The 144,179-nt window shown below is 42.7% G+C and overlaps 3 long non-coding RNA genes across 5 annotated transcripts; 2 read left to right on the top strand and 1 right to left on the bottom strand.

The window, feature by feature from the left end:
• The first annotated feature begins 52,280 nt into the window (after positions 1-52,280).
• On the top strand, positions 52,281-55,603 carry LOC103890764 (uncharacterized). Its single transcript, XR_008525595.1, has 3 exons — positions 52,281-52,438; positions 54,279-54,355; positions 55,425-55,603. It is a non-coding gene; the product is annotated as an uncharacterized LOC103890764 (long non-coding RNA).
• Positions 53,691-97,279, bottom strand: LOC129059596 (uncharacterized). Of its 2 annotated transcripts, none has more exons than XR_008525591.2 (3): positions 97,039-97,279; positions 94,323-94,430; positions 53,691-53,907 (listed from the first exon to the last, which is right to left on the bottom strand). It is a non-coding gene; the product is annotated as an uncharacterized LOC129059596 (long non-coding RNA). The 2 variants fall into 2 exon arrangements; XR_008525590.2 differs by lacking the exon at positions 53,691-53,907 and adding an exon at positions 92,798-93,848 and having other exon boundaries at positions 97,039-97,277.
• A 35-nt stretch (positions 97,280-97,314) lies between these two features.
• On the top strand, positions 97,315-118,727 carry LOC129059597 (uncharacterized). Of its 2 annotated transcripts, XR_008525592.1 has the most exons (4): positions 97,315-97,589; positions 112,029-112,096; positions 116,670-116,746; positions 118,546-118,727. It is a non-coding gene; the product is annotated as an uncharacterized LOC129059597 (long non-coding RNA). The 2 variants fall into 2 exon arrangements; XR_008525593.2 differs by lacking the exon at positions 112,029-112,096 and having other exon boundaries at positions 97,366-97,589.
• The last annotated feature ends 25,452 nt before the right edge of the window (positions 118,728-144,179 follow it).

The following is a 144,179-nucleotide window of genomic DNA, read 5'->3' as shown; positions in this document are numbered from 1 at the left end:
GAGTTATCTAAGATGGAAAGCTGGCATAACTCACATCCTGCTCATAACCCTGTGCCCACACCCCAGGAAATGGGTATGAATTTTGCTTCTCAACTCAGTGAGAAGAAACGCTGCATTACTTCAAGTCCAATGAAATCTAACTCTTAAGTCCTCACTCACAGGTTGGTAGGAAATTCAGTCTCAGTCATGATTTTGAGAGCCCTTCTAGCCCCTGAATTCATACCAGAATCCAGGATCTTATTTGGAGATGAGGTAACAGAAGAGGAGTCATCCTGAGCGAGCTCACTGCTGACACACCAATGGTTGAAATCCGTGAACCTTTGAAACGTGCTGCTCACTCCTGTGCGCTGCTGGGTGTTTCCTGAAAGCTACGTTCCAACTGTGCTCTGAGATCCCACAACTTTCTGAGGGTGCTGAGTATAGATGGAGTGTGGGGCCCTGTCAATTAGAGAACTCACTCAAACCTGGCCGTTTCCTCAGTTGTGGTGGTTTTAAGACATGTCTGCAAACCCTCAGACCTTCCTCTCATTAAGAGGTGAAGCCTAATTCCTCTCCCTTTGAGTATGGCCGATCCTTGGTGTCATGGGCTAAACTGTGTCCTTCCCCTCCTCTCAGATTCATATATTGAAACCCCCAGTACCTTCAGAATGTGACTGTATTTGGAGATAGGGCCTTTCAAGAGGTAACTAAGTCAAAATAAGACCATTAGGGTGGGGCCCTAATCCCATTTAACTTCTCTCCTCATGTAAGAAGAGGAGATTAGGACACACACACACTTAGAAGGAAGCCCACATGAAGACACAGGGAGAAGATGACCATCCAGAAGTCAAGGAGAGCAGCCTCAGAAAAAAACCAACCCTTCCAACACCTTGATCTCAGACTTCTGGCCTCCAGAACAGAAAACATATTTATGTTGTCCAAGCCGCCTACTCTGCGGTGCTTTGTTATGGCAGCCCAGCAAACTAATGCCCTTGGGGACTCACTTCTATCGAACAGAATGCAGCCAAAATGATGCTGCCTGGCTTCTCAGGCTAAGTCAGAAAGAGTGATGGAGCTTCTGCCTAGTTCTCTCCCAAGACGCCCACCCTTGGAACCTGGCCACTACACAGGGAGGAGGAAGCCCAGGCCCCACAGAGAGGTGTGGGTGTTCTGGCTGGCATCCCCAGCTAGGGCCCCAGATCTGACAGCCAGCATTAATCGCCAGGTATGTGAGTGAGCAAACCATGAGAGGAGTCCAGCCCTGGCCTTCCAGCTGCCCCAGCTGAGTGGAGAGACAGACATGCTGTTCCTGCAGCATCCTGGCCAAACTGCCAATTTGTGAGTAAAATAAATGTTGTCGTTTTAAGCCAGGGCATTTTTTAAAGCAGCAGTGGATAAAAAGAACACCCGTCTTGAGGTATCAACAGCTTCTTCTGCTTCTCTAACCTTAAGGAACATTTTCTGTCTCCTCCTCTCCGTTTGGAAAGATCCCATATAATCTCCCCTCCATTTGTCTTTAGTTATACAATATTGGCTTCTCTTTCCAGGGGGTAAGGGTAGAGGGAGAAGAGGTTTATGCCAACCAGTGTTTCTTACGAATTTACACGAATGCAGTAATTTGAGTGTTCCCCATACAACCGGCCTTTATGTCAGGTGGAAGGTGAGGTCTATAAAAGTAAGCAGGTCAGTGCATTTTTGTACAGTGGTGATGAATAAGTGCAGGTCCCCCACTGGCCGCCTCTGCTCATGCTTCATGCCAACCTTGAGTTTACATTCAGCACTCTACCACATCCCTCCAAAAAACTCAATTCCCAAAGCATTGGAGATTAATGCAGACATTATTGAAAGTTGAATTGGAAAGTGGAGAGACAGGTACATTTCCCACTACACAAGAAAACTTTTGGAGTCTACCATAGACATCATCACCTTTTCTTTCTAGTTTTCCCACCGTCTATCCCCTCCCGGCAGGCGCCCTATCACCTCCACCAGCGAGGTTCCACCTCCCTTCCCTAACTTGCTACACTCAGCCTAATAAAAAATCCTGGGCAGCCAAACAGGAACAGCTTATTGCTCCTGAAGCATGCCCCAAAGGCTTTCAGCTCATTCCAACACACTTCCAAACTCATTTTAGTGTTGTTACTCATGTTACTTGTTTCTGTTTCTTTCCCTTGGAGCTCAAGGAAATTGGCAAGAGTCGCACTGTTTTCTCTTCTTTTTGCTGTGCTGAAGAATGCGACCATGGCAGCCCTCCTCTAACATTCCCATGCCAAAGTCAACAATGAGGTGGAGAACCTAGAGCCAGGCACCCTGTGCCTGATGTCCCAATCTTGTTGTGGCAATGGCCTTATCTGCAAATGACACGCAGCACATAGCTCTAAAACAGCAACAAGACAAGGCAAGTGCAAAAGGAAATGCTCCCAGTGTGCCCATCATCATTTTTCTTGCTAGATGGAGGGTATTGGAGTTTATTCCTCATCTCAGAGGTGGGCAAACTGTGGAAATCAAACCAGTGGGTAACACCAGGGATGTAGGTTAGTGGAAGTCAGCCGACTCTCAGAGAGGCAATTATGTAATAATTATAACATTGTTATGTAGCAATTATAAAGAGGACTTCCAGACCACTTCTTCTGAGACAGACATCATGCCAAGTGCTTTATGCACTATCCCAATTAATACTCAGAACAACCCTGTGAGGCAGGTACCATTATTATTCACATTTCACACATGGATGGCAAAACTGAGGCTCAAAAGTCCTAAGTGCCTTATCCAGGACTACAGAGCTGAGGACAGCTGACTAACGAGAAAATGAAGACAGTCCTCTTGTCTCCTAGTCAGTATCAAAGGAATATCAAAGGAATCTGGTCTGAGAAGGCCCAAAAGAAGGGCTGCCTTTTTTTGAGTACGTGCTAACCTTTGAGGAAAGATCTCTGTAGGGTTGCACACAGCAGCCCTGTGAGGAGGATGTGCTTATCACCCTCATGGAACAAATGAAATGGGTTCAGTAGATGAGTGGGGAGCAATAAGCTTAATAGGATGGATGGAATCGAGAGGGTAGGTAAGTCTGGGAGGTCTGGGAGTCATCTACATAGGATTGGCAGGTTGCTTTTAAGGTTTCCATTTTTCAGCGGTCATTCTTCTATTTAATATTCAACTAGCAATAGTCTGAACCTCTCCCTCTCCACTAGACCACATCAGCATGAGGCATCTTCAGTTTCCTTCCCCGGTTTTAGTGTCACTCCCTGAAGAATGCTTACTGCTTTGTCCAAATCCCTTCAGGTGACTTTTTGTCATCTTTAGACACTGAGGCTTTGTTTATCCTGCTTTGCCTCAAGTTGAACATTCGAGAGCATCTAATGCACAACACCAAAGTTGGCACTTTGGTCAGCTTCCCAAAGTTGACACCGAGTTCTACCCCTGAATGGAGCATGAGGGCCAGGCCCACCTTTTTATACAATACTAGGGGAAGTGATGGTGCCCTTGGCTGGCACTGTTTGAATGCAGCAGCCCCAATGAAAGTGCCTATCTCCCACATTACCACACACACACAAACACTAGGTATTAACATCTTCAACAAGTGAAAAATTGATTGCTTTTAAATTCGCATTGCAAAACAAATATTTCACACTGCAAAGCACAAAACAAGTTCAAGTCCAACATATAACATTAGTTAGAGGGCACACAATCTACATAATGACAATGTTAGTGTTGTCAGGACAAAGACCTTTTTTAAGTACTTGCTAAGTACCAGGTACTCTGATAAACACTTTATATACTTTAATGACCACCCTGTGAGGTAGCTATAGTTACTATCTTGTTTACAGACAAGGAAGCAGAGGCACAGAGAAACAAAGTAATTTAACTTGCTCCAGGACTTAGCAAATCAGTAACTGAGCCAAGACTGCCCCACTAAGGCAGTGGAGCATCCAAGAGGGACATGTTTGGTGGGCCTTAGTCTCTCCTCTGTCAACCACTTTCAGGTGATTCAGGCGTATTATGTCTTTCGCCAAGCCTCTGCTACTCATCGTTAAAGTGTTGGAGACTCACCTGGTTGCTGTGAAGACCAAATGGGAAGGGGAGGAGGGAAGAGATAAAAAGGAGAGAAAAAGAAGAGATAGGGAGAGGGAACGGGAAGGGAAGGAAGGTCAACGTCCTTGATTAACAGTAGCGTAAGCTGTAAAAACATCCAACACTCTGATTATTTCCATCAAAGACATTTCTTCACTAAATTCTGGGCAAGCCAGGCCACTGACTATGGATGGGGAACATAAATCTGGTCACTTCCCATTCTTGGGCACCCTCTCTGCAAGAAGAACAGAGTTGATTATCCCTAAAGAGTCCCTAGAGCTAAAGAATGTGTCATAATGGGGGACCTAGCCAAGTGGAGTGACTCATGCCTATAATCCCAGCACTTTGGGAGGTCGAAGCAGGGGGATTGCTTGAACCCAGGTGTTTGAGAACAGCCTAGGCAACATAGTGAGACCTCATCTCTACTAAATTTTTTTTAATTAGCTGAGCATGGGACCTGTAGTCCCAGCTACTCAGGAGGCTGACACAGAAGGATTGCTGGAGCCCAGGAGTTCGAGGTTGCGGTGAGCTATGATTGCACCATTGCACTTCAGCCTGGGCAACAGAGTAAGACCCTGTCTCTAAAAAAAAAAAAAAAACTGAGTTGACTCATGCCTTCTTCCTGTTCCCATCACCTGCCAAGCAGCAGATGGGTCAGTAGCCGCCAGCGACACCTGCAGGCGGCGGGAAGCCCTGCAGCTGCTCAGGACGAAGGCTCAGGACTCCACGGTGTTATTAACACTTCATTGAGTTGAGGGAAGGTCTTTGATTTTCTTTAAATCGAAAGTCTGGGGGAGAGTTTGTGTTTGTTAAACAATCTCATGCATCAAGAAGTATAATTCCAAGGAATTTCCACTCTGCTACCTGTTTCGTGAAATGCAGCAAGGAATTTTGTACTGTTCTCTCATAGACACATTCAAGACTGATCTAAATTTCAGATGCAGCAAGCAGTGGCCTTGGCTTCATTTTTTAAGGGTAGTATGAAGGTATTCCATGTCCCTCAACAAAATCCTCTCTTTCCTAAGCCTGTTAAGAAAGATTTACTTGCTATTATCAATTAATTCCTTTGGACTAGGCTCTGACCTCTTTTTGAAGAGCATTTTGAAAATGCAAACTTTGTGATAGAGATAATCCATTAAGTCTCTATCACGTAGTATAAATGACCATCAGGCTACTCATTTTAATTATTCACGCTATAAATCTGGGGAAAACACCTCGACTCTCTGTGACTCTGTTTTCTCAGCTGTGAAATGGAAATAATGGTGATTGTAAAGATTAGCTGATGCAGCCCACATTAAGGGCACAATGCCTGGCACAGTCAACATGGAAGTGATGGGAGGCATGGTGGTGGGAGTCGTAGTAGCAGCAGCAGGAGAGGAGTTATTGTTGTCCACACCAGAAGAGATGAGAAGTAAGACCAGTCAGTACCTGGAAGGGAAAAGGAGTGCTAAAAGGAAAGCAGATAGAAGACGAAAGTCACCAACTGGGCCATTTTGCTGAGAGCTGATCCTGGTGACCACATGGCAAATACAGACAACCAGGACACCTGCCACCAACTCAGCAGGAGTTAGGTTCCAGGCACCTCAGCTCAGACACTGAATTCATTCTCTCTGAATCTTCGTAAGAACTCGATGAAGTAGATTCTACTTATAGCCGTCATTTACAGTTGAGAAAACTGAGCCTCAGAGAGTTACGGCAACTTGCCTTAAAGGTGTACAGCAAAGAGGCAACAGAACCAGGATCCAAACCATCTCTGTCTGGCCCCAAAGCCTAAATGGGAAACTCAGAACCACTACCCTAGGAACCATAGGCAACATCAAGCAGCTTCATTTCTGCCTATTCCCTGGCTCAGGAGGCTGCAGCGACAGGGTGGGGTGGGGGGTGGGGTGGTTGTGGGGGTACAGTGCACGTAGCTCTTCTCTCTTCAGAGTCTGGAGAGTATAACCTTGCAGCAAGCAGACAAGCCCTAGCCCAGGCAAGGCTAGATCTGAAGCCCTGCTATCTGCTTCATTTCATCAGGCTGTTGGCGGCCGAGCACAGGAAATTAAAAGCAACTCGTAGATCATAGAGCGTGGCACCCAGTGATCTCAGACAGAATCCATCCCCTTCCCTCCCACTTTTCCTTGTGCAAGAGCATGGCTTTTAGCAGTCAGTTGCTGAATTTGTGCAGGGAATCAGGCTGCCCTAGTCGTCAGGGCCCTGGAGGCAAACAAGGAGACCCTGCCCTCGGAGGGTTCGGAGTCTGGGGAGGTAGGCCCTTTACAGTGGGGGTGTGTGCAGGGGTGTGTGCGTGTGTGTGTGTGCGTGTGCGTTCTGGAAGGAGACACAGGAAACAGTGGTGGCCTCTGAGAGGGAAACTGGGGTCAGAGGCAAAGGAACGCCCAACTTTTCCATTTATATCAGTTTGTGTACTTGAACTTTTCACTGTGTGTTTATGTTAACTATTTTTACAAACAATACATCTTTTAATGATGAAATAAATACGGGTCCACATAGAGGATAGACTCCTAACCCACAGAGAAGGGCAAGATTAGAAACGATTTCTTTCAGGTGATACTCTTGAGTTCTAAAGAACAAAATCAATAGGTAACAAAGAAGAGGGAACTCCAGGTAGAGGGAGCTCAAGCAAAGGCTTGGAGGTATGGGGGCGCCAGGGCAGTAGCTTGGTGTTTGGGAAAGGTCCTAGCACTGAAAGATAAAGGATTGGACTCTCAGCCCTTCTCCTTCCTCCTTCGTCTGTTAGCAACACACCACAGCACTGCTGAGTTCTAACTGTAGACCTATTGTGAAATTAATTGTAGAGGTGGGGATCATTTCACCTGCTCCACTCTTGTGTGTCAGCAGCAACATCTCACAGCTGAGGTACCCTGTGAGCATGGGCATCTGCTAATTCTGCTTGCCTGGCATCCCTTCCTCTTAGTTTTTGGCAAAAGTACCCCCTTTCCTTCCTTGGTCAAATCTCCTCTTATTCTCCTATGTGGTCCCAAGAAGACGGCCAGTCAATTTCAACACCCTTACTCCATGCTACCCCAGCCAAGGAGGGTGGGGATGTGACCCAGATTCAGGCCATCGAACTTCTCTTCCTAAGGTTTGAACTTGGTGGAAGCCTCCTTATCATGGTAAACCCCTGGGCCAATTCATTCCCATGAGGTTGCCCTGAAGTGGGGTCTACTTGTTCCTGCTTACTGGGACCTGACTGTTCAACTTCCTCTTCAGTTCTACGTGCCACCCAGAATCCTCCCAATAGAACCCTTTGTTGGCTTTTTAGCCTATCAATTTCTGTTATTTACTACTAAAGAAGTCTGGTGAGTGCCTTTGTTCTTTGAGAGTCAAATAAAAATATGGTTTTAGACCCCAACCTACACACAATGAACGACCCTCACCCTTCTGGAGAATTCCTATTATCTCTTGCCTTATTTCACTTGTTTCCAGTGAGTTATTTTAGTTTACCGATGGTCTCACCATCCTCTGTGGGCTGTCTTTACCAATTAAAAAAAAAACTCAGCAACTTTCTTCAACTTCTCTCTTTTCTACCCCCTGCCAAATAAAGCCCACTTATACAAGGTGGTGTATGTGTGTGTGTGTGTGTAGCAGTCTTTGATAAAGAGAGAAAAAGATTTATAGAACTCAGACACACAAAAAAGTACAATAAAAAGTTAGACAACCCTGTTCTCAAAAGGTTTAACCAATGCAAACTTCAAATTCTAGTTTCTCTCTGCCAGATCCTCTCTGCCTCTATTTCTTCTCTTTCTTGAAATCCCCTCATCCAAGCTACCTATGTTATGCAAAAAAAAATAATTATTTCTCTCTTTATGACTTTGTCTCCTACCAACTTTACCCTCAGGATTTCAAGGCAGTCTTCTCCCAAAAGAGAATTCTGAGGCTGGTCCACTACAATGTATTTCTGCAGACAGAAGATGAGAACAAGGCCAAATGACCAGTTGGGGCATCTTTCAGTCATAAGTTCAATGATTCTGGACACAGTAAGAATGCCAATCTTTCTTTCTACTTTAATTCACATTCAACTAGATGGAACCAATAATCTCTGCAAGCCTCTTTCACAGGTGACGTTCATTTCTCTCCAGAGGCAAGGAGCCCTCTAAGGGAAGGAAGTCATCGAAATTAGAGCCACAGGAGGCTGAGGACAGGGCCAGGGACCAGAAGAGATTCTGGACAAGGTGACTGTCTAGTTGGCACCTGGGCTCTTCCCCTGCTGAATCTTTCTCTTGCAACTTTGTGTGTATATGCCCAGTCACCATACACTCAGGACCCTGAGAGTGTGAGATCTGCATGATATTTGCTTTTCATGGTGCCCACCCAAGCAATGATTGGCACTAGATACACAGTGGGTCACATGTTTGTAGAATTAGCTTGTAGAATTACCACATCCACTCCCAGAACCCAGAACATATCCACTCCCAGAATTAGCATATGCTTGTAAAATTAGCATATCCACTCCCAGAACTCACACTTCTAACAATCGTTCATTCAACAAACCATATTAAATTACTTCTCTGTCCTAAGCAACGGGGACAAAAGCAAAATAAGTCCCAACCGCTGTCCACAAGAGTCTAAGAATCTAGTAGAGGATGGAAAGAAGGAGGCAATTATTCAAAGGTAATATAAGTACTGGGTCATGGATCCGCTCATCAAGTGGCTATTGAGCATTTTCTATGTATTAGGTTTTGTCAATTACCTGGGATTCAGGGGAAATAAGGCACATCTCTGTTAAAAAAAAAATAAAAAAAACTATGAGTTTGATTGTGCATTGGGTGTCTAGAGGACAGGAAAAGTGGACAGGAGAAAATTCCCCAGCACCTAACACAGTGCCCAGCACAAAGAGTCACTCAGCAAATACTTACTGAATGAGAGTTGACTAAAACAAATAATTACAGAACATGATACAGACTATGACAGAAGCAAAAGTGGGCTGTGGATATTTGGAAATCAGAGCGTCTTTTAAAAGGGAGACGGCATCTGAACCTTGCCGAGTAGGAATGTTTCAGAAGTAAGAGAGAAGACTAGGGTTTCAAGAACAAGGACCAGCACCTATGAAGGCTCTGAGGCACAGACCACTGTGACCTGTGGAGAAGTGGTGAGTGGAGAAGGAGCATGGGTTTGGTGGGGATGGTAGGGAATGGCCAGTAATGGGGTTGGAAAAATAAGTCTAAGGCTACATCCCTGAGGGATTTATGACATATGAACACTGGAGAAGCAAGTGGACAGCTGCTGCTCCTCTGTATCTGCACTTTCACAGCAGAAAGTAGAAGGTACCTCTCACCTACCTGATAACAGAGGAGGTGAGAATGTAGGCTTTAGAATCAAGTAGACCCTGGGTTCAAATCCCAGCACTGCTACCTTTGAACAATGAGCTGTTGGGCAAGTAACTGAGCCTCTCTGCACCTCAATAGTTTCATCTCCAAAACAAGTACCATGATATCCACCCCAGGGAAGTGTTGCAAAGGAATAAATAAGGTAAGGTACGTAAAATCTTGAATAGAGTGCCTGGCCTACAGTGACTATTTTGAAAGCATTGTTTTGTTATTGTTATTACTGTAATAATTATTATTCCTGTCATTCTATTTGGAATAATGTTACTTTTCATCTATCCTTTACTGCCTATAAAAAAAAGTTAAATTTGAGGCCAATCTCTTCCATATTGGTTATCTCCACAGAGCAAATGAATTTAGAGCCATTACTTGATGGTGAGTGGGGATTACTTAGGTTGGAAGGAACCTCCAATTGCTTGTGGCCCGACAAACCTCCTCAATTTACCACTGAGGAGCCTGAGGCCCAGGTACCAAAGGCTGGCCCCTGGCCCCACAACAGCTTACAGAGAGAACTGGGCTAACCCCTAGGCCTTCAGGCCCCAATCCAGACCCTCCAGATTCAGCTCACTGTCTCCCATTTAACCCTGTTGCCATGTCGACAAGGTCAAGACTAAAATCTACTGCAAATGCCAACCTTTCAGACACAAATCAGAGGGCCCTACCCGACTCACTGGGCCCACAGAGGTTGGTTTGCTTTCTTCACACTCTCTATAGCATCCACAGGCTGCTGCTCAAGTCTGAGAACAGACTCTGCCCTGGAGCCCTCAAAGAGGAGATGAGAGGCCCCTCCCAGCCAGTGTCAGCTTACAGTGGGGAATACGGCCTGGGGCACAGCCAGAGCCAGGCTGACACTGGAATGCTGTTCCTTCCCCATGCTCTCATCCCCAGCAGAGGCGGTGTCAGGCTGTGGCCAGCCTCACCATAGCAAGGGGCGTGTTTCTCACCAGAAGGCCTGGCAGGGTCACTTTGGAGTCAGCCCCTTTTCTGTCATTTGCTGCAGGCTCCCACAGTTTCCCAGAACTGCCCCGTTGGTCAGAGTCACAGCTCTCCTCTGGAAGAGAAGCTCAAGGGGAGACCCTCGGCAGGCAGGAGACCAGCATTTTCTGGAACTCCCCCAGTCGCTCTTCAAACCCCTCACTGAGGGATTTAATGGGAGGACTTATGCGGCCTGAACAAGCCAAGTGAAGTACTTGTCTGCTATTCTGTTCCCTTTGTGAGACTCAGAGTACCTGCGATACCCACAGTCAAATTTAAATAAATATTTAACAAAAGGGGTTATTTTCTACACCATGAGAAAAAGAGGTGATTTACTACACCAGAAGTTATTATTCTCTACTCACAGCTGGCCAGACTGTGGGTGAGGTTCCTAACCCATAGGTAGCCAAGATGTTGGCCCATGTGGGAACCGTGGTCCAGCCAGTAGGACTCTCCTGTGCTGGATGGTACTGACCCACTGAGCCAATCAGATTCTCTCTCGTGCCTTACTGTGTTCTCCAAATACATATTGAGACCTTCCATGTGCCAGGCTCTATGCTAGGTTCCAGTGATACCAACATAGGAGGGGCTCTGTAACCCCAGACCTCTGTGCTCTTAGAAGGAGTTCAATATAGGATTCCATTCCTTATTAGCAACTTAAACTAACTGTTGGGATTTTGTTGTAACATATACACAACTCTCATTTATAATGTAACAGTTACTTTAAATAAACTGATGAATTTATCAGGACCTTCGAATTCAAGGAACAGAAACCTAACCCAATCTGGCATAAAGAAAAATTAGAATTTACTGGCTCATATCCATAAAGGTCAGGACTAGAGCTGTCCTCAGGAATTCAAATAATGATATCGTCTCTCCCTCTCTCCTTCCTCTCCCACCCCATCTCACTCCATATCTCAGATCTCTGCTTCTCTCCATCTGTTGTACTCATTCTTTCCTCACATAGCAGAGCTTTATTCACGCAGCAGGAGACATGGCATGGGCAGCTCCAGGCTTCATCAGCCTAGATTAGCAACTCCTAAGGAAACAAAGATTTCTCTCTCCTAGCACTCAGATGTAAAATTCAAGGGAAGAACACCAATAAACCAAATTTAAGTCATGTGGCCATCACGAAGCCAATCACTGTGGCAAAATGCATGAGATCCCATGATTGGTCAAACGTTGGTTACATGACACAGCTTACCCACCAGAACCACATGGCGCGAACTAACAGTTCTGCCCAGCAAGGAAGGTGCCTTTCCATGGAAAGGCAGTAGATGCTGAACAGGATGAAGAGGAGGAAGCAGAGAGAGATGTCTGTTACAGCAGAAGGAATAAAAGGAAAAACTTGTTTTCCAAAAGAAAAGGTAGAAAAGGACTTTACCAAAGAGTAGTTTTAGGATTGTTTCTAATGGCCAGCTTTATTAGAATACGGAAGACATTGATATACTTTAAACAATTTAATGAATGGCAATTTTCATAAGATATACAGGAGTGAGTCAGCACAGAACTAATACAGTGACAGAGGACAAACCAAGTATCTTTGAGGGAGGAAGAGAACTCACATGCATTGAACATTTATTGGATTCAGTACCTTGTTGTGAAACTCTGTTGCTATCCTATGAGGCAGACACTATTGTTTCCCTCCATTTACAGGAGCAGGAACTCATGCTCAGAGAAGTGTCCAAAAAAAAAAAACTGAAAAAAATAAAAAAGCCTCACTGATAGTCCTATGACTAGTAAGTGTAGAGCTGGGATGTGATTCCAAGTTCTCCTGATTCCAAAGCTCATGCTCTTTCTACAAGTTCGGTCTGCTTTCCAAAGGCAAAATTGCAGCCCTGCTGAAAGGTGGAGGGGTGAACAATGAGTCCCTCCTCTATTTATAGACAGAGAACAAAACCAGACAGCCCAAAAGGGCAGAAGTGCCAAGAAGGAAAATAGTTTTTCTGGGTCCTTTATGAGGACAGTTTTTACTCCCAAAATGGAGATGGTGCCGGAAAGTAAGATTGCCCATCACAGACTGCTGCAGCAGCCAGGACAATGCAGCCAAGAAAGGACAATGGATTCAGCACCCAGGGGTCATTAGTGGCCTTCAAGAGGCTGCTTCAACAGAGGAGTGTGTCCAGACCTGATATTTAAAGCAGTTTACAGCAAGCAACTGGTTGAGAAATCGAGGCTTCTAAAGTAGACCTACTCATTCAAGAATAGCAGTAAATACAATGATATCTGCATGTTTTAAAATTACAGGGAAATGAGGAATCAAGAGGAAAGGTTAAAAAATCAGACTTTAATAAAATTGAGTGCTTATCTTATTTCGCAGATAGAAAAGTGCAAGAAAGACATGCTATTAAAGACAGAAATAAAAATCTGAATTAACTGGACCAGCTGAGACTCTGGACTGGGAAAACATGAGTCTGAACCACTACAGGGTTCTCGGGGAGTTGTATCTTTCCTGACACACTGTTTGTTCACCCTTTTCTTTGGGCAACAGATGCCACTCCTGACCACATGGGTTGTCCTATAAATGGTCTGGCCACTTGTGATACTTCATTCCACTAGAAACAGTAGTCAGTTGACCTGATGTGACTCAAACTAAGCCAGCCAGTCTGTCTCTCTGGGATTGGTGTATGAGCACTGGAAGAGCAGTCTTCTCTCTCCATTAGATTGTGAAGCCGGGGTCACGCAAGAGAAAGGCTTAAGCAGCCCCCCACCCCCACGCATGAGCAACACAGATTAGCAATGACCTGGGCAAAGGGGATTTCTCTCTCTCAGCACCCATATGTAAAATCCGAAGAAAGGATCTTTGGACATGTGAAGGAAGCCCATTCATAAGTAGGAAAAAATGAGGCCAGTCCAAAGAAAGATGGAGAGAGAGAGAAAAACAAACAACAACCTTCGAAACTCTGAATCTAGCCAAACCTGCTCCCCATCCTGGACTTTCTCCTTTTTTGGGCCATAATCGAAGAGTCCAGTTGTTTTCATTTTTAGCTGCCACAGATAAGTGAGAACATGTGCTTTTTGTCTTTCTGTATCTGGCTTGTTTCACTTAACATAATGACCTACAGTTCCATCCCTGTCATTGGAAATGATGGGATCTCATTCTTTTTTATGGGTGTATAGTACTCTTTTTTTTGTATTTAAGGAAGTTTGAAGTGGGTTTCTCTAGCTGGCAGCCAAAATAGAGTTCACTAACATAATTCCCATTGAAGCCTCAATCAAACCTCAGTAGGTTGCCCTGTGAATGGAAATTAAAATTTTGACCTGCTGGAGCCACTGAGAATGAATATAATTTTTTTAAAAAGGCATGGAGCTCTGTCCTCAAGAAACTCATAGTCATGGGAAGTTTTTTGCTTTCCTGCTACAAATAGGAAATCCTTCAGAAAGGTTGATGATGTCAGTGTAGGTATGTGTGGTGGGAGAGGGAATGGCAAGGGAGGCACAATCCTCTTCCAAAAGAGAAATAATAATGACCAAGCTAATTATCACACTTGACAGATACACACAGGAGCCAAAGGGTGGTGCGCAGAGCTTTGTATGTTTCTCATTGAGACACATCAGCCCACCTCGAGCCCCTCAGTGGGCTTCCAGACATCTTTTCTCTCTTGCCTAGCTTTTCCTTCCTTTCTTGGGATTCCCTTGTCCAGCTGGCCCTTTGGGCTCCTCTCTCTTCCCTCCAGGGCTCCCAGAAAAGCAGCTCCATTCACTCCCATTGGGAGCTGAAGAGAGTTGAGTCAGATTCCTTCAAGGAAGGGGGCTTTGGGCCCTTCAGTAAAACATCAAAAGCTCAGCAAATTTTGCTCTAACAATGCCATCTCTCCTCTCACAGCACCTCTTCCATTAACTACTGCGTTTGGAAATGTTTGTCTCTTTTCTATGTCTTACCAGAAGCATTTTCCCCAAAAGAAGGGTGGGAAGAAAAAGACAACTAGAGAGGGACCAGTGCTCAGGAACAGTCTTAGAACTCTTCCACAGGGCAGGCCATTGGGTGGCACAAGCTGAAGGATTCTGGGCAGTCCCCCTTCCCTCCCTCCACAAAAGCAGTATGCTGTCTTATGCTTGGAACATCACTTACAAACTGTAAAGCCATCCTATACAGCTATTAGATATCATTTTTTAAAACCCTACTCCGAAAAACTCTTTCCATACATAGTAGACCTGCAATAAGGAAGGTTTTTAAATGGAGGGATTCCATTGGCTTATAGAATTATTTTCAAATTCAGAGACCCTTGCACTGTCTTCCCCATGCTGCTGGTGAAGAAGTGAATCGTTACAACCTTCCTGGTAGGTCATTTGGCAGTGTGCTTCAAAAGCCTTAAAAATGTTCATATTTTTTTTCAACCCAACAATTTTAATTCCAGAGCATGAACGGGCTCCACCATTTACCAGCCATGTGATTTAGGCTCTCTGAACCTCAGTTTCCTCATCTCTAAAATGGGGATAATATCATAGGCTGGTTGTGAGGATTAAATGAAATATATGGAATGCCTTAGGATGATGTCCAGCATACAATTACATGCTATGTAAGTGTCAGCTAAGTAAGTGATCAGAGAGAGAAGTAGAAATACATCTCAGTATTATTTTAATTGACAACATTTAGAAACATGTCTAATAATGGATTGTTAGCTAAACCAATTATGTGCATCCATAAGATGGAACATTACATGCCCATTTGAAAAATCATGTTTTCAAAGAATATTTGATGATATGGGAAGATGTTCATAATATATCATTGGGTCAAAAAATTCACGTTTTGAATAACATACACAGTACAATCTGAGTATCAATATAAAAAGTAAAGAAAATACTTCAAAGTATTATTGGCGGGTATCTCTAAGTAAAGAACCTTTTCTGCAATGGAATCACCTGGGGAACTTAATAAAACAATCCTGCTCTAGGATACCATCCCTAGAAATTCTGATCAAATTGGCCTGGGTTGTCACCTGGGCCTCAGGATTCGTATTTTCTTCCACATGCTTGGATACTTTCCCTAGATTTTTTCCCCAAAGTTTTCCAAAATACATATGTATCACTTTTATAATTAGAAATTAAAACCATAAATGCTGTTTAAAAGACATTTCAATTACCCCCACGAGAGTGGCTGACTAAGCAATGATTTTAGTGACTGGCTTACCAGATAGTTTTCTCCCAGGGAAAGCTGGAGTTTGGCAGAGGAGGGAGAAGCAATTCAGAGTATGAGTCACTGCCCTGGGGAACAGACCTAGGAGGGGCACTAGATGGGGAAGGAGGTGTGGGGCTCAAGGTGAGGACACTGGTCACTTGAGGGGCCAGGGCAGGGACTGAAGAGGTCCTACTGACCAGCTTTACAGGCTGAGCCTGTTGCACAGGCCACTCGGTTATTTATGGCCCTTCCTGTCTGAGGGCTTGCTAGGCACACCTTGTGATACTGGGGTTTCATTTGTGTGTGTCAGCATTATGCTTTCTCTTTTCCAGCAGACAGTCTTGATAAGGGGTGGGAGGAACGGACGCAACAAGGAGAAAGGAAGCAACGGAAGGTCTTCGGCTGCTAAAAAATGTAACTGACAAAGAGTCCAGGGCTGTTTGTATTTTTCTTCCTCTGTGTCTCATGTTAAACACTTTGGGTCTGATGACTGAGTTTCTCCAGCTGACATAGCATTCATTTATTTTCTTCCCATTCATTCAGCAAGTCCTCCTTGAGCTCTTATTATGTGCCAAGACCTGTGCCAAGTCCTTTTCATCATTTAATTCTTATCTAGAGCCTTAAGCAAATGACTCAAGCACCGTGATTAGCTTGCCTTTTACGGATGAAAAATTTGAAGCTCAGGGAAGTTATAGGCCTAATGTTGCCCAGCAAGTTGTTAATCATATCATCATCATCAGAATAGCTATTGATTATTGAGAATCTTTGTGCCAGGTACTGTACTGAAAGCTTTATACCCATGTGTCTTTAACCACTCCACCCCAGCAATAGCTCTATGAGAAAAAGTTTATTATTATTAGCCATGATTTGCAGATGGAAAAGCTTAGGCACAGAGAGAGAAGGTTATTCATCCAAGGCCACACAGCTGTTAGGCAATAGGGAAGGATTTATACTCAAGTATGTCAAACTCCTGGCCTCCTGTTGTTAAACCCTGAGTAATGGTGCTCCCACAACTTAGTGACTGAGCTTCAGAAGTCAAGCTTAATGCCTTTAGCATGCAGTATATTTAAGACACTCATGTCAATTAAAGATGTTCATCTCAGTCTATTTTGGCTTATTCTCAATACCTGAGATTGCTACAGCCTGCAAGCAAATAATATGAGGAGCTGGAAACCTACTCCAGCCTCATTCACTTTTTTTGTTGTTGTTGTTGTTAAATTCTTATTCTCTACTATTTCAAGCATGTGCCCATTATCATCCAAAGAACCACGGCAGCAGAGAATTATGGGAAACCGAAAGAGAAGGCAAGAAAAGGGCACCTACTGGTTGCCACGGTGAAATGTTTGAAGGGAGAAGGAGGCAGCTATTAGCATTCAGTTTAATGGTGTGTTTAGCCCCATCCATAACTGGAAGTGTGTTTACCGTTTCATATTTCCTTAGTGAGCAGGAGCCACAAATCTCATTCTCCATATTGAAAGCCAGTTAATGGTTCTAATTATGTGTCGGCTCACACTGTTCCTCAACCAATGGATGGGACAATGAGAGTTCCCCAGTTACCCGCAGCTGCATGACCGGATCCCTCACACCCTGGCCTTACAGGATTAACCACTTGCTGTCCAGTGGGTCCAGATGATTCAAAGTTGCTTAAGATGTGGCCTGGGCACCTCCACACTGAAAATAAAATGGGGTCACTTCAAGCCCCAGGAACACTTCATCCCAATGCTTCCCATTTAAATGGCACAGTACGAGCTGTTTATCCACACAGCAGCCTCCAATGTTGTCAAGCTCCACTGCCCGCATCCTGCAAACGGAGATACTGAGATAAAGGGACACCACTTGGAATGTGAATTAGCCACTTGCTACGAGGGAATGGAAAAGTTCCCAACCACAAGGAATTTGCTAAATCTCTCCCCAAACCTTCTTCCTCTGCCCCAGTGGTTCTCAAGCCTAGAAGCCCATCAGAATCACCTGGAAAGCTCTGGCTCCATCTTAGATCAAGTGCATCAACAGTTTTGCGGGTGGGGACCAGGAATCTCTATTTCATGGATGCTCCTCAGGGGATTCAGCTGGGCAGCTGGGCATGAGAACCACGGCTGCGACCCCTCCACCATTTCTCACAGCCCCTCATTTATGAATCTGACATTTCATCCCTTCTGCCAAACAGATTCTTCACTAAACCAGAGTTCCCATTAGATAATGTGACTAAGTGGTTAGCATGGGGATTCTGAGGCCTGACTGACCTGGGTTTGAATCCCAGCTTTGCTACTTCCTGGCTGTGTGACTTAGGACAGGTGAGCTAAACATACTTGCCTGTAATCTCATTATCTGCAAACCAGGAGTGGCAATAGTGGCTACCTTATAGGGCTGTCAGGAGAATGAAGTTCCTGGCACACAATTAAGTGCCTCATAGTAAATGGTAGCTATCACCATACATAACCATGGCCTAAGCTATTTCTTACAGAAGATGAAGAGAAGAAAGTCTGTTCTGGGCCAGTGTGTTTCATGATGGGCAAGTGGGGCAATGCCCAACTTTATATTCTTAAAACCCAGTTTTTCAACACGCAGTGAGAGGGTGATTTTTCCCTTGTTCAATTAGAGAGAGGCCTAACAGCAGCAAGAACTATAGACTGGATACTTCAAGGAGATGAACAGTTTGGAACAAACTTGCCCGTCTCCTTTCTGAGAAAAACACCAAGTCTGGGTATTCAGAACATCCAGATGCAAACAAAAAAGTAGGAAAACAAACAAAAACCAAAATACCACTAGTTATCTGACTTGGAACAACATAGATAGATTCAGATCATTGCTCTGATTTTCCATTTTCCACATGTGCATACAGATGCCTCATAGACAGTAATTAACATGCATTTTGTGCTTGTTGTATGCCAGGGCCATATTGTTTTCTTCTACAAACTGTCTTATGTTTTTATTTATTTTAATTTAACTTAATTTTTTTTTTTTTTTTTTTTTTTTTTTTTGAGACAGAGTCTCAGTCACCCAAGCTGGAGTGCAGTGGCGCAATCTCAGCTTACCGCAACCTCCACCTCCCAGGTTCAAGTGATTCTCGTGCCTCAGCCTCCCAAGTAGCTGGAATTACAGGTACGTGCGCTACCACCTTCAGGTAATTTTTGTATTTTTAGTAGAGACGGGGTTTCACCATGTTGGCCAGGCTGCTCTCAAACTCCTGGCCTCAAGTGACCCACCCGCCTCAGCCTCCCAAAGTGCTGAGATTACAGGCATGAGCCACCGCGCCTGGCCTCAAACTGTCTCATTTAATTCTCATATCAGGCCCTTGGATAGATGCTATTTTACATAAGAAATCAAGGCTCAAAGAGATTAAATAACTTGTCCAAGATTACACAGTAAGCAGTAATATTGGGACTTAAACTCTACAGGCCTCACTCTTAACCAATCTACTGCCCTACTCCCAGGCTTTAGTCCGGCAGGGTAAATGCATTATTCCATGGCCAACAGATTGCAAAGTCTTAAGTGCAATAGGCTCCAATTCCCAATGTCCAGCTCTGCAGCCTGACTGTCATCTCCCCTCATTCCCTGCCCCTGATTTCTTTGAAAGGCTTTTGGGAAATAATAATAGCATCTTTGCCAGGATTGTTGGAGTCCCACAGAAATATCAGGTGACCCAATGCCCCTGAAGCATCATAAAGTCAGCTTAAGAAGCAATATCACAACCTTCGCTTCCAAGACTTTTCAAAGCTTTTTCCTACTTCTGATTGCATTCTATCCTCCAAATAAGCATATAGATAGATGTGTTCTCATTTTCAAGAAAAGATAAATTCAACAAGAAGGGGTGAAAACTAGGACCAGAAAAGAAGTTAAGCATTTCTGCCTTCTAGTTTCTCTCTTTTTTTTTCTTTGCCTCTAGTGCATATCTTTAGGGAGGTGATATAATATGGGTTAAAATGAAAAACAGATGGCACATGTGCCACTAGACATTCTATTCACCCCTTTCAGACATTACCAATTGATCTCTGCACTCTTCTCCACCAAGTTGGACATTGCCTCGATATTCTTCTCAGCTAAGGCCTCCTGGCAGCAACTGCCAATCGATGCTGGCACAGCAGAAAATGCATATTTTATCCATGTTATAGTAATTAAGACCATGTACTTTGGAGTCACTCAAACCTAGATTAGAATCCCAGGTCTGACTGCGTGACCATGGACTTGTTACTTGACCTTTCCGGACTTTAGTTTTCTTATCAGTAAAATAAAGACGATCATACCTTCTTCACAGAGCTATCATTAAAAGCAGATGACAAATGCCTGTACAGCTCTGGGCTGCTTGCCTGGCACAAAGAGGGCCCTTAGTAAATGGTATTCATCCATCCATCCATCCCATTCCTTAATAAACATTTTTAGGGGCATTAACGTACACCACTCTGTTGGGAACTGGCACTACAGGGGCAGGCAAATAAGATAAGGTGGCACATTCTGGTTGAGAGAGCAGTTTTTGGTAAATAATTTTTTATCAAATAAGTTCAGCTTATGATAAGTGGTATGAAAGAAAAGATTTGAGTGATGAAATAAAGAAAACCAAGGTGGGGTGGAAAGCAACATGAGGCCTCTTACACACCACAGAAAGTTTCATCCCTCTCAAGTGCCAGTTCTTGAATCCCTGGCAGAGGAGAAAAACAAGTGGAAATGGGACTGAGTGGTGTTTTGACGCATTGTGATGGCAAAGGAGGCAGGTTATTCATAGTGCTTCTCCCCGCCATCCCCTGGTCCTCTGTGTTTTGACTGGCTCTATCTCCAAGATAAGAGAAATACCAGAATATTCAGCACTGGATTCATGGGCTCTGACAAGGCCCCTTTTAGGTCCCAGCTAATCTGCTGCAATCAGCCTGCAATCTGCAGAGCAGACCCAGCAACCGCAGCAAATCAGCCCTGGACCCCTGGGGACCCATCTTAACACATGTCCTCCTTCCTCTTTCATTCCCCTTCCCTTCCCCGCCCCTACTCCTGCCTCCATAAGTTCCTCCCTCCACTTTCCCCTACCCTCCTCCCTCTGCTTCCCCTTGCCTGTGGGTGCAGAGCCCACTGAGGCCTTGGGTGGAGCCCTCTAGCCCCCTTGACAACTACTTGAGGCTGGACTGGATTTCATTCCCTGACTATGAACTTCACAGAGACAGAGCCAAGAATCAATGCCTGGGAAGGAAACATCTCTGAAGAAGTTATAGGTCTGGGAGCCACCAAAGCACGACTTTTAAGGATATGTGTGCATTCAAAGGAGGATGGACTCAAATAATTATAAACTGCATGTATAGGATGCTTGACGAGTCATTTTCATGATGTCCATCTCCCCAGCAATGTTGAGAGGCATTAGGCAGGTGATGACACTAGAAGCTCAGTAGTATCAAGGGTCTTTCCCAGGGCTGCTTAGCTGCTTAGCCAGTCAGAGAGAGACCTAGGACTAAAACCTAGGTTTATTTCAACACCCCGCCTCACTGCAATGCAGTTTTCTCCCTCTGTATCAGTCAGAGTTCTCCAGAGAAAAGAATCAATAGAATACAATAGAATATATATATAGATAGAGAGAGATTTATTTTCAGAAACTGGCTGACACAATTGTGGCAGCTGGTAAGTCCCAAACCTGAAGGGCAGGCCAGGAAGCTGAAAATTCAAGTTAAGAGTTGATGTTGCGGTCTTGAGTCTGAAATCCATAGGACAGGCCAGCAGGTTGGAAACTTGGGCAGGATTTCTAGGCTACAGTCTTAATGCTGAATTTCTTCTCTAGAAAACTTCAGGTTTTGCTCTAAGCTTTCAACTGATTAGATGGGGTTCACCTACAATGTGGAGGGTAATCTGCTTTACTTAAAGTTAACTGATTGCAGATGTTAATCACATCTACAAAATACCTTCACAGAGACATCTAGACTAGTATTTGACTAAACCACTGGGTACTGTGGTTGAGCTAAGTCGACACATACAATAAACCTCTTAGGACATTTTCATACATCATTGCACTTAATCCGCATAATAACCTGCGAAGGAGGTTGTTGACATTATCCCCATTTTACAGATGAGAAAACCAAAGCTCAAGAGAAAAAGTAACCCACCTGATCTCGCACAGCTCAGGTATCTGAGCCAGGAAACTGCCTCCTATTACAGAGACTTCTCAGGGTCCTAAGGATAAAGTATTGACACCTGCATTTGGCATAAACCTATCACAGCTTACACACACTGCAGTGCTCTTCAGCCGGCATTCAAGCAGTTCTTCAGTTACTTAGAGATACCTCTCTGGGCCTTCTTCAAGTCGATTAAGGGATAGGAGTAGGCTCTTTCTGGAAGGATACACGCAAAACATGGAAGGTAAACCAGGTGGCTGGGGGACAAGGGAAGGGAAAGGACTTTTTACTATATATTCTTTTGTGCCTTTGAAAATGTGAAACATGTGAAAGTGTTGGTTATTAAGTTAATGAAATTGAAATAAAACAATAAATGAATTAATTAATTAAAATGAACCTACAAGGATCTCAGACTCATGAGCACATCATTGCACTTTACTTTGGACACAAGAAAGATGAGGCAGATGCAGCAGCAACCATGTTGGTCAACACTCAGCTCTCAATGACTTTTGCCTTCTTTCAAAAATCAAAACCACTCCCAAAGAATGAGGATTCGCCACCATTGAGGATATTCAAAGAATGTGCTTCAGGCTCTGAAAAAAATTCCAAGAGGAGTTTGAAAATCCTTTTGAGCCAAAGCAGTATCACTGGAGAAAGTAAACATTACCTTCAAGGTGATGCTTTAAGGAAGAACTCACTAGACTGTATTACTTCCAGTTTCATTCTTTTTCTTTTCTTTTTTGCTTTCTCCCTTTTTTAATCCATTGCATAACAGCCTTCAAGTGCCTGGCCAACTATGTGAAAGAAGAATTAGACCAGGAATTGTGAAATCACATCCCTTCCCAGTCCAGGCAGGTAACATAAACATATGAAGTTCCCAGGGAGTGAACAGCAGGGAGTTGTAGGGCTACAAGAAAAGGGCTGTGCCTGCCCACCCGAAGCACCCACAGTCAACCACATTTAATATATTGTGTTGGGCAGTGATCTTGTCTAGATCCAGATTTGGCCATAGTCTACCAGTTTACCCCCACTGAATTAAGCTTTCCTTTCATGGATTAGAGAGAACTGAAGCCAGCAGAGTTACAAGGAGGAAGACTTCAGATCATTATGAGAACTAATAAGCCAACAATGGGAGATACTCAGCAATGAAGTGATTAGCTACCAGAGGCATGAGTTTCCTGTCACTGGGAGGTATTCAAGGACATAAATTGATTGTATGCTGGCTGTGTAGCTGAAGGAGATTCAAGCTTCCAATGAATTGCTGATCTTTAAATTCCTCTCCTACCTAGAGACTGATAAACAGCAGACTCAGGAATACCCACATCTAATTAGTGTTAATTCACAACGCTCCCTCTTTTCTCCCTACTTCCCCTTCCATTTCTAACAACCAAAAATTCTTCATAGCGTAGATTTATTTTTTACATTTGTTAAAAGGAAATAGGAGATTTTTTTCTTCCTTTTTTCCGTGATACTTCTTTCTCTTTTTTCCCTTCATCCTTGACTCTCTTTCTCTCTCTCTCTCCCTATCTCCATCTCTCTCTCCTTCCCCTTCTGCCTCCCTCCCTATTCTACTGCTTACAGCCTCAGGATTTTTTAGGAAATCATTCTCAGTCATGTGGTTTGATGGGACTACACTTCCTGCTCCAGGATTGGATTATGTGATCCAGGCCTATCCAATCTTTGTAGTTTCACCCTCTTGGCTACAGTGATTGGTTTGGGGATGAGCTCATGAGATAAGATGGTGCAATCAGAGTGAATACAGGGATTTATGTGGCAGCTTCAGGAAGACAACCCTCTTTTCCACTAGACTTGGACATGCTTCTTTGCAGACATGGAGACATTGGCAGCCCTCTTGCCACCGTGCTAAGACTGAGAATGAAGGCCAGACAACTGAAATGGAGAGAGACTGGATTTGAAGTCTCTCTCCATTTGAATTGTTTTGTCATGTAAGATAATTAATTTCCTATTTTGCTAAAGGCATCTTGAATTGAGGTTTCTGTCATTTATAACCAAAATCATTTCAATGAATACCATCTGCCAGCAGCAGATGAGATTTGAAAGAAATCTCAGTCTTCCTAAATTCCCCATGAAAATGCAAATACTTTTGACAGAAAGACTTACGTAAGCAGTAGAATTTAAGAATTGTAAACATAGGGTAGCCTCAAAAATTTCCTTTGGGAAATCACTAATGGTTTTCAAGTTTTATTTCAATAACAGAACCCTTTTTCAAAGAAAATCATACACAGAACTCTAATATATACATATGTCTTTTGCGCCAGTTCCACTGTGTAAACTTGTCATGGGAGTTTTGTTAGGTACATATTGTGTCCGCTGACTAGAGCACTTTTCCTACTCACCATTTCCCCCAACTCACCCTAAGCCAGTTTGCTAAACAAAGTCCTATTGCCCTCTGGATAATTCAACTTAAATGTTGCTTTAAGATGTCTTCTCTGATGTCTAGGGTTCAGTGCCCCTGCAATGTGCCCCCACATTACCCTGTCCTCTCCCCCATAGCACATAAAACACACAGGCACAGTCTCTTATGTCCTGATCTGCCTGCCAACCTGAAAGTAAGCTCTGGGGGTACAAATTTGGTCTTATGCATTGTTGTGTATGACATATATCATGCCTATAACTATGTGCTGAATAGTGACATTAATGAATAAATAAACAAATGGGATTGTGTGCCCCTGATGCAGAAGCCATCTGCTTCTTCAGATCTGAGTTCATAGTTTAACCTCAACTCAGAGGCTGAGGGATAGGGAGGCAGAGTGACACATAGTCTTCCTTACTTTCCCCACAAACTATCCTTCCCCACTGGCCTTTCTGTTTTTCATGATTCTGCTTTACAACTTTGTATCTTTGAGTTAAGGGAGAGCAGTCACTTCTCTAAGCATGAATACACTTTGAGTGAGTGACATCAAATCCTGCTAGAATGTAAGCTCCATGAAAGCAAGGATTTGTTTCTCTGTGTTGTACACTGATGTATTTTTTTTTACGCTGAACAGTGCCTGGCATATAACAGGGACTCTATAAATATTTGTTGAATAAATGAATGAATCAGAGGGCATTCAAGTCAGAAGAGAACTTGAAGAGTAGATTGTTTAATAATTTCCAAAGGACTGTGTTCTGAAGGACTAATATGTTGAGAAAATAAGAGTCTTGTGTCCAAAGAAGTGTCTGAACTACTGCATATAATTTCCTCATTTTAATGATTCACAATGCACATTAAATTATTAAGACTAATAATTTATGTGGTAAAATAACTATGTAAGCTTGTTTAGCCTTGAGTTTTCTAAATTTATTTGGCCAGAAAACACTTTTTTGTTTGTTTGATAGCTTTAGTGTAATACCGGTTGGCATCCCATAGAACTGATGTTCCAAAAACACACTTTGGGAAATGCTACCCTAGACTAATGTGCTAATTTTTCAGTGGAATCATAATGGTTTACAATGGTGTAATGTTTTATATTTCAAGTGATTGCCTTGTTACTAATTCCTTTAAGCCTCAGAAATCTCTGAGAGATCACTCAGATAATATCCCTATTTTGGAGACAAGGAAATAGAGGTCTGGAGGGGTTAAGGGATTTGCTCAAGGTCACACAGCTGGTTAGTGACAGAGATGAGAAAAGAATCCAGGTCTTCTGTTCATCCAGTTATCACCAATCGACACCTTAACAGGTGTCTATCTCCTCTTTTTTCCATATCAGAAAGTAAGATGAAAGCAACGTCTTTTTCAAAGAAACCCAAATGGTTTTTGCTGGAGAAAGACAGAAATATTCAAGAATATGAGAATTCTTTTTGAGAATTTGCATTGATTGTTCTCCTTGCCAACAACCTCAAAAGATTAAGGATAACCCCAAGCATCCTGCTTGCCCTTACTGTTGGCCACATGCATTTGTCCAGCCCAGAAATGGCACATTCACAGCTCACACGCCATCATGGCCCCTTCTTTGATTGTAATAGGCGTGGCTAATTTATTACCAACCACTAAGGCCAGGCATGACCTAAGATTTTCTCAGTCTAGCCCTTCAGTGGCCACTATCCAAAGATCAGAGTTGGCCCAGGCTGAAGCCTGTTTGCTGCCTTTGATTTCTCTTTCTACGCTGTTCCACCTGTCATTTCCACCATTCCTTGGCTAATGGAGTCTATATAAATTTACTCTTCACAGTGTCAAGTGTTCCTTTTTATATTTGTCTGGAATATATATATATATATATATATATGTATATTTCAAAGTTCAAAGAATTGATGCTTAATTTCATAAGAACTCAATGATACATATAGAAGTGAAAGTGTTTTGGAAACAAGAAGTTATACTTTGAAAGACACTATTATTGTAATTATAGCTCTTTTATTTCACCTGTCTATACTTGAGATGGAATGCTTTATCTGTTTTCTATTTCAAATTTTGGTTCATTTGTCCTAACTACTGAATTCTTCATCCCAAGTGGCCCCCTTTCAATATGTTTTTTAAAATTAAATTGGGCGTCATTTAAAATAGGTCTTTGGTTAGTGTAGCTTTAGGTACTATAGCATTTACAAATGGTTTACTTAAAGGAAAGAGTACCTAAGATAAAAGTTGAGAAGCAAACAATGCTCAGTTTAATTTCAACTATCTTTGTCTATTTGAGCTGCTACAACAAAAACTCCTGAAACTAGGTGGCTTATGAAAAACATAAATTTATTTCTCATACTTCTGGAGGCTGGGAAGTCCAAGATCGAGGCACTGGCAGATTTGGCATATAATAAGGGCCCATGTCCCTTGTTCATAGACAGCTGTCTTCTTATTGTAACCTAATCTGGAGAAAGGGGTGAAGGTCCTTCTCAGGCTTCTTTTATAGGAGGCACTAATCCCATCACCTAATTACCTCTCAAAGCCTCACCTCCTAATATCATCACCTTGGAGGTTAGAATTTTAATGCACAAATTTGGGAAGCACACAAACATTCAGACCATAGCACTAACTGTCATTAAATTTAGTACTACCTTTAGATCCAGGCACAAGGGGCCCTGCCCAGGTTCCTGCACTTTAGAGAGGCCCGTTTGTTCCTCCTCTGACCATACCTCTCCTCATGGAGTGAGGACTCCCAGGGCCCAAGGAAACATGTCCATCCAGAGCTTGCACCCATCTTGTTCATACTAAGTACCCAGCACCCTGGAATTGCCTGACTTAATGGCCCTGAGTTCATTTCTGAGGACCAGGCAGACCTCTTCCCCAGGGCCCACCTTTCTGACGAGGTGTGGATGGAGACTGGATGTGGGGTTGGGATATCCACTTGTCTGCACTCGAGGCCCCTGTGGTATAAGATGGAGCTGGGAGTGGAAAGGGAAGGAGGTGGCACCCAAGTGAGACTCGTCTGACCCTTCCATGTTCCATCAGAAACATCCACCTGAGGCATCCAAGAATTCACAGTTCAAATCTGGCCTTCCAGAAAGTCATGAAGTTCTACTTGTCAAGGTAGAAGGATCGACTGTATTTTAATTTAACAGTTTTCTGGCTTTATTTACACATTTTAAATATTCATACATATGTAAATAGGCCTCTCTATTAGTCTTACTCTGGGCTCCACAAATCTTAACATGGATCTGATTGCACTTTTGGGGCCTTTTAGTTATCAAAGCAGCCTTATCTAACTTTCTGTTATGGGATCCATGATTCAAGGTCAACCTGATGTACAATCCTAATTCTAAATAAGACGTGCAATGATGATTCTGTCGCCACATTGCACTCAAACATTCATTTACTCACTGAACACCCAGAAGTTTCTTCAGCTTTATGACTTTATCAGTTTAAAGTTTACTAAATGATTTATCTTTTCTCAACCACATGATATAATATAGGTAGAAGTGCAGGTAAACTGCAAAGTGCTATTCAAATGTATTTTGATTTTTATTTCAATCTTTCAAAAAAATTCTTACAGAAAGGAAAGTCTGTAATTTCTCACTTCACTGTATGACTAGGTTTATGGAAATTTGATTTGTGACTCTAATCAAAAGCAAGAGAAATTAATGGCTTTTAAAATACCCTGGTTTACCCATGTTTTTTCAATAAATTTGTTTTTTGGGGGACCCAATCACTGAAGATGCACACTTGCTTAAAGTAAACAATTTTAATTTAACATGACTCAGGAGGATGTGCACAAAAGCCACGAATAACACTAGCAAATGCATATCCATTGTATATTTCCACCTTCCCAAATTGTCTCCAAACATCTGGCCAGGGGCTCAACTTTCCCTGAAGCCTGGAGGCATGTCAAGGCTGGGGAGAGCTCATCACTACCAATCCAATCAATCAAAACCAACTAAGTGCCCATGTGAGTTTCCAGAGGACAGCAGACTTTGCAGATTATAAGGAGAGGCTAGGAGGAAAGGAGAAGGAAAAAACTTCCCTAAAGTATTACTTACTGGTTATCCAGACACTGAAGCATAGGCATAATAGAAACCCAGAGAGGACAAAAAATTTATTCCAGTTTATAATTCCTACCTGCTTCTCCCTCTATACCCTTTTAACAGACATTTACAAGCAGGCCATGGACTGGAAAAAATGCCATTCCCAGAAGCAGCTGATGTCTATTTATCTCTTAGGGCTCTTGCTTGGCAGAGATGTACTTAGTTTATACATTTTTGTTGAGTAGCTACTATGTGCCAGGTTCTGTTCCAAATACCTGGAATAGTGGTGAATAAGATGAATAAAATCCTGCTCTCATGGAACTTAAATTTAATAAGATGATTTTACTTTGTAAAGAATGTCCTCTTTGAGATTCCTTCCTCACTTCTCCACCTCAAATTCTTCCTGCAAAACTTTGGACAGCTACCAGACAATAAATAACAAAGGAAAACGTAAGTTTATATTGTAAGTGGTATCAAGGAAATAAATCAGGTGGTATAATAAAGTGTGACTGCAGGGAACACTATATTGCCCTGGTGGTCAGGGGAGGCATCTCTGAGGATGTAACATTTGAACTGACATTTGCATAAAAGAAACAGACAGGCAGCCCTCTGGGGTGGAGCCCTTTCAGAGAGGCTGAGCCTGACTGCCCTCCTCTGTGTCTACTCAGCACATGGGAAAACCCATTTATCTTGCCCTACAAATGATATAAGTGCTATTGCTCCTACTTCCACCCTGTCTCCTAGCTCCACCATCACTGGCATTTCCAGCCAGCCTCCAGCTTTCCGAGTCTTCTAGGCAGAGGAATGCATCCCAAATACCTCCACCATTTACTCTTGTAGCTCTTTTATTTGCCTGGAAGTAGTAGTGGTGGCTGGGGAGAATTACTCACTCCCAAGACATCCCTTCATTAAATTATATCTTTTAAAATGTCTGGTCTTCTTTCTCTTACACAGGACGGACGTGAATGATGGACATGAGGGACGATTTTTGCTCTCTCTCAGAAACTTCCGAAGGATATGTCTAGCATCTATGTTTTCCAGAAAGGATGGGTGCTTAACAATCACTGACCTCTGTTCTGGGGACTCAGTTAAGCCTCTAAGAATACAATGAAAGTCAACTTAACAACCTGGTACATTAGTCCATGAGCTTAAAGACCGTCATCTCCAAGAAGCAAGATCTTTCTTCTCCAGGAAAGGTGGCTTCCCATGAAGATAAGCTTGTTGACTTCATTGGGAAGGGAGGTTCTTCTTACAAGCCTTCGTTAGGTCCTTCTTGAAAGCCCCATTCGACATCTACTGGCCATCTTTGCAGGCAAGAATGTCATTTTACATTAGTAATGTCTGCTTTGAGCTTAGGAGGGAGAGTTGAGGCACAAGTGCTGCTGTGTATTTGCTATTCCTGGAGTATGTAAGAGCTTACATGTGTAAAGACCTCATATAGAAAAAGCCTCAGTAAGTGCTAACCTCCTGTTGGACCATAATGAACTCCCTTCTAGACTAGCATGAGAATATAAACCACTACATCACTGTATATTATTCTGCATTATTCACATTAATGAGATTACTTAAATTAGATAAATATAAATATGCATATATTTTCGGCCTTTCTTCAGGGGAAATGTGTTTGGGGGCATTTTATCTGCAGAATTGGACATGATCCAATTCTAGGCTTTGCCAGATATTTACTTAAGGAAAATTGAAAATTATTCTTTGCTATATACACTTTCCAATGAGATCGACATTCCTTCAAGACCAGTGAGGTTACCTCAGCCTACCATCCCATGAATGTGCACCATTGCCTGGACCTGAGGTCGCGGTCGCATGGCCCCAAGAGCATCCAACCAATCAGAGCTCAGCATCAAGCTGGCTACCAGCCAAGCACAGACACCCAAAGATGTTTGTTGATACCCATGATCCAAAATCAGGCCTTATCTCTAGTCTTCGTGAATGGCATACTTAATACGCCACATAAGTCCATGTAAAGGTTAACCCATGGTTAATGACCAAGAATAAAATAATATGATTATAACCCATTGTGTAAATGTCTACAAGTGGGAGAGAACTTAACAAGGGCAGAACACTAAAATCAAATTATGCAAAGAGAAAAAAAAAGTGGCTTTCTCTGGAAAAAAAAAATCAGCTTGCCTTCTTTGCCTTATGTCTGACTTTTATATAGGTCTTGCTAGCTCTAGAGAGGCTTCTGAGCCCCAAGATAAGGGGGAAAGACTTGTGTTTTATTCATTCCATTATTTCTTGCCAGACAGCAAAGTGAAAGGCATGTTTTGATTACTACTGACATTCAAAGTCTGGACACGGGTGACAAATCTAAAGTAAGTAATCCTGAGATCTTATGCTATAAGAAGGGAGAATCACTTTAAAGATCATGTGGTCCAACCCTATGGTAAAATCCAGAGAGGTGAAGTGACTTCTCCAAAGCCACACAGCTAGTGAGTAGGACCAGCATTCCGGGACCCAGACTACTAGTCAAGTGCTACTTCCTGAATACACTGTATTTCTCTGTGTGTATTTTTGAAATGTTTTTTAGTTAATAGACTTTATTTTTTAGAACAGTTTTCCATTTCCTGAAAAATTGAGCAGATAGTGCAGAGAGTTCCCATATACAGTCCCCTACCCCAACACAGCTTTCCTTATTATTAACATCTTGCATGAGTGTGGTGCATTTGTTATAATTAATGAATCAATATTGATATATTATTATTCAATTCATAGTTTACATTAGAGTTCACTCTGTGTGCAACATGGGTCTATGAGTTTTGACAAATGTGGGACATCATGTATCTACCATTATAGTATCACATATAATATGATCCTTCAATTGCTATATGATGTTTCAGTGCCCTAAAATCCCCTGTGTTTGATTCTTCATCAAGTGGTCCTTCTTGTGCATCATTAGGACTCTTTTGATGGAAGCCCAGACCCTAATATTTTTCATGCCTTTCAATTTCTTGCTAGAAAGATGTTCCTCTAATTTAATACAAAAGTCACAAAATATGTCATCACCTCTCTGGGTTTCGTGTTCATCCCAACTTAGGGGCCATAGGAGTTGAATCACTGCTATGACTTCTGAATGGACCTGCTTCTGGAGATGAGCTCTCCCCCTGTTCCCAGGAGGTCTGAGAGATACCCTGGACATTATCTGTGAGAGCCACCTGCTGAGGCAGGGTGAGCACCTCCTAGAACCTCATTTCTAGAACTCAATCTTTCGTTATTTCAGATGCACTTGCCGCTTTGTAAATGCTATCTTTCCAGAAAAGAAAAAGAAACAGCTTCTCTACAGCATATTAAAAGAAGCAGCCCCTGTATTAATCAAATTAATGAGGAAGACAATCAGTAAAAGTAATTATCACAAATAAACTTAAGAAAATAAACAACTTATTTACTCAATTGTTCACTTTGCCACTAGGTGTTTCAACTTCAAAGAACCATAATTTAAGTGATGTACAGGCTGCACAAATGAGTACAGCCTAGAAAGGTGTGGGCGTGATGATTCCCAAAAATAATCATGCCAAAGCTGGGTAAGAAACCAGGCACACCTCATATCCACTCCAAGAGTGAGCTTAAACGGATGCTACTTTCCAGAGAAGCAATTTGGCAGTATCTATTAAGAGACAAGAAAACATTCATACCCTTTCATCCAGAAATTCCATTGCTAGAGAATTTATCTTAGAGATAATCAGAGAGGTACTCAAGAATTTTGCAGAAAAAAAAATGTTTCATAGTTTTATAATACAATAGAAAAGGGGAAAAAGGAAACAACCCAAACATCTAACGGTGGGGAGGTAGTAAGATGTTCTTGGTGGTTTCCTGCTAGTCATGTCCTAATGCCTTTCCTGTTTGAGAGATGGACCCCAGTGGGGACTCTTAATGGGAGTCGGGGTCTTACTTCTCACTACAAAATCAATCCTTCCTACTGCCTGTCCCCTTGTAGGTAAAGTGGGGCACATCACCTAGGCTTGGTCAGCAAGATGCCCCTATTCAGAACATTGAAACCTAAGTATAGAAAACAAAAATTCCAGGGACAGATTGTTTCTATGGTCAACCCTGGCTAGGGGTCCCACTGCTGAGCCTATTTTGATTTCTGTCCCTTTTGTTAGCCTATTTTTCCATGCCTCCCATAGATCCTATAGCTACCTAATATGATTCCAGTAAATTCATCTTTTGCTTAATATAGCCAGTGTTGTTTTCTGTGGCTTACAAACAAAAACTCTGACAGACACAGAGAATGATCAAATATATTATGAAACATCTATTAAATATAATATTATTAATCTATCAAAATCCATGTTTTCAACACATATTTAAAGACATGGAAAAAACAACATTGAATCCTATATAGATCACAGTTCCATACATCTATATACATCTAGATTATTATTATGATATCTATAAATCCAGTCTTTCTCTCTCTCTCTCTCTCTCTGTGTGCCCTAAAATCCCCTGTGTTTGATTCTTCATCAAGTGGTGTGTGAGTGTGTGTGTGTATGTGTGTGTGTTTAAAATACTGAAGGAAAACACACATATATGTTAATAGCTCTTTTATCTAAGAGGGATCAAAGGTGCTATAGGATGTTTCCTCTACCATCTAAGCCATTTTATCTTCAAAACTAGCTTATCTATTGCCTGCTCCAAAAAGCCTTCCCCAGCCTGGGTTAGGCCCCCTCCTTTGTGCTTTGAGAGCCCCTACTACATCCTCGCATCATAGCACTGAATTGTAGTTATCTCTTTAATTTACCTGTGTCCCTGACCATTGTTTGTTTGTTTGTTTTTGAGATGGAGTCTTGCTCTGTCACCCAGGCTAGAGTTCAGTGGCACGATCTCGACTCACTGCAACCTCTGCCTCCCAGGTTCAAGTGATTCTCCTGCCTCAGCCTCCTGAGCAGCTGGGATTACAGGCGCCTGCTACCACGCCCAGCTAATTTTTGTATTTTTAGTAGAGACGGGGTTTCACCATCTTGGCCAGGCTGGTCTCATACTCCTGACCTCGTGATCCACCCTCCTGGGCCTCCCAAAATGCTGCGATTACAGGCATGAGCCACCGCGCCCGGCCAATCCCTGACCATTTTTTATTGCCCATTCTTTCTTTTGTGCCTCACATAGTGCCTGCTCATGGTAGAAATTCAATAAAAATGTGTAGAATAGATATACACAAGAATTATTGTTATGGTAAGAAAAAAATGATGTTATTAAAAAGAAATGGCTGGGAACAGAAGGTATTCAGGTGAGAAACAAAGACAGACAGAAAACTATTACTTTACAATGAGTAAATTACATGTGACAGTGAGTTGACTATTTTGGACCCAGTGAAATGGACAGATATTGTGTCATCTACTATATTAGATTGGTAGAGACAGATAAACCATGGCTTTTTTCTTGGTCTATATCATTGCAATAACTGCCTCCCCTCTCCTCTTTTCCTTTGCTTCCAGAGATATTGCCCGTTCATCCAACTGCTGCTGTCCGGCCAGTATATCTTCTGAGATTACCATCAGCTAAATATTGCATTGTCTTTGGACAATTTTCCTACATTGTGACTCCTCACTACATTTTCGATGCTTTTCTAGTCCCAGACAAGCTACAGACTGTTAATTTACACTTGCTTTTGCCTTGCCTGAGGAAATTGAAAATAAACTTTAATTTCCTAGTCAAGGGCTACGGGTGCTTTGTGTGGTTTGGAGGAAAAAAAAATACTGTTAGGTGGAATTAGGGAATATTAGGAGAGTTTCTGAAGTTAGTGAAGGTACACAGTAATTGATCACTTGCCCTCATAGTGAGAGGTCATTCCAATGAGCAGAGGTTCTGTCAATATCTGAGATCTGTTTGAAACCTGGCCTCGATCTGTCAATCACGCCCAGTAACCATATTCATAGGGTTCAGATCTGAATTTTGAATTGCATCAGAAGCTTTCCTCTGGCCTTGGAGATGCCATTGAGACCATTCTCATAGTTAGTCACCACTCACAGTACACAAAATGGAAGAAAAAACTTCCTTTGGGGCAAATCAACAATCTCTGGTAGGAAAATAAACAAGGATGCTTTCAGAATATCAGAAGCCCAAGCCTGAGCATCTGGAGGCAAAGCAAGAGTAGAGAAGTCTTTGTTGGTGGTACCACTGCCTGTAGGAATTTAAGAGAACTTGGATCTTAGAAGTTGCTCAGTTAAGTCCTAGAGAGAGCCTAAGCGGGACTGATGAGAAGCAGAACAAATTGTTATTTCTGAGAAGAAAAACCAACACGTTAACTTTTGGAGGTTTGAATTTTTTGTTTTAGTTTTTATTCCTTTTGGGAAAAGCTATTTTTATTGCAAAAAAAAATGTAAAGCTAGCAACAAAATAGTCGAAAAGTATTTATTGTGTACCTACTGTGTGATAGGAGCTGGGTTTCAAACCCAAGTGAATATGAAATAGATGAGCCCTAGATGCACAAAAATACGTGTGTGTGTGTGTGTGTGTGTGTGTATGTATGTGATATGTCATCTTTTATCTCATTGCAAATATTATGTATATAAATGTTTTCTTTTTACTCAGCTTTTTATGTCCCATATTTTCCCATGTTTTCAAACGGCCTTCATGATCAACAATTTAATTCTGACAAGTGACCATTCTCCTTCTGTAGAACAAATTGCTGCTATGGTAAATAACACCGAGGAGAACACCTTTGTGGCATATAGCGTTTTTTTCTTCCTTTGTAATAGTTTCCTGGGAGAAATCCTCGGGAAATAGATTCCCTGGGGAAGGCAAATATGATTGATACATACTACCATGTTCCATTTCTATGATACTGGCAGGTTTTGCTTTGTCATTTACAGCACTGTTCGTGGCTGAGCCCAATACCGCTTCAGAATTCTTCTTAACACAATACTCCAAGCAGTCTCCATCATTCAACCTCAGTAACCAGCGCCAAATTAATGAGCTTGATCGGTATCATCACATCAAAATTTTATCTTGGAGATATATCTGGGGAAAATGACACTTTCACTTACTTCCCTTTCCTAGGAACTCAGCAGACTGTACTTTCAGTCGATCCAAACTTCCCTGTGGCTCCCCTGCTCACTTTTGAGTTTCTAAAGATTCAGTGCCACTCCCCATCCATGGTGTTCCATCAGAGCTCACCACATCATAATGCGGACTACCTTTCTAGAGGCAATGAGTATCTCCAGGACTTAAACAAAAGTGGCAGATTTCCTTTGGCCAACCTGGCAATCTTCCTACCAGTTCAGTGATCTCCAGCCATGGGAAAGAAACTTCCCACTGCAGTGGGAAAGAAACCCTGACATCTTTATTCTTAAGTTAGAAAAAAGAAAACCACAATGTCCCCACAGGTCAGTATCCTTGTTCTTCTAGCCAAGAAGAGTCAACTGACCTTCACATAAGAAGAAGTGTGACTGGCTCTTGAAGTCACTTTTCCAGCAGTGTCAAGGCCTGGCCAATGCCATTAACAGCTTCCTCCCCCATACACACTTAAAACCTCCAGTACCCTAAAATCTTTTGAAGGTATTGCCTTCTACTTGGGAGTTTCCCCAAGTTCTGCTTCTTACTTTTCACTCTAAATTTCATTGCTCTCTTTTCTAGCTTTCCCAGTTTGGGGACATCTGCTACTTTGGTTTATCAGTATTTCTCTCCTCTGGTTCTTCGGATAACAGCCTTGCTCAACACACACACCTCCGTTCATGGGATCATTGCCCCCTTGTTATGCTTCCCATGTGGGTCTGATGGGACTGCCAACTCTGATGATCCCTCTGAGAGAATTAGTGCATGGCCCATCTTTATTTCCCTGGCTAAGGTGATTGGTTCACAGGATAGGCAAGTGACCCAAGCCATAGTAATCAGTCTTTTCCACATTTCTAAATCTTCTGAAATGGATTGGGGGAATTGTTTTTCTCCCAAGGTTGCTAGGCTTAGTTGATATGAACTTGGAGCTGACTGTGGCCACTCCCCCTTTGCCCTCTGCCATGTGGTGGAAGCTCATCCACAGCACAAGATAAGGAGGCCTGAGTATAGAGATGGAGAGGGAGCAGCTGGTGGGTCCTGTTGACCAATTAGAGGCTCTGTATCTAGTATGGCTAAATGAAGAGGGCAAATTTTAAAGGTCTCCTTTATCCCAAAGCTCCCAGAGCCTGCCCTAACAACAAAAGTGTGAGGTTAGCATGGAATACTATGCAGTCACACAAAAGAACGAGATCATGTCCTTTGCAAGAACATGGATGAAGTTGGAGGCCATCATCATTAGCAAACTAACATAGGAATTGAAAACCAAATACTGCATGCTCTCACTTATAAGTGAGAACTAAATAATGAGAACACATGGATACACAGAGGGGACAAGCAGACACTGGGTCTTATTAGAAGGTGGAGGGTGGGAGGAGGGAGAGGATCAGAAAAACAACTATTGGGTACTAGGCTTAGTGCCTAGGTGATGAAATAATCTGTATAACAAACCCCCGGGATACAAGTTTACCTATATAACAAAACTGCACATGGACCCGTGAACCTCAAATAAAAGTTCTAAAAATATAAATAAACAAGTAAATAAATACATAAATAAATAAGTGTGAGGTTGGCATGTTGGCTAATTGTGTGAGTCAACCTGACTAGGCTAAGGGATGCCCAGATAGCTGATAAAACATTATTTCTGGGTGTGTCTGTGAGGGTGTTTCTGGAGGAGATCAGCATGTGGATCTGTAGACTGTGGGTAAGCACGATCCTATCTATTAAGGATCTGAAAAGAACAAAAAGGCAGGGGATGGGTGAATTGGCTCTTTCTGCGTGAGTTGGGACATCCATCTTCTCCTGCCCTCAGACATCAGTGTTCCTGGTTGTCAGGCCTGCAGGCTCTGGCTGGGATTTACACCACCGGCCCCTCTGGTTCTCAGGCCTTTGGGTTTGGACTGCAACTACCTCACTGGTTTTCCTGGGCCTCCAGCTTGCAGGTGTCAGATAATGAGACTTCTCAGCCTCCATTATCCAGTGAATCGAGTCCTCATAAGTCTTTCCATATATTTATATTGTCTCCTATTGGTTCAGTTTCTCTGAAGAACTCTAACACAGTGGTATGATCACTCTGAGAAAGATTTGGATCCCTGGTGCAGGTTTGTTGACCTATAAGGCCTGGGGTAAAGCCTACTGGTCTACTCACTGCTTGAAATGCTGGCTTTTTTAACAGAAAAAAAAAAAGCATGAACTGAGTGGGTCAACCCTAATATTGTTTCTCACAGGTCTACAGGGGGACATTTGTTAGAAGTTCACAAATTTGGTTACACACAAATTTTAGTAATATTCCCCAAACACCCCTAAATTTCCATCAATAACCTTCTTTCCTTAGGAAGGCAATTTCTCAGGACCAGAGTGAAATGCTTCCTTTTGACAGAGAAGCAAAGCGATTAATGACCAGATTAACTAGTCAGCCAAATGGGTGTGCTCATCATCCCCTGAATGTTTCTTGCACACTCCTTCTGCATACACAATGCTCCCACCTCAATACCTTTCTTCCTTTCTGCCACTGACTCTATGGACACCCACATTTTTTCAATTGTGCCACCTGTCATCCAAAATCTGTGTGTGGGTGTGGACTGGCTGCAGGGGTGACTTACTGAGAAGAGCAGTGGGTTGAAAGCCTCCATACATAGTATATAATTTTTGGATATGATTCAGTTGTTAGTCAAGTGTACCTGGAGGCTTTATGGAGGTTTCCTTTCCTTTTGTCAATAATCTTTCAGAAGGCCTGAGTTTTACGAGATAATTTTAGTGGAATAAAATTTAAGAACATCCAGATCCCAGATCATAACATTATTTGTATCCAACTTCAATGACTATTACTAATTGATCCAAAAGTTCTAGCCAACATCCAACCAAAGTAATGACAGGTAGTAACACTTCATGATCATATCACTTAGTGTGAATTAGCTACTTAGGAAAACATTTTAATTACTGAAGCTTGCATGGGCTGTGCCCCAGATGCAGATAGGCCACAGAAGGATGGAGGAGATGACTCTAAATGCCCTCTTTTCCAAAAAGCCTTCTCTGAGTTCCTTTTCTTTTTGTGCCTCTCATTAGAATCTGATCATTTGCTGCTTCTCATTAATAAGCATTTACTAAGTAGCCACTGTGTTCTAGACACTGTTAGATGTTGCAGGGAAGGCTTTCCTCCTTGTTTTCCTGAAAGGACATACTTCCTTCTATCCCTCCACCCCTTACCCACCTCCTCCACAGAGAGGGAAGAAAAAAGAGGAGAAGCTAATCTGATTGATCATCCTTTGACATTTTATTATACCATGAGCAGTGTTACTCGTGTGGGCTCTCCTGGCCCATCCACAGGTGAATGGTTGAGGCAAGCCTGCCATCTTTGCTCACATCACTGGTGGGCAAATGAATGCGGTGTCTTCTCCTAGTATCTCACTACCTATTGACATGCCTGAGCATGGAGGTCCCAGGATTGAGATTGAGGATGAGAAGGAAAGGCCTTATCGGCCTTGGACCTAAGCTATGTATTCTACTCCAGCTTCAGCCAGAATTTTTGCATGTGAATAATGGGTACTCATTTGGCTATTAGGACTATGATTCCCAGCTAGATACTGAGCATGTATATTGGTCCTCCATCAGACAGGCAGGTGCAAGCGTTGAGTGACAGACTACCAACTGCTAATCACAAGCAGCATTGTTAATCGCATCTTTCTTGTTAGGGTGGCAAAGTGTTAGTCATAAGACTCAATTCCCCAGAGTTCAGGAAAGGTACCCATCTAAAACTCCTTTGTGACAGTCTTATCTGAGCCACAGGGTCTGACCAAAGCTCTGTGGAGAGGGTGGGGTTTCCCCTGAAGAGAAATGGTGTTCTCACTACCGGTCATCCTAAGAAGAGGCCAGTCCTTATACAGCCATGAGGGAAACACTTCTTGCTCAGTTTGGGGTTTGAAATCGATACAGAAGATGACTAGAGAACTTCCAGGAGAGGGGGGGTTGAAGGCATAGTTGCTGCTGCCAGTCACATAAAGGCAGGTCATAAGCAAGATGGATCTGCCCTAGACCCAAAGGCAGTTCTATCCTGTGCAGTATTGTTCTTTGATGTGTGTTCCTCTTCCACTGTCTCCAGTCATTGCTACTTTCTCCTTAGACACTGCAGCCAGGCCTCTTGGCACTGTGGAAATGGAAGAGCTAGGTTTCTGCTCAGCCCTAAGATGGAGATGTACTAGGAGGGCAGAGATCCACCCCCAAAGCCAGAGACGGGGTAGCAGGAACAGACAGCAACAGATGACAGCATGGACACCAGATGAGAAAAATGGGAGGAAGAGTGGGGATGCAACTGCTGACATGGCATACCACCACAAAACATGTGCCTCTGTCCATTTCTGTGTTGCTCTCTCAAGATCAAAGCCCTGGGCAGAAGGGTGTCAGGACTGGAGCAGGTGCCCATGCCCTAGTTGTCTGTGGTTACAGGGAGACAGGAAGGATTTTCATAGTGGGGGGCAGGGCACCCACAATAGGGAGTTCCCCTTCTCACACAGGAAGCAGGGTTAGGAAAAAAAAAAAAATATATATATATATATATGTATATAAATTGTAACATATAACATATAATTTTATAATATATAATTTTTATATTTGAAATATACATAGAGTTTACATATATTTTATATATAATGTATATGTATGAATTATATATTTATATATAAATTATATATCTTTTTATATATTTAATATATATATACACAGAGAGAGAGAGAGAAGATATCTAATGGATATCCTCTACCCAGAAATGACCTCTTCTACTTTCTATGAAAGTACCTGGAATTTCCTCATTAGTAGCTCATTCTTAAAGTTATAAGTTCCTTTATTCTTCGGGAGTTATCTATTAAGTCATAAATATCTCTGGGACAAGTCATATTTTAGACCAGGTGTGATGGTTTACGCCTGTAATCCCAGCACTTTGAGAGGCCAAGGCGGGTTGATCACTTGAGGTCAGGAGTTTGAGACCAGCCTGGCCAACATGGTGAAACCCCATCTGTACTAAAAATACAAAAACTAGCTGGGCATGGTGGTGCATGCCTGTAATCCCAGGTACCTGGGAGGCTGAGACAGGAGAATAGCTTTAACCTGGGAGGTGGAGTTTACAGTGGGGCGAGATTGCACCATTGCACTCCAGCTTGGGCAATAGAGCGAGACTCTGTCTCAAAAAAAAAGTCATATTTTATTAAGCCCTTATTGATTAACACCTAAGTAGGAGTTTGAACAAATGATACCCAATGTTGAGCAAGCTGAAGGGAAGGCCCAAAGAAATGGGGTCCCTAATTATTCTTCTACTTACAGGTACTGCTATTTCCCCAATGCAAAAAGTTGCAGTTGTGACTAGTAAAACATAACTCATTAAAAAGTATTACTATCACCCTCTCTAAGGTGGAAAAAATATCCAAGACACAAGTGAAAAAGAGAAATGGAACGCAATTTGCATAGCACTATCTAATCATGGGAAAATTAAAAATCATATTTCTGTTATACTACACATAGAAAACAAAGTCCAAAAGAATATTCACCAGACTATTTACAATTAATATGCAGACAGTGAGATTAGAAGATGCTTTTATTTCCCTTTGTTAAACTTCAGTTTAAATTTATCAGAGTAATTTGTATAAAACATCTTTTTAAAAATCAAATAGTTCCACAAGGTTTATACTGGAAAAACAAGATTTCTCATTACCTCTCTTTGTAACCCTTATCTTCTCTCTAGGGCCAATCACTTTCAGCTTTGGGATATTTCTCTTGGTTATTTTCTTCCATATATAAAAATAATGTTCGTAAACCAGTACGTTCTGATTTTTGCATTTTATACCTTATCAATTGACTTTCTACTCTGGCCTTAACATTCCCACACAGGTCCCCTTCCTACATACCCTTCCTCTCTCTCTGTTCTCCTAACACATTTATATCATGCTTTTGTTAAGTATTTTAAAAAATACTTAAATGTTCAATACTAGCATTTCTAACACTGTAACTAAATTTTCAACATCACCATTCCCAATACTATAACTATGTATTACTCACTGAAGTGACTATACTATGACTTTATTTTCTTTCTTGTACAACTTTGTGGTTTTTTCTGGAATTGTCTCTCTTTGTTTTTGCTGTCATTGGGATTAACATTATTTTTTGCTTAGTTTTCTATGTGCCTGTCACTAATTTATCCCTCCAAATCTCCCATGGAGCCCTAAGAATTTCTCTCAATATACCTGAATCCATTAGTAGTCTCTCAGTTCCACTCTTCTTAGGAACATCCACCGTGGAGACTTCCACCTTTTCCTTTCAACCTGTACTGGGTTTCTAGACCTGCCAAACAGCCGTCATTGTGGGCCATCTTTCACCATCAGCCTGGGAATTCCCTTCAGCTCTCTCCTGTATTGGATCCCTGACTTCCAATATCCCATGATTTTCTATTTGTTGTTTTATTCTCTCAATATGGTTGAACACAAACTGAGAAGAGTTACCACGAGATGTAACATTTTTAAAACCTTACATATTGGAAAGCATCTTTTAATCCTAACACTTGATTTGTAGTTTATCTGGAAAAGCAATTCTAGAATGGAAGTCATTTTCCCTCAGTAATAGAAGGGCACTTCATTGACTTCTAGCTTCCAAGGTAGCTGTTTAAAAGTCTCATGCCATTCTGATTTCTCTTTTCTATATATGACCTATTTCTTCTCTCTGAAAGTTTTAAAACCTCTATTTCTGGCATTCTGGAATTTAACAATATTGTGCTTTGTGAGGGCCCTTTAAATGTCATTGTTTTGAACAGTTTGGTTGATGCTTTCCAGCTAGAAACTCATGTCCATCTGTTGTTGAATATGTTTATTATTTCTTAGGTATTATTTTTTCATTTTGGTTTTTTATTCCCTTTTTTAGAATTTTTATTAAGTAAATGAAAGACCTCCTACATACATCTCCTCTGTTTTCTCTTTGTCTTCTAGCTTTTCTCTCCTCTTTTCTACCTACTTTCAAGATTTCCTCTACTTTTATCACACAGATCTTTTATTTAAACTTCTATTCTTGTTACCATATTTTTAACTCTCAAGAAGCTCAGTATAAGTAACATCAGCAAAATGGTGAAATAGGAGTTTTCTACCATTATCTCCCCACAGAGCATCACTTTTGACAACCACTCATGGATCATACTACCTTTGTGGGAGTCTGAGAATCCAGCAAAGAAGTTCCAACACATACACATTTTGGGGGGAAAAAAATCTGAGAAAAGCACACTAAAGAGGGTAAGAAAAAAAATTTCACTATACCCATGTCACTCCTCCCCTAGGACAGTACAGCTCAGTACAAAGAGAGAATCTCTCAGCCCGTGATTTCTCCCATGAGAGAAACTGAGAACATAGGAAGTGAGTACCTGGCTTCTTCAGTCATGTGGAATGCTGCCCAAGAGGGCTACACCTTTCTTTTGCCACTCAAAGTACCACGGTGGCTGGCAGAGCTCAGCAGTTAGGAGAGATTGCGAGTAGAGAAGAGACTCATGGCAACCAAGACTCAGTATTCAGCAAAGGGATGCAGTTTTTATTAACTGCTTCATGAACTTCATCAGGAAGCTTGTCCAAAACTACTTAGGACAACTCACCTTCACACTCCCCAACTGGCCCACAGGCCTCTGCAATGTTATGCATGCCTCACATATCTCCCTTACCCCCATGCCAGCTTCCCACCTGTGGCCTCATGGACTGAAAGTGTGCATTTCAGCAGGAGGTTTACAAGTATATGCAGACAGATAGCCTGACTTGGCAAGATAAGAAAAAAGTACACAAAGTTGGGTATTTCAGGGCACCATCTTGGGAAAACAAATGAGAGGATCTCAGCACCTGGCTTGGCTCTGCAGGACCAAGAGAAGACACAGAATCTTAATAATTCACACCCCAAGACAGAACAAGAGGTGTGGAGGGGGTATATTCATAGAAAAGTTAGGAGAGAGTCTCAGAATCCCTAGTCAGACTGACTGGAGAAAGTGTTTCTCTCTCAAAGCTGGTCAGTAAAGACTAGAGGAGGTAATTGCTTCTTCAAATGCAAAGACAGCAAGGTAATACTTCAGGGAACACAGAAAATAATTTTGACACTAACAAAGGACCATGACACCAACAAAGGAACAATTTTTCAGTAACCACTCCCAAAGGAATGGAGATCTATGAATTCCCTGAAAAAGAATTTGAAATAATTGCTTAAAGGAAGCTCAGTGAGCTAGAAGAGAATAACTCTTCTCTTTGTTGAGATAGATAACTCAACATTATCAGAAAAACAACACATGAACAAAACAATGAACTCAACAAAAAGAAATCATTAAAAAAAACAATTCTGGAGCTGAACAATACAATGAATGAAGTGAAAAATGCAATAGAGGCCTTCAACAGTAGACTCAATCAAGCAGAAAAAAAGAATCTATGAACTCAAAGACAGGTCATTTGAAATTATCCTGTCACAAAAGAAAAAAGAATGAGAAAGAGAAAAGAGAGCCTACAGAATTTGTGGGATGCCATTAAAAGAATTGCTAGAGATGCTCCTTGACTTAGAATGGGGTTATGTCTCAATAAACCCATCATAAGTTGAAAATATCATAAGTCAAAAATGCATTTAATACACCTGACCTACCTAACATCATAGCTCAGCCAGTCTATCTTAAACATGCTCAGAACACTTACAGTAGCCTAAACCTGGGCAAAATTATCTAACAAAAAGCCTATTTTATAATAAAGTGCTGAATATCTCATGTCATTTATTAAATATTGTACTGAAAGTGAAAAACAGAATGATTATATGGGTACTTGAAGCATGGTTTCTACTGAATGTGTATCACTTTCATGCATCATAAAGTTGAAAAGTTTTAAGTTGGACCATTGTAAGTTGAGAACCATGTGTATAAGTCTTATGGAAGGAGGAGGAGAGGAGAAAAGGGCAAAAAACTTATTTAACGAGTTGGTGGGTGCAGCGCACTAGCATGGCACATGTATACATATGTAACTTACCTGCACATTGTGCACATGTACCATAAAACCTAAAGTATAATAATAATAATAATAATAATAAAAAGATTAAAAAAAAAAACTTATTTAAAGAAATAATGGCTGAAAACTTTCCAAATGTGGGGAGATATGGAAGTCCAGGTACATGAAGCTCAAATGTCTTCAAACAGGTTCAACCCAAAGAGTACTTCACCAAACCCGTTGTAATAAAAACATCAAAAACCAAAGACAAAGAAAGAATTTTGAGAGCAACAAGAGAAAAGAAACTCACCAAATACAAAAGAACACTATAAGATCATCAGAGGATTTCTCAGCAGAAAACTTACAGGCCAGGAGAGAGTAGGATGATATAGTCAAAGTGTTGGGGAAAAAAGGCAACCAAGAATACTTTACCTAGAAAAGCTATCCTTTAGAAATGAAGAAGAGATAAAGTCTTTCTCAGACAAACAAAAACTGGGGAAGTTCATTACCACTAGACCTGCCTTACCAGAAATGCTAAAGGGAGTTTTTCAAATTGAAATAAAAGGCTGCTAACTAATAAAATGAAAACATATGACAGTATAAAGCCCACCGGTAAAGGTAAGTATATAGCCAAATTCACAATATTCTAATATTGTAATATCAAGATGTGTAAATTATTTTTAATTCTAGCATAAAGGCCAAAAGACAAAAGTCTTAAAATAACTATAGCTACAATAACTTGCTAATAGATACACAATATAAGAAGATGTAGATTATGAAATCAAATACATAAAATGGGGGAGGGGAAGTATAATTTTTGTATGCATTCAAAGTTAAGTTGTTATTGGCTTAAATAGGCTGTATGCCTCATTGTGACCCTGAAGCAAAAATCTATATTTAATACACAAAAGATACAAAGGAATTAAAGCACACTACTACAGAAAACAATCAAATTATAAAGGAAAACAGCAAGATAGTTAATATCCCAAATGTGTAAGGAACTCATAGAACACAATACCAAAAAACAAATAACCCAATTAAAAAATGAGTAAAGGACCTGAATGGGCATTTTTCCAAAGAAGACATATATATGGTCAACATGTACATGAAAAGATGCTCAACATCACTAATCATCAGGGACATGCAAATCAAAACTATAATAAAATATTATTTCATACCTGTTAGAATGGCTATTATCAAAAAGACAAAAGATAAATGTTGGCAAGGGTGTGTAAGAAAGGGTACTATTGCACACTGTTGGTGGGAAAGCAAATTGATACAGTCATTGTGGAAAACAGAATGGAAGTCTCTCAAAAAAATTAAAAATATTATTAACATATGATCCAGCAATTACACCTCTGGGTATATGTCCAAAGGAAGTAAAATTTCTAATTTGAAGAAATATCTGCACTCCCCTGTTTATTGTAGCATTATTCACAATAGCCAAGATACAGAAATAGTCTAAGAATCTGTCAACAGATGAAAGACTAAAGAAAATGTGGTATATGCACACAATGGAATGTTATTTGGCATTTAAAAAGAAGGAAATCCTGCTATTTGTGATAACATGGATGAACCGGGAGGACGTTATGCTGAGTGAAATAAGACAAACAGAAATACAAACACTGCCTGATCTCACTTATATGTGAAATCTAAAAAAAAGTTGAACTCATATTAACAGAAAGTAGAATGGTGACTATCAGAAACTGGAGTGTGGGGAGAAAGAGATGTTGTTCAAAAGGTACAAATGTAGTTTGTACCTATAGTTAGAAATGTATTTTATATTTGAAATTTGTCAAGAGAGTAGACCTCAAGTGTTCCAACCCCCAAAAAGGTCACTATGTGAGGGCTGCTAATTAGCTTGATTGTGGTGATCATTTTACAAAGTATATGTATATCACAACATCATATTGTACACCTTAAATATATACAGTTTTTATTTGCCAATCGTACTTCAACAAAGCTGGGAGAAAAACTCGTTCCTTTTTTACTCCATCCTCTTATTGTTTCATAGAGATAACGTTTTATCTCTATGAAGAAAATACTGACTTATTGTTTGATTGTTTGTTTGTTTTGAGACGGAGTCTCGCTCTGTCGCCCAGGCTGGTGTGCAGTGGCGCGATCTCGGCTCACTGCAAGCTCTGCCTTCTGAGTTCATGCCATTCTCCTGCCTCAGCCTCCTGAGTAGCTGGGACTACAGGTGCCTGCCACCATGCCCGGCTAATTTTTTGTATTTTTAGTAGAAACAGCGTTTCACCGTGTTAGCCAGGATGGTCTCGATCTCCTGACCTCATGATCTGCCTGCCTTGGCCATCCAAAGTGAATACTGACACATTTTTTAAATCTTTCTTCTTTCACTGCATTGTCTTTGTTTTCTCAGTGTTTTATTTTCCCTGTTAATTTACTTTGCTATCTACATTTCAAGTTAGAAGCCATGCTTAGTCTTTGACTACATCAAGGGGAGCCTTTGGCTATTCTTTGACTTATAGAGAAATACTGACCAGAAAAGACCCACCACCACTCCACTGGGGATACCCAAAGGGCAGTAACTGTGGGATTCTTTTCTTGTGTTGATCTACTTCCCCTGAGAACAACCATCTAATCTACCTGTGTAGTGCGGTGAGCCTGGCTGCTGCATTCTGGGAGCTGAGTGGTGGAAGGCAGCTGGAGTCCTCCACATTCAATGTAGCATCTTTCACTTAATCCCTCTGCTTTTAATAAAGCACATGTGATGTTCTCTGTCTCTGTGCCCAGCTGTGTCCTGAGCCCAGAATGTCTCAGTTTCAACTCCCTGGAGAGGACACATTCTGTTTTCTGCTGGATTAAGGAAAGGCAAGTTGCCTAACTGCTCAGGCTGCGGGATGGACTCTGAGAATTCAATTGCTTTTTTTTTTTTTTTTTGAGACAGAGTTTCGCTCTGTCGCCCAGGCTGGAGTGCAGTGGCGCTATCTTGGCTCACTGCATTCGCCATTCTCCTGCCTCAGCCTCCTGAGTAGCTGGGACTACAGGCGCCCACCACCACGCCCAGCTAATTTTTTGTGTTTTTAGTAGAGACGGGGTTTCACCATGTTAGCCAGGATGGTCTCGATCTCTTGAATTCATGATCCGCCCACCTCGGCCTCCCAAAGTGCTGGGATTACAGGCATGAGCCACCGCGCCCAGCCTCAGTTGCTCTTTAATCAGACTTAAACCCATCCTCCTATGTTCAGACCCACCTACACCTTGGCTTGCAGAGGAGCTCTGAGTCTCCAATTCCTAAGATGCCAGAGGTTCTGTGGGGTGAGCTGACTTGCTTTTTATGATTCTCTACCCTCTTGCCTTTCAGGCTTTCCTTTGGCTCTTAGAAGACCCTTATGAGTTCTGCATCCCAGCTTGCATTCTGTTGACTTCTCTCATTTTCCCACTTTCTTTGTCTTTGTGGGTTTTACCACCTTCATTCAATCAATGTCATTTTAGCTGAGTTTGGGGAAGAAACCAAAATTAATAGATCTGTTCACTCTGTGACATTTAAATAGAAGTTTTCAGGGCATCTTGATTTTTTATATTAAAGCACCTTGATTTTGTATGTTATTTATGGTAAAATAAATATATTTTATTTATTTCCCATTATAATTAGGGAAAATAAACATTGTAAGGGCTATTCTGAGATCCTATTAGCTTTGACCATATATTTTCTAAAAAAAAAAGAAAAAAAAGAAAAGCAGGTGACACTAAAAGTACTATCTCTTTCTGTGACAGCTTTTTTACATGAAAACTCAGTTCAGGTCCTGGAAAAGCCTGGCAATTCCGTGGTCTGTAGGGCCAGTTCAGGGTTGGAGAGAGAGAGACAGCAGAAATGTGAAAAGCAGTGGAAGGAAAATGCAAAGAGAAGAAGGGCTTGGCCAGGAGAGGGTGGGGAAGAAGTCACCCCAACAAATCCCACCTTCTTCACAGAACTCTCCAGAGTCAGGCCCTGCCAAGCAGAATAAATACCATCATAATAAAACCCTTTCCAAAACAAAAAGAGTTTGAGAGGCCAGCCGATGTCAAATCTAACAGAAATCAATGCCACAAAATCCCAACCAAACTTGAGAATTAGGGCAGTCCCCCAAAACTCATTGCAGTGGTCTCTGATCTCAGAGATACCTAATGTGGTCAGTGGGAAGGGTGGGGGCACCAGGAATGGGACCAAGGAGGGTATGGTTATGTTCCCTCCCTCCCTGTTTCTCTGAGGAAATTTAATTTCTTTCTTGGGGGTTCTTTTTCCTGCCAGAATCCCTAATTCTTGGTGAGGCCACAAAACCTTCATCTCATTTCTTTTGTTTTGGGTTCTCTGCTTTTATGTGCTTAGGCAGAAGCCGAATCTGTAATCCAGTTGCTGTTATTCATTTGACTATTTTTTGAAAATGCAAATAGATCAGTTCTGAACCCTATTATAGCCCATCCATGTCCCCTCCAGCATCGGGCCTGCTGGAGTGCACTGTAACCCCCTCGCAGGATGACTCGCTATTCATATTTAGCAGGTGCCGCTTGCTGTCTAATCCTCTTACCCTCCAATGTGTTTTAGCCACTCGCTGCAGCATAAAAACATGCCATGGTAACTATGTACTTAACAGCCTGTGTTCTTGGCCCTTGATTCTGAACCAGGAAAGGAAACCAAATAATGATCAACTCATAAAATGAAATGCGCAAATTAGATTTTGTTCTTCCCGTGGCCCAGCCCCCAGGATTATGGTGACTAATGCAGCAAATGGAGTGAAGCACAGAGATTTTGAGCCCGAGGGGGAAGCACAGCTTTGGCTGCATGTCAGAGGGTTAGAAACCCAGGGAAGGAAACTGCCTGGAGCAGTCCTGCCCAGTGCCAAAACAAAGTGGGGATGATTGCAAAGCACCACAGTGGTTTTCTCATCCAATTCTATCTGAAATCCCCTGGAGAAAATCCACAATATGTGGTTTTCTAGCCTATAGTTGCTTTTAATAATGGTGGTCCAATTTCTAGGAGGTTGAACATGATACAGCCCTGGCTTAATACCTTACAGCTGAGTTAGCCATCAAAGTAGTGGTTTCTGTGGCAGGAAGAGGGCAGGGCTTGAGAAGGAACTTCTAGAGTGCTGGTATGATTCTGATTTTTTATCTGGGTGCTGGTTCCTCAGGGGTATTCAGTTTATGCAAGTCCATCAAGCTGTACATTTATGACATGTGCACTTTTCTATGTATGTATTATTCTTCAATAAAGCATATTTTTTAAACTTACATCAGTGACTTTTACCTGTCTCGAGTCACAGAGCCCTTTGAAAATCTGATAAAGGATGTGGCCCTCTCCCCAGAAAAACTCACAAAACCCCTAACTGTGCATCTAATCTTGGGAGTCTCATTGACTCCCTAAAGTCATGAACAGAGGAGAGAGGACCCATGAGCCCCAAGTGAAGATTCCCTGCCTTCCAGGATTCTCTGCTTTCTTTGTTATTTTCACTGCCATTTCTACTCAATTGCAGAGAGTCACCCATGGATCCTGCAGACAGGCTACCTGCCCAGCATTTCCACATTGCCAGCCTGGCTCATCTCTGGTCTCCTTTGTCCCCAGTTCATCCTGGGCACCTCTGTGTGTGTGCATCACGATAGGCTTCTGCTCAAAACCTACACTGCCTTCTCATGGCTAACTGGAATAAATGGAAACATCTCCTCCCAGATTTGCAGAAGCTCCATCAGACCCCCTTTCTTCCCTACCCAACCCCATCTCATACCCTTCTCCAACCACAACCTGAAATTTCAGTGAAGTTCCCAATGTGTTGATTCATTCCTGCCTTTGAACATTCCACTTTTCTCAGCCCCAAATCCCTCTTTTTTGTGTGTGAAGCTCATAAAATAATATAGCTACCATCCTGCCTTCTCTGATAACCCTTTCTTGACTACACCAACAAAAACCTCTCCCTGTTTGAAACTCTGTAGCATTTTTCTCTCTATCCCTGATTTCATTACATGGTCCTGTATCATCATTCATTCATTAATTTGTTCTTTCTATAAGAACTGTCTGTTATTTTGTTTAAACTCCATTAGTTTTTGATTGCTATAACCAATTACCACAAATGTCGTGGTTTAAAACAACACAAATATATTATCTTACAATTCTCTAGGCCAGAAGTCCAACTTCACTGGGTCTTACTGGGCTAAACTCACTGGGTCTCACTGGGCTAAACTCAAGGTGTCAACAGGGCTGTTTCTTTCTGGAGGCTGTAGGAGAAAATCCATTTCCTTGCCTTTTCTACCTGCAAGAGGCTACCTGAATGTCTTAGTTCATGGCCTCCTTCCTCCACCTTCAAGGCCAGCAACAGAGGGTTGAGTTCCTCTCACATGACAGCACTCTGCCCTCCTTTTGTGCCTCTGTTTCTCCCTTTTAACGACCCTTGTGATTACAGTGAGTCCATTCAAATAATCCCAGATAATCTCCTTATTTTAAGATCAGTAGATTAGCAACCTTAATTCCATCTGAAACCTAAATTCCTCTTTGCCATGTAAGGTAATATATTAACAAGTCCAGGGATGGGGGGGCAGGGGCAGGTGCATTTTTCTGTCCTACCACAAATTCTGTAGTACTTTCTTCTCTACATCTGATTTTATCACATGGTCCTGTATGATTCAGTCATTCATTCTATAATGAACATCTGTTGTTTCGTGGTCCAGCATCTATTTACCCCATTTCTAATTATAATATCCCAAATTTATCCCTGGGAGTCACTACATCCTGCACTCTCAGGTAACATGTAAGGTTACCGTACACGTACTCCGTGGAGAAAAATCCCACCTCAAGTCCAGCTTTGGTCACAGTGACTCTTTCAGTGATGGGCATGTGACCCAATGAGAATCAGATATTGGTGGAACTGGTGGGAGAGAGGCATATGTTCTTTGCCTTTGTATGTGAATTGGAAAGATGAGACTCTGGAAGTGCCAAGAACACCACGGGAAGCCTGGAAATGAAACCCACACTGGAAAAGGCAGATCTGACAGAATATTAATGCCATCATTTGAGTCCCCTAAATCAAATCACGACTGAAATCAGACCAACCTCTGGGCTTTTCAGTTATGAGATTTAGAAATCTCTTTTTTAATTAAACCAGGTTGTATCTGTCACTTACAACAGAAAGAGTTCTAAGTGAAACACATTCTTTTATTCACTCCCTTATTCAACAGGTTCACCCTGCCTGCCTACATTTGTATCAGGCACTGTGAATAGGAGATACAGTCATGAAACAGACAGACATGGTCTCTGTCCTCATGGAACTTAGACATAAAGTGGGAAGACTGACAAAAGACTGCCACACTTCAATATAATATTGCTATTATGATAGCAATTATGAACGCATTCAGCATAGACAGGTTACCTAAAATCTGGGGTCAGGGAAGCAATTAAGCTGATGTAATAAGGTGAATATGAGTTCACCAGGCTAAGGTAGGAGAGAGGTGATGATAAATTGTGTTTCAGACAAAGGAAAGAGTATATGAAGGGGCTAGAAGGCAAAAGATCTCTACTTTTTTTCCAACTCTCTGGTTGCCTCTACAACCAGGACATAAACTCCTCTGAGCTGTGTTTTGAATTCTTTCTACATTAGGAACAATACCTAGTATAGAGGACTTGCTCAAGAAAAAAATCTGTTGACCAACGACTATCTGTAGTAATATCTAAGGCCAGTTTAAGCCCTCATTTTCCTTTTCTTCAGTGGCAGGTTGACAATTTCCCTATCTAGATATAGGGTAATATAATGATAGCAAGAGTGAAGACAGGAACAGTATCAATCAATGCTAAACATTTCTTGAGCCCTTACCATATATCAGGTACTATTCTAAGCAGTACATATATATATATATATATATATGCCATTTATTTATATATATAAGCAGTTTATATATATATAAGCAGTATATATATATATATATATATAATTAGCAGTATATATATATATATTTAGAAATAAGGTCTTGCCTTGTTGCCCAGGCTGATCTTGAACTCCTGGCCTCAAGCAATTCTCCTATCTAGGCCTCCCAAAGTGCTGGGGTTACAAGCATGAGCCACTGTGCTCAGCCCTATATGCATTATTTAATCCTCACTACCCTTTGAGGTAGTTGTCATTATTATTATTATTACTATTGCCATTTTACACATGAAAATACTAAAGCCAAAAAAGACAAGCAATTTGTGGAGTATGGTAGATACTTCTGATTGACTAACTGATAATCATTCTCCCTGTCTTCTCCTTGCTAGAAGAACCTCAGTTTTGTTCAGAGGATCATGTGTTGCAGGGGAGTGGAGTCCTACCCTAGGCCCAGGGGGACGTCATAATCGGCTTAAGTCAATGGTAATCCCATTCGCACTGGTCATGATTATGCATGTGAGACACAACTGTACACAAGAAGACATGAAAAGAAGTCTGCTAGGAATCCTTGCAGACTAAAAGGAGGTACATGAGAGAGACGCTCTTTCTGTCTCTGGACATTGTCATATGCATGGAGTACCTAGAACTGGAGCAGTCTTCTTAGAACCATGAGAGTAAGGTAGGAGAATAGGGTCTAGAGACAGGGAGCTTAAGAGCAACTCATGGCTCACTTCTTAGAATTGAACCAAAAGGAAAATCCCACCTCTCCATGCCCAGGTGACAATGGGCTGGAGGCCCCTCCCTCAGCAAAACTCGTCTCCCCTTCAACAAATGGGAAAGGCCTCTGATTGGCCAGGAGCCCAGCCTTTACCTCGCCCTTTGAATGGCCACAGGCAAAGCCGTCATTCGCACAGGGGCTCTAGCCTCTGATTGGTCATAGGCCAATTCTTCATTAGCATAGGGTTTAACCAATTGGAAGCCTCTAAAGGGTGTTATTAAGTTCTTCTAGTTAATAAAAACCCCAGGGGACATTATACTCAAGGCTCTTGAGCTGCTTGCTCAAGCCCACTCACACTCTATGGAGTATACTTTCGCTTTAATATTAACAAATCTGTGCCTTCATCTTCCATTGCTTTGTTTGTGCATTTTGATCAATTCTTTGTTCAATGCACCAAGAACCTGAACAACTCATAGTCCAGACTTCCCATCCGGTAACAAGAGGAGTCAGCTCAAAGAACAAGCTGATAGAAGGAGGATGACAGCCTGAAAGAATAAGAAGAAATTTGTCCTTAACGATGTTATTAAGCTGCCAAATTGGCCAACCCCAGCACTGTCTTTTCTCTGGCCTTCTTGTAATATGATATGCCACATTTCTTCTCATTTAAGGTGCCATCAATTGTGAGATGCACCATTACATTGTCTCTGACTAAAAAAAAATTGTAATGCTGTCAAATTAACTATGACGCTATATTATCATTTATAATTTTTAGAATATATTTTTAGAATATACTTTAAGAATTTTTGAATATACGTAATGAAAAAGTCCATTTAGATTTACTTATGCCTAGATTTTTAATACCACATATCACTCCTGAGCATTTAAATTTAAATATAAATTTACTAATTTAAAGTAAATTTAGCTGGGCACAGTGGCCCATGCCTGTAATGCTAGCACTTTGGGAGGCCGAGGCAGGCAGATTGCCTGAGCTCAGGAGTTCGAGACCAGCCTGGGCAACACAGTGAAATCTCGTCTCTACTAAAATACCAAAAATTAGCTGGGTGTGGTGGCATGCGCCTGTAGTTCCAGCTACTTGGGAGGCTGAGGCAGGAGAATTGCTTGAACCCAGGAGGCAGAGGGTGCAGCGAGCCAAGATAGCACCATTACACTCCAGCATGGGTGACAGAGTGAGACTCCATCTCCAAAAATAAATAAATATGTAAATAAAGTAAATTAGTCAAGGTATTCCTAAATCTGCTTTACATTGAGTCAAACCCTCTTGAATCACTTGTCCAATCAGAGTTATCCATGTTTTAGTTTTTCCACATACGCTTGTCCTCTGTACCATGAAGAACATTGGTGATGCTGTGTTTCTTAAGAAAGTGCCCTTCTGTAATCTCTGGAATTGTTCCCAAGAGGCCATCACCATTCTGCAGGTTCGAAGCACAAGGACAGGCAATGCTTAGCAACAGCAATTGCATAACATACCTCATACCAGAGATGTTAAAAATATAAAATGTATGTGTGTGTATGCACACGTGTGCATGCTTCTTAGGTTATAAAAAGGTTATAAAAAAGGTTATAAAAATATAACAATTTTTTCTTATTGTTAACACACTTTTAGTTTGGTTTCTATTATTTGCAGTAAAATGCTTCCTTTCTGATTCAATGGTCATCAGTTTAATAAGTATCAGAGCTTAGATTTGAACCCAGTCATTATAACTCTAGCCTAGGCTTCTGATCACTATGTTAAACAGCTTTTGGTGTTTTAGATAAAGTGGCAGATCTGATTTGTTGACAGCAATTCCCTGGAGTGTTGCATTGAGAAGATTCTGAGGCCATGGTCTACTATCTGTGACCGCCATGGAATCCTGAGTGGTGAGTCATATTGTGCAAAACACATATTTACCTTTCTTAGATAATTGTCTCAACTCTCAACTTTCATTCAAAGCCATGGATTCCTACAGCTAGAATGGGACCAGCCTCAATCTAAACATTTCAGGGTTAATAGGCAGGATAAAAGGATATGAAAATTATGTATTGCACATCTCCAGAGGGTACCATTCACATAGACTATGGTGTAAATGGCAGTACCTGATTACGTGCAGTAAACAACTTGCACAATTGTCCATGGCAGGCCTTCAAATAGTAATTCTCTATTTCAACATCGTGTATACAAACTTCACAGCTAATTGCAATCATTTATTCTGAAATTTTATACCCAGTATGAAGGTCAAGTTATTTTTATGTCTAATTAAATTTCTCCTGTTTAAATTGAATTCTCTTCCTGGATGACACAGACTTAAGAATAATACAAAGCATTTAGTCTGGCTCTGTGAAGGCTTGATATTCATCAAACATAAGTGAATCATTAAAAATCTTTCATATATTTGAAGGCAATAATTAAGTCTCCTATTCTCATTAGCTTCTCCAGCTAAACAAACCCAATTTACTTCACAAGCTATTACTACGGGTAGGAACTATCCATGCTAAGCACTTTGATTCATGACATCCTTTCATCCTCACTATAACGCTATAAGGTGGGCAGTTATCCCATCTTATGGGTGAAGATGGTGGTGGGTAGAAGTGCAGATGCTGAAGTCAGACTACCTGGATCCAAAATATCCTGCTTCATATGATCTTGGGCAAGTCACTTAGTCCCTTTATGCTCCCGTTGCCTCAACAACGAAATGGAGATATTGCAGTACCTACTTCATAGGATTGCCTCAGTGTTTCTAGGATTCATCATAATGTCTGGCACTTAGTAAATAATCAACACTCTTTTGCTGGTATTGTGATTATAGTTCCAACATTCCACATGCAGGAAGGGACTGAGCAGGGATTTGAACTCCAGGACACTTTTCCCCACTCTGCCTCTCTAACTCTGCCACAGATTTGAAAAGGACTTTAGAGACTCTGTCATCCAAACTCTTCGTTTCACAAACAGGGGACCAGAGGCCCACCAAGGATCATTCCTACACGCTTCGCTACCATGGAGAACAGGGCTCTCAGAATAGCCACTCTTGGCCTGGCACATTGATTCACACTTGTAATACCAGCACATTGGGAAGCCAAGGCGGGTGGATCCCTTGAGCCCAGGGATTCAAGACCAGCCTGGGCAACATGGTAAGACCTCGTCTCTACAATAAATAACAAAAATTAGCCAGGCATGGTGGTGAGCACCTATAGTCCCAGCCGCTCAGCAGGCAGAGATGAGAGGAATGTCTGAGCCGGGGAGGTCGAGGCTGCAGTGAACCGTGATCATGCCACTGCACTCCAGCCTGGGTAACAGAGCGAGACCCTGTCTGAAAAACAAACAAACAAACAAAAAAAAAAAAAATAGCCACTCTGTCACCTGTTTTAATGCTTCAGACCTATCTACTGGGTTAAGTTTCCCCTCCCATTGGCATGAATGGAGAGGCTTTTGAGGAAAAAAAAATAGCCAACTTATAACAAATAACTTGAAGCTATGTTCTGGTTTTTGGCAAGAGCTCTCCCTCCTGCAATGCCAAACTGATAGAGTTTCAGAGGAGTTCCTGGGCCTGGAACCTCCCAGCAAACCTAGGAGCTCACCCAGCCCAGGAGCAAGTGCATGCTTGGGAACTCCAGAGCCCTACAGCAATTATAGGGCATTATTTGCTTGCCCCAAGGACTTCTTTTGTGAATTAATGTCTCCTATTAAATATGAAATCCAAGATAATAAATTGTCCTAAAGGGCTCAGATGTCTTTAATCGTGGTTTTATCTTCTCCCCCAGGCCTGGTGACTTCTAATGAGTTCCAGCTCACATCCTGGATGAATTATCGTTGAAGGAGTGTGTGCACTCAGTGAAAATAAACTAGCAGAGACTCGTGTTTACTCTTTAATTCCCTATCCAAAAATAGTTTCCTTTTTAAATAACATTTTTCAAATAGAGGAGTGAATGCTGAGTAGCCCCTTGTGCGTGGTTCCCCATGCTCCCAAAAAAGAGACGTACACGCAGTTGGATTTATGGAGTGCAGTAATACAAACTTGAAACATCTGTGACCTTTGACAAGTCTTTTCCCTATCCCAGGCCTCGGTTTATTCATCTATAAAATGAGGAGACTAATAGCTACCTCTCATGGCTGTTAGGAGGATTCATGTAAATAAACTGTCTAGTTCAGCGTATATAGTAAACGTTGAGTCTTTGGAAAGGTTAATTTTTTTTTTTTTTTTTTTGGAGAGATGGAGTCTCGCTGTGTCACCCAGGCAGAGTGCAGTGGCACAATCTCAGCTCACTGCAACCTCCGCTTCCCGGGTTCAAGCAATTCTCCTGCCTCAGCCTCCTGAGTAGCTGGGACTACAGGTGCACGCTGCCAGGCTCGGCTAATTTCTTTTGTATTTTAGTAGTGATGGGGTTTCACCGTGTTGCCCAGCCTGGTCTTGAACTCCTAAGCTCAGGCAATCCGCCTGCCTCGGCCTCCCAAAGTGCTAGGATTACAGGCGTGAGCCACTGTGCCCGGCCTATATTTTATAATGCTATAAAAAGTTGCATATAAATTGAATTTGGGAAATCCATCCCGTTTTCCTATTGATTTACTTGATTTCAAAGATACTTCATCTTTTTTCTTTACTTCTGCCAGAATTATAACAGATGATGGCTCCAAAATGATTTTCTGCCTGCCTCTGCTTTCTCTAAAATAGTCATGATCTATAAGCAAATTCTTAAATGCCCTAGGGAATTACTGTTTATAGGAATCCTGTGTTGAAGTAATGCAGTTGCCTATAAAATAAAGAATCGCCTCCTAAATGATCTGGCTTGTAAGTTGGTATGTTGAGTTTCCATAAGTTGAACCTACATCATGAGGATCTCTCCATTTCAATTTCCCCAGCTACCTCATTGGTTAAAAAAAAAAAATTAGGTGCAATTTTTTTATGCTCTGAGAAAGGGAAGGATGAAGCTGCCCCCACTGCTTTCTATAGAATAGGTCACTGTTGCTGTTATTTAAAGCTTTAATTTTTTAGAGCAGTTTTAGGTTCATAGCAAAATTGAAAGGAAGGTACAGAATATCCCATATACCCTCTGCCCTGACACAAGCATAGCCTCCTGTATTATCAACATCTCCCACCACAGTGGTGCATTGGTTACAACTGATGAACCTCCATCCACACATCATCACCCAAAGTCCATAATGTATACAGTAGTCCCCGCTTATCCCCAAGGAATAGTTCCAAGACCCCCAGTGGACGCCTGAAACCTGGGATAGTACTGAAGCCCATACACACTATGTTTTTCAGACCTAACCAGTGGGTAGCATAGACAGTGTGAATATGCTGGACCAAGGGAAGAGTTAAGTCCCGGGTAGGACAGAGCAAGATGGCTCAAGATTTCATCCATGCCACTCAGAATGGTGTGTAATTTAAAACTTGCTAATTGTTTATTTCTGGAATTTTTGTTTACTATTTTTGGACCACAGTTGATCACAGCTGACTGAAACCTTGGAAAGCAAAACCTCAGATAAAGGAGACTACCACATAAGGGTTCACCCTTGGTGTACATACTACAGATTTAGACAAATGTGTGATGACATGCATCCACCATGATAGTCTCATACAGAGTAGTTTCACTGCCCTAAAAATTCTCTGCGCTATGCTTATTTATTACTCTCTCCGGGCTAACCCCTAGCAACCACTGGTCTTTTTACTGTCTCCATAGTGTTGCCATTGTTTTGTTTTGTTTGTTTTCTATAATTACTTCTTCTTTCAGCATCTGGAAGACGAAAGGGCTTGTAGGCAGGGTCCCTCCCAGCCCTGGTGGTGAGGGAATAGCTTTGAGTGTGAGCATGTGAATCTCGGCGTGGGTGAAGGGAAGGGAGCTGAACTTCTGAACGGGAGCCCGGGTCTGGGTGGAGATGGAGCCACTGACAGAAAGAGCCCTTTGTCCAAACAGCCACCATCTCTCTTCCCAGCACCTTTTGCCCCCTTCCCTCATGCATTCCTTACAGGGCTGCTGCAACCCCACCGAGAAGAAACCAAAACTCGGAGAGACTCTAGTCAAGGGCACCATGACTTCCTCTTCCGCTCTGAGGGAATGAGTCATCCTCTGGTTTCTCCACTGATTAAAAGAAGAATATAAATATGTACTACCCTGGGGAAACCATGCAGTCTAAGGATGAAACCTCAGCCATTATTTATATGTTTAAGATCTACCTTGGTCCTGGCAGGCGCTTTAGGTTATGAGAAGGCACTCTGAGAAGGAAACCAAGAGCAAAAGATTAGAAAAGAAAATAGTTGAGGATATTTTCACCTAAACTCCTGTTGTGGGTATAAAATTCACAGTCACAATTCTGGAAAAACTGTTTCTATGAGTGACACAAAAAAACCACATCAGTTTTTTTACATCAAGATAACACCATTCAAAAGAGATTACAGCCCATCTCTTTTGAGTAATTTAGTCACCTGAATTGAAAGTTCTCTCTCACCCCTTTCTCCTTCTTGTCTCCCCAGGAGCGAAATTAAGTTCCCAGAAGACTTGTTATACCCTCCTGACTTGTTCTCCCCTTCCTCGGGAAGGGCATCTGTTCCAGGTAACACCTGCCATCCTGGCTGGTCTAGGTAACACCCAATGTCATGGCTGGGCATTGGCTTTTTTCCTTACTACACACACTTCTAAAGTGTCCACAGCTGATGTGACAGTGGCACAGTAAATGTAGGTTGTCCTCCCTGTGACTCGGCCTCCACTTGGTTCTCTTGATCCTGTTGTGCTCTCTCTCTGAGCCCCAACTTTTGGCTCATCCATACTAAGACTGTGCCACTGTGTCCCCTCAAACCACATCACAATGATCCCATGCAAATAACTGGTTCTGACTTCTTAACTACCTTCCTCTCCTCTACCATATGGCATTGAACATTTTCAGATCTCATGCACACCCAGTGGACCTGAGGGAAACTCAGAGACAGAGTACTGGGGAATATCTCAAATCATTTCCAGTCAAAATGCCAGCATACTGCTCAACTGAGGCCACCTCATGTTGGCATGGGGCACCCCAACAGACAAGTGGTCTCTTCCCAGGATTTAGATCCTGTTTTTAGATCTCCAGCCCTCTCCACTCCTTGGTGGGTTCTACACAAAGCAGGAGGGAAGGGGCAGGCAGAGGATAATCATTCTATCTTCGACCTGTTCAGAGTGTTGATGTGAATCCTTAGAGGATCCAAGGAGAAAATGTACATAAGACATTAAGCATGGGGCCTGGCACAAAGTGCTCTATCCATCTTACCAAGATTAAAGTATCCTCATCAGCTAGCACAGTCTAATATGTAATCAGTTACTTGATTGATTTGTTAATACAGCTGTGTTCTCGGCACCCATGCCAGCACCGTACCTTACACATAAGAAGAGCTCAGAAATTCTTTGCTGAATTCATTCATTTTGAGGCATAAAATCCAATCTTCCTGAAGACAAGTTCTTTCCTTTCCACTGAACTGGTGGGATGTGGGGAGAGGGGGTGCTGGTACTTCATCTGGGGACCCCGAAGGGACCAGGATATGAGTTGGCTAGAAAAGGGGCAGGTAAGTATGGGGCTTTCCCACCCACAGTAGTCCTGCTTCATGTTCTTCTTTCACAATTATTTGACAGGGTGCCCCATGAAATCAAGTGGCTAAGTCAGATTTAGGAAATGGTTTTGAAATTGATGGGTGCAGGGAAGTACCCTTGAGTCAAAATCAGAAGAAAGTGAGTATTGCTGATTAAACACACTCCTCTTACCTTGAGATGGGAAGCAGCTGTGGGAGGTGACACAGCAACAAGAGGACCTCACTCAGAACTGTGACTCGCATACATCGGGAACATAGATGGTGAACGAGTGAATGAATGAATGAATGAATGCTTCCAGATGGGCATTCTAAACTTCACATTTTTTGTTTGTTTGTTTGTTGTTTTTTTGTTTTGAGACGGGGTCTTGCTCTGTCACCCAGGCTGGAGTGCAGTGGCACAATTCTCGGCTCACTGTAACCTCTGCCTCCCGGGTTCAAGCAATTCTCCCTGCCTCAGCCTCCTGAGTAGCTGAGATTACAGATGCCCACCACCACGCCCAGCTAATTTTTGTATTTTTAGTAAAGATGGGGTTTTGCCATGTTGGCCAGGCTGGTCTCAAACTCCTGACCTCAGGTGATCCGCCTGCTTCGGTCTCCCAGTGCTGAGATTACAGGTGTGAGCCACCGCGCCTGGTCTAAACCTCACGTTTGATCCCCCTTTGTTCTGAGGGTCACCCTGGTGTATGTTACTAGACAACACCTTGGCCATCTGAGCTTCCAAAATTGATGCAGATAGAACAGCAAATGCCCTTGGTGCACCTGTCACCCGAGCAGTAGTCTTTGCCCACTATGCAGTCTTTCATCCCTCACCCCCCTCCCTCCCTTCCTCTTGAGTCTCCAAAGTCCATTATGTCATTCTTATGCTTTTGCATCTTCATAGCTTAGCTCTCACTTATAAGTGAGAACGTATGGTATTTGGTTTTCCATTCCTGAGTTACAGTAAGTTCTGTTTTATAGCAGAGTAGAGTAACTATAATTAACAACAATGTATTATATATTTCAAAATAGCTAGAAGAGAAGAATTAAAATGTTCCCAACATAGAGGAATGACAAATACTCAAGGTGATGGAAACCCTGAATACCCCGACTCGATTATTACACATTTGATGCATGAAACAAAATTTCACATGTACCCACTACATATCAATAAAAAATTCAAAAAATATTTAAAAAAACAGCAAATGCCCAAAACGGCATGACTCATTATTGCACATACATGAACAAATCCCTGGTACACCACACTTCAGCCCAACAGCAAATTAAACAAAAGCTAGCTACCTCAGAATGTCCTACAGTCTACTCAGTGTGGGCATCTGAGATGCATAAGAACCAGTAATCAGAGCTTTGTGGCAGGGATGTAGGAATAAAATGTAATTCCTGCCATCAAGATACTTATAACCTAGTTGGGAGAAAAAATAAACACAGAGATATAGATCTATTCATACTAGGAAATATGTTTGAAATTACATTTGGGTGATATAGTCATTTCAAGCTACAGGTTCTGAAAATAGCAGGTGATATCTTTGAGGACCACAGAGGTGGGGGGAGACTTTCTGGAAGAGATGAGATGGCCTGAGTCATGAGCATGACTCAGATTCAGACAGGCGGTGGCTGGTGGAAGGGGGAGTCCCTGAACACTGAGGAGGCTGCGTTTTCATTTGTCACCTTGCTGGAGGATCCTCTGAAAAGACAATGGGGAGAGTCCCAGCTAATAATAATAATCACCACATGTCAGGCATTGGGCCAAGAGTTTGGCATGAATTATCTCAGGGAATCTCTTCAACAACTCTCCCAATATCATGTGGCAGATACGGCTGGAGTCTCTTCTTTCTCCTTTGTGACAGGACTTCAATTTTGTTTGAGGCAACTATATGTTCAGTTAAAATACTTGATATCCCAGCTTTTTTTTTTTTGCAGGTAGTGTTGGTCATCTTAGCATAGTGTGTCCAACAAAGTATAAGATGTAGTCAGTGAATGGGGCTTTCCAGAAAGCTCTCCAAAGGGGGACAGATGTGGCTGGCTCATGTCTTCAGCTTCCTGCCATTTTGTCCATTCCCCTTTATCTTGCCTGCAACCAGGGAAGCCACCCTGTGGCTCTGGAAGATTCTGGGAGCCTGTGTCCTTGATGGTCCCTGGAACAATGGTACCAACCCTGGCTTGCCCACTTCTGAACTACTTATTACATGAGAAAAACAAACTCCTATTTGGTTAAGTCACTGCCATCTAACCTCTGTGATTTCCAGCAGATGCAATCTTAACACATATAGATAGGTGCTGTTCGTACCTTGTTAGACTGGGAAACCAAGGCTCAGTAAGTGTCACCACTCATAAGCAGCAAATCCAGTATTTAAATCCAGATCAATGCAGAACAAGGCTGGTTGGTGCCAAAGCTAGACTGAGAACCTGTGAAACTACTCCAGAGTCACATTAAAAATTAAAGAAAGAAAGCAAAGCAACCTTTAGCAACTTTTTAACCTCTCATATAACCTTTTCACAACCTACTTTTTATTAGATACTGGTAGGTGTCTCTTACCCCCAAAACACTGTTTCAGAATTTCCTAGAAGGCAGGACCAGGACTACAGCTTTAATCATGCTTATAGCACCAATTTCTTCCCCATTTCCCCATGCCCAGCTCTGGCTATGCGGGCACCCAAAAATACTGGATGGATTTAGTTTTTTAAAAAATCACTCAGGATAAAACTCAGGATTAAAAAAATCACTCAAGATAACTGTCTCTGGGAAAGCCATCCCTTTATGTATGGATGTGTGTGGTTGTGCATGTGTGCCTGAGGGTGTGTGTCACATTGTGCACGTATGTGTAAATGGGTATCCAAGTGTCTGAGAGCAGGGGCAGAGAGAGAATTTTTTTATTGCTGTCAAATTCCATCCTTCCACTCAGCTCCTACAGACCTACAGTGACAGCACCAATGATTATATTAGCGATAACTAAACTTTTGTGCAGGACCTGAAAATTTAATTTCCTTGTGGGAAGCGGTAGAGAACTAAGCTTATTTGGGGCCAAGAACTCATGAACTTTCCCAGAAAAGAAAGAGAGAACAGCACATATAGCCACTGGCCTCTGATTTTTCTTGAAAAATAAAAAGGCACAAGCTCAGTTTTGAATGCCCCCTTTAGAAACAGCTCCAGATTCTTTTTTCTCTGTACGTAACCCACATCAGAGTGGGTAGGAAGACACAGCAGCCCTTGAAAACTCATTGAATTCATTCCAATTTATTCTGTGATTTGTGATTTTTTTCTTTTTTGTTTAAAGAAATATAATTCCATTATTTTTTTTCTTCTCAAGTTGCTTGGATGGTCAAGACCCTGTGATATATACTGCGTATTCACCATGCATTAGAAACTGTTTTAAGAGTGTTTGCATGCTTTATCTCAGCTAATGTTTCCACTTTGAAGATCAGAAATCTGAGGCACAGAGAACATAAGTAACTTGCCTAGGGTCACACAGCCAAAAAATGGCAGAACTGGGATTCAAGCCCAAGCAATGTAGCTGCAATGCCCAAGACCTTAATCATACCACTGTATAGCCTGATAAGTCTGGAACTCTCCTCCTGGTGTCTGAGTATATGAGTTCTTTGAATATAAGCAAAAAATGCCACTTCTGCTTAATTTAAGCCAAAAAAAAAAAAAGACAGAAAGTGGAAAGAGAGGAGGGGCACATGATCCATGGTTTCAAGAGGCAAAATCCCAGGAGAGCCTCCTTGTCCCCATCTTAGTTGAAGCTCATCCCTTGAGTAGGGCTGGGCTGGGGACCTAAGCTAACCATCCCAGGTTGCTTGTGAAGAAATGGAAGGTGTGCCACCAGACCAAGAGGATATGGATATAAGGCAGGAGAAAATGAGGCATGTATATGCTGCCATGTCACCAAGAAAGGAACAGATCTGGAATGGAAGTTAGTTAATTTGAGGTTGAATTCTGATATAAACTTGGTACCATGAGATTGACATTCAGGTATTTTCAAAGTGATCCATCCTTAGAATTCATCCATTCACTCAATCGTGAATGTTCTTTCACTAAATAGTCCTTATTGTGCCCAAGTAAGGTACTGGGAGATTCACTATCCCCAAAGGGCTCCCAAAGAATGGTCATGTGAGACATCAGACATATGTGCCCATTCACGTTCCAAGCTCCATTACACATCATTGATAATCAGATGCAGGGATAGGTTCTGGGCATACAGCAATGACAAGTCAGATACAGTCCTTAACTTCCATGAGGCATATGCTCTGCATGCCTAATCCTTCAGCAGATACGACAAACTAGGATGGGCATTGTGATGGGGCAGTGCAATGGTCTGGGAAGACATATAGCAGAGGAATGCAATTTGGAACTTCCTGGATATTTTCCATTTAGCCACTCCCAGATCCACTTTCCACCTATTTCTATCCTTTTTTGTACCCCTAGGAGGATCACATTTATGGATCCTTTGGTCCACTGGATCTTTGGTCCACAGGCTCCCAGCTAGGTTCAACCAGTGGAGGCACTGGCAGGAGATTGGAAAGAAGAAGGAGGAGAACAAGATGGAGGCATTTATTTGCCCAGCTCCCTCCCTGATAGGTGGCTATAGATTGGCTGCCTCTCTCTGCGTGAGGCCACAGGTCCCGTGAGGTGCCCTGTCGTACATCCCTACAGCTACCACCACCTTCTCCTGGCCCCAGTAAGTGCTCCCTTCCTGCCTGTTCTAGCTTAGCAGGGGAATGGCTACCAGACCTTCTTAGCTCCCACTTTTCTTGTCAGATTCCCTTAAATCTGCCCACACCTTCAGGAAAGCCCCTTTATTTACTTTGTTTGAGTGAACCATGTTTCCTACAGGGGGAAGTAAGGTTTACCTAGGAAGTGACATAAAAGCAGACATGTATCTGCTTTTAAGCAACAATAGCAGACGATAATGCACTAGGCAACCTGCAGAGCAGTTAGTCCCAAAAGCAACTACCATGTGTGTTCTGTCAAAGAACTTTTATTCCCAGTCTTATTAATTCAATATTGTAAATGATATGTTAAAAATAGTGGGGGAATGCCAAAGAAATACCCAGAGTTAATGCGATGAATCCCCCTATATGAGCACTGTGGGATGTCTGCCCAACCCACACAGCCAAGATATGCTCCTTCAGGTGTGTCCTACCCCCGACCACAGCTGACTGAACCACAGGTAGGCAGACACCAGGCCTAAGCTGGGCCAATGAGTTTCTCCCACTTTGGGGACTGAAACGCAAGCACGTTCCTCCTTCTCTGCTGCCTGCTTCTGAGGATAAGCAGAGGCCAGAGTTCCGGGTCCCACATGCCATCACTGCACACAAATGTGCAGCAGCGGTCCATTGAGCATGTACGGTCCTCACTTATTTGTGTGTTTTTAACTGAGTCTCCTGGCAGATGGCAATTACAATATTTCTTTAAGGGGTAGCTTTTCTAATTGGTGCAATTGGGCCATGGGCAGGGCTGGGTATCCTCATGTCATATGTCCACCAATGCAGTGAAAGCCAGTCCAGAGAGAGAAGAGATGAGGTAGACATTCAGAGGAGCCAGAGATGAGAGACTGTGGCACCCGAAGTGAGAAGCTGTGAGAGCACGTTCCCCAGGCGCCTGTGCCACTTCCGGTCCAATCAGCCATTTCCACCCCTGGCTTCCCTAAGCTGCCTATTACAATCAGTTCCCATAATTTGCTGAGGCGAGCTTGAGCAACTTTCTATTACTTGTCTAGGGGGATAACATTTCTAAGCTATTAACCAATGTGCTCTTTATTCTAGAATTTCCTTATACCCCTGGACTGCTCCCCTTTTTGTGTTCAGCCTAGCAGTCTGCCTTCATTCCCTCAAGGAAGAGCTGACATAAAAGAAAGCAAAGGGGAACCAAAAAAAAGAAATTAATGATTAACTTTGAGCTTCAAGAGCTTAAGCATAGGCAAATAGGAAGGCTTTGTGCACATACAACATATTTGAGAGAATATGAGTGGAGTAAAGGTAAGGCATCCTATTCCCAGAATAGAAAGATGTCCCTAGGCCGGAGAGTAAGGGGGCGGGGAGAATACAGATCAATTAGGACCTAATTTGTAGGACTCAAGGACAAGGTGAGAAAGCATCTAGAGATGGCTCAGGCTCTGCTTGAGTCAGCACTGTCCTTCCATATTGCCCAGGAGCTATGCAGACCACTGGAGACATACCAGGGTCCATTCCACTGTGCACCATATGTTTCCTGAGCTAAGGCACCTGGGAAAATCCCCCTCCCATGGGAGCCAGCACCTCACCACTGACTGCAGAAGTGATGTCCATCAGACTCTGGTACTTTCTTCATTCCACTCTGAGCCACCCACCTTCTGTGGCACCCACCGACCAGAGTGACCAGTTCAGCAAGCACCATACATAGTATCGCCAGAGTAGCAGGATCAAGTGATGCGACCACTTGGAGAACTTGTAGTTCAGCAAGAAATGAGACTTGATAAAAATATCATTTTATCTTTGTGGGCAAGCTGAGAAAATGAGGGTGAGATGGCAGCACATTTGGGGGAATTGGGAACCATCCGAACAACCGATGTGCTTGAAGCCTGATTAATTATGCCAGGGTCCACTTTGAAAGCAGTCTCTGTCCTCAGTCCTCAACTCTGTCCTATTCAGGTGGCAGCTAATCAAAGTAGAGGCCATTTCCTGACTCAGCAGAAAACAGAGTCATGATCAGCTGCAAGGTCTGCCACGGCTCGGACGTGGCACCCAGCACACACTCCTGCCATTTGCTTTCTCTGCCCTCTACCACAGCATCCCTGCCACAGCTCTTTTCCTCCTGCGCATGGACCACCCAGAAATCACTCTATGGCTTACTTTTTGTGTCGTGAGTACCAGTAAGCCACTCAAATGGACTACAGAAAAAAAGGAAAGGTATATTAAAAGGATACAGGGTATCTCCGAGAACCCTGGAGAGGAGCTCATCTGGATTCTTTCCTAGGCGCACTACCACGATGAGCAAAATCAAAGAAACTAGACAATTCTGTAGTTGGATTTTTAAAAACTCCAACTGCACCAATCCTAGATGGGAAGGAATGCAGCTTGATGCTAGCACATGTGATAAAAACACTTAGGATTTTGACTGCCAGCTCAGAATGAGTCAACAATGTGATGTGACTGCCAAAAAAGCCAGTGTAATCTCGGGCTGCACTAAACAGAGAGGAGTGATGGTGCGGCCTTCAGTTCAGAGAATCATGTATCAGGGCCCAGCGAACAAAGAAGGGCAGCCAAGGAGGACTCAGAATCATGCCATATGGGGGAAAATAATGGGAGTACCTGGGATATTGCTGTCTGGCCTCCTTTTCAGGGATTGGTGGGAATGTTCTGGACCTGAGCTTACCAGTAAAGAGTCTAGGGTTAGACTGCCTAAATTGAAACCCCAACCCAGCTACTTACTAGCTTTTTCCTACATGCCAAGAATGAAATATTTATTCCTCATCACTACCTTCTGAAGAAATACCATCTTCATCCCTATCATACAGATGAGAAAATTGAGGCACAGAGAGGTTCAGTAGCTTGCCAAAGGTCACATTGCAAGCAAATTGAAGAAATATCCTTTGAATGCAAGGAGAGTGTACTTTCTTTGTTCTTCCCCTAAGCAGCTATACAACCTTGAATCTTGTCACTTCTCACTATACTTCAGTTAGCCCTAGGGCTACATGACCAAGTACCCCAAAACATAGAGACTTCAAGCAAAAACTCCTATTTGTTCACAAATCTGCAATCTGGGCAAGACTTGGTGGGGACAGCTCACCTCTGCTCTACTGGCATCAGCTGGGGTGGCTCAAAGGTGGGGTTGGAAGCCTCACTCACTCTCCATTTGGTACCAAACATCTGGAGGCTAGAACAGCAGAGGATCCTTGGACATCACTCTCTGTGGAGTCTCTCCACATGCGCTCTCCAGCATAGCACCTGCAGGGTAACCAAACATTTCACACGTTGGCTTGTGGCTCCCTGGCATACATCCTGAGACAGATGGAGACAGCCAGGTAGATGCTTTCATGTCCTAGCCTCAGAAGTCACATCGTGTGACTTCTATCATATCCTTAGTACAATCAGAATAACCACAGTGCTTGCCTGTAAGGATGAATTGAGACAATGCAGGTAAAATGCTTAGCACATTGTCTGGAAGCTGGTGAAGATTCTATAAATGTCAGCTGTTGTTATTTTAAAAGTGGCTCAAAAAAGACATCTTAAAAAGACAAATCTGCTACTACTACCAAAAACATGTGTCACGCACCCTTAAGCCCAGCAAATACCTTTTGTCCACTGGTGTCTTTCCTTGCCCCATGTAGTCAGACACTGCAGCTCGCTGCTCTGGGAAGTCACACCCCACCCTCTCGTCCCATCCCTCTGATAAACAAGGCCAGTACTTGGAACTGCCTGGGTTGTGCTTCCCAGGAGGGGTACCTTTGCTGACTCAGCTGGGAAGGCATCCAGTGACTCATCAAGTATCAAAAATTGATTAAACGTCCTCAGGTCTTGGGAAGGGAGCAAATGCCCAGGAGACCCAAGATCCTCTCTTACCCCAGGACCCCAGTGGTTCCTCAGAGAGGAAAACATGGGCTTGAAGATTAACTGGGCCTTCATATGAGCGGAGGTGTTAGTCATTCTGGGCACACACACATCTCCAGTATTAGTAAGAAGAGTTGCCAGCTCCCTTCTGAATATTCAAACTCATGGCTAGACCCCCTCCCACATCCATTCCCATGGCTTCAATTACCATCCAAGCTAATGAGTCCTAAATCCATATCTCCAATCCAGAATTATTTCCAGAGCTTGAGACCTGCCCCACTCAGACGTCCCAAAGGGCCCTGAAACTCAGCATGCCCCCCTAATGTTGGACTCATCTCCTTTCCTTCACCCAGACCACAACTCTCAATGAAGATTTCCATGGTGCACACAGTGGCCCAAACCAGAAATCCAACTCACCTTGACACACCCCCCAGGAGTGACCCATCACAGGTTCTGCAGTTTCTACCTCCTAATCTCCCTCTGCCAAGAATTTTCTTAGACAACATCCTCATAGCTTCTGAACCCAACTCTATCCTTCTCCAATTTTCCCCTCGCTGCTGTAAGATCTCTGCCAAATGCAAACATGAGCATCGCCACCCTATGTAAGACTCTCCAGTGATTCCCCCTTGCCTTCCAGATAAAGTCCATGTTTCTCAACATGGTTCCAAGGCCTTGCTTGATCCAGCAACTATGCACCCATTACAGGCTGAATTATGTCCCATAAAATTCATACATTGAAGCCCCAGCCTCCAGTAATTTAGAACATGACTGTATTTGTAGCTAGAGTCTTTAACGAGGTAATTAAGTTAAAATGAGGTCATGTGTGGGGGCCCTTAATTCAATATGCCTGACGTCTTTACACAAAAAGGAGATAAGGACACAGACATGCACAGAGGGAAGCCCATGTGAAGACAAAGAGGAAAATGGCCATTACCACCCAAGGAGAGAGGCCTCAGGAGACATCAACCCAGCCAACACCTGGATCTCAAACTTCCTGCCTCCAGAATGATGAGAACATACAGTTCTGTTGTTTTAACCACCCAGTCGGTGGTACTTTGCTCTGGCAGCCCTAGCATCTCTCTCCTTCACCTCCCTAAACCGCCCTCCCCAGGTTATGACACTCTAGCTGTGTGCTCAATGCCCTCTCCACTCCAGGCTGGCCCCACTCTGACCTGGGCAACTACACTGCTCCCACCACTCTTCATCCAGCTAACTCCTTCCTCCATGAAGCCATGACCTTTAAGTATCTCCTAAGATACCCGCTTCCTTCCCCTCTCAGAGCCCCATGTTACGACTACCCATTTACTCTGTGTCAATACCACACTGTGTGCTACATTAGAACAGGGACCATGTGTATCTTGCTCACATCTGTGCCTATAACAGTGTCTGGTACCTACAAGGTGCTCAATAAATTCTTTTGGATGACTGGCAATTGATGAAAATAAATCAAATAATTCAAAGTTGATCATATTTACTATTTTTTTAAAAAATGAAGTTCATAAATATCTTAATAGAGATTCCCAGGGAAGTCCCCTTTTGAAGGCTTAAGTTTACGAAGCAAAGCCACTCTCTCATAAACTTGTGTTTCTTTGGCCACCAGAGACTTTGAAAGGAGGCCCTAACAGAAGGCAGCTGATTCAAATTTGGTTCAGGCACCAAGACCACGCTTTAACATGTAACAACATCATGAGCTGAAGTCACACTCTGGGTCATTATATTTGTTTCAGGAAAACTGAGCCCCAGAATTCCTGGCCACCTCACTCGGAGTCGGGAAAAGGCCCGACTGCTTCCACAACAGACAGCAAGAAGCCCTACACCTCTATAGGCAACCCGTGGCAGAGGGACACATATTCATTTTGTTCTCTTTAAAAAATTGATGCATAATGATTGTGCATATTTATAGGGTACATACGGTGTGATGTTTTGATACATGTATGCATTGTGTAATAATCAGCTCAGGGTAATTAGTGTACCCATCCCTGCCAGCATCTATCGCTTCTTTGTAATAGGAACATTCAAAATTCTCACTTCTAGATATTTTGACATATAAAACACCTTATTGTTGACGTAGACACCCTACTGTGTGATAGGACACCAGAACATTCTGGTCTTCACCGACACCTGCTCCTGGAAGTGCTGCTGCCATCCCCACCTTATGAGAATGGGCCTGGGCTTCTGGGTACAAACCACCTCCCTTACCCCATCAGCTGAGAGTGCACTGACGCTGTCAGGAGCCAAGAGAAACTTCACTCTCATGTCATTTTGGCTCCAAGCATTCCCCGCTGAGGTATTGGAGCTTTGCCTGCAGTTTACCCCTGAGGAGTGAATCTGGATTCTCTAAATTAAGACCCATTTGTTTACGAGAAAAGGAACCAAATTCTAGCTCCTTTTGGAGTGAGAATGATGATCCATTCCAAACAAATCCCACCCACCAGACCTCCCAGCCCCTTCCCTGGTTTGTTTCCATCCATGTCACTTTCCCCCATCACCTAACTTAGGTATTTGATTTATGTGCTCATCAGCTGTTCCCCTTCCCCAATGCCTGTCATCACCAGTATAGTGAGGGGGCTCTGTGAGGGTAAGGATTCACTCTGCTCTGTACCCTGCTATTTCTCTGATGCCTAGCACATTCCTTGGTACATAATAGGTTCCCCACTAGTATCTGTTGAGTGAATAATATGTATAAATGAATGAATGAATAAATGCACATACTCCCTTCTTTCCTCCACAAACACATGGAGATGAGTCTCCACTCTCATCACTACCTTGGTGATTCCCCTTAATTCCATGGCAGGGGATCCCCTCTGGTGCCCTTTATACCTTACCTTTCTCCAAACAGGATTTCTGTGTGTATGCCAACATCAGCATCTGGTCCATCTGTGGATATGGCCTGGGGCCCTATAAATGTCCCTCTAGGGCCAAGGCAGTTTCTGGTCATAGAATGAAACCAGCCATGACTCCATTGATTCCAAAACCCACATAAACAGAACTACCAGTGGCCTGGGGTCCCTGCCCCCTGCAGGCAGAAGTTCTCAGGTAACAAGAGCCTGAGGCCAGGACCTTGGCTGTGGTGGTGTTGGAGACACCCAGGGTCCACCAGCAACTGCTGCCTGGGGACAGACTGGAGGAGAGGTGGTGGCCTGGAGACTCTGAGGGCAGGTGGACGTGGGGCAGCATGGAGGGTCAGGATCTGACCTCCTGTGTTGGTTCCACCAGCCCTGGTAAACCATTCAGAGCTCCTGAGCCTCACCTATGACCAGCTGCCTTGTGGGGCCATTAGGAGAAACAGGATGGGTTTCCCAAGAGCCCGTCTCTAAGAGAGGGGAATAGCACTGCAGTGAGCAGCCCAGGCTGGGAATGAATCCTCCATCTACCACTTGCTCACTACATGACCTCCCACAGGTTTCTAAACAAACTTCATGCCTCAGTATTGTTTAAGGGTCTGGCACATGATTAATGAACAGTTATTATGAAATGTAAAAGAATGCAAGAGAGTAATCTGATCCCAAGGCGGGAGTGAGAAGAAAGCTGGGTGTGGCGCAAAGGTAGATTCTTACTGTTGGTGTCTTAGAACTTGAACATTGTCCTGTCCCCACTATTCTCCCCACTACATTTCCAGGTTGGGGGCATATTGGTGTGCAAACCTCTGGCATGGCTGGGCTGCTAGCCCTGGGATCCTCCCAGAAGCCACAGGTACTAAAGCCTTTCTCTTAGTTGTGACTGAGTTGAGATCCACATGTGCTCTCTACCCTATGGAAGTGGAGTCAGAGAGATGGCAGTTTAAATTCCAGCCCTGCCACTTAGCTGTGTGACCTTGGCCAAATCAGTTACCCTCTCTGTGCCTCATTTTCCTAATGTGTAAAATGCAAATAATGATAGGTAGCACCCAGCTCATATGGTGGCACATTACTGGATACATCCACATCCCCAAAACAAATGCCATGCTCTCCAGTCTGCTTGTCTTTGCATTTGGTGGTTCCTCTAATACTCTCTTCCCTCCTCATCTCTGTCTGCCAGAACTCAGACTAATCTTCAGAGCCCTGCTCAAATGACCCCGCTTCTGGGAAGTGTCTCCAAGTGTTTCTATCATGTGTGGCCTCCAGCTTTGCCACTTAATAGCTGTGTGACCTCAGCTAGGTAACTTAAGTTCTCTGATCCTCAGTTTCCCCATCTGTAAAAAAGATGTAACAAAACACCTACCTCATAAGGTTTGTGGCAAGGATTAAGGGAGGTAATGCCTATAAAACCTTCAGCACAATGCTTAGCACATCATATGTGCTCAATAGAAGTAATGATTATTAGCACTAAGTAGGCGTTGAGTCTGAAAGGCTTTCACTTGAAATTCATTCCTTAGGGGCCCCCTCCAGTTCAGATAGCTTCCAAAATGCACATCTTGGGGTTAGTGATGGCCCCAGGGAGGGGCAACTGGTGAATTCTCAGTAAAGACTTAGCTGCTCTTTTGACATCAGAACTTTTGGTGCTTAATGGAACAGCAGAGAAGAGAAGACAAAGAAACAGAAGCCTGAAAGGAGTTCCAAGGAGACCCACATATTCTCTGTTTAAACCTCAGGACAAACTTGCAATGTCACCATTGATGACCCTGAGATTCAGAAGAATTAAGTGACTTACTCAAGGACTTACAACCAGTGGAGACATACCGAGATCGCTTTTACTCTAGGGCTCATGGAGAGAAGAGGTAGTAGGTGAAGGAAGGGGAGAGAATGCTCATCCAGCAAGAGCACGCACTCTCATGATACAGCAGGAGAAGCAATCTGTGGAAATGTATGGTCTTATTTATGGAAAATTAATTCAGCATACAACTTCATCATAATACCATTTCTCGAAACATTAACTCCCATCAATGTTGTAAAAGTCTGAGAAGCTACAAAATGTCTTTTTCTAAAACCTCCTATTATCTATAAACATCCACTTTTCAGGCCAACCAAGATTTCCCTCCTCTCCCGTTTGCCCTGTTGGTTTTAAGTCTAGAAAGGTCTGGAGTGGCCGTATGTGTTAATGGGGCTTGAGAAAGGTTCTCATCAGCCTGCAAGCCCAGGGGAAAGCAAAGCTTACTTTAACTGCTCTGTAAATTAGAGTCTCCCTTTATGGTTTAAATCCACAGCCACAGATGTCTTAGCTTCACCAGTCCTAGAAACAGTGGTGAAGAATTCTTCTTTCTCTTGGCCGATATCGCCCTCTAGTGATCCAGCTCCACTTGAAAAATAGAACGAATCCATGAAATAGACAAACGACTCCTTCACACCCTCACTGGTTCACCCACTCACCTAGCCAGCCTTCCCGCCACTCACTTTCTCATCATTGGTTACAGGCCTATTAGGCACCAATCAACATGGATTCCAGGATGCCCTAGGTGTTGAATGATTCACCTGCAAAACCTGAGAGTCTGGAGAAAATGGTCCACATCTGCAATCCCAGCTCTGCCTCTTAAAGCCCCAAAGACCCTGGGAGTGGGAGTTAGTCCACCAGGCTGGACCTGTTTCCTCACCATGGAGTGGAAATACCGACTTCTCCATCTTCAAAATATACAATATAACATGCATATCCTCTTAATCTTATCTTTTTTATTATTTGAAGAGATGGGGGTGGGGTCCTACTAGGTTATGTTGCCCGGGCTGGTCTCAAACTCCTGAGCTCAGGTGATCCTCCCACTTTGGTCTCCCAAAGTGCTGGGATTACAGGCATGAACCACTGCACCTAACCTTATCTTTATTTTATTTTCACAACCAACTCCTGGAGCACACTTAGATTTTTGTCACAAAGAAAAAGCAGAGAAGTGCCAGGCACAGTGGCTCACGCCTGTAATCCCAGCACTTTGGGAGGCCGAGGTGGGCACATCACGAGGTCAGGAGTTGGAGACCAGCCTGATCAACATGGTGAAACACCATCGCTACTAAAAATACAAAAATTAGCCAGGTGTGGTGGCGCACACCTATAATCCCAGCTACTCAGGAGGCTGAGGTAGGAGAATCGCTTGAACCCGGGAGGCGGAGGTTGCAGTGAGCCGAGATCGCACGACGGCACTCTAGCCTGGGCGACAGAGCGAGGCTCCATCTTAAAAAAAAGAAAAAGAAAAAGCAAAGAAGCTACTAGGTAAGCTCAGAAGCCTTGGGTTCAAATCCTGGTTCTGCCAGTTACCCACTTTGTTACCTTGGGAAAACTACTTAACCTCTCTCTGTCTCTTTTTTCCTGTCTGTAAAATGAATAGGATTGAGAATAATTTAGGTTTGCAAACTTTGGTATAAGCAAAATTCCCTGGGGAGCTTATTAACAGGACAGATCCTCCTTCCCAAATTTAACAATCTGGAGAATTTGAAAATGGCCCTGGACCTTCTGAGCAGTTAACAAGCTGCCTAACAATGCACAACAGCCACTGAGAGCAAGTGTGATTGAGCCAGTGCACTGGTCCTCAAACTTGGCTGCACATTGAAATCAGCTGGGGAGCTTGAAAATGCTGATGACCCCTCACACACCCCCACCAGATTCTGACATAACTAGTCCAAAGTAAAGCCTGGCATTGGGATTTTTAAGAATTGCTGGGGGAATTCCCCTGTGAAGCCAGGGCTGAAACCCCACTTCCTTAGCCCAATACCAAAAAAACTTAATAAATGTTGAAAGAAGTCCTACCAATACATCCACATCATGACTCAAACACTGCTTTTATTCAACATTAACAACAAAATAGTAAGCCTCTATCAGGTGCCAGGCACTGAAGATAGAGTCATCATCAAGCCAAAACAAAAAGACAGAAATCTCTGTGCTCAGGGAGATGGCAATAATGCTGCAGGCCAATTTGTCATTTTGCACTGGGCCCCCAAAATTATGTAGCCATTCCAGTGAGTTGGGGCTGCATATCACAGATGGCCTTACAGCTCACAGTGAGAACTCTTTTTCTCTGAGATGGGAAGCATTACAACTCCCACAGTTTTCTGTCTTGGAAAAGAAGAGATTTAGAGATGCCACTGCAGCTTTCAGAAAAGTTACTGTCTGATGATAAGATTTCAGGCAGGGAGACCTGGGTGAGAGAAGACATATGTGAGGCAGCGGGACCAGCCCTGACTGACCGCATCCCCTATGTCTGTCAAGTCCCCTCTGAGTAAGGCTGAGCAGGAGATGAACAACCATGGCCAGAAGCTGGTGGCTCCTGCTTCCTCCCCTCCCCCAGCTGCTGTCCTGCAGCATGCAGCCTCCTCCCATCCCAGACTCAGCAGCCAGCTGCTTCCAGCTGTAGAGGCGAAAATACTTACTCATAATCAGGATTTTGGCTTTGCATCTGCTACCTTTGCTGGGGCTGAGGCTAATTCCAAGGCCAGGGATGTAGAGGGTGGAAGGGAAGCCCTTTTGGATTACTGTAGCTACTCAGTCAAACCCCAGCTGCTCGTTAGCACCTATGAATGAAGCCCGGGAAACCTGGTGAAATCTTGTTAAGCTGCTGAGAGCGCAGGAGGAGGGAGGATACAGAGACCTCTCCTGGTTGTCCAACCGAAAATCAATGCTTCCATCACTCTCTCTCCCCTTGACCCTGCATTATCTTTATTCATAGCACCTACTGCAAGCTGACATTTTACTCTATGTTTGTTTACTTCTAGTGGTCTTCTTAAAGATGGAAGATGGGTTAGGTGAGCTTACAGGACCCTTTCGCACAGAGTCAAATGGTCTTCTCCATCCCCACCCCGGAAGGGGGAGGGCAGGGACCTGTCTGGAGCCCCCAAATGGGGCATCAAATGAGATCACAAAACAGCAGCCCAGGCACAGTCATCAGACCTGTCCTGTTTGGCCTGCAGAGGTGTTGTTGTTGTTGTTTGCTTGGTTGGTTTTTGTTTTTCTGTAAATGGCATGATTCCACATTTAAAACTAAGGACGCGCAACCTCTCTGGAAAAGCTAGATAGCGACGGTGGGTGCCGCATCCTCACACAGCACCAGCTGCTTGTTGCTGACGTGCTGCTGACCTTTAACTGGGCTGGGCTCTTCGAGACCCCATCGCCTCTGGGCTGCCCAATTTTTTCCATTTCCTGCCCAGCCCTGAAGGCCTGGATTGCACACCCCTCCCCTCCCTGTCCTGCTGGCTTTGCTCCTTCTCCCAGGCCTGGGGGCTTCTGTGTCCCCTCCTAGTGGTTGCGCTGGGCAGCATAATTTGCCTGGTGGACCAAGCACCAGCTTCACCCTCCCCACCAGTAGCTGCCAGCCTTCCCGACCTCAGAGCCACAGCCCTGATCAGCCAAGGTCACCTGGGAGTCGCCCGGCATCTCTCTTATGCCACCAGATGGTGAGCCAAGGAGTTGATTCCTTTCTCTCCTTCCCTGTGCAGTTTCTAAGAATTTGGCCATGAGAGGGATTTTATTCAGGTCACCAACAGCCCCACCTTTTGCTCAGCCTGATAGACATAAACCCCCAGCCATTATTGTCTCTGGTCCCCTCCACCCTTCATTTCCCAACCCTCCCCCCTTAAACATTTCTCAACCAATCTCATTTCTTTTCATTTTTCTCTGTGGCCTCTATCCTCCAGCCCTGCAAATCTACTCAACTATCTCTGGCATGCAGCCTGTTCCTTCTTATTATTAATAAGACTGAGAATAATGGATAATAAATAAGACCTTGCTATCAAAGGGCTCTCATGCCATCGACCCAGAGCCTCACAAGAACCATACACTGTAAATGCTGACATGCAGAGTGTAAGTGACTTGTCTATGATCAGCAGCTAGTTAGTGGCTGAGCCAAGTCAGGAATCTATTTTAAGTGGTATTACTTATGGCTTATCAGGAAATTATCATTTTTAAAAATAAGCTGGTGAAAAAGACAGCTGAGATTTTGAAGTATGCTTTTATTACATTTCAAGGGCAAGATTTATTCCACTCCTTAGTACTGTAATTAAAGTAAATGAAATAAGATTTGGTATTATATTTGCCTTTCCAACAACCTTTTGGAGACACCTGCATTGCTCTACAAAAGGAAAGCCATCTGCTCATGTATTCATTGCATTAAATACCCACTCACTCACTCAGTCCACAATTATGTGTTGCCCTCCTACTGTGTACCAGGCCCTGGGCTCAATAGAAGGCACACACTGGTGAGCAAAACAGGTCTGCTCCTGCCCCCATGTGCTTAGAGTCTAGTGATAAAGTCAGGTGTTAAACTAAGATGTGCACCAAGAATGTATGACCAGAAACACGTTAAGTGCCAGGAAGGAGAGGAACAGGGGCTCTGGTAGCCTCTAAGAAAGAAATCGACCTGGTCCAGAAGTTCAGGAAGGGCTTCCTGGGGAAGTAGCCACTGCCCCAGGAGACAAGAAGAAATGAACACAGGGAAGAGGACAGGGAAGGGAGTGTGCAGGGGAGGTAACAGAATGTGCAGCACCCCATAGCGCATGGACCAAGCACAGTGCCATCGTCGGGGAACTGAGAGTCGCCGGGGGAGTGTGGTCTGTGACCAGGCAGCACAGGTAGGTGGAACAAGACTACCCAGTCTTGTGAGCCCAGGTAGGGATCTAGGTCTCTTCCTAGGGAGCAATATAAAACTGCTCAGAACAGGGATTGACCTGATTGGATTAAATCTACTTAGGTGCTGGACATTTGCGGTGGCACAGGGAAAAGAATGTCTCAACCCTTAAAGAATTTTCCGTCAGATTCCCTGGCATTAATAAAGCTCTGCTCAAAATTAGGTCATTGATTTTTCTCAGAAATATAGGTATCACTCTTGTGCTAACAATGGTTTTAAAAATATATAAAAATTAAAATAATAAGCCAGACACAGTAACTCATGCCTGTAATCTCAGCACTTTGGTAGGCCAAGGCGGGAGGATCACTTGAGGTCAGGAGATCAAGACCAGCCTGGGCAACATAGTGAGACCCCCATCTCTACTAAAAATAAAAAATTCTCCAGGCATGGTGGTGCATGCCTGTAGTTCCAGCTACTCAGGTGGCTGAGGCAGGAGGATCACTTGAGCCCAGGAGGTCGAGGCTGCAGTGAACTATGATCATATCACTACACTCCGGCTTGGGTGATAGAGTGAGATCCTGTCTTTATTTTTAAAATAAAAAGAATAAAAATATCTAATACCTCCTAAGCATTTGCTGCTTTATGTTTTTGCTTATTATTTCATTCAATCCTTGCCTCAAGTTGTAAGCATTATCACTCCCATTGCATAGATGAGGAAAATGAAGTTCAAGAAGGGATAGTAACTGCCCAAAGTCACACAGCTACTGGCAGACCTGAGGTTCAAACCTGGGACTGTCTGAATGTCAGCTCTGCCATCTCTAGGCTCCATAATCTTGGGAATTCTTGCCCAGAAATTCAAGGACAGCCAACATGACAGGTCTAAAGCATTCCTTCCTCCTGAAATGTCAAAGTCAACAATGGGCTATACTTTGCCAAAGCCACTGGCCAACCGTCTCCTTGTCTTACTTGACCTTCAGTGCCAGTGAGCAGATGATCACCCCTCCTTCTTAAAGCATGGTTCCTCTTTGATCAGTACCTGGTTGTCCTCCTACCCGCTGCTATTCCTTCTCAGTCTCCTCTGCCCACTACCCCTCCTCAACTTGACCTTTAATTGTTAGGCTCTACAAAGCTCTGCCCTTGGCTATTTTTCTATTTATAATCCTCCATTTGATGATCTCATCCACCCACCCCAGGACTTTAAATTAGATCCATAAACTGGCGACAAATCCACACCTCCTTCCCCCACCTCTCCCCTGATCATGTCTCCACATGGTTGTCTAATTGACCCACCAAGTTAACTCTGGACACCCACCACCAAACTCTCTCCTGCCCTTAACAATTCCATCTCACTAAATGGCACCTCCTTTTACTTTGTTGCTGAGGCCAAAAGTCTAGGTCTTATCCTTGATTCATCTCTTTTCCATATGGCTCACCTCCACTCCATTGACAAGCCCTGTTGTTTTGCCTTTCTTTCAACTATATTCTGAATTCAACCACTTCTTACTACTTCCATAGTACCACCTTAGTCTAAGCAACTGTTTTGTCTTACCTGGACTACTTCAGTTGCCTCCTAACTGGTCTCTCTGCATCCATCTTTGTTCTCCTACATTCTATTTTTCACACAGTAGTCAGAGATACAGGTGTTCAATTTGTACACTTAAAGAGTCTGACCTGGGTCCGAATCTTGCCTCAGCCATGGGGCAAGCCACTTAGCCACTCGCTTTCCCCATCTCTCAACCAGGGGTAATGAAATCTGTGATAGCACTGTTTGAGCACTAAGTGAGGTGGTGTGTATATCATGCTTAATGTAGTTCCTGGCTTGTAATGAGTGCTCAAATGTGTTATTACTACACACTGCTCGGATTTCCTCAAGGGCAGCCTTGCTAGATGAGCATCATTTGAAGGTGATGCTGACCAGAAAATGAAGCAATGCCTAATTCATTATATGTCAGCCTCCCAGTTCCTATCTGACCTATGGTGGCCATGGAGCATCACTTCCCGCCCCATCCCTGGATGCCTGTTGACAATCACAGATGTGCACACACACTGGCCTATAAGCAGAGTTTCGAAATGTGAAGTGAGATGAGATTTGAACAGCAGTTTTCTTTGCTCATAAAGAAACCACTCCCTGAAACCTCTATCCTGCAGACCCAGATGGGAGCCCTGAAATTTACAAGCTCCAGCTCTGAGACAGGGCTTTGCTGTCACAACTTGAAAGAGCCAAAGGCCTGGCCAAGAGAAGAGGTGGATGTGGCCAAGGGTACAGTCAAGATGTTTGTGCCCTACTGTGGAATTTCCAAATTATGAAAACAAAAAATCTCATTCTTATGGAGACACGAGACCCAAACATCATAGGCTGGAGGATGCCTGCCCTCTGGTGAGGAATCACAAGGCAGGCCCCTGCATTCACCTTCTCTCCTCTTTCCTAACCCCTTCCTGGAAAACAGGGGTGAGGCTACAAAGTCAGACAGACCTGGGTTCAAGTTCTAGCTCAGCCACTTTCTGGCTGTGTGACCTGTGACAACTATGAATCCTCTTTGAACCTTGGTTTATTCATCTATAAACTGAAAAGTAATGGTATTACCTATTTCATAAGGAGCTGTGATCGCTGTAGAAATAATAAGTATCATATCTAAAAAGGGAGAGGCAATATAAGATAGCAGTTAAGACTGTGGGCTCTGGAGTTTGAATCCAGCTCTTCCACTCACTGGCTGTGTGACCTTCAACGAGTTACTTAACCTATCTGATTGTCTAATCTGTAAAATGGGGATAGCAATTGCTCCTCTCTCCATGATACATTGTGGGAACTAAAGTTGTTAACACATGTCAAGAGCCTTGAACAGTGGCTGACATTTAGCAGGTGCCCACTTGCTGTTATTTCTGCCTGCTTCCTAGGGCCCACAGATGACTTGCTGCACAAAGAGCTTGGGTGGAAGGGAAGTCCCAAGATCAGGTGGAAGATAATTCCATTACATGCTCCATTATATGAAGACTCATTGTAATTTTGCTTGATTCCCAGAAAGCTTTGCACCTGTTAGCAAACTAACTCCTGAAAATGAGGCTGCTGGGACCTACATGGGACAAGTCTTTCCATAGAGCTGTAAGGGAAGACATGCAGATGGACACAGTTCCTGTGCCATCTACTCTTAAAGCTCACTTACCATAAGCACACAAAATGAACTGGCTTCAAACAGCATCTGGCCTCCTGCCTCTAATCGGTTCTCCACTAAACAGCCAAAACAGACTTGGCAGCATTCAGCAATGCCCATCATATCCCTGCCCCTCAGGGACCCCAGAGAGAGTCCAAGCCCCTTACCTGTCCTTCAGATTTTCATACAATCTGCCTCCAGCCCCCTTCCCTGATGCTTTCTCTCCATAAGATGTTCCCTCTGTCCACCCACCTCAAACACACATACTTACTGCCCCAAATGTAAACCATGGGTTTATATCTTTGTGCTTTCTTCCATTTGGTTTTTCCATGGACTACTTACTGCCCCAAATGTAAACCATGGGTTTATATCTTTGTGCTTTTTTCCATTTGGTTTGCTCAGTCTGGATTGCCCGTTGTATTAATCCATTCTCTCGATGCTGTAAAGAAATACCTAAGACTGGGTAATTTATAAAGAAAAGCGATTTAATTGGCTCATAGTTCTGCAGGCTGTACAGGAAGCATAGTTGCTTCTACTTCTGGGGAGGTCTCAGGAAGCTTCCAATCATGGTGGAAGGCAAAGGGGGAGTGAGACATCTCACATGGTGGGAGTAGGAGCAAGAGAGAAGGAGGAGGTGCTACATATTTTCGAACAACCAGATCTCACAAGAACTCACTCACTATCGCGATGACAGTACCAAGGGAGATGGTGCTAAACCATTAATGAAGGAACACCCCCCATGATTCAATCACCGCCCACCAGGCCCCTCCTCCAACACAGGGAATGCTCACTCACCTGTGCAGTCATTGCCACATCATAGGTACAGAGGGTGGTCCTGCCATCCGGTGAAGGAGATGCACGGGCAAGATATGGCTGGATGCATGAGCAGGACATGTCTAGATGCACAGACAATATGTGGCCAAATGCTCCATGGTACCAGACACAGACAATGAGTCTTCCAAATCCTGGAGGGCTGCGGCCACCTGCTTTCAGGAACTGGGGCCTCAGAATCAAAGCGACCTGGTTCAGTGTCACCCTGTGTTGGCAGGACCCCCAGTCCCCTCTTCTCTGTGTTCTGTGATGGTGGTGAAGAGCACAAGTGTCATGTCAGACAGAACTGGGAAAAAAACAGCTCTGTAACCCTGGGTGCATAATTTTATCTGTCTGAGCTTTAATTTCCTCTGTTTGTCAAATAGAGTTGATGGTAGGACTGATGTCATATGTTGTTAGAATTAAAATGAGTCACTCCATATAATGTGCCTAGAATGATGCCAGGCACAGAATTTGTATCCAATAAGTGGTCACTGCCATTGTGGTTGGAAATACTCTGGCCATTTTTATTCTCCAAATTCCACCACACATCCAGCCTCTCCATTAGCTGGCACTGTGCACCATGGATTCTCTCTGTAAGCCTCAGTCATTGAATAACTGCCCAGAGAGACAAGGCAAGGTGAAAATTACATCCAATCCTATGTTCACAGGGACCAGACGAGCAGATTCAGGGTTGGATTGGATTTGGTCATTCGTTTATTCATTCATTTAATTATCCACAATTATGTGTTGAGAAACTCTTGCATGTCAGGCCCTGCTCTGGCTCTTGGACCCACAGTCAACAGTACAGAGATGGTCTCTGCCTTCAAAGAACTCACATTCCAGAGCAGTGCTGTTCAGTAGAAATCCCACAAGCACATACGTAACTATAATTTTCTTGTGGCCGCTTTTTTTTAAAGGTGCAAAGAAGTTTAACGATATATTTTATTTACCCCAGTATATACAAAATATAATCATACTGATATGTCATCAATATTAAAAATTAGTAATTGGATACTTTACATTCTTTTCTGTGCTAGGTCTTCTAAACCCAGTATGTATTTTTCACATATAGCCCCTTTCAGTGTAGACTGGCCACAGTTCAGGCACTCAGTAGCCTCAAGGCCTCTGTATTGGACAGAGCTGCTCTCTTGTGTGTGTGAGGGAGCACCACCTTATTTTTTTAAATTTTTTATTTTAATCAGTATATTGAAGAGCTATCTTCACTTCTATGCTTATTGCAGCACTATGCATAATAGCCAAGATTTAGAAGCAACCTAAGTGTCCATTAACAGATGAATGGATAAAGAAAATGTGGTACATACACACAATAGAGAGCTGTTCAGCCATAAAAAAGAATGAGATCCCGTCATTTCCAACAACATGGACGGAACCAGAGGTCATTATGTTAACTGAAACAAGCCAGATACAGAAAGACAAACATCACATGTTCTCACTTATCTGTGGGAGCTAAGAATGAAAACAATTGAACTCATGGAGACAGAGGTAGAAGGATGGTTACCAGAGGCTGGGGAAGGTAGTCAGTGGGGATAGTTAATGGGTACAAAAAAATAGAAAGAATAAATAAGACCTAGTGTTTGCTAGCACAACAGCGACTATAGTAAAATAATAATAATAATTGTTCATTTTTAAATAACTAAAAGAATAGAATTGGATTACTTGCAACACAAAGGATAAATGTTTGAGGTGATGGATACCCCATTTACCCTGGTGTGATTGTTATGCATTGCACGTCTGTATCAAAATATCTCATGTACCTCATAAATATATACGCCTACAATTTACCCACAGACATGAACATGTTTTGGTCTCCCCCATCCCACCCCTGCAAAGCCGTCACTGTTTTTCAAATCAAATCTAAGCAACAGGCAAACCTGGCTTCAGACCCCAGCTCTTCTAATTATTAGCTGTGAAAATGCAAGAGCCTTGTTTCGTTTGATTTCCTGGGGCTGACGTCACAAAGTACCATATAGGGTGGGGGTGCTTAAAATAACAGAAATGTATTCTCTGACACTTCTTTTGGTTTTAACCAAAAATCCCAAATCAAGGTGTTGGCAGGGCCATGCTCTCTCTAGAGGCTCGCAGAGAGAACCCATTTCACACCATTCTCTTAGCTTCTGGTGTTGCCAGAAGTCCTTGGTATTCCTTGGCTTGTAGATGCGCCCCTGCGGTCTCTGACTCCATCATCACAGAGCGTTCACCTGTGCATCTGTGTCCTCATGTGGCATTCTCCTCTCTATGTGCACCTGTCTCTGTATCTCTTCTCTTCCTAAAGGATAACATTCATATCAGATTAAGGCCCTGCCCTACTCCAGCATGACCTCATCTTAAATCACATCTTGATTACATCTGCAAAGACCCCATTTCTAAATGGGGTCACATTCACAGGTACCAGGGGTTAGGACTTCAACCTATCTTTTTGGGGTACACAATTCAATGAACAACACAGGGTCATTGTGAGGATTTGACAATCCACTGTGTGCAAATGCTCCGACATCTCAAAGAGACTCCTTTTATAGTCTTTGCTGGCATCTTGGCCGCTAGATCTCTACTTGCCCTTATGGCTGACACCAGCCATCTCCGGCAGTTCCCATCACCCCCAGACTTGCCAGCTGCAGGGCATGTGACTCAAACTAGAAATGCACAAGAGATGACTCCCCATGGAGCAAGCTTAGCTATTGGGGGACTCAAAATGGGAAAAAAGCAGAAGAGGTGTTTGCCCTCCTGTAGAGCCCTGCTCAGGGGGCAGAGGTCCGTAAGACCTCTTTGGGACTGTCCAGCAAGATGCAGTAGCCTACAGGGCTGCTGCAGAACTGTGGTCACAACAATAATGCATTCATTCGCGCTACTCTCCTCCTTCACCACCACACGCCCTTTCCCTTGTGCCTTCTTCCCTGAGGTCACACTCCCGCCCTGGTTTGAGCACATGATCCCTCAGATTTTCTTGTCTAGAGTACCTGGACTAAGATATTCAATAAAGGCAAGTTCTATTACCTTTCCAGATTCCGCCAAACGACATCACGTCCACCCGACTCTGACCCCAGTTACTACATGCTCCCAGGGCACCCTGAACAGTTACATCTATAGTAGCACTTAGCAGATCATAATTACTTGCTTCCTTGCCTGTCTCCCCCACCAGTCTGTGGCCCCTGCCATGAACTGAACTCTCTTCATGCTGTATCCCAGCACCTGGACGGACCACTTTCTATTCATCACTCTGTCCCAGGCATCCAGCACTCAGATATCTGATAAGTGACTTGCTGTGATTCAAGTAGCTAGGATCTGCTGACACAGCAGGAGGGTGTCTATAAAATCTCTCCCACTCACTCCCACCCTGCCCCTGAGATAATGCTTTTCTATCAGCTTACTGATGCCAGAAACCATCTTTTCCAGGAGATAAAAATCACAATAAGAGATAAGATTTAAAAGCAAATATTGCTAAAAGAGAAAGTATAAGTCCTTAAATTGTAACGAGGGTGTAAATGACTGATAGAATGGTTCTTTTCTGATAGGGGCTGGGGAGTCATGGGGTGGTGAAGGTAGGGGAACAAAGGTGGGGCAGAGTTGGCCAACCCAGGACATTTTATTCTCACATAGAATCAACACCATGCTGTCAGCCAAAGAGACAGCTACCTTCTGGGGGCAATCTGAGGGGTGAAAAGTGCCTCTCCCCCAAGTTAGCTCCACCATTGATCTGCTGTGTGCCCCAGACTCCCACCCCTCCATGGATCAAGTATGCAATGTAATGAAAGAAAACTCACGAAGCCAGAATTCCTGGTTTTCCCACTGGCATTTCCACCTGCTACTGTATGACCTTGGGTGAAGCCTTTATTCACCCTCTCAGTTTCTTTAAACATAACATTAAGATGATGATGACGATGATACAATTCTCTGGTTTATTTACAGGGTCATTGGAAGAATTGAAAAAAGTCACATGTATGAAACTGCCTCCCAGTATGTAAAGTGATTTACACATATAAGGCATGTATGTATGTGTTGAATGTATGTGTTTGAGACATGGTCTCTCTCTCTGTTGCCCAGGCTGAAGTGCAGTTGTGTGGTCATAGCTCACTGTAACCTTCAACTCCTGGGCTCAAGCAATCATCCTGCCTCAGCCTTCTGAGTAGCTGGGACTACAGGTAGGAGCCACCACACTTAGCTAAGTTTTTTGTATTTTTTGTAGAGACAGGATCTCACTATGTTTCCCAGGCTGGTCTCCAACTCCTGGGCTCAAGCAAACCTCCCACTTCAGCCTCCCAAAGTGCTGGCATTACAGGTGTGAACCGCTGTGCCCAGCCAAGATAGTTATTATTTTTAGAACTGTGGTGAGGACCTTTTTTCTTGGAAACCTGGAGCTCTCAGGGAGGGGAAAGTCAAGGGGCAGAAATCCAGCTCTCTCTGTGTGCCTCTCGACCATTCACCCCCATGGGCGCCATTCTGCGTCTAGGGTTCTGGGCACTAGGAGTCCATCTGCCCCTCAGGCAAAAGGGAGCTGTCACTATTCCCCTGTGTACTGTCACTCAAAGCTCCTGTTCCCAGCCCCCACAACCCCAGGAGAATCTGAGCTCTAGGCCTTTCTCCCAGAGTCAACGGGCTCCCCCAAAATGACTAAAACTCTGCCTGAATTGGAAGCTATGGAGCACTCAGTTCTCACCTCAGCTTTAACTTGTCAGGGTGTTTGATAGACATAGGCCTTCCTCTTTGGGGGAAAGTTTTAATGAAGAAATCTGAAAAGTGAATAGGACCACAGTGTAAAACCAGAAAAGTAAAAGCCACGGCAGTGTCTCCTCCCAGGGAGGGTTTCTGTTCTCTGCAGGAAACACCCGAAATCAAGACTTTTCCTTTCTAACTCTGCATTCCTCCTTGCGCACTGCCATTTCTGCACTTTCAGTGAGTCAAGGCAGTTACAAAAGCCTGCCCAGTTTCAAGGGGAGGGAACACAGACCCCTGCTTCAATGCAGGTGTGTCTCATTATAAAAATGTCCCCAGTGTAAGAACAGCATGGAGGATGGGCTATACATTGGTGTGGCTATCTCTGGAAAATACTAACTGCCATACTAGCTCTTTAATGAGGGGGAAGAAATGTTCATTAAAAACTACTAACTCAGGCTAAAATATAAAACAGAAAATAGTGAATTATTATAAACATTCATACCGCAAGAAAACAGCATGCTTGCCCAAGCATCCCCTTAGAATACATTTTGATAATGATAATAACAATTTGCTAAGAGCTTCCCAGCTATAAAATGTCTCCCCATCATTACCTCCTTCCATCCAGCAATGCTGTGAAGCAAATACATCCACTTCCCTGTTAGGGAGATGGAGGTCCACAGCAGTACCTCACCCTGACTCACACATTTGTTAGTGTGAGTTTTGAGACTGAACCCAAGGCTTCTGACTCTAATTATGGGTTCCTGTCCACATCTGACCAGCAACCAGTTTGAGTGATATTTAGGATCTGTTTCATAGAGTTTGAAAGTCAATACAAAATGTTCAGTCTAGTGATCTGGCTGTGGCTTTACCGCAGTTTGAGTCTGAGCAAATCACTTTCCTCTCTGAGTGTTGGTTTTACCATCCACAAATGCAGAAGACTGCACTAGAGGAACTGAAACTTTTTCCATTTAAAGAAAAATGTAAGCAATCACACCCTTTCTCCAGGCACAATCCTATATGAGGATTCCTACTCTATGAAACATCTGTTCAAAAATAGAGCTGCCCTACCCACCAAAGCTAAACATGCAGCCACCCAGTAACCCTGCAATACCATTCTGGGTATATACCCAACAGAAATGTGTCTGTTTTTCCCCAAAAAGGCTGTGCAAAAGTGTTCGTAGCAGCTATGTTCATAACACCAAAATGTGGAAACAACCTGAATGTCCATCAAAAGCAGAAAAGCTAAATAAATTCTGGTATAGTCACACAACAGAATACTACACAGCAATGAAAAAGGGTGGATAGCTCCTACATGCAAGAACATGGATGAATCTCCCAGACATAATTTTGAACAAAAGAAGTTAGACACAATGAATGCATGCTCTATGATTCCATTTATATGAGTTTAAAAATAGATAATATGAAAATGGTGGTTCTCTTTGGTGACAGCACTGATGGGAAAGAACCAGAGAGAGCTTACTGGGACTTTGGAAAGATTCTTTATCTTGATCTTTGGTTACATGGGTACATAAGTTTATAGAAACTCATCAGGCTTTATTTTATTTTATTTCATGTATCTTTTGAGACAGGGCCTCACTCTGTCACCCAGGCTGGAGTGCAGTGACACAATCAAAGCTCACTGCAGCCTCAACCTCACGGGCTCAAGTGATCCACCCACCTCAGCCTCCTAAGTAGCTGAGACTACAGCCATGAGCCACCATGCCCAGCTAACTTTTGTATTTCTTGTAGAGATGGGTTTTTGCCATGTTGCCCAGACTGGTCTTGAACTCCTGAGCTCAAGCTATCCACCCACCTCAGCTTCCCAAAGTGCTGGGATTCCAGGCATGCATCACCATGCCCAGCCTCATCACATGAATTGAGGTTCATGTGCTTTATTATATATAAGCTGTACCTCAACAACAACAAAAAGGGTAAAAAGAGAAATGGAATAACTTTGGTTGATGTAAACCAGAAGGTCTTGAAGACCCCTTTGCTCAGCCTCCATCCCACTGCCTCTATCCATTTATACCCTTGAAGGACTCTAAGCTTCCATATGTACAGTTTAAAGGACCATCAGACTAGACCATGTCTAAGGAACTCCCAGCCCTGACAGTCTGTGATTCACCTTTGGGATTCAGATTCAAATGCCTTTCCCTAGAAACCATCTGATATGGTTTGGATCTGTGTCCCCACCAAATTTCAGGTTGAATTGTTATCTCAGTGTTGAAGGTGGGGCCCGATGGGAGGTGATTGGATCATGGGAACAGTTTCTCATGAATGGTTTAGCACCATCCCCTTGGTACTGTTCTCATGAGAGTGAGTGAGCTTTCACAAGATCTGGGTGTTTAAAAGTGTGCAGCACCTCCTCCCCTCACTGTCTTTTGCTCCTGCTCCTGCTCCTGCCCCATGAAATACCTCACTCCCCCTTTGCCCTCTGCCATGATTGGAAGCTTCCAAAGGCCTCCCCAGAAGCAGAAGCTGCTTTGCTTCCTGTACAGCCTGCAGAACTGTGAGCCAATCAAACCTCTTTTCTTTATAAATAATCCAGTCTCAGGTGTGCTTTTATAGCAGTGCAAGAACGGACTAAGACATCCTACAGGTGACAACTGTTTCAAATGTCCAAATCCCCACTCCATGGTTACCTTATCTCACCCCGTTCTTGTCACCTTCTTCCCTACCCTCCAATGCCCAAAGCCCAGACACTGAGCCCAGGACCACAGCCTCCTACTCAACCCTCCTTAAGCATCACCATCTGCTCCCAAAGTCCCACAGGGCCCCTGCAACCTTACCTCCTGGTGTAAGCACAGGCTCCAGAGTTCTCCCACCTAGGTTCAGATCCTGGCTCCTCTACTTGTAGCTGGATGTGCTTTTTATTTACACATTGAGGTTGACTAATGATACATACCATTGAATTGTTAGGAAGATTAAGATAGTACCATGGAAAGCAATTCGCACAGTGTCTGATGCATCCTAAGTGCTCAAGAAGTGTTAGCTAGTGTTCTGATCATTGTTATCTGTCCCCCTCCTGTTCTATTATCACACACTCATGGCTCAAAGAGAGACAACAGCTTTTTAAAAATTAACAATAGGCCAGGCGTAGTGGCTCACACTTGTAATCCCAGGACTTTAGGAGGCTGAGGTGGGAGGATCGCTTCTTGAGCCCAGGAATTTGAGACTAGCCTGGACAACATAGTGAAACTCCGTCTCTATTAAAAAAAAAAAAAGTAAGCCAGGCATGGTGGCATGGACCTGTTGTCCCAGCTACTTGGGAGGCTGAGGTAGGAGAATGGCTTGAGCCCAGGAGGTTGAGGCTGCAGTGAGCCAAGGCCATGTCACTGCACTCCAGCCTGGGTGACAGAGAGAGTCCCCATCTCAAAATAATAATAATAACAATAACAATAATCTAGTAGAGTGTTTACCACAGCTGTGCTGGACATCCTCCTCACAGCTTTTTTTGAGTAGACTTTGCATTGTGTGCCCAAAGTCACACAAATGATCAAGGCTGGAGTCAAAATTTAAATTCAAGCCCTACTGACTCCAAAGCCCATAGTCTGAGCCTCCATGCTATTTGCTTAAGAAACCGTGTAACGCAGTTGATGGAGAGGGTACTTAATCTAAAGGAGTGAGCATCTGCTGGGGCCACTGGTGTGATCGAAAGAATTTAGAATCAGACAGATGTAGGTCCAAATCCTGGGCTGTGTGCTTCACCAGCTGGGCGGACTTGCGCTCATTGCCTTAACTGCTCCAAGCCTCAGTTAGTTCACCTGTAAATTGAGACGCCATTGTGGAAGGCGTTAAATGAACTTCATAATGTAGCCAAAACTTTATAAAAGCTAATCTTGGGGATTTCCAGCATCAGGTGATGCAGATGGAGAGTGATTTGAGGAAGGGAGTATATACTTCATCCATGCTTCACCCAGATCTCCCTCCAGTTCAAAACAGAACCCTTCACCCAAGGACAGCCCCTCCTAAGACTGGGGACTTTTTTTAAAAATCAAATGATGCCTAAGTTGCAAATGTTAACTTTGTGGTCTGGTCTCTCTTCCTCTGTTGTCAGTTTTAAAACAGTTGCTAAAAACTAACATCCCCTCTCACCCTATCTTCCCCTTCTTGTTTGCAAGACAGAGCCTATTAGAGATTTCAAGGCAGTTTTGCTTTCAAATGGCCCATCTTTCTGATTCCCTCTTCTTTCTCAGCCTGAACTCAGCATGACTTTCCCTCCCTACCTCACTCTGCTCTACACATACAGCTATGCCATACATGAGGGCAATTCGGGTGACACCCTAGACTCTCTGATTTTACAACTCCCAGTTTGCAGCAAGAAGGGAATCAGAAGGGGAAAATAATTTGGCCATCAATATGAGTAAAAAACCCCAGACACTCATATACACCCCATCTAAACATAATCCTTCGCCACCCCCAAGAGGTAAGTGAGGCAGTCCTGTTCTCTTGCTCATTTCCACATAACTTGCTACAAAGTCTTTTGGTGACACTCCCTTTGTCGCCTCTAATGTGTTGCCTTTAATGACCCACATAATGAGATTGCACCTCTCCAGGCCTGAATAAATGTCATCCTGTGAAGTGGGCATCTTCAAGGAGGTGGGAAAAGTACAGCCTTCCTGGAAGGGCATTTTGACTAAGAATTAAGTATTTAAAAAAGGCTGATACCCAATAACTACAATTGTACCTAGTTTATCAAGGAGTCTCAGCTTAACACTGTTTCAAACACAAAATTGCCACCAACTGTGTGTTCTCAAATCCTCTTTAATGGTGCTTGACATCATCTTAGTGCGATTCCATTTATTTCCAGTTATTAAGGGTTACTCGGTGACATTTTTGTTTCTGTAGGACTCAGTCCCATGCATTTCAATACTTGAAACTTGTTTTCATGTAATGACTCTCTTTTCCTCACCACGTCCAAACACATACACAAACCTAGACTTGAGTTTCTAAGCTGCTTAAAGGTTGCAGGGGAAAGAGGATGGTCTCTTCTCACCATGCCATCTCCTATGGACATGCCCTCTGATGTTGGGGCAGGATGGAAAGAGGGAAGGACAGAGATGTTTCCTCATTTAGCTGCTTATGATGAGGAGCTGATCCTTTTTATTTCAGTGGTCACTGGTTCCTGGATAATGCAGACTGGGCTTTGACTCCTGCTGTGTGGCTCCTTCATGGGGCTCATCCATTGGGTTCTTTGGAGAATGTTGTAGGGCCATCCCCTGCATATTCACCTACATGGGTGGCCTGGCTAGGGCTCCAGCTGCTTCCTTTCCTTTTCCTCCCCAACCACAGTCTTCCCCACACTTTCCTTCTACCAGGGGCATCTCATCCAGTGGGCAACCCACTTGGGGAATAATGGAAGAACAGCTCAAGTACCACTTCCTAAGGTGTTCCCTCGACCCAGGGGAAATGTATGTGTCCTTGACACACTTGAGAAGCCACAGACCCCTATATCCATGTCCTAAGCAGCATCAGGTGCTCCTGCTGGTCCAAGACTCAAAAACCATCAAAGGAAAGATAACAGACCCCAAATTAATGGAGTCGACACTGCAGGAATAGGAATCCCACTTGTCAAATAATTCTCTTTGGGTCTCTCTCTCTTGGTTTTAGCGAAGGAAAATACCCATACCTCCTTCTTTTCTCTTATGGGGAAGTGATGAGAAAAGTCCTATACTAAGGAATTAGTAAATGAATAAGTTCTATGGATGTATTCACAGAGTTGACAGATTATTTTAATGGTATGATACGTTAAATGAAAAGAGCAGTGTAGCAGATTGCATTTTCCAACACGGCAGAAACATCACCACCCATCTCACAGGCTTTCATTACAATGTGACCTTGACAATCCTCGTATCAAATGATGGGGTCTTTGCCACCTCCCCTTGAAGCTGGGCAGATCTTAGTGTCTGCCTCAACCAAGAATAGTGCAGAACTAACATTATGTGACTTTCAAGGCTGACTCATTAAAATGCCATGCACTTTCACCTTGCTCTCTTGAGATGCTCACTCTTGGGACCCAGCCACCATGCTGTGATGAGACCCAAGGCACCACGTGGACAGGCCATGAGTAGGTATTTCAGTGGATGTCCCCAGCTGACATCTCAGCTGATGACTTACATCAACTGCCAGGCATGTAAGTGATAACCCTCTTAATAATTCTAGCCCTCACCCACGAAGCCATCCCCAACCTCTCTATCTCCCCATTTGAGGCCCCAGACATCATGGAACAGAAACAAGTGATTCCACCATGATCCTCTCAAATCCCTGATCTGCAGAATCTGTGGGCATAATAAATTGTTGTTGATTAACCTGTAAGTTTGGAATGATTTGTTATGCAGCAATAGTAACTGAAACAAACAAGATGCCAAATTGTCCATAGAACATAATCCATGTATTTCATATATATATGGTAGGGTGGGAAATATTTGACACTGACTGCAGATGCCTCTGTCTTCTAAGAGGAGAAGCATAGTTAATATCAATGAGAAAATAAATCTCTATCAGACTCTATTTCACTTACAAAGACTGGTGGAGAGGCATGAAGAAAATATGGGAATTTCAAAGCCTCCACTTTCTCTTCTTTATTACTAATGTTTGAAACTCAGAGTAGGTGACCCTTGGTGTGAATGGTACTTAATAGTAGATATAGAAAGGAGGTCTAGGACTGTGTAGGGGCTGTAGAGCTAAACTGCCTTCTAAGATAAATGAGAGAATTTGAATGTTTTATGGACAGAGGAGGCAAACAACAAGGTGGAAGGCTGGAATCTTCCAAGAAAAGTGGTCGGTGAGAAAGACATTCCCTACAGCAAGGCTGTTAAGGGACTTTTCAGGAGAGAGATATATAAGATCTAATTTTATCTCTTTTTTTAATTTTTAAACTTTTTTTCTTCCTTCTAAGGAAAACTAATATGATCTAATTTTAAACTCGGCATTTTTATGATTTTTTAAAATCCCTCCTGAGTCCCCACGCTTTGAGTAAAGTTTGCTACATGTACATTTCTTGGGAGAAGGGCCTGGTGGGAACTAAACACAGAGGCCAAGTTTGACATGAAGCTCAGTGCCTTGCACAGGGAGAGCAGGGTGCCGTCCCTTCATGTGAGACTGTGAATTCAGAGTTCCTCGGGGGTGGACACCTAGAGCCAGAACAAACCACGGGACTGTCAGCCCCAGGGATGGCGGGACTCTCAGTGAGCATGCTGGACTTCCTACAGAAAACAGGAGAAAGAGCTTAAGTCACTATTGTTTAAATCTCAAAGTACAGGGCCACCTCAACTGCTGTTTTAATTATAAACAATGGAGTGGTTTCTTGAGTGGCATCTTGCACAGAGGTTAGCTCGCCAAGTCAGCGTGCCCGGTAAAAAAGTCAAAAGTCAAAATGCCCTTGAAATCCCTTAGGAGAATGCTACATGTGAGATGGCCATTTCTCAGTAAGTTTTGCCATGGCCACTGTGTCCCTAACCGTTCAGTTAATCCTTGACTCTTAGTTTCACCATCAGCTGAGCAGCTGGTTTCAGTGAGAGACTATGTCAAACCAAAAATACATCTTTTTAAACCGAAACCCAGAATGTCCATGGTAAGATGTTTACACACTGAAAAGCTCCCTGGAACTGAGGTCCAAGGGAAGAACAGAAGATTCTCTCCCACTCCCATCTCACACGCACTCCCAGGCAGCTACTTACTCCGTGGAATGGTAAACAGAATCATTCACACTTTAGATTCTCTCTTTTCCTTCCTCTTCTCTCTCATGCTTGCAGAGTTGAACTTTATTGGATGTGTGACATGGAACTCTAGAAAAATATTAAAAATACTTATGTTAGGCAAAAATACTGGAAGGGAATACACCAACATCTTAGCAGTGGCAGTCTTTAGATACTCTATTATTCACATTTTTTACAATATGCACATAAAATTTCTATCATGGTGAGTACCCCATTGGGTAGTTTTAGGGATTCATAGTACTTAAAACAGCATATGCACAAACAGTAGGCCCTCAATATACTTTATCTCATTATTATTATCAGGAAAGAAAAAAGTTTACCTCACTCCTGTGAGTAGGAAAGCGAGGTGGAGGAGATGGCGGTCTACCTGCCAGGGAGTCCCCTCCGCACCCTGTAAACTTGCGGGAGGTTTTCATTACCCATCCCACTCGTGACTGGGATGTTTTGTTGAGTGAGGATCCTGCAGGATTATATTGGCCAGGTGTCAAGAAGGAGAAAACCCCAACAAAGATTGAGAAAATTAGGAGAAAATGGGAAGGTAGAAAGTGGAGGCTAGGAAGTAACAAAAATTTCCAGGAGTCTTATCAATGCTGTCATACAGGGCCAGGAACAGTTCTGAGTAGGACTCCTACTTGGAGCAACAGAAAGAAGGCCGGCTGGGATTAGGCTTTGACAGACCTGGGATCTGAAATCCAGCTCTGCCCCTTGAACAAATGACTTAATTTCCCTTTGCCTCAGTTTCCACATCTAGAAAATGAAGGCTGATCATAACATCCACCCTATCAAGATATTGTAATAATAGGTACTGTATCTGCAGAGTGCTTTAGCACAGTGCACGGCACATAATGAGATCTCAACAAATGTTAACCGTTGTTATTATCTGCACCCTGAAATTCCCAAATAATTGCATGTGGTTTCTGGGCACTTGAATTGATTCTGTGTGTTTCTATTTACAGACATAGAATACTCTGCTGTTTAGCAGCATATCTTTGCAATGCAAATTGAAATGTGTTACCATCCATCTAACTGTAATGGTGCCTGAATTGGTGAAAATGTGGGGAAATGGACATATCCTGCCCTGCTAGTGGGAATGCAAATGGCTTAATCTCTGGGAAGACTGATTTGACAACATGTGTCAGTCACCTAAAGATGACCATGTGGGGCCAAGTAGGTGGGCAGAGGGAGCCAGGTAGTGGCAAGGGGTTGAGCAGAGGTGGGGGCAGGATGGCTGGCAAAGGTGAAATGCAGAAACTAGGATGGATCCCATTGAATCGATATATCTCCAAGGAGTCCCAGAAATTCCAGCGGGGAGGGGATATTATAAAATACATGGTTGAACAAATCAAGGCTGGGATTATTATATGAGCATTAGAGAGAATGCTAATCCTTTAAGACTGGAGACACCAAAGAAAAGTACTTCCACATGCCGACTGCATATCCTTACCTGGAGTCTCAGAGGCATCTCCAATTTAGCACACCCACAATAGACCTACCAACTTACCACACCTCCCACTCAAACTGTTCATCTCTCAACATTCCACTCAAAAGAAAAAAAAGGCACCACCACCAACCCGGTTGTTCAAGCTCCAACTTAAGGAGGCATCCTTGATTTCTGCTTTCCTTTTACCATCACTACCAAGGACATCACATCCAATCCCTCAACAGGTCCTGTTTCTTCTGCTTCCAGAACAGATCCCAAATCCAGCCACTTCTCTCAGTCTCCACTGTGATGTTTGATCTTGGCACCCACCTGGACTACTGAAATAGCCATATATATATATATATATATATATATATATATATATATATATATATATATATTAGTCTCACTCTGTCACCCAGGCAGGGGTGCAGTGGCATGATCATAGCTCAATGAAGCCTTGAACTCCTAGGCTCAAGTGATCCTCCCACCTCAGCTTCCTGAGTAGCTGGGACTAAAGGCACGTGCCACCATGTTCGGCTAATTTTTTGTGTTGTTTTAAGAGACAGAGTCTTGTAGTGTTGCTCAGGCTCATCCTGAACTCCTGGCCACAAGTGATCCTCCTGCCTCAACCTCCCAAGTAGCTGGGATTATATTCACAAGCTACTGTGCCTGACAACCTTGCCTAACATCTTACCTCTTCTACTCTTATCCCTTTCAAACCATTCTACAGGTAACAGTTTGAAAGCTCTTTTAAAAATAGGAGCAATTATCCAGTCACTCAATTGACCACATTAAAACTCATTGATTTCTTTATGTTGTCCACCTGTTTCTCTTTGTCTGCCATGCATTTCCCCTTGACTACTAACCCACAGTCAACAGGCCTTCTCTCTGTATCTCCAACACAGCATACTTAGGGTTCTCTGGCTGGAGTCCTTCTTCTTTGGCTCTTCTCAACATCCAGGTATCTCCTCAAAGAGGTCTTCCCTCACTAGACTAGCCACAGGCACCGCTGTAGTCACTATCACAATACCTTGTTCTACTTCATTCGTAGCACTTATCTCCATCTGAAATTCTTTCATTTGTTTGTTTACTTGTATATTGTTTACATTTCCCCCACCAACACACATACGCAGGACTAGAATATGAGCTTTGTGAGGGCAGAAGCCTGCTTGCCTTGCTCACTATTTATCCTCAGCACTTCGTACATGGTAAATGCTCACTAATTAATTGAAAAAAAAATCAATAAACGAATACCTGGATCATACAAGTTTCTGGACCTTCACACTCCAGCTCCCTCTAGTCATTTATGACTTCAGTATTGGTGGACAATGAAAGCAGAGAAGGGAGAGAGGAGCAGGCCACGGGTTCTGATGGAGAGATGAAGATAAAGGCTTCTTGTTTAACCAAAGAGAAAGCCAGAGGAAGCTCAGGGTTTGGTCTGGGCTTGCAGAGCAAGTTGATGGCAAATTGAAACACTAAGGCTTCTAATGCTTGGTGCTTGTTTAGGTAACTGCTCCAGATGTGTCTTGTCACCATCACTACAGTGTTACTTCACAATGGTGCACAAAGAACTAAGTTCATCCCAAAGGAACTCCTCCTGTGACATCTGATCACATGGCATATAGGAAGTTGGTTAATTAATAAGCATTCAAATGATGAAGAGTTGAAATATTATGAGGCTGCCAGACAGAGCTGAAACTTCCTTAACTTAGTATTTGCTATAATTTGAATGTGTCCCCCAAAAGGCATGCATTGGAAATTTAACACCCAACTCAACAGTGTTAGCAGGTGGATCTTAATGAGAGGTGAGTAGGCCATGAAGTCTATACCCTCATGAACGAATTAATGCCTTTATTGCAGGAGTGAGTTCCTTATAAAAGAGTACCTTTGGTCCCCTTTTCTCTCTCTTTCTCTCTCTTTCTCTCTGCCCTCCTGCCATAGGAAAATGCAGCAAGACCCTCACCACATGCAGCCCCTCGATCTTGGACTTTCCAGTCTCCAGAAGTGTGAGCTGATAGATTTATGTTTACTATAAATTACCCAGTCTGTGGTATTCTGTTACAGCAGAACAAAACAGACTAAGAAAGAAAATTGGCACTAAGAGGTGGAGCTGTTACTATAACAAATACCTGAAAATGTGGAAGCAGCTTCAGAACTATGTAATTAAATGAAGCTGAAAGAATTTAGAGGAGCAGGCTAGAAAAAGCCAAAATTACTATAAATAGACTTTGAGGATGATGCTGGTAAGGGCTCAAAAGAAGAGGAGCGCTATAGACGAAGTCTGAAACTTTATTTAAGCCATCATAATCAGAATGTTCATAGAAATATGAGCAGTAAAGGCCATACTGATTGGGCCTCAGATGGAAATGAAGAATACCTTAGAGAACACATGGACACGGGAAGGGGACCATCACACTCTGGGGACTGTTGTGGGTGAGGGGAGTGGGGAGGGATAGCATTAGGAGATATACCTAATGCTAAATGGGTGCAGCACACCAGCATGGCACATGGATACATATGTAACTAACCTGCACATTGTGCACATGTACCCTAAAACTTAAAGTATAATAATAAAAAAAAAAGGAAAAGATTAAAAAACAAAGAAAACTGGAGTCATGGCCATCCTTGTTGTTAAGTGGCAAAGAACTTGGCTGAATTGTGTGCATGCTCAAGAGCTTTACAGAAGGCAGAATTTAAGAGCAATGAACTAGGGTGTCTGGTGGAAGATATGTCTAAGCAAAATACCGAAGGAGCAGCATGGCTTCTCTTAACTGTATAGAGTAAAATGCAAGAAAAAGAAATTATTTAAAGACAGAATTTAAAATTAAAAGAGAAATAGAGACGTGGAGGACTCTCAGACTGGCTATATAGTAGAGAATAAAAAAAGATTTTTTTTAAGAGAAAAAAAATTTTTAGGAAACCAAGGATGTGCCCAAAGGACCATTTGATAAGGAGATTAGCATGGATAGAATAAAGCTGGAGGTTATTCATCAGTACAAGGGGAGAATGACCCCAAAGACACATGAGAGATTACTGATGCAGACCTTCCTATTGCAGGCTCAGAATGACAAGGCCTGGGAAAAGAAAATAAATCAAAAGAAGGGCCTAGGGCATCCACGGGGCCTTGGCTCCAGGCCAGGTCAAGTCTCTGCTCTCCGAATTCTGGCACAGCACCTCAAATGGCAAATCTTAGCAGTATCCATGTGGTGTTAAGTCTGCAGGTACACAGAATGCAAGAGCTGTGGGGACATCGCTACTTCTACCTAGATTTCAAAGGATGTCTCAGATAGCATGGAGGCCCAGGCAGAACTTTTCTCACGGGCAGAGTCACCGCAGACAGCCCCCACTAGGGCAATGCCCAGCAGAACTTTGGGATCAGAGCTGCTGCAGAAAGTCCCTACTAGTCCTTGTGGAGCCATGAGAGTAATTTCACCCCCAAGACCCCAGAACTGTAGAGTCACCACCATGAGATAACAGCCTGGGGGAGCTGCAGGCATGAGATTTCAACCCCTGAAAGCTGCTGCACAGGCCTAGCTATCCCTAATCCCCCACAGAGGCAGGGTTGCCAAGGCAATGGGGGACCAACCCCCATCCCATTATACCCAAAGGTAGGATACCTAGTGAAAAAATATTATTCTTAAGCCTTAGGACTCAGTATTATTCACCTTAATTGGGTTTTGAACTTGCCTGGGACTTGTTTCTCCATTCTTCTTTCGTATTTCTTCCATTTGGAATGGGGATGTCTATCTTATGCCCGTTCAACTAATGTATTTTGGAAGTAGATAATCTGTTTGATTTCACAGGCTGACAGCTGGAGGGGTTTTAACTTAGGATAAATTGTGCCTTGAGTCTCACCCATGTCTAATTTAAATGAGACTCTAAACTTCGAACTTTTAAATTGGTGCTGAAACAGTTAAGATGTTGGGGCTATTGGAATGGAATGAATGTAGTTTGCATGTGAAAAGGACATGAGTTTTGGGGGTCAGGTACAGAATGCCATGGTCTAAATGTGCCCTCCAAAATTATTTGTTGGAAACTTAATCTCCAATGCAACAGTATTTGGAGGCGGGGCCTAATGAGAGGTGATTGGGCCATGAGGATCCACCTTTCATGAATAGATTAATGCCATTATCACAGGAGTGGGTTTGCCATAAAAGGGTAAGTTTGGTCCCCTTTTCTCTCTCTCCCTCCCTCTCTTTGCCCTTGCACCTTGGGATGATGCAGCAAAAAGGCCCTTGACAGATGTCACCCCTCAATCTGGGACTTCCCGACCTCCAGAAAAGAGTTGATACGTTTCTGTTCATTGTAAATACCCATCTCAGGCATGCTGTAATAGCAGCACAAAATGAACTAAGACAGTATTCGAGGCATGCCACTCTTTATTCTCTTTCCAGATCTGAAATAGCCCACATTAATTTCCCCATCTGTACAATGAAAAGCAAATGATCAGCAAAGTCTCTTCCAGCCCTGATAATTTAGAATGTTTCTCTTTGACACGAGTTTCTTCCTTCAGTCAAACTGATCTAATTACTGTCCTCCCTGTCCCCCACTGCCATCTACATATAAGCCCCAAGACATTTGCCTTTGCTTATATTGGTTCTCCACCAATAATGCTGACATTTCCTCTCTGCTGTTTGAAATACTAGCAGCCTTCAATAACCAATAGAATTTCCACTTTCACTCTTCTTCCTTATTTTTTCCAGCTGAAAAAAACTTGCCTTTTTAAAATTATTATTATTTTTAGATGGAGTCTCACTCTGTCACCAGGCTGGAGTGCAGTGGCACAATCTCGGCTCACTGCAATCTCCACCTCCCGTGTTCAAGCCATTCTCCTGCCTCAGCCTCCCGAGTAGTTGGGATTACTAGCGTGCGCCACCACACCCAGCTAATTTTTGTATTTTTAGTAGAGACAGGGTTTCACCATGTTGGCCAGAATGGTCTCGATCTGCTGACCTCACGAGCTGCCCGTCTCAGCCTCCCAAAGTGCTGGGATTACAGGCGTGAGCCACCACACTTGGCCAAAAATGTCCCTTTTATAAACTCTTGGGGCATTTTCTAATCCAGGGATTGGTAAACTACAGCCTACAGGCCAAATGCAGGCCATTGGCCAAATGCAGGCCATTGGCCAAATCTGTCTGTTTTTGTAAGTAAAGTTTTACTGGAACACAGCCATGCCAATTCATTTACATACTATCTCTGGCTGTATTTTGCTATAATGGCTGGGTTGAGGGCATGTAACAGAAACAGTGTTGTGGCAGGCCAGGTCTCCATTAGCCACCAGAGCAGTTAGCCTTCACCAATACCTTATTGTCACTCTGATGAACATATAAGTAAAACATTAAAGAACTGGAGAAACTGGTGCCTTGGTACAAAGGTTAGAATGTGAAAACAAGTCCATTAAGACCCCACCTGGGCTTTCTCAGACCTTAGAGTTTAATTAAAATAATGGAGGTGTTCTTGCACACCTTGTACCAGGACCTACTTTAGATTAAGTAATTGTTCCAAGCCTCTGAAGTAATTTTCCAGACCCCAGGCCCCACATGTGGGCATATCAGAGGCATTTAAGCCAGAGCAACTCCATCTTGAATAGGGGCTAGATAAAGTAAGTCTAAGGCCTACTGTGCTGCATTCCCAGGAGGTTAAGGCATTCTTAGTCACGGGATAAGATAGGAGGTCCGCAGAAGATATAGGTCATCAAGACCCTGCCAATAAAACAGTCTGCAGTAAAGAAGCCGGCCCAAACCCATCAAAACCAAGATGGCAATGTGAGTGACCTCTGGTCGTCCTCACTGCTACACTCCCACCAGCACCATGACAGTTTAGAAACATCATGGCAATGTCAGGACGTTACCCTACATGGTCTAAAATGGGAAGGCATGAGTAATCCGTCCCTTGTTTAGCATGTCATCAAGAAATAACTATAAAAATGGGCAACCAGCCAACCTTGGGGCTGCTCTACTTATGGAGTAGCCATTCTTTATTCCTTTACTTTCTTAATAAACCTACTTTCACTTTACCCTATGGATTCGCCTCAAATTCTTTCTTCTATGAAATCCAAGAACCCTCTCTTGGGGTCTGGATTGGGACCTCCTTCCAGCAACATAAGCACTAGAGAAAAACCACTAATTTTGAGTTGGTCTGGTGAGTTACTCCAGCCTTCTCCCTGTAACCAGTTGCAGAAATAAACTCCCTTCTTTCCCAGTCTGTCTGCATCTCGTTATTGGACCACGAGAACAGGCAGCAGGACCTCGTTCTGTCCGGGAACAGTGTGGCTCATATACTGTTTAAATATTTACTATCTGGCCCTTACAAAAGAGTTTACCAACCTGTAGCTAACCTATGCTTCTCAAACAAGAAGATCCAGGCTGAGATCCAAGCAGGAGATATCTGAATCCACATGGTCAACGTTGTGTATCTTCTTGGAGCATCAATTTTACTAGAAGACTAGGAAGAAAAAATAGTTAACAGACTATACATGTAGACATTTAATAGACATTAAAGCAAACACATTTATATTATGGAGTAGAATCCAACATTTTGAATGAAATTATGAGTTAAAATCCCAAATGTGACCAAAATTTCAAGCATAGGGAGGCCTCTACACATTGTTTCTGTTCCTTTACTGTTAAAAATATTTTTGTATAGCCAGGCGCAGTGGCTCACGCCTGTAATCCCAGCACTTTGGGAAGCCGAGGCAGGCGGATCACCTGAGGTCAGGAGTTTGAGAACAGCCCGGCCAACATGGTGAAACCCCGTCTCTACTAAAAATACAAAAATTAGCCAGCGGTAGTGGTGTGCGCCTGTAATCCCAGCTACTCGGGAGGCTGAGGCAGGAGAATCGCTTGAACCCAGGAGGCGGAAGTTGCAGTGTGCCGAGATCCTGCCATTGCACTCCAGCCTGGGGGACAAGAGCGAGACTTCTTCTCAAAAAATAATAATAATAATAAATAAATAAGTGAAATATTTTTGTATAAAATTTTAGAAAACACCCATGTATGCTATTTAATTTGTGGTGGAAGTGTTGCAGAATTTTGCTCCTTAGTTCAACTAAAACCGGGTTCTTGTCACACAACCAGGAAGGATGAGGCGCGCGGACACACTGAAGGGTGCTTAGAGAGGAATTTGTTGGGCAAAAAGGAAAAAAGGAAAAAAAAAACTCTCAGCAAAGCAAGAAGGGATCCTGCCAGCGGGCTCCCATCTCGCAGACTGAACACCAGGCCACCACACAGAAACTGAAGAGGCCAGGCTCCTCCCTCCTGCAAACTGTGTGAACTCCCCCTGGCTCCAACTCGTGCTCCCAGGGCGCAGGCCAGTCGGAGATTCTCCGGGGACCCCTTTTTATCTGCCTAGGAATTTGGCCATCTCAGAAGTACATTTCTTCTGAGTTTTTGTATTCTTGCCACTTCTGGCACGGTGCTTGACTATAAGAACTCCAGAAGGGCTGGCATTATTAACATAAATCCTAAAAGATCTTTACCTATCAGAACTGCTTAGAGGAGTTCTGCATGTAGGCGGAGGGGTACACCAGATGACTCTGCCTGCAGAGGTCTCATACTCTGTGGCTTATTAGTGCCTGTACTGTCACTATGGCAACAAAAAGTCTAATAAGATCTAGTTAAATTAATAATATTCATAGCAATGTAATCACTAATATAAAATTCAAATTAGTTCTTCCTGAGCTGAAAACAGAAACAATCTTTATATGAATGAACTAGTGATAACCTCGTTGTTTTGTTTTATTTGCCTTTTTCTTCTCCTTTAACTGATTTATGTATTTCGTAGGGGAATGGAGATATTAGAAAGTTTACCGTGTCCTTGACTACCGGCCCAACCACTATTACCATCCCACCCCGTATCCCTCATCCCAAAGCATCTCCCTGACTTCTGAGGTCTGAACAATCACTATTGGAACAGTCACCACTGGGTTTTGTTGTCTGTTGTTATCTTTGTTTTGTTTTTGAATGCAAATGTGCCTAGGAAAGGATAACATGTAAAGTTACCAATCTCTTCTTAAGACTCGGCTGATGGCTTTGGCATTGGTTGAGGATGGGGTGAAGAAAGGCAGTCCCAGCCTCTGAATCAAAGTCAGGTCTGAGGCCAAACCCCCAATTCTGCCATTGACTTGCTGAGCTACTCTGAGTAATTACTTGCCACTGCTGCACCTCCATTTTTCTTTCCTGTAATATGAAAGCTGGAAACTAGGTGTTCTCCAAGAGCTTTTCCAGCTGTAAAATTCTACAGTTCAAGGCAGCATAATTAATGGAAAAATCAAGGGCACAACCACACGGATAGAAACTCAAAAAGATAAACCTTTGGGAGGCTGAGGCGGGCGGATCACGAGGTCAGGAGATCGAGACCATCCTGGCTAACACGGTGAAACCCCGTCTCTACTAAAAATACAAAAAATTAGCGGGCGTGGAGGCAGGCGCCTGTAGTTCCAGCTACTCGGAGGCTGAGGCAGGAGAATGGCGTAAACCTGGGAGGCGGAGCTTGCAGTGAGCCGAGATAGCGCCACTGCACTGCAGCCTGGGCGACAGAGCAAGAATCTGTCTCAAAATAAATAAATAAATAAATAAATAAACCTGATTGGAAAAGGTTACAGAATTACTTGTACAGCATAAAACCACTTTAACTTTTTAATTTAATTTTTGGAATAGGTAACATAGTCCATCCACATGGGCTATCTCAAAAAAAATTAAGAAATATATTTAAAAGTCTTCTCCCATACCTCATACCACCCCTCTTTCCGCATCCCACATGCAAAACTGCTATTAGGTTTTGCATGTAAACTTTCAGTTTCTTTATGCATATGCAAAAAAATTAATACATAGGCTTATTTTCCCCTTCATTAGCACAAAATATAGCATGCTATATATATTCTTCTGCACCTTGCTTTTTTTTTTTCCACTTAACATGTATTTGAAAACTTTCCATATTAGTACAGAGAGTGCCTTCATTCTCACTTACAACTGCATATGATTCCGTTACAACAATGCACCATACTTATTTAATCATTCCCTGTTAATGAATATGTGACCTGTTTCTGGTCTTTTTATTACAAGCAATACTGCAATGAATAACCTTGAACACATGCAGTTTTGAACATGTGTAAACATATACCTATCTGTAGATAAATTATAAGAAATGGGATTTCTTTTATAATTTTGTGCATTTGCCATTTGCTTTTTTTTTTTTTTTTTTTTGAGGCAGGTTCTCACTCTGTTGTCGAGGCTGGAGTACAGTGGATCAATCATAGGTCATTGCAGGCTCAAACTCCTGGATTCAATCAATCCTCCCACCTCAGCCTCCCAAAAGTGCCAGGACTATAGGCATGAGCCACCACACCTAGATTTGTGCATTTGCATTTTTGATATATATTGTCAAATTGCCCTCTACAGAGATTATACCAGTTTACTCACCACAATCAAAGTTTAAGTGCCTCTTTCCCTCAGCCTCTTCTATACACTGTTATCAAATCTTGGGTATGGACTGATTTGACAGATTTTTGAAATGCTATCTCAATGTGAAGGGGGTTTTTTTAGTGATTTTTTTTTTTTTTTTTTTTTTTTTTAGAGATGGAGTCTCATTATGTTGCCCAGGCTGGCCTCTAACTCCTGGGTTCAAGCCACCCTCCCACCTCGGCCTCCTAAGTAGCTAGGGCTACAGGAATGCACCACTGCACCCAGCTTCAATGTGGTTTGAATTTTTTTTTTTTTATTTACTCTTTTTTTAATGAATGAGGTGGTGAATCTTTTCTGATGGTTAATAGCCATTTGTATTTTTTTCTCTGTAAATTAATACTTTAAGCTCTTTCTCATATACGTAAATTTTTCAAACATGCATACTGATTGTTTATAGCCATGAACATGCATAATGAAGGGTGGGAGGGAAACTCTAACCTCAATTGAGAGGCTGCTGCTGGCAAGGATGGCAGGCGGGTGGGACAGAGCAGACAGCAGAGACACAAAGGGATTATTGATGAGGGGGTAACATTTTATTTCTTAAAAGAAAAAAAAGCACATGAAGCAAGAAAGAAAATTGAAAAAAAAAAAAAGGAAGCAAGGGAGGGAAAGAGAAGACAAGCTTTAAAATCAGTAAAGCTGGGCTTGAATCTCAGCCACAACACATGCTCTGTGGCCTTTCAAAGCTCTCATAACCTCTCTCGTTCTCAATTTCCGCATCTCTAGGATGTAGAGAATTTAATGACTAAAGATAATCCATGTAAAACCATGATTAGCAAATCTTTGTTGCTAAACAGTCATATTACATTGTTAATTTGATTATTATTCAAATGTATATGATGCCTCGAGCCAAGAGAAAGGGTCTGGTGGCTTTTCCTGGCTCAACTACCTTTTTCCTGTTAGGTTTCCCCAGGGGGTAGCCTCTTGTTGGTGACATCACGCCAGCGGTTTCACCCTCTCTTGACTATTTTCCAAATGTCCTCCCCAGAGCTGCCCCTGTTGGTGTAACTGGCGTGACTGAGAGAAGCAAGGATGTGCTTGGGGTAGGGCTGGGAGGGGGAGTTTCCTCTGTGTCGCAACCACTGTTTCCAAAAGCCATGACCTCTGTTAGCTGTGAGATTTTGGCTTCCCGTTGTGGCAACATCTGTAGAACCACATCCATGGTTTACCTGCAGCCTAAAACGCCCTGGCCTCGGAGGAAGCTAATACCTCTTTTTCCTTAGTTTGCATTACCTCAACAAGCAGTAGGCTGCCCCACCACACCCACCACACCCCAAAGCTTCTTGATGCCTTGTTTTTCCAAAGCCTCAGAGACACAGAAAAGTTATTTCTTTGCTGTAAACTCCTTTTATCAGAACAGAAATGATTAGAGCAGTGAATTTGGTACACATCTTTTTCCATCTTTGGATTATTTTCTGAATTGAAATGGTTTCTATTCTTTTTCATTATTTTGATCCTAAAACATCAGAACACTAGAAAGGAGAGAAGAGAAAAGGAAGAAAAAGAAAAAAAAGAGGATTGCCGAGGCAGAAAGAAGAAAAAAAAATAGGGTTGAAACAGATGGTGTCCTGGCAGAGTCACTTCTTAGGCCCTGGAGAGAAGCTCCAGAAACGAATCTAAAGGCCTACGTCGGACACCACCAGGTCCTTCCTTAGTGGCTGAACCTTTGCTCTCAGAGACCAAATAGCTCTTGTATAGCTAACGCCCAGCTATAAGTGAGAGAATGCTGGGTGAGCTTAAAGGAACACCCCTTCTGATAACATCTGGAAGCTTCACCAAACCAGCAAAGACAATGTCCTTCAATTATAATTGCAGCGATGAACCAATAACCCATCAACCAAATCATGAAAATCATGGAGAAAGGAATTACTGTTTTTCACAGAGGTGAAGATCGCTTTATCTTTGGCAGAATTGGTCTGAAGGGAAATTGTAAGAGACATGAAATTTAACTTTCCTGGCATTTGTGAATATTTCTTCTTTTGATAACCTGGATTCCATGAAACCAGGTACCTCTTTCTGTAGCATCCCTCGCAGGCCTGCCAGCACATTTACTGCCAGTGCCTCACCTCTCTTGCCTTCATCCAAATTTCCCTTTCATTGGCCTAGTTTTCTGGAGCTCTTTGCTGGGAGACAGACAACTGCCTGTTCTGAGAAACCATTCCATTCTAAAGTGATAATGGATGCTGCAATAGGTAGAATAATAACCCCTCCAAATACATCCATGACCTAATCCCCAGGATCTTTGAATATATTATGACATAGCAAAGGGGACTGTGCAAATGAGATTAAGGTTAAGTACCTTGAGATTATCCTGCATTACCCAGGACAGCCTAATCCAATCACATGAGTCCTTAAAAACAGGGTCGCTTTCCTTAAAAATGAGTCAGAGAGGTGACAAGAAAGAAGAGTTTCTGACTTTGAAGATGGCAGAATTGGGCATGAGTCAAGGAATTCAGGTGGCCTCTAGAAGCTGGGAATGTCCCTCAGTGATAGCCAGCAAGGAAACAACATCTCAGTCCTACAACCAGAGGAACTGAATTTTGCCAGCGACCTGAATGCACAAGGAAAGAGATCCTCCCCTAGAGCCTTCAGTAAGGCACATACCCCTGCTGACGCCTTGATTTTAGCCCAGTGAGACCACATCAGACACATAGAACTGTAAGAGAATAACTTTGCATTGTTTAAACTACAATATTTGTGGAAATCTGGGGGATTTTTTTTCTAGCAACAGTGCTAACATGAGACTCAGTCAGTAGGGATTTCAGTTTGTTTTCTAAAGCAACCATTACGGTACAACATGAGGGGGGAAAATGTGTGCATTTTGGAGCAAGCAAGTTGTTTTGCCACAGTTTGTGGGCAGGTGTGTACACATTCACCTGTTCCATAAATATTTATGGAATGCCTACTATGTACCAGGCACATAGCTCCCTACACATATGCTTCCTTTTAGATCATGTCTATATAAGTGGATTCAGTCAGCCAGCAAGTCCACAAATGTTCACTGAGCATCTACTATGTACTAGGTACAAGGACAACTCAATTGGGATTCATTGAAAGGTTCTTTAAGCTGTGTGCCTGGGGAGCCTGAGATTCCAAATTATGCAAAGTAAGATTGGAACCAGACAGCATTGAAGTCTGTTTTCAGAACAGCTATGAGATATTGTTGTCTTCCTTTTATAAATGAGAAAACTCATGCCTAGAGGGACTAATTGACCAAGTCACACCATCAGTAAGTGATGGAGCTGGAATTTTTTAATTAAAAACGAGTAACAGGGCCTGGCGCATTGGCTCACACCTGTAACCCCAGCATTTTTGGAGGCTTCAGTCCAGGAGTTCAAGACCAGCCTAGGCAACATGGTAAAACCCCGTCTCTACAAAAAGTACAAAAATTAGCTGGGCATAACATAAACGCATAACACAAAATGTACCATCTTAACCATTAGCCACTTTAAGCATACATTTAAGTAATGTTAAGTACATTCACATTATTGTGCAACCAATCTCCAGAACTCTTCTTATCTGGCAAAACTGAAAGTCTACACTCATTAAACAACAACTACTCATTCCTCCCTCCCCACAGCCCCTTCTAACCACCGTTCTACTTTCAGTCTCTATGAATTTGACTTTTCTAAGTACCTCATATAAGTGAAATCTACAGTATTTGTCTTTTAGTGACTGGCATATTTCACTTAACATGTTCATGTTGTAGCAGGTCAGAATTTCCCTTGTTTTTAATATTCCATTTTGTGCATATACCACTTTTTTCTTTTTTTTTTTTTTTTTTTTTTTTTTGAGACAGGGTCTCACTTTTTCACCCAGGCTGGAGTGCAATGGCACCATCTTGGCTCACTGCAGCCTCAACCTCCTGGCTCAAGTGATCCTCTCATCTAGCCTCCCAAGTAGCTGGGACTGTAGGTATGCATCACCACACCCAGCTAATTTTTGTGTTTTTTGTAGAGACAAGGTTTCACCATGTTGCCAAGTCTGGTCTCAAACTCCTGAGCTCAAGTGATTCACCTGCCTCGGCCTCAGCTGGGATTATGGGCATAAGCTATCACGCTCACCCTATATACCACATTTGTTTATCATTCTTCTGTCGATGAACACTTGGATTGCTTCCATTTGGGGGTTCCATTTTGTCAACAGTGCTGCTATGAACATGGTGTGCCAATACGAGACCCTGCTTTCAATTCTTTGGGGTGTATACCAATGGAGATGGAATTTGAAAGCAGATCTCTCTGGCTCCGACACTCATTCTCTTTCCAGGGTGCCACACACCCTAGAGGGAAATTGTGGCTTGCCATGCTGCAGCTAACCAGATACAAAACATTTTTTGCTCCTATTCCATTCTACATGGATCAGATCAAGCTAGTTTTACTCTATGATTATCCAGTGATAAAAATACAACCTGATATACTGCACTAGGAATAAATTTCAAACTCCTTGGTCCTAGTGATCTGGCCCGTGCCACCTTTTCCAACCCCATTTCACACCACTTGCTGTATTTGCTATGCTGTGTGTATTTCTATCCCTCAACACACCAAGCTTGCTCCCACTCCAGAGCCTGTGGATTTGCTATCCATTCTCCTTAGGACTTTGCGTAACTGGCCCCTTCTTTTCATTCAGGTCTCAGCTCAAATATCACCACCTTGAAGTGGAGGCCTTCCAGATGACCATTTGTAAAGTAACCCCTTCTATCACCATCTATCAAATTACTCAATTTTATTTTCTTAATAACTAGCTAAAACAATTTATTTGCTTTTGATGTTTTCTAGTTCGTTATCTGACTCCCTCAGAAGAATGTACTTTCCACACAAATGCTACCCATCTTATTTTCCTAATATCCCGAAGCATAGAACAATGTCTGGCACACAGTGGTGCTTATTAGAATATTTGTCAAGTAAAGGAATGTATAAGAATCTTCATTGTGACGTTGTTTATCATATCCCCAAAAAACCCAAAATAGTATGAATGTCCATCAATGAGAAATGGTTAAATAAATGAGGTACTTAATATGGAAATTTCTACAGTCATTAAAAAGTTGAGATGACCCATTATTAACAAGCAAGAATGTTTTCAAGATACGGTTGATTTTTTAAAAGCAAGGTGCGAAACAATAAGTATGCTATAATTCAAGTCTTGTAAGACATCAAAACTACATGTGTACATGAATGCTTGGGACTATCCCATGTACGGGTGAAAGGGAGGGCTCCCCTTGGCCCTCTGAGGATTTGCTGAAATACCAACTCGCAAAAGGCAGGTTAATTGGAGAAAAGGCATACAAATTTATTTAATGTGCATACACAGGGGACTTCAGGATGAAGAACAAAGATACAGGGGAAATTGTCCATTTCATAACAAAGTATGAACGGCCATGTAGAAATAGGATTAGGGAAAAAAAAAAAAAAAAAAAAAAAAAAAGGTCTAATCTAACGCTAATAGACTGAGCAGGGAAACCCAGCAAGGCCTGTCTGTCAAAGTTCTTCTTGGCCTTTCTGAGCAGCATTCCTTCCTTCTGGGAATGGGGCAGACCCCTCTCTGGAATGGGGGTCAAACAAGGTAGGTCAGATAATTTCTTCATGGCCAGTTTTTACACAGAAAGGCAGAGGGGAACATTGGAGTAATAATTCTAGGTTTTGTGGCTGTCTTTGGAGAAAAGGGGTTCTGGTTCCTATGACCTACCTTGGGAAAAAGGGATTCTAGTTTCTCTGGCTAGCCTTGGGGTAGAAAGGGGCTGAGAGACAGGAGGGCAGAGGTCAGAGAAAAACTTTTTGGCTTCTGAGGCCTTTATTTTGGGGTATTGTTTTCTGAGTCCCAACACCCACCAGCAGTTGTGCCTGGGGAACAAGATTACAGAGAGTAAAGAGATATTTCCCATTTTTCATTTCATACACGTTGCATTTCAGAATGTTTCACTATTAGCTTCAATTGCTTTTGTAATGAAAACAATCCTATTATATTTGCTGAAGTCTTTAGACAAGGAATATACTGATGTTTGCAATTAGCTTTAAAACACAGTACATAAACAATACGATGGGTTGAGAGATGGATAGAGGATTAGATAGATGAATATGTGATAAAGCAAGGACAGAAAACTATTCATTGTAGAGTTCAGATGACAAATAGATGGGTGTTCACGGTGCAAGTCTTTCAACTTTCTGATTGTTCAAAAATGTTCATAATAAAATCTGGGGGTGGAAATCTTACTATTCTTGAATGCCTACCATGCGTCAGACATGCACTGTGAGTTTCTTGAGTTCATGTTCATGTTGCTGCAATGGCACCTAAATGGCATCACAGGCCATTGTCGTGACCGCCCCCCACCCCCCCGCCGATTCATGCTGCTAGTTATGCCACAGGCCTCTTCGTCCTAGAAAACCAAGACTCAGCAGCAGAGCTGCCTACATTTGGATGTGGTGTCCCTGTACTGGACAGCCCAGTGCCTCAAGGGAAGATTGGGTCAGAGTGTCAAAGAATCTGTGTTTGTCCAAGTTCTAGCAGAAAACAAAGAACATCCTCAAAACAGTCAACTGGAGACAGTTTGCCGAAGGCACTAAATTCAGAGGTGTGGTAGAACTAGGGAGCAGCTGGGGATGGAAGTGCACACTGGGAAGACATTACTACCCCTAGGCCTAAAGGGCTGGGAAATTGTAAGGTTTCTAGAGCTCAGCCAATGGAAGCCATGGGCACAGGAAACAGACACTTCCCAGGATGCAGTAAAGGGGGCACTGAGGGATTAATGACCCTGCTTCTCTCTTTTCCCACACTCCCTTCTTCTGCTAGTGCCTTCCATCACCAAACCTCACAGGAATCCAGAGAGTGGGAGTGGCCAAGTGACAGTGGCTTTGGAGGTCAGTATTCCAGAGAGCAAGCTGGACAGAGCATGAATCTGGGGACGGAGCAGGAGCATGGATGGGCAGTCAGAAAAAAAAATAATAATAACAAGGGCAATAATCTTACAACTGGCAGAGACTTGCATCCAACTAATCTTATAATCCATCATCCAATACAAGTCATTTAGAGAAATGGGCCAGGCACAGTGGCTTATGCCTGTAATCCCAGCACTTTGGGAGGTCAAGGTGGGTAAATCACTTGAGGTCAGGAGTTCAAGGTTTGGCCAACATGGTAAAACCCCATTTCCACTAAAAATACAAAAATTAGCCTGGCGTGGTGGCACACGCCTGTAATCCCAGCTACTTGGGAGGCTGAGGCAGGAGAATCGCTTGAACCTGGGAGGCGGAGGTCGCAGTGAGCCAAGATCACACCACTGCACTCCAGCCTGGGCGACAGAACAAGACTCCATCTCAAAAAAAAAAAAGAAGAATGAAAGAGGTTATTATTAATCATTCTACCAAGTCTACAGGCAAAGCTAGAACTGCTACTCTACTGTCATCATCTATTTCAGTCCCTCAATTTGCAGATGGGGTCACTGAAGAGACCCAGACAGACAAGGTGACTTGCAAAAGGTTGCACAGCAGGTCAGGGGCAGAGGTAGAAAAAGTCTCGACTGCTGACATGCAGGCTGGGGCCCTTGATTTTTCACCACTTGGTCACAATGATCAGGCTCAGCAAAACACCCCTTCAGGCTACTACAATATGCTCAGATGACTCTGGGGAAAGGACAGCTCATCTGTGTGTCCCAAGAAGCATGTGGTTTGAAGCTCCTTTTTTTCTCATATTTTTTTCTTCCCCCTTTTTGTGGTCAAATACTGGGCCGGCTAGAGGGGAAGCACTCAGGTGTCAGTGGGGTTTCGCTGCTATTTCATTACATAAGTGAAAGCCTGAGACCCAGGGAATGAAATGCAAAACAGGGCCATCTGACAAGCTCTCTGGCTCTTCCCTGAGGGGCTATAGGGCTGCCTCAGTCACCCTTCATGGTGTCTTCTTGTTTCTGGGGACAGGCTGTTGAGACTTCTGGGAAATACCCGTTCAGTAAATTCCTCATCCAACAACTATGACTTAAGCATTTTTTAAGTCGCAGGCACTGTGCTATATAAGGATGATGAGAAAGACATGGTCATTGCCCTCATTAAAAGATCCCATTATAGAAGATAATAGGATATTACGGGTGTTGGTTAATAGACATATATACAAATAAATTAATTACAGACCAAAGCACTAGAAGGGAAATAGAGTGCTCTGAAAAACAGTAATAATGGCCAACTATTAATGTCATCCTTTCTCCAGAACTGCTCCATAAGGTACAAACAATTATTACTTCCATCTTATGGAAGTGGGAACTGTGGCAGAGAAGTCAGGTGATTGCCCAAGGTCAATTCACTGGTATGTGTCAGAGCCGAACTTGAACCCATGAGTGGTGTTTCAGAGCCTGGGTCTTAACCACTGTCTATGTTGGGGAGCATGTACTTAGAAAGGCATGGAAGGCCCTTCCAAGGAGGGGGCAGAAGAATGTTCTAGGCAGAAAAAGGAGCAATGGTCAATGTACAAAGTGGAAAAAGAGCCTGGGGTGCTCAGTAATTTGTCAGAAGGCCTGGGAGATTGGGGTGGGGGTTGGATTTTACTCTAGGTGCACTTTACAAAGTGTCTTTGCAGACATACATTTTCCTAGGTTATCATCAGAGAGCCTGGTAATCTCAAGTGGGCAAGGTATTATCCATGTTTTACAGAACAGCGTACATTGTTTTTGGGAACTCAGGGCAAAGATGAGACTGGCCCCTATGACTTTGGATTCATGTCCAGCGCTCTCTCTATGCGACCCCAGCTCAGGAACAAGCCACCCCTATGGTTCCTTAAGTACAATGCACCATGGTAATGCCAGCTCCTCTTGTTCCCTTCTCTGCCTTCTCCCACCCCAGGATTCACCTCTCCAGCTGCCTCAACAACTTAATTTCTAGGGGAAGCTGATAAACAAATCTGTGCTCATTTGCTAATAGGTAACAAAAAACCCTGTTGGAAACCTAGAGACAACTTGTCTTTACATCCCTGTGAGAACTTACAACAGCCTTTCCATTTTTCCAGTCATAAGATCAGCCTCAAGCTATTAGACATTTCCTTCTCTGCCAAAGAGGAAGTCATTCATTGATTAATAGCCTATTCCCAGAGGAATCTAGCCAGAGTTTGAGCCCAGGCTTCTGGTTAACAGGTGGCAGTTTGCAGATGCCAATAAAACAAGCATTGTTCAAAGCACCTAATTCCTTGTCTGTGAATAATGATCTCCTCAGCCTCAGAAACCAGTCCCAGGAGATCAGAGCAGCAGGCTCCACACCCCCAGGGCTCTCAGCCCCTCAGCATGGCCCCAAACACTGCCTTCCTCTCTGCCTCAACTAGTACCATGTCCTACCTTGACCTTGGGGCCCAGATGCCCCAGACCCTTCACAGCTCCCAGAGCACACCATGTGACAGCCTTCCCCACCTCCTTCCCAGGCTGTCTCCTTCACACCTGTGAAACATAACCCAGAGACGCCTCACCCAGGAAGCCTTCCCTGACCGTCCCGCCTCTTCTCGGTGCTTTCATAATCATAATTCTCCGAGTGCCTAGGACATGCTGCACACTCTGTTACACACTCCCCAGGGATTATCTCAATCTGATAGCAATTTAGAGACACATCCTACTGTTTTATCATTGAAGAAACCAAATCACAAGCCTGCGCCCATAGCCAGGCAGGGAGTGCTGGAGGGAGAATACACACCCAGGATCATCACCCTCTGACATGCTCACCATCACGACTAACATTTATTGGGCACTTACAGCATACCTCCCATAGCCATAAGCCCTTGACATACATTTTCTCATCGAATCTTCACAGTAATCCTACACAATTTAGTCACTATAAGGTATGTGTTATTAGTACATCCATTTTGAAGATGAGAGAGGTTTAATTATTTAGCTAAATCACACATTCAGCAAAGTACACCACCACAATGCACTGAAATTGCCCAGATTAGCTGACACAGCTAGTAATTTACCCAACATCCCTTCTTCTACTCTTTCATAATAACAAAGACTATACTGTTAGAGATGACAATGTGCCCAGATTAAAAAAGAAAAAATAAAGGCTAAACAAATTATCTCCTATCCTCCTTTGCAGTTAGGGCAGGCAATGAAACGTAAGTCAACATCACGGGATACGGGCCCTAGGAAAGCGATTTAAAGAGGGTGTACTCTGGCCAGGCACCATGGCTCATGCCTGTAATCCCAACAGTTTGGGAGGCCAAGGCAGGTGGATCACCTGAGGTCAGGAGTTTGAGACCAGCCTGGCCAACATGGTGAAACACTGTCTCTACTAGAAATACAAAAAAAAATAGCTGGGCATGGTGGTGGGCGCCTGTAACCCCAGCTACTCGGGAGGCTGAGGAAGGAGAATCGCTTGGACCCGGGAGGTGGAGGTTGCAGCGAGCTGAGATGGCATCATTGCACTCCAGCCTGGGTGACAGAGTGAGACTCTGTCTCAAAATAAATAAATAAATAAAGAGGGTGTACTTGGCTAACACCATTTTGCATTTCCACCTTTTTCCCTCCTCCTGCTTGAGACATGCAGTGTGGATTTCCAACAGCTGTCTTATGACTACGAAGCAATCCTACTAAACATTACCAAGCAGAAGAATCAAAGGAACTTGGGTTCCTGGTGACATCACAGAGCTCCCAAACCAGCCCTGGGCCACCCAGCTCCAAATTTCAAGGAATTTGGAAGAAAAAGAGACTCTTATTTAAATCTCTATTGTTTTGATTCTCTATTACTTGAAGCCAAATGCAATTCCTCACTCATTTACTTTGCTATGTGTCTGATGACCTGTCCCCTGAGCTGTGAGGTCCTCAAGACTGAATATGCTGCCCTCTTGGTCTCGGTACCAGTGTCCCTAGCACAGCACCTGCTCATTGTAGTCACTCAAATCAACCCCTTCTTGCCATTCTACTCCCCCTACCCCTGCCTGGGCAAAGGAGGTCGTGTTAGGAAAACAGACATCTCCCCTTATATGAGAGGTAACAACACCAAATTAAGGGAAGGATGAAGAAAAGCATGAAGGGAAAGAAGGTGAGTCCCACCTGTGAAGCAGGGGACTGGGAAGGGCCCATGCTGGCTGAATGCCAGAGCTCCACTTGGTCTTCTGTCTCAAGCCATGGTGATGTCATTTCCATGCCTGGGAAACACAGGGCCAGGAGCCAAATCAAATCTGGAGAGTGGAGTCAGCAGAGTACCTGAGCCAGAGCTCAATGTCAGCTTATGCAAAACAGCCAGCATCCCAAGTGTTGCAATTTGAGGTGCTCTGAGGATGGCCTCATGCCCACTGTCTCCACCAAACCTGAAGTCCCTCCACAAGCAGCTGATGCCAGTGGGGTGAAAGGCTTCCCATGCTGTGGCCCCGGGACAAGTGCACTGGCTGTTGGGGAAGTCAGCTTCTCAGAGGCTCAGTTTTCTCCTCTGCACAGTGGAAATAATACTGCCTTCCCCTGCTTCCATACAGGAGCCAGGAAGAGGATCAAGCATAAAAATGGACAGGAAAGCCCTCTTATAAACACTGAACCTTTACACAAACCCAAGGTAATGGGTGTATATTTGTTTTTCTGAGGTGGCCTCTGCATCCACAAATGTGGAAGGTTCCTTCCAGATCCCAAATACTACATTCATTATAATCTTTTTCTACACTCAAGTGTAAGCTGCTAATAAAAGGTTTTTTCTGAAAAAGACATCTTCTGAAATCGAAAAGGTGGGCATAGGGTGGAGATCCATAGCAGTGAAAAGAGAAAGCCAAGAGAATGGAAGACAGATGCATGAGAAGGAGACCATGCTGTTCACATAATCTGTAGCCCTGGGATGGTGGAAGGAGGGAACTAAGATGGATTGGTTGGTTTGCTTGTTTCTGGCTCCTCTGGAGATGAAATATTCAAGCTATAGGTGATCTTCCTTAGCTTAGATATTTACAAAACATTAACTTAATTTCTTTAAGGGAGTGGGCCTGGGAGTTTGAGCAGATGGGAGGAAAAAGGACTTTTAAACTTTATGCCTTTCCAAATATTTTTGTTTTTACCACAATGCATTTTTTTTAACAAGTTGGGCTGATCACAAGGTCAAGAGATCGAGACCATCTTGGCCAACATGGTGAAACCCTGTCTCTACTGAAAATACAAAAATTAGCTGGCCATGGTGGTGCATGCCTGTAGTCCCAGCTACTCAGGAGGCTGAGGCAGGAGAATCACTTGAACCCGCGAGGCAGGGGTTGCCGTGAGCTGAGATCGCACCACTGCCCTACAGCCTGGTGACAGAGCGAGACTCCATGAGAAAAAAAAAAAAGTACTTATAGGCAGGGTGCAGTGGCTCACACCTGTAATCCCAGCACTTTGGGAGGCCGAGGTGGTAGGATCTTTTGAGCCCAAGAGCTCAAGACCAGTCTAGGCAACTGAGCAAAACCCTGTCTCTACAAAACATTTTTTAAAAAACCAACTGAGCCTGTAGTCCTAGCTACTCAGAAGGCCGAGGTGGAAGGATCACTTAAGCCCAGGGACTAAGGATGCGGTGAGCCGTGATCATGCCACTGCACTCCAGCTTGGGTGCCAGAGTAAGACCCCTCTTTAAAAAATAAACAAACACACAAAAACAAATGAAAAATAAAAGTATTTATGTGTTTATTCAGAGTTTAAAATGTGATTAACCAAAATATTCATAAATGACTTTAAGATTGCCTGGGTTTCCACATCCCCAGCCCCTTCATGGGGCCACCACATGATACAGAACTCCACAGTGTTTAGCCCAATAATTAGGTTCTGGCCATCATATTGATGCCACTATTAAAGGGAATTGAGGCTTGCTCACTTGCCAGTTCTGTCCAGCCCTGCCCCTGGCATTGAGAAGACCAAGAAACTGCCCCTAGGGTGTAGTTGCAGGGATGCTGAATTCCCATCATTTGTCAATTTCCCATGGGTCCAAGATCAGAAGGGATATGCTTTAACCCAATGATAGCATTAAGTCATAAGAGGAATTGCCCATTAGCTAATTTATCCATTAGCAGAGGTTAGCTTATCTGATTACCTCATTGCCACCATCGCCTACTCCTGCCAATAGAAAGCAGAACCTGAAGGGAATAAGCAAGGGATGTGCTCATTTTTATGTATGGCAAAAAAATTTAAAAATTAAACATTAGAGCTCAAAAAGACCTGAAGGATGATCTAGCTAGGAGGCTGTAAACTGGAGAGCTCTGGCTTTATGTATTTTGTTTACCAGTGTAGTGGTGTTTTCTTTGAATCTGAAAGTCTTTATATGCACTTTCCCTCTAATCATACTCCTCACCCAGTTATTCTATACCCAACTGCCTCTAATAGTTATGTTATCTGCTTTGTTTCCAGAGTGACCGTGCCGGGTCTCGAGTCCAGCCTTTGGTACCCATCCTGGTACCCTTTGGTTAGGGCTAAGAATCTAAAGGGATTAACAATAGATGCACTCAAGAGGTTCAGGGCACCCAAAGGAGAAGGAGATACAAAAATAAATAAACAAAAATAAAAGTTGAATGAACAACATAATGTCTCTGAATCTCAGAAATCTCTGAATATCTCCTATAGAATGGGGTTAATACTGCCCAGCCTACAGTTGGGAAGAATCTAATCAGAGAAAGCTTGTGAATTGCCTTCTCTTATTTTTAAATAATATTCCTGTCCTTTAAAGAGTGGTCTTTAAAGAATGTCTCTGTCCTTTCCTTCCCAGAGGACTCAACATGCTCTCCAACACTCTTGCCTCATGATTCCACAGCCCTTACCTAAAAAAACTAGGTAAGGAGCAAATATGATCGGGGTGTTCCAGAGAGGTGAGCCAAGGCAGAGAAAGTGACCTGTCCTTCGTCACTTGGGCAGGTGCCTCCATCCAGCAGGCACCCACTTAGCCCATAATGGCAGTTGGAGCTATGTCACCAATCCCACCCAAAACTTGGGCAGTGGAGGTGCATGGTCTTGATACCACTCATCTTGGTAATTAATTCCACACAAATGAGCTAACGGAGACGAGTCATCACACATATGCCAAAAGCTTGCTTACTGGTTTTTTTCCCTGCTTTTTTCTTTTGGCAAACGAAACATTCCCTCAGCCTGACTATTGGCCTCTAGCTTGTCCCTCGGATCTGATAGCTGTTGGTTCATGGACTCCAACCTGACCTGTCATTTTAGCAACCTAGCTAAAACTTCAGTCCATGGGGGTAAAATGATCATTTGATGGCATAAAAAGCCACCATCCAAGGGCGGGCCACAGTGTGGCCTTGTGAGCTGGGTGCCCTAAAAGACTGTCCAGTTCCAGTGAGCTGCAGAACTCCTGTATCCTGACCCCATCTGTTGTTGGCGAACATTAATCTGACTTTAAATGACTAAGTAATCACATCAAAATAGAAACCAAGGTGGCTGGCCCCCGTTGAAATCTTGGCATTTTGGTCTCTAGTAAGCAGTGACCTTCCATCTGAGCCCACCTCTTTCTTCTCTTCTCTCCTCACGATATTATCTTTCTTTGGATTTTCCGTGGAGTTTCCTTTCTTAGCATTTGGTTCTTGGGTTTTTATCACTTTACACTAATTTCCTCTTTGTCACTAGCTTAAGACCTACCCTTCCCTCTGCCTCTGCCTCCTCCACATTACTCCTTCTTCCTCCTTTTTCTCCTCCCTGTCTCATTTCTGTAAGCATTCCTAAAACGCTTCTACTTTCGATAAGAATTGAAGAGCCTGTCAAAGAGAGAGAGAAAGTAGAATTTATTAGTTCAAAGCAAGAACTTTGATGGCAGCTCTGAGTGTGACACCAAGATTTGCCCTTAGCAACTGTGTAGCTTTGGGCACATGATCTAGCCACCCGGTGCCTCAGTTTCCTCATCTGGACAACAGGTATAAGAACACCCATTTCATGGGATCGAACATAATGCTGTGTATGTAAATGGCTTTGTTAGCAAAGAGCCCTACCATATGATATATTCTAAATAAAATTTAGCTTAGAAAAAAAAGGGTTCACACAATCTTTGCTCTCTATCATGGTTTAAATCAATAGGGTCCCAACTACGTTCATTAAAGAACTAAAGCTCCAGGACTTACCTGGGATGGGCTGGATGACAACAGGATGAGCCCTAATTACCCTCCTTTTTTTTTTTTTTGAGATGAAGTTTCACTCTTGTTGCCCAGGCTGGAGTGCAATGGCACGATCTCAGCTCACTGCAACCTCCACCTCCCAGGTTCAAGCCATTCTCCTCCCTCAGCCTCATGAGTAGCTGGGATTACAGATGTCCGCCACCACACCCATCTAATTTTTGTATTTTTAGTAGAGATGGGGTTTCACCATGTTGGTCAGGCTGGCCTTGAACTCCTGACCTCAGGTGATCCACCCGCCTCAGCCTCCCAAAGTGCTGGGATTACAGGCGTGAGCCACCACGTCCGTCCCACCCTCCGACTTTTAAAACAGTTTCTATTTTCTCTCTTTTGCATATTGGATCTCTGAATAATATCCTGAAAAATGGATTCCATTGCCATGAAAATTTTTTCTTAAATTGATTTAAATTGATTTTTTCACTTGTTCTTTTGCCAGAATTCTTCTATCTTTGTTCACTCCAAATGAGAAGTACCTGACACATAGAACCTGCAAAGTCATTGTTCCACTCCTTATTACTTCCTTGCAATTTGAAGCCCCTCTATTTTAAAAAGTATGACTGACATTTCTTTTCTGTAAAGAAGCGGTAGAGGAGTTTAGCCCACCTGTCAGACTCTCTTCGGAGATCTTTTCACCAGCCTCCAACTATCGGATAGTGAAAGACGGTTATTAGGTACTTGGTTTCATTTGAAGAAAATGGATTGCCCATTGTCTTTACTATTTGAGAAATTTGGTTACACCCAGGATTTCATGCAAGAACCTGTGGTAGTGAATTGAATCTGACAAACAATTCCACGTAGTAAGTAATATTGTTTCACTACCTTAAAAAAATTATCTTAAAAAAACAAAAAGGCAGGGTGCGGTGGCTCACAGCTGTAATCCCAGCATTTTGGGAGGCCGAGGCAGGCGGATCACCTGAGGTCAGTCGGGAGTTCGAGACCAGCCTGACCAACATGGAGAAAACCCGTCTCTACTAAAAATACAAAATTAGACAGGCCTGGTGGCGCATGCCTGTAATCCCAGCTACTCGGGAGGCTGAGGCAGGAGAATTGCTTGAACCTGGGAGGCAGAGGTTGCAGTGAGCCAAGATCGTGCCATTGCACTCCAGCCTGGGCAACAAGAGTGAAACTCCATCTCAAAAAAAAAAATTAAAAAAAGAGTCTGACCTTATTGAAAACAGATCAGAGATAAATATTGCCTTTATTCTCTCAAGGGTCACCTAGAGGTAGACTCACCCCTAATCCCCCACACATTCACCCCCTCCCCCGTAGCTGTGTTCACAAATGTGTACACAGAGTTCAGTGAGATTCTGTGCTTTTGGCAGGGACGTTCAGATGCCTCTTTCCTGCTCCATATCCATTTTGCATTCCCCATTTACATCTCGAATATTTTACTGAGGGAGGTGGGAAGTTATAGGGAAGGGGCCTAGGAAGAAGAGAGAAAAGAAAAGAGGACAACTAAGATGGAGGCTCCTCGATCCCTCCATCGACCTGGTTGTGAGCCCACGTGAAAGTGAGTGTGATTGGGGTAAGCTGCTATAGGATAAATGTTCATGAAAGATGATGTACAGACAGAGCTGCCTCAGGACCCAGGAAACCAAGAGGGACGTTTGATTGAAAGCTCCAAGACAGCAGAGCTCAGAGCTCATGACAACGTCATGGGTCAGTGTATTCCCAGTGCCCAACGCATTGCTGACACATCGTGAATTGAATCTGACAAAGCATTCTCCATACTAGGCACATGCTAAGACACACAAGAAAGAGCTGTTGAATGAATAAATCAATGAATGAAAAAATTATCTGGAGAAGAGTCATTCTCCCTGCCTCCCCCAATACCTGTTCCACAGTAGTCCACATTGGAGCTGATGGCCTCTCTGCTTTCCCTCCTGTTGACAAAGCCATCCTCCACTGCAGCAAGAGTGATCAATTCAAAATATAAATATAAATATAAAATGTAAATCAGGTCTTCTCATTCCCCTGCTTCAAATCTTAGGACTTAAGATGTAACCAAAGCCTTTGCCTGTGTGATGGGGTAGCAGCTAGCTCAGTGGCCCCTCCCTGGCCCTCATCCCTTCATTCTCTATACTCCAGCCACTGTAATCTTTCGCTTGTTCCCTGGACAAGCCAAGCCCATTCCTGCCTCATGGCCTTTGCACTTGCTGTTCCATTAGCCTGGAACACTCTTCCCCCAGATCTTTAAATGAAAAGATATTTTCTTATTATTCAAACCTCCGATCAAATGACACCTCTTCACAGAGGCCTTTCTTGAGCACCTAAAGTCACTGTCTATTCATTTGTGATCACATCATCATTTTCTTTTTCTTCATAGCATTAAGCGCTCAGGAATGATTTTGTTAATTTATGTGGCTTCATTATCATTGTCAGTCTTGTACATTCTAATATAAACTCTTTCTCTATGTTGTCTGCAGCTGATGATTCCCCAATGCCTAGAACAAAACCTGGCATACAGCTGGCCCTCGATAAATATTTTCTGAATGAATATTATTAATATTATGAAATTATGAATATGTATTATGCAGCCTTGGCATCCTGAGGGCTCTGGGCAATACCAAGTGAATTTTCCCAGAAGTTTATGCATCAGAGGCAGCAGATAGATGCTTCAAATCGATGCATCAGGAAGAAAGAAAGAAGTGTGAATGATGACAGCTGACATTTATAGAACATTTATTACATGCAGAGATTTTTCCAAGTCCTCAATGTTTATTATCTTTTATAATTCTTGCAGCCACCCCTGAAGCGAGGTCAAATTATTATTTCTATTTTATGGATAAATAATTGGAACAGAGAGGGGAAGCAACACCCCCTAGGTCACAAGGGTAATAAATGGAAGATCAAAGATGTAAATCCAGACTATTCACCACTACACTACACTGCTTCTCTCAAACTGACTTACCGAGAAGCACACCTTCCCTGGGTGGAGGCTAGCGGAGGCAGGAGAAGTATAAAGCAAATCAGGTATTGATATCAGTGTGAACACAGAGGTACCTCCAGACTGGTGAAGCCTGAAGTCCAGGGCGTACATCATGGATGGTCTCACGCTGAAAGGAAAATGCTCTGGAGTCTGCCACTTAGCCCTCCAGCAAAAAACACGTCTGGTTAAATTCCAGGTCCACAGCTGCAGCAGTGCCTCAGGCAGTCCCTCTGTCTCCATTTCCGCCCCTGAAGCTCAGAGCCTGAGAGCCAGACCCAACCTACAGACACAGTTTGCTTCATACTCACAATGTGGCCTATATCACATATTTTTTTAATTATAATTGTGGCCAGCCTTTAAAATAGCTACTTCACATTTAAGTTCAGTTTTCCAGCTCCTCTCTAAACATCACAAGAACTGTGATGCCCATCTTGCTTTCACATCTGGCACAATCAGCTGGATCTGAGGAGCGACCTGCCTCTGGGAAAGAGCATGCACCATGGGTTCACTGTGGTCCCCACCCCTCCCTAGCTTGTCCTCAGTCCTGAGCCTTGCCTCCCTGTCTATGTGTATTTGTTTACATGTGCTGTGTCGAGCCTGGGCATTTGAGTTCGTGATGTCTTGTGGGCGTTCATTGCCACACCCCTGCATCCCTGGGACTGCTCTGATGGGCCTCCTGCTTTGAGCCTCACATGGCTACAGCACCATCCTTCATAACGCCATCAGATTCCAGCATGATCCCAGCCACCTCACCAGAACTCAAACTTGAGCTCATCCTTGGCACTGCCACTTGCTATGTGGCTTGTCCTCTCCACCTCAGTTTCCTCATCTGTAAAATGGGGAGAATAATAATAATAATATCCATTGTCTTCATTTGTCCCTGCTACTATAACAAATTACTATATACCAGGTGGTTTATAAATAGCAGAAATGTATTATTTACAGTTCCGGAGTCTGGGAAGTACAAGATCAAGGCTCTGACAGATTCCATGTCTAGTAAGCCTCTGTTTCCCCACAGACAGTGGCTTCTTGTTGTGTCCTCACATAGTGGAAGGAATAAGCCAGCTCTCTGGAGTCTATGTTATCAGGCCACTAATCCCAACCAGGAGACTAAAAGTCTCCACCTCCCAACACTCTCACCTTGGGGGTTAGGAATTCAACATATGAATTTTGGGGAGACACAAATGTTCAGACCACAGCATCTACCTTGGAGGGCTAATGAAGATTTTAAAGAGTTACAAATTTCTTGGAATATGTGTGACAGAAGACCTAAAATTAAAACCCCAATATTATATGTTGCTTTGACATCTGGGAGAAGCTGGGAGGACCTCAAATGGCATAACCACAAGTTCCCCTCCCTACCCTGCTATAGCAGATAAGGAGTCCCTGCCAAAGAAGCCTTCTTTTCAAAGGGACCAGGTGTAGTGCCTGCTTATCTCTTAGTAGCGGGTTTTCATTCTGTGTCAGTCCACAAAATTATTCAAATGAGCCAATCACATCTTCCCACAGGAACCAAGGAGCACCACAGCCTTGTGATACTACAAAGCCTGCCTTCTACATACAATCCCTGCTAGTTTACTCTGTTCCAAAGCATAAGTGCTACCTACCACGTGGTGTCCTCCTTCCTTGGATGTGAGTGCAGTATGTGTGACTGACAAGCTGCTGTCAATCTCATCTGTTCAGTGTCAAGTGTCAAGTGTCGGCCATCCCTATAATCCTATGGCAGGAATCCCTACTTCAATAATCGGGTGAGTATGAGGTAAGTAAAACAGTATAATGAAGTGCCTAATTAATGGTGGCTGTTAATAATCCTTGAATAACGACTTTTGTAAGAAGAAAAAATAACATTTCATTTTGCATTCTAGAAAGTTTTTCATATAATACATCATGTCATTTAATTTGCTCAATGGCTCAATGAAATGTGTTACCATCCCATTTTACACGCAAGGAAAATGAGGCTGAGAGAGGATGATTTTTACAATTGGAATCATCCCAATGTCAATTATTTATGGAGTTCTAATGATGAATTCCAAGGACTATGGAAATATATGATCTTATGTTCTCTCCAGAGTGCTGCAAGGTAGGTACAATTATGTCATTTAGCTAATAAGTAAGTTACAGATTTTAAGGCTTATATAACTCAAAGTCACAAAATCTTAATTGGCAGAACCAAAGATTTATACTCAGTCTTGTCTGGACCTAGAATTAACTCTTTTTACCTCACTGTGCTTTGTATCAGTAAAATCAGGACTAAAATCCAAGTCACATGGATTTGAGATCTCAATAGTAGTTTCCTTATATCACGTTTCTCTGTATCATGTTATTCCCTTAATAGGAAATCAATCAATCCGTCAATCAATAAAAACCGTTCATGTCCAAACCTCTCAGTTTGGCTTTCAGGCCCTTCCATGTGGTATCTATCTTATGAATCACCACCACTTCTGCTCTCTCATCATTCCCAGGACATTTAACCAGTATTGCCACATTACTTGATGTATTAGTTCATTCTCACATTGCTACAAAGAAATACCTGAGACTGGGTAATTGGTAAAGAAAAGGGGTTTAATTGGCTTACAGTTCTGCAGGCTGTACAGGAAGCATTATGGCATCAGCTTCTGGGAGGCCTCAGGGAACTTACAATCATGGTGTAAGGCAAAGGGAGAGCTGGCACTTCACATGGCAGGAGCAGGAGGAAGAGAGAGAGCAGGGAGGTGCCACATGCTTTTAAACAACCAGATCTCATGAGAACTCTATCATGAGAACAGCACCGAAGAGATGAATGGTGCTAAACCATTCATTAAGGTTCCACCTCTATGATCCAATCACCTCCCACCAGGCCCTGCCTCTGACATGGCAGATTACAACTGAACATGAGATTTGGGTGGGGATAGAGATCCAAATCATATCACTTGGCGTCCATGGAGACACAGACATAAGATCATTAAGCTTATAGATGCAACTTTAGAGGCATTTGTGGAATCTTTCCACAAAGAAAGATTGAACTCATAAGGTTGTGGTGCATTCAGTTCAATTGACTTCGTGGTTTCCAGTCCTAAAGAGATTGTTCTCATATTAGTGGAGGATAATTACAGTTACAATTCCAGATAAAGTTTACTTTAATATTGGATTTAAAAATACAAAAGTGGCCAGGGGCGGTGGCTCACGCCTGTAATCCCAGCATTTTGGGAGGCCGAGGCAGATGGATCACAAGGTCAAGAGATCGAGACTATCCTGGCCAACATGGTGAAACCCCATCTCTACTAAAAATACAAAAATTAGATGGGCGTGGTGGTGCATGCCTGCAATCCCAGCTACTCGGGAGGCTGAGGTAGGAGAATCACTTGAACCCGGGCGGTGGAGGTTGCAGTGAGCCAAGCTCATGCCACTGCACTCCAGCCTGGCAACAGAGAGAGACTCTGTCTCAAAAAAAAAAAAAAAGGATCCAATTAGACTTTCATTGTCTACTAAATTCACTGAACAATAATTGCCTTCAAATGTCCAGCCCATTAAATATTAAAACAGTCACTAAAAGTTTTGATGGGAAAATACCATAGCAAGTTTTAAATACCTGATTCATTTGAAATGTGCTTTATATTGTGCTTGCATGATTTATACTACGTTTCTGAGTACAACAACTTTGGCCCTGACTGATTTCATATCACCATATTTTGATTCTGACAATGTCAATAAATGAAATGACTTCAAGCATCCACTTAGAATATACAAAGAAAAAAAAGGAAGCTGAGGCCACCCAAACTAAATATATATATATGGAGATATAGATATATAGATTAGATATAGATATAAAAATACAGTTCACCCATGAAGGGTGAGGGGGTTAGGAATGTTGACCCCACCATGCAGCTGAAAATTTATGTATCACTTTTGACTCAGCCAGAACTTAACTAATAACAGTCTTCTATTGACTGGAAGCCTTATGAATAGTATAGCCAATTAACAGATATTTTCTGTATTATATGTATTATATACTGTATTCTTACAATAAAGTAGCTAGAGAAAAGAAAATGTTATTAAGAAAATCATAAAAAAGAGAAATATATTTACTATTTATTAAGTGGAAGTGGATCATCATAAAGGTCTTTATCTTCATCATCTTCATATTGAGTAGTGATATGGTTTGGTTGTGTCCCCACCCAAATCTCATCTTGAATTGTAATTCCCATAATCCCCATATGTTGTGGGAGTGACATGATAGGAGGTAATTGAATCATGGGGGTGGGTTTTTCCCATGCTGTTCTAGTGATAGTGAATAAGTCTCACAAGATCTGATGGTTTTATAAAGGGAAGTTCCCCTGCACACGCTCTCTTGCCTGCCTCCACGTATGACATGTCTTTGCTCCTCCTTCACCTTCCACCATGATTGTAAGCTCTCTCCAGCCATGTGGAACTGTGAGTCCATTAAACCTCTTTTTGTTTATAAATCATCCAGTCTTGGATATTTCTTCATAGCAGTATGAAAATGGACTAATACAAGTAGGCTGAGAAGGAGGAAGAGGAGGCATTGGTCTTGCTTGTCTCAGGGGTGATGGAGGCAGAAGAAAATCCATGTCTAAGTGCCCCTATGCAGTTCAAACCCACACTGTTCAAGAATTAACTGTAATCTAAAAAGTGATTTTAAAAAAAAATCTTATCAGAGTGATGAGTTCACTAGACAACTAGTTGAACTGAGGGACTCATGAATAATTTTAATTTTGGCAGAGCATGAGAAAAAGAGATGGAAGCTATAAAGGCAGGTAAAAAGAAAAAACTGAAACATTCATGAATTCTTAAAGGTTAAATGTCTGCTGGCATGAAGTGTTGAATCCCTGGGAGACACAGACATGAAAGAAGGCCACACCCACTTCATAGTTCTTCTCCATGAGCTTCTATTGGGTACTCATGAGAAACACTGGGGAGAGGTAGAAGACCTGAGACAACCTCCTCAGTGGTGTGGGAGTTCTGAGCCTGCCAAGGTTTGAGAAAATAGCAGGAGTATCCAGAGAAGCTCATTTGTTTCTGGGCACTCTATGAGTACAAGGTAATTAGCCTAGAAGATAAGCATGAAACCCACTCACACCCCAGAGTCTTCTCTGATATGGAATGAAAGCTGCCTACTGGCAGGGGAAGGGTAAGAGGAAACTTACTTGTGCCTCTGTTTTGGCACAAAGCAAAAGCTGCCAGGGAAGAGATTGGAAATTCACTTATACCCAATATCCCCCACTGATACAAGGTAGAGTTCATCTGCCACAGGAGAAAAAGTTATTATATTAGTTTTCTGGGCTGCCATTACAAAATGTCACAGACTGGGTGGCATAAACAACTGGAATTTATTTTCTCACAGTCCTGAATGCTGGAACTCCAAGATCAAGGTCCTAGTAGGGTTGCTTTCCTCTGAAGCTTCCCTTCTTGGCTCACAAATGGCTGCCCTCCTGCTGCGACCTCAAATGGTTGTCCCTCTGTGCATGTCTGTGTTCCAATCTCTTCTTATAAGGATACTAGTTATATTGAGTTAGGGCCCAAACACTAATGGCCTCATTTTAACTTAACCACCTCTTTAAAGACCATATATCCAAACACAGCTACATTCTGAGGTACTGGGGGTTGAGACCTCAACATATGAATTAGGGGAGTGGAGAGTGACACAATTCAGCCTATAACAGTCAGTAAATGCACCACACTCAATCCTGAACTGAGTAGGTGCCAGAGGTTGCCTGCAACTAGAAGGAGGAGGAACACTGAGAAAGCCCAACTCCTGACGCTTAGGTGCACAAGGTCTGCCTAAGAATGAAGCTGGAGCAAGAGATTCAAAAAATGTCTGCCATAAGCCTTGTACTGAGTACCATAAGCTTTGCACTGAGTAATAAGCAGTGACAATCTTTCAGTGGAAGAGGGCGAAAGAGGGAAAAAGGCATGGTGAAAGTTGAGGATGGGGCAAACGACAAGAGAAAAACTCTACAGGACTTCAGAATTTATACTAAACAGTTGTAGTGCACTAAAAGTAATAATAGCAACAACAATAAAAGAAACTCAGCTCAACAGCTGAGTCAACTGACTCAACTCCCCATACTAAAGGTTTGACAGAAGAAGAGATATGCCCATTCTGGACATTAGTCACTATTTAACTTAGTTTCTAATGTTATTTTACCCATAATGTAAACAGATCATCTAGGAGAGAATACTAGGATTCACCAGAGAAGTGATGGGAATCACCAGAAGTAAGTGAAGAGATGGTTCAAGGCAGCTTGCCAGGCAAGGGACTAGCTGAGAGCTGGGAGAGGCTCCTGGATGTGGAGAAACAGTAAGAGAGTAACCCCCAGGGCTTCACACTCCAAAACAGGCTATTACAATCTTGGCTATGGGAGAATCCTCCAACCCATCAGGGCCTCAGGCCTGACATAGAGAGCTGCCTAGAGATTGCACAGAGGCATTGCACCAGGAAGGGAACACACACAGAATTCCACAGACATCAAAGCCTAGAGCAGCTTCAGCTGGACACCATTTTGAGAAGCTAGATACCACAGATCTACAGACATGGCTGCTGCTGTTGCACTTCTTCAAGGAGGGAGAGGTGAGATCAGGCACTCCCATGTACCCCATGGGAAAATGCCTACCACTCCGTGCAGCCTGCTGTTGAGATTAAGACATGAACAGACTGCACCCACCACAGCTTCTTGTTCATGCTGCTTGCCTGGGAGGGGCCCCATCCTCTCTAGTCTCAAGGCCAAGGCATCAATTTGAGAGTTTAATGCTGGGCTGTGCCTGCCCTCAGGCCAAGTTGAAGGTGACACAGCTGCAGCTGCCACCCAGCCAGAAGAGGGACAAGATGGACCAAGCTCTCCTAAGCATACTTAGGACAATACCCACTACCCTGCTACAGGCAGCTGTGGGACTGAGAACTATCCCAACCAATCCATGGCAGCCACCAGCAACACCAACATGGACTAACTGGGTCTAAGTGGGTTGGTTGCTCCACCACTGCTACTGCCATAAAGCACACCACACAAGCTGCCCAGGGGTCTGAGAACCGACTTACACACCCAGCCCACTGTTCCCACTATTAACTTCTAAACAAGCCACCTGGAGGCCAAAGAAAAACCCTCCAGGGCCCACTAACACAAGACCCAAGGTAAGCTGCTCTGGGGTTTTAAAACAAGCACACTCAGGCAACTGCTGCCACCACTGGGGCCCGAAGACTGACTCAGTTGGTGTCCAGGTCCCCAGAAAAACATTACCACAACCTCAACTAATAACTGTACTCTAAGATACTGAGAAAATCACCGGTACTATTGACCCTTTTTCCTGCCAAGAAGTCAAACAAAGATCAGACCACCACAGGCATCTAAGATCAAAGCCAAAGTATCCTACTCAACCACCAACATATATACATCTGCAGAAAAAAAATCCTCCCCTGCAAAAGCAATTTCAAAAAATTGGAACAGGCAACTACTACAACAGATGTTCAGATATTAGTGGAAGGACACAGGAAACATGAAAAAGTAAGGACCACAACAATTGTACAGTCATAGATCCCAATCAAAAAGGATTCCTTGAAAAGCCAGATAACTCAAAATATTAATTTTAAAGAAGCTCTATGAGATGCAAGAGAAACCTGAAAACGAATGCAAAGAAATCAGAAAATCAATTGAGTATATGAATGAGAAACTTACCAAGGAGATAGATATCATTTTTAAAAAATTCTGAAAATAAAAAATGTATTGAGAGAAATACAAAGTACATTAGAAAGTTCTGACGATACAATAAACCAAGCAGAAGAAAGACTCTCAGAACTTAAAGACATGTCTTTTGAAATAATCCAGTCAGGCAAAAGTAAGGAAAAAGAATAAAAAACAATGAGCAAAGCCTTTGAGAGAGTGGGGCTACATAAAGTGCCCCAAAGTTATGAATTATCTGTATTCCAAAGGGAGAAGAGAAATAAAAAAAAAAGTTTAGAAAGCCTATTTAAGGAAGTAATTGATGAGAACTTCCCAAGTTGAGCAAGAGAGTCACACATCCAGATACAGAAGACTCAGCAATCCCCAGGCAAATCCCCTTTGAAAAAAGGACTTTACCTCAGCGTATTATATTCAGAATATCTAAAGTGAAAGTGAAAGAAAGAATTTTAAAATTAGTGAGAGAAAAGTGGCTAATTACATATAAAAGGAAATCACATCAGACCAACAACAGACTTTTCAGTAAAATCTTTACAGGCTAGAAGAGAATGAGATGGTATTTTCAAAGTGCTGGGGAAAAAAATAAAAATACATAATTAGTCAAGAATTTTACATCCTGCCAGAATAAGCTTCATAAATTAAGGAAAAATAAAGTCTTTCGCAGACAAGCAAATGCTAAGGAAATTTGTCACCACTAGACTGGTCCTACACAAAATGTTGAAAGAGGTCTTAAACATAAAAATGAAAGGTCAATATTCACCATCATAAAAACACATGGAAATATAAAACTCATAGATCTTATAAAAACAATCACTCAAAAGAGGAAGTGAAAGGAATTAGGCCAGGCACAGCGGTGCACTCATGTAATTTCAGCACTTTGGGAGGCCAAGGTGGGTGAATCACTTGAGCTCAGAAGTTTGAGACCAGCTCAGGCAACATGACAAAAAATAAAAATATTAGCCTGGCATAGTGACACATACCTGTAGTCCCAGCTACTTGGGAGGCTGAGGTGGAAGGATGGCTTGAGCCTGGGAGGTTGAGGCTATAGTGAGCCATGATCATACCACTGCACTCCAGCCTGGGTGACAGCATGAGACCCTATCTCAAAAAAAAAAAAAAAAAAAAAAAAAGGCCAGTCGTGGTGGTTCACATCTGCAATCCCAGCACTTTGGGAGGCTGAGGCAGGCGGATAACTTGAGGTCAGGAGTTCAAGATAAGCATGGCCAACATGGCAAAACCCAGTCTCTACTAAAAATACAAAAAAAAATTAGCTAGGTGTGGTGACACACATCTGTAATCCCAGCTACTTGGGAGGCTGAGGCAGGAGAATTGCTTGTACCCAGGAGGCAGAGTTTGCAGTGAGCCAAGATCAGGCCATGCACTCCAGCCTGGGTAACAGAGTGAGACTCCATCTCAAAAAAAAAAAAGAAGGACTTAAACGGCAATACAATAGAATTTCATCAAATCATAAAGACAAAAACAGAAATAGAAGAAATAATTTATAAAACAACTTGAAAACAATTAACAATATAACAGAAAAAACTTCCCATATCAAGATTAACCTTGAGTGTAAATGGATTAAATAATACTCCACTTAGAAGATACAAATTGGCAGAATCATTTGTTGTCATTTATTTCAATAGTTCTGGGGGTACAGGTTGTTTTTGCTTACATGGATAAGTTCTTTAGTGATCATTTATGAGATTTCGGTGTATCCATCATGCAAGCAGTGTACACTGTACCCAATATGTAGTCTTTTATCCCACACCCCTCTCCTAAACTTACTTCCTGAATCCCCAAAGTCCATTACATCATTCTTATGCCTTTGCATCCTTATAGCTTAGCTCACACTTACAAGTGAGAACATACAATATTTGATTTTCCATTCCCAAGTTACCTTACTTAGAATAATGGCTTCCAGCTCCATCCATGTTGCTGCAAAAGACATTATTTTATTCCTTTTTATGACTGAATAATATTCCATGGTACATATGTACCACATATTCTTTATCCACTCGTTGGTTGATGGGCATATAGGTTGGTTTTATATCCTTGCAATTGCAAATTGTGCTGCTATAAACATGCATGTGCATGTGTGTTTTTCATACAATAACTTATTTTCCTTTAGGTAGATACCCAGTAGTAGGATATCTGGATCAAATGGTAGTTCTACTTTTAGTTTTTCAAGGAAGCTCCATACCGTTTTCCATAGTGGTTGTACTAGTTTACATTCCCACCAGTAGTGTAAAGGTGTTCCCTTTACACCACGTCCACTCCAACATCTATTATTTTTTGACTTTTTAATTATGGCCATTCTTGCAGGAGTAAGGTGGTATCTCATTGTGGTTTTAATTTGCAGTTCCCTGATAATTAGTGAAGTTGAGCATTTTTTCATATGTTTGGTGGCTGTTTGTATATCTTCTTTTGAGAATTGTCTATTCATGTCCCTTGCCCACTTTTTGATGCAATTATTTGTTTTTTTCTTGCTAATTTGTTTGAATTCCTTGTGATTCTGAATATTACTCCTTTGTCAGATGCAAAGGAAAATTTTTTTCCATGCTATGGGTGGTCTGTTTACTCTGCTGATTATTTCTTTTGCCGTGCAGAAGCTTTTTAGTTTAATTAGGACCCATTTATTTATTTCTGTTTTCGTTGCATTTGCTTTTGGGGTCTTAGTCATGAATTCTTAGCCTAAGCCAATATCTAGAACAGTTTTTCTGATGTTATCTTCTAGAATTTTTATGGTTTCAGGTCTTAGATTTAAGTCTTCGATCCATCTTTTTTTTTTTTTTTTTTTTTTGAGACACAGTCTCACTGTGTCTGGCTGGAGTGCAATGGCATGATCTTGGCTCACTGCAGTCTCTGCCTCCCAGGTTCAAGAGATTCTCCTGCCTCAGCCTCCCAAGTAGATGGGACTACAGGCACGCACCACCATGCCCAGGTAATTTTTATATTTTTAGTGGATACAGGGTTTCACCATGTTGGCCAGGCTAGTTGATGCATCTTGAGTTGACTTTTGTATAAGATGAGAGATGAGGTTCCAGTTTCATTCTTCTACATGTGGCTTGCCAGTATTCCCAGCACCAATTATTGAATAGGGTGTTCTTTCCCCAGTTTGTGTTTTTGTTTTTCATATGCTTTGTTGAAGATCAGTTGGCTGTGTTTGGCTTTATTTCTGGATTCTCTATTCTGTTCCATTGATCTACACGCCTATTTTTGTTTGTTTGTTTGTTTGTTTCTTGAGACAGGGTCTCGCTCTGTAGCCCATGCTGGAGTGCAGTGGTGCAATCTTGGCTCACTGCAACCTCCGCCTCCTGGGTTCAAGCAATTCTCCTGCCACAGCCTCCCTAGTAGCTGGGACTATGGGGGCCTGCCACCACACCCGGCTAACTTTTGTGTTTTTAGTAGAGACAAGGTTTCACCATGTTGGCCAGGCTGGTATCAAACTCCTGACCGCAAGTGATCTGCCCACTTTGACCTCCCAAAGTGCTGGGATTTCAGGCATGAGCCACTGTGCCCAGCTTACATGCCTATTTTTATACCAGTATCATGCTGTTTGGGTAACTATAGCCTTGTAGTATAATTTGAAGTCAGGTGATGTGATGCCTCCAGATTTGTTCTTTTTACTTAGCGTTGCTTTGGCTATGCAGGTTTTTTGGTTCCAAATGAATTTTAGGATTGTTTTTTCTAGTTCTGTGAAGAATGATGATGGCATTTAGATAAGAACTGAGTTGAATCTGTAGATTTCTTTGAGTAGTATGGTCATTTTCGCAATATTGATTCTACCCATCCATGAGCACAGGATGTTTCAATTTGTTTGCATCATCTATGATTTCTCTCAGTAGTGTTTTGTAGTTTTCCTTTTAGAGATTTTTCACCTCCTTGGTTAAGTATATTCCTAAGGGTTTTTTGTTGGTGGTGTTGTTTATTTGTTTGTTTGTAGCTGTTGTAAAAGGGATTTAGTTCTTTATTTGATTCTCAGCTTGGTCACTGTTGGTGTATAGCAGTGCTACTGATTTGTATACATTGATTTTGTATCCTGAGACTTTACTGAATTCATTTATCAGATTTAGGGGCTTTTTGGATGAATCTTAAGGGTTTTCTAGGTATACAATCATATCATCAGCAAACAGCAACAGTTTGACTTCCTCTTTTCCAATTTGGATGCCCTTTATTTCTTTCTCTTGTCTGATTGCTCTAGCTAGAACTGCCAGTACTGTGTTGAATACCTATTTAACCTTGTCTTGTTCCAGTTCTCAGCGGCAATGCTTTCAATTTTCCCCTATTCAGTATGACGTTGGCTGTGGGTTTATCATACACGGCTTTTATTACTTTGTGGTATGTCCTTTATATCACAAAGCGTTTTTATGATAAACGGATGCTGGGTTTTATCAAATGCTTTTTCTGTGTCTATTGAGATGATCATATGATTTTTGTTTTTAATTCTGTTTATGTAATGTGTCACATTTATTGACTAGTGTATGTTAAACCATCCCTGCATTTCTGGTATAAAACCCACCTGATCATGGTGGATTATCTTTTTGATATGTTGATGAATTCAGTTAGCTAGTATTTTGTTGAGGATTTTTGCATAAATGTTTATCAGGAATATTGTTCTGTAGTTTTGTTTTTCTGTTATATCTTTTCCTGGTTTTGGTGTTAGGGTGATACGGGCTTCATAGAATGATTTTGGGAGAATTCTTCCTTTACCTTTTGGAATAGTTTCAGTAGGACTGGTACCAATTCTTCTTTGAATGCCTAATAGAATTCAGCTGTTAATCCATCTGGTTCTGGATTTTTTTTGTTGGAAATTTTTAAATTAATGATTTCATCTCTCTGCTTGTTATTGATTGGTCTGTTCAGGGTTTCTATTTTTTCCTGATTTAATCTGGGAGAGTGGTATATTTTCAGAAATTTATCCATCTCCTCTAGATTTTCTAGTTTGAATGTATGTGTTCATAGTAGTCTTGAATGATCCTTTGTATTTCTGTGGTACCAGTTGTAATATCTCCCATTTCATTTCTATTTGAAGTTATTTTGATCTTCTCTCTTCTTTTCTTGGTTAATCTCACTAACAGTCTATCAATTTTGTTTATTGTTTCAAAGAATGAGCTTTTTGTTTCATTTATCTTTTGTATTTTGTTTGTTTGTTTCAATTTCATTTAGTTCTGCTCTGACCTTTGTTATTTCTTTTCTTCTGCTGTGTTTGGGTTCAGTTTTCTCTTATTTCTCTAGTTCCTTGAGGTGAGACCTTAGATTATTTATTTGTGCCTTTCAGACTTCTTGATGTAGGCATTTAATGCTGTGAACCTTCCTCTTAGCACTGCTTTTGCTGTATCCCAGAGGTTTTGATAAGTTGAGTCACTACTATTATTAATTTCAAATAATTTTTTAAATTCCACATTGAATTCATTGCTAACCCAAAAACCACTCAAGAGCAGATTATTTAATTTCCATATATTTGTATAGTTTTGGGGGTTCCTTTTGGAGTTGATTTACAGTTTTATTCCACTGTAGTCTCAGAAGATACTCGATTGGATGTTGGTTTTCTTAAATTTATTGAAACTTGTTTTGTGGCCTATCATATGGTATAACTTGGAGAATGTTCCATGTGCTGATAAGAAGAATGTTTTACAAATATCTGTTAAGTCCATTTGTTCTGGGGTATAGTTTTAGTCCGTTGTTTCTTGTTGTGGGAAGTCAGGGACCCCTAATGGAGGGACCAGCTGGAGCCGAAGCAGAAGAACATAAATTGTGAAGATTTCATGGACATTTATCAGTTCCCAAAATTAATACTTTTATAATTTCTTATGCCTGTCTTTACTGCAATCTCTGAACATAAATTGTGAAGATTTCATGGACATTTATCACTTCCCTAATAATACTCTTATAATTTCTTATGCCTGTCTTTACTTTAATCTCTTAATCCTATTATCTTCGTAAGCTGAGAATGTATGTCACCTCAGGACCACTAGTGTACGAATGGATTGTAGAACATGTGTGTTTGAACAATATTAAATGTGATTGTAAAACATGTGTGTTTGAACAATATGAAATCAGTGCACCCTGCAAAAAAAAAACCCAGAATAACAGCAATTTGCAGGGAACAAGGAAAGATAACCATAAGGTTTGACTACCTGTGGGGTCGAGCAAAATAGAGCCATATTTTTCTTCTTGCAGAAAGCCTATAGATGGATGTGTGAGTAGGAGAAATATCACTGAATTCTTTTCCCAGCAACGAATAACCCTGGGGAAGGAATGCATTCCTGGGGGTAGGTCTATAGACGGCCACTCTGGGAGTGTCTGTGTTATGCAGTTGAGATAAGGACTGAAATACGCCCTGGTCTACTGCAGTACCCTCAGGCTTACTAGGATTGGGAAATTACAGCCTGATAAATTCTAGTCAGACCGGTTCTCTGCTCTCGAACCCTGTTTCCTGCTAAGATGTTTATCAAGACAATGCGTGCACAGCGGGACATAGACCCTCATCAGTACTTCTAATTTTGCCTTGGCCTTGTGATTTTTATTGCCCTTTGAAGCATGTGATCTTTGTGACTTACTCCCTGTTCATATACACCCTCCCCTTTTAAAATCCCTAATAAAAACTTGCTGGTTTTGCGGCTCGGGGTCGCCATCACAGTCCTACCATTATGTGATGACAACCCCAGAGACCCAGATGTAAAATTTCTCTCTTTGTACTCTTTCTCTTTATTTCTCAGACCGGCTGACACTTAGGGAAAACAGAAAGAACCTACGTTGAAATATTGGGGGCTGGTTCCCCCGATAGTTTCTTTTTGACTTTCTGTTTTGATGATCTGTCTAGTGCTGTCAGTGGAATACTGAAGTCCTGAACCATTATTCTGTTGTTGCCTATCTCATTTCTTAGGTCCAATAGTAATAATTTTATAAATTTGGGAGCTCTGGTATTAGGTGCATATTTAGGATTGTAATATCTTCCTGTCAGACCAATCCTTTTATTATTATATAATGTTTTTCATTGTCTTTTTTCACTATTGTTGCTTTAAAGTCTGTTTTGTCTGATATAGGAATAGCTACTCCTGCTTGCTTTTGGTTTTTCCATTTGCATAAAACGTTTTTTTCCACCCCTTTACCTTAAGTTTATGTGAGCCTTTATGTGTTAGGTGGGTCTCTTGAAGACAGTAAATATTTAGTTGGTGGGGTTTTATCCATTCTGCCATTCTTTATCTCTCAAATGGAGCATTTGGGCCATTTACATTCAACATTGATATGGAGATGTGAGGTGCTGTTCTATTCATCATGTTAGTTGTTGCCTACTTTGTTTTTTTCATTGTGTTACTGTTTTGCAGGGCATGTGAGATTTATGCTTTAAGGAGGTTCTATTTTGGTGTATATTGAGGTTTTGTTTAGTGATTTAGAACTCTTTAGCATTTCTTGTAGTGCTGGTTTGGTAGTGGTAAATTCTCTCAGCATTTGTTTGTCTGAAAAAGACTTTGTCTCCCCTTCAATTATGAAGCTTAGTTTTGCTGCACACAAAATTCTTGGCTGACAATTATTTTGTTTAAGGAAGCTAAAGATAGTACCCCAATCCCTTCTGGCTGGTAAGGTTTCTGCTGAGAAATTTGCTGTTAAGGTAATAGGTTTTCCTCTGTAGGTTACTTGATATTTTTGTCTCACTGCTCTTAAGATTCTTTCCTTCATTTTCACGTTAGATAGTCTGATGACTATGTGACTTGGGGATAATCTTTTTGCAATGAATTTCCCAGGTGTTATTTGAGTTTCTTGTATCTGGATGTCTAGCTCTCTAGCAAGGCCAGGGAAGTTTTCCTCAGTTATTCCCTCTAATAAGTTTTCCAAACTTTTAGATTTCTCTTCTCCCTCAGGAACACCAATTATTCTTAGGTTTGGCCATTTTACATAATCCCATATTTTTAGAGACTTTGTTCTATTTTTATTTTCTTTCTCTGTCTTTGTTTAATTGGGTTAATTCAAAAGCCTTATCTTCAATTTCTGAAATTCTTTTTGCTACCTATTCTAGTCTACTGTTGAAACTTTCCACCACATTTTGTATTTCCCTAAGTGTATCTTTCATTTTCAGAAGTTCTGATTGTTTCTTTATGATATCTATTTCTCTGAAAAAGTTTTCATTCATATTCTGGATTTTTAAAAATTCTTTAAGTTGGTTTTCACCTTTCTCTGGTATATCCTTGAGTAGCTTAATAATCAACCTTCTGATTATTTATCTGGCATTTCAGAAATTTCTTCTTGGTTTGGATCCATTTCTGGGGAACTAGAATGATCTTTTGGGGGTGTTATAGAACCCTGTTTTTTCATATTCAAAGAATTACTTTTCTGGTTCCTTCTTATTTGGGCAGACTATTTCTTCAAATTATTCTTAATTTTTTTTGTTTTGACTGTGGGGATTTTTTCTATTTCTTTTTTTCCCCCTTTTAAGGATCAGACTTTACTGACTTTAATGTTTACAGTTTATTTTAACATAATTTGATTCTTGGTGCTTTTAGGGGGAAAACACTGTATGAGTTCCTTTATCACAGATAGTCTTTGTGCTCTGGTTGTAGTAGTTAGGTACTTGGAGTGTGGACCAGTTCACTGTGTCCTATGTGGTTGGAATGGTAGCAATCTCTTGAGGCTTATCTCATTCTCTCATAGTATTCACTTTATTTGTTTAACTTTTCCCAGTATTTTATTTACTGAGTTGATGATTCAGGCTTCAGGCCAATAGGGGAGGTATCCTTAGGTAGGCACTGGTTGTAGCTAAAGCAGGTTTGTAGATATAATACCCACTGGAGAGCAGAAGTCCCACCCTTGATGTATGTGGCTGGGGAAGCTCTCAATTAGATGTTCAGAGATTTTATCAAAATGAAGAGTGGGAGCTACCTCAATTCCCCTGCCAGGCCAGCAGGTAGGCTATTCACCTCACAGCCTCACTCCTGTCACAGTGTTCCAGCTATTCAGATCATATAAGCACCTCTTTTTCATTGTAGAAATGTTAATCTTCCAACTATGGAGGAATTGTGACTCTGCCTCTCATGCAGGCCTGAATCTGGGGAGTGCTCCTCCTATGGGGCTACAATCACCCTAAATTGTACCAGGAAGGCTGTCTACAGATGCATCCATGCTTCATTCCCATGGAAGAAGCCCCAGCTGTGTCTGCAGTACTGTACCAGGGGAACAAGGACCCCTTCTCCAAGGCCCTTTATGATCACAGAGGCTGCCTGCCGGTTGACGTAGGCATACAGATTTTCCCTACTGTGCCCAGCTCTGCAACTGTGTCTCTGCTATAAGAAACTTCCCACCAGCAGAAAGATCTGGGACTAAAGGCTCACCATTTAGATTCTTTTGTCCCATAGGGTGATCCTTTGATGTGGTGCTCTCCCACTTCTGCCAGGACTGGGGCTTCCTGAGAGCTGGACTGCAGTGGTCATTATTGCCCTTCTGGGTCTAGCCCACCAGTGGGACTACCAGGCTTTGGGCTGGTGCTGAGGAATATTTCAGGTCTCCTGGCAGTGGATACGAGCATCTGCTCTGATGGTGACAGCAGGGAAGTGACACAGACTCTATAAGACTCCTTGGTTGTAAATAGGTTTAGCATGCTGGATTTCTCAAATGCTGGTCATGCTAGCAGTGTATTTGTGACACGGACAGACTCAGGACCTCTGGTTAGCCAGCATGTTGCAGGCATCATTTTCTCTTCCCTGGGTGTGGTGTTATTCTATTGAGAGGTGCTATAATGGCCTGAGTTGGTTGGCCTCCAACCGGGAGGTAGCACTTGCAAAAGAGCACCAGCTGATTAGTAGTAGGATTTAAGCTTTTCCTAAATTGTCCAGGGGAAGTATTCTAGCTTCTCAGGCAATGGATAGGGCTATAAAGCTCCCAAAAGTTTACGTCTTTGTGTTAAGTTACCAGGGCAGGTAGAGAAATACCATCAGGTAGGGTCAGGATTAGGCAGGTCTGAGCTCAGACTCTCCTTGTCCGGGGCCTGCCTCAGCAACTGTGAGGAACAGAGGGTGGTTCCCAGCCCACCAGGATGATGTTCCAGAAGAAAGTATAACTGTCTCTACTGTGCAGAAGAGTTCACAAAGGGAGTGAGGATTAGCTGACAGCAGTAGGTCCCACCCAGCTCCCATGCATTTGGTGAGGCTGGTCTCACTCCCACAGTGTCCCGCTAACAGCACCAGGTTTAGATCCAGGCAGTCTGCACACAGAACTCAGACCTGACCCAAGCCATAAGCTTCCCCACAGAGAGAGCAATAACAGCTTTAAGGCCATTCCCCTCCCCATCTGCCTGCAAGTCAGGCACCCAGCTTTTGTGTTTGTGTCTGCAGCATACTTCCTGCTCACTCCTGGATTCTGTTCAAGAGAGTTTGTTCCCACTCAAAATTATATCACAAAATTCAGTTGGGAGCTTCTTTCACTCTGTGACCCCTCCCTGGGTTCGTTGGCTAACTTCCCCAAGGGCGCCTGTGGGAAATAATCAGGAATGGCTTCCCTGGGCTCATGCTGCAGATTGTGAATGCCTACAAGGCACTTCCCACTGCTGCTTCTACTTTAATATTTCACTTTTCTCCCTAAATTCATTCCAGCTCTCAGTAGGGTTAAGGCCTTCTCCCATGATCTGGGTTTTCAGATTCCCCAGTAGGGATGTGTGTTTGGATGCAGGTTCTCCCCCTCTCACACTCTGGGAACTTTTAATTTTTCACCTGTCTCATGGAGTAGGCTACAGCCTGCTGCTTCTTTCAAAGGCTCTGTGAATTCTTTCAGTTTTCCTGACAAGTTCCTGTGGTAATTCATGAAAAAAAAATTAACAGTATGAATCTCCACCCACTATTCTGTCCTTTCAAGTGGGAGAAGGATACTAACACTACCTCCTATCCACTATCTTGAAAAAAAACAGAATGGGTTTTTTTAATGATCCAAGAATATGCTGTCTACAAGAAAGTCATCTTATCCATAAAGACACACATAGACTGATAAAAGTAAAGGTATGGAAAAAGATATTCCACACAAACAGAAACCAAAAGTGAACAGAAGTAGCTATACTTATATCAAATAAAACAAATTTTAAATAAAAAATGGTAATAAAAGACAAAGAAGGTAATTATAATTATATAAAGATAAAGGGATCAAACCAGCAGGAGGATATAACAAACCTAAATATATAGGCACCCAACATCAGAGCACCCAAATTCACAAAACAAATGTTACTAGATCTAAAGAAATAGACAACACTATAATAACAGTCGGAGATTTTAGCACTCCACTCATAGCACTAGACAGGTAGTTGAGACATAAAATTAACACAGAAACATTGAACTTAAATTGGACTTTAGACAAAATGGACTTATCAATTATTTATATGACATGCTACCCAACAACTACAAAATGTACCTTCTTTTTATCAGCACATGGAATATTCTTCAAGATAGACCATGTTTAGTCCACAAAGCAAGTCTTAACAATTTTTTAAAAATAAAAATCATACCAAGTATCTTCTCAGATCACAGTGGAATAAACCTAGAAATCAATACCAAGACGAACTTCAGAAACTATTCAAATACATGAAAATTGAACAGCATGCTCCTGAATGATTACTGGGTCAATAAAGAAATTTAAATGGGAAACTTTAAAAAATTAAAACTAATGAAAATGAAAAGACAACATACCAAAACCCATGGGACACTACAAAAGCAATGCTGAGTAAATTTTACAGTATTAAATGCCTACATCAAAAAAGCAGAAAGATTATAAATTAACAACCTAATGGTACACCTCACAGAACTAGAAAAACAAGAACAAACCAAACCCAAAGTTAGCTGAAGGAAACAAATAACAAAGATCAGAGCAGAACTAAATAAAATGAGACCAGAAAAAAAGATCAATGAAATAAAAAGGTGGTTGTTCAAAAAGATAAACAAAATTGATAAACCACTATCTAGATTAATCAGAAAGAGAGAGGATCCAAATAAACACAGTCAAAAATGAAAAAGGAGACATCACAACTGATACCACAGAAATACAAAAGATCATCAGAGACTATTATGAACAAATATATGTTAACAAACTAGAAAACCTAGAGGAAATGGATAAATTCCTGGAAACATACAACCTTCCAAGATTGATCCAGGAAGAAATAAAACTCCTAAACAGACCAATAATGAATAGCAAAATTTAGTCAATAATTTAAAAAATCTTCCCCCAACAAAAAAGTCCAGAACCAGATAGATTCACATTCAAATTCTACCAACTATACAAAGAAGAATTAATGTCAGTCTTCCTGAAACTATTCAAAAAAAATTGAGAGGAAGGAATTATCCCTAATTCATGCTATGAGATCAATATCACCCTAATACCAAAACCAGACAAGGACACAGCAAAAAAAAAAACTATAGATCAATATTCCCGATGAACATAGATGCAAAAATCCTCAACAAAATACTAGCAAATCAAATTCAATAGCACATTACAAAGATAATACTCACCAGGCATTACAGCTTACACATGTAATCCCAGCACTTTGGGAAGCTAAAGCAGGAGAAGTGCTTGGGGCCAGGAGTTTGAGACCAGCCTGGGCAACACAGTGAGACCTTGTCTCTACTAAAAGTTTAAAAATCAGTTGGGTATGGCAGTGCACACCTGTAGTCCCAGCTACTCAGGAGGCTGAGGCAGAAAGATTGTTTTGTAGCAGGATGAGCTGCAGACAAAACCCCTCAGACATCGAGTTAAAGAAGGAAGGGCTTTATTCGGCTGGGAGCTTCAGCAAAACTCACATCTCCAAAAACCAAACTCTCCGAGTGAGCAATTCCTGTCCCTTTAAAGGCTCACAACTCTAAGGGGGTCTGTGTGAGAGGGTCGTGATCAATTTAGCAAGCAGTGGGTACATGACTGGGGGCTGCATGCACTGGTAATTAGAACGGAACAGAACAAGACAGGGATTTTCACAACACTTTTCCACACAATGTCTGGAATCCATAGCTAATACAACCAGTTAGGTCAGGGGTCGATCTTTGACCAGGCCCAGGTGCGGCACCGGGCTGTCTGCCTGTGGATTTCATCTCTGCCTTTTAGTTTTTACTTCTTTCTCTGGAGGCAGAAATTGGGCATAAGACAATATGAGGGGTGGTCTCCTCCCTTATTCCCCCCCTTTGAGAATCTCACTCAATAGTGGGAGTTCTCATTTTCATTTTCACTATCTATGTCTTCTTGCAAGACAGATCAATAGTGATTCATATAGCACACTTGTGCTGAAGCATTTTGGTGAACTAAGGTAGCAAT

Source organism: Pongo abelii, chromosome 4 (genome assembly GCF_028885655.2).
Source record: "Pongo abelii isolate AG06213 chromosome 4, NHGRI_mPonAbe1-v2.0_pri, whole genome shotgun sequence".
Taxonomy (NCBI): Eukaryota; Metazoa; Chordata; class Mammalia; order Primates; family Hominidae; genus Pongo; species Pongo abelii.
Note: the sequence above shows the minus strand (reverse complement) of the source record. Positions and strands in the feature narration are given on the sequence as shown.